Source organism: Melospiza melodia, unplaced genomic scaffold, assembly GCF_035770615.1.
Source record: "Melospiza melodia melodia isolate bMelMel2 unplaced genomic scaffold, bMelMel2.pri scaffold_46, whole genome shotgun sequence".
In the NCBI taxonomy this organism is placed as follows: Eukaryota; Metazoa; Chordata; class Aves; order Passeriformes; family Passerellidae; genus Melospiza; species Melospiza melodia.
Window position 1 is genome coordinate 2,200,949 of NW_026948783.1, and position 143,591 is coordinate 2,344,539.

Sequence of the window (143,591 nt, forward strand, 5' to 3'; positions counted from 1 at the left end):
GAGGCATACCTAGAGTCTGTAAAAACTGTTCCCTTCTTCCCCTTCATTCCTTTCCAGGCTCTCAGAACTGCATACCGTTCACAAGCCTGTGCTGACCAACCCGCACTCAGGGAACCTGCTTCAATCACTTTTCCCGTTTGTCCATCCATGACTGCGTATCCTGATCTCCTTTACCCATCAACCACCCTGCTTGATCCATCCACAAACCATTTTTCTCCTTCATCTAGCTCTTCCTCTTCTAAATCCTATCTGATCTTTGTTTGTAATTCAAACACCTCCACGCAACTGTGAACGAGCTCCTCTGAAGCTTCCCCAAACAAAAACTGCACAGGGTTCTGCGCAGTCATTGTCCACAATTCCAAATCCTGTGAGTGAATCAAAATGGCCTCATACTTCAACAACCTTGCATCAGTGAGCCATTTATCTGCCTTCTGCTGTAGTATGCCCTGCACATTATGTGGTGCAAATACTACCAATGGTGCGCCGAAGGTTACCTTCTTAGCTTCCTCTACCAGCAATGCTGCGGTGACTATCGCCTGCAAGCAGGTGGACCAGACTCTGTTGACCAGGTCCAAAAGCCTCGACAAGTAACCTACTGGTTTCCTGACCCTTGCCCAGTCCTGTGTCAGCACCCCATGTGCTGTGTGACTGGTCACGTCCACAAACAACTGAAAGGGTCCTCTGGTCTCTCAGTTTCAACGTGGATTGGCTCTATGTCCAACCTCCCAGCTTCCCCGTGGACATACCAAAACTTTGGATCTATTTTCTCCTCATCCTGGACGGTGAGTTTATACATCCTCAGTTTATACATTCTTGAGCTGGGAATTCTCCACTGCAAAGCTGATTTCTCGGGTAACCATCATGTCTTGCCCCAGCAAATTGAATACCTCATCCCATATCAATAATATGTTTCCTGTATGTTTTTTGTTCTCCGTTTCTATTTCTACATCTTTTATGATCGGGACCTCAAAGAGTTCCCCTTTTGTCCCGATTACCATCATGGAATTGTCGCTCAGGGAGCACCCCTGCGGCAGCTGCTGCACAGCTGTCTGTTCTGTCCCTGAGTCTACCATAAACCACATATCCTGCCTGTGGGGTCCTACTTTTAATTTTATCAAGGGCTCCCTCGGTGTTCTGGACCCCAAACTGAAAAGCCCCTGGCAACCCTAATCTTCCTGAAACATTGCCTGGTCCTTGGCTTTGTTGGGACAATTCCTTCGAATGTGTCCCTTTTGCTTGCAGTAATAGCACTCAAAATCTCTCCTCTGATCATTCAATCCTTTCCCTTGGGAAGAGTTCTGCTTCTTTGCCTGTGCCTTCTTTGCCGTTTCTCTGTCCTGCTCCTGTTTTTGTGCTTCCCTTACCGCAGCTACCAATATCTTAGCTTGAATCTTCTGTTTCTCTATGTCTCATCTCATGTAGACTTTTTGGGCTTCCTGAAGCAGTTCCTGCAACCCCTTGCCTGCCAACCATCTATCTTTTCTAGCTTTTTCAGAATGCCTTCCCAGGATTTTGGCACAAACCGCCCCGATCAGAGAATCGGGATCCATCCCTGAATACATTCTCAAACACTTGCGGAGCCTCTCCAACCATTCCATGGGAGTTTCACCTTTCCCCTGGCACTCCCTGAGTACCTTGCTCATGTTCTGTCCCTTGGGTACCGCTTCCCTGATACCCTGAATTATCATATTTCTCAAATTTATAATTTTCTGCCTCCCCTTCTCCATCTGGGCATTCCAGGATGGTTTCTGGTTTGGCCATCTCTCATTCCCACTTTCCCCAGTGGTGTTTCTCTTTTCCCAATCTATGATCGTGGCTTGTCTGATCATGTCCCTCTCCTAATTGTTGAACAGCGATCTCAGGATCACTTGGAGATCCTCATAGGTGTAGGTGCTGGTCCCTAGAAATTCATCTAGCCTTTCCACCACCCCCAAAGGATCATCCATTAATTTTCCCATCTCTTTCTTGAACACTCTCACATCTCTGGTATCATTGGCGCGTGTACGAAGCCAATCTCTCCAGGAGTCGTCGGCACCTCCGTAAAGGGAAGAAGCCAGGCTTCTCTTCCTCATCCCCACTGTCTCCCATGGTTGCCCTCCTCGTTAACTGCCTCGTTTGATGGGCCAGGGGAGAGCTGGTTTTGGGGATGGTTACCTGTTTTTCTTCAGTTTTGGGAAGGTTGGCGGCAGTGGTTGCTCACATGGGAGCGGAGGTGCCGCCGCTTGTTCACGTGGAGGAGAGGCGCTGCAGCCGGCCCCAGTGGGAGCGGTGGTGCCGAGACCTGACCCAGTGGGATTGCTGCCTCTAGAGCCAATGCGGGCATGGGTGGTGCCTAAGCCAGTCCGGGCTGGGGCAGAGGAACAAGGTAGAGAGGTGGAAGATTGTCAAAGGGTTCCCATTCCTTTCCCCTCTTTGCCGCGCGTCGGAGGGTTCATACTGGGTATAAACTCCTACAAGCGTACCTCCACATCTCGGCATACTTGATTTCCTCAAAATCCTGTGGGCGGCAATCAAATACGTGATCATACAAGGACTTGCAAGTCCATGCCTCAAACGTGCTGAACACCACCCAAACTACGTATTTTCCAATCTCCATCCCTCCCCATTTTTCCGTACAAAAGTTTTCTCCTTGTGTTAGCGTTCAAAAACACATAATCACGGGGATTATATGCGGTGCTTTTTATTAAAGAGCTCTGGGAATCGGGGTATTACCCAAATCTGATTCCTACCATACATCCAAAATGATAATGTGTTTATACTCTATCGTTACATAACTTTCATGTTAATTATTAAACTTATATTGTTCTATTGTATACATAAATGTAGCCCCTCTCTGAATTTCCAACATAGTTTCTCATTATTCTTCTTGTAGTTATATAATAATTATATTTAATTACTAAACAATCATCACATCTAACAATTATATAATTTTTCATACTGCTTACGCAGGTGCAGTTGATATGGGAAAGCACAAAGCTTAACATTTTAGATTCTATCTTTAACTTTTTCCAGGGTTCCACTATCATTCTCCCCCTTTTGAAAGCATTTTCACTTCACTGTAGGGGTAAATGTTTTCATTTGATACTGTCCTTTATTCCTCAGTTCGTATTTGGTTCTTCAAATCCAGGGTTGATGTAAACGTTGTCGTGGATGCTGTTACAAACTGGACCAGAAGATGGTGGGCGTGGATCTCGTGTTAGTGCCTTCATTATCCTCTGGTTCCAGGATGTTTTCTTCTGTATCTCTCCCTTTAAGATGCTGTAAACTAACCAAATTGCTAAGAATACAATTAGTAAGATTATCACACTCTCAATGATAGATTTAATCCATGAACTCACATTCCACCCTAATACTTTAAAGATTTTTCCTAACCAGCTTGTAGCCAAATCCTTTTGCTCTTCTTGTGCTTCATGCTCTATTTGTTTCAACTGATTGATGTCATATTCTACATCTGCAGTTACATTTGGGATATGAATGCAGCAATGATCAACTTGTCCCTTTAAAAATCCACATACTCATGCTCTTTCAGGAGTAACATATATAGGGCTAATCGATTTTGTGAAGTCATTTTTGTGGTGGCTTGTAATTGTATATTCAATTCTTTAAATCCTTCCCGGGTAACTTTTGCCAGTCTGCCTACCTGACCTGTAAGTTTGTAGAGCATCTCTCTACTCTGATAGTTTGCTATAGGACCAAGCAATGACTCTAGGGCCCATCCAAATTTCATTCCACTAAAGGGTTCTTGCCAAGTGTCATCTGGATCTTCATTGTCTAGAACTTCTCGTCTTGCTCTTATCTGCAGAAGTTCATGTTTTCCATTAAATGGGGACTTTTTCCAAATTGGACATAAGGTTGGCAGGCCTAAAGTAATCTCCTTTACTTTCCCATCTACATGCAGATGTGTTGTCCAGGTACCATCACTTGCTGCCCATACAAATTATCCTGGACCTCGGACTGCAACCCTGGTACACCCTGTAATTACTCTATAATTCACTCTGCCTTGTTTATGTTTAATCCCTCTGCAAGCACAACCAGTTTGCAAGGCTATTGCCAGGGGTGGCATCTGTTTTATCTCTTCATCATCTGAAGTGCAGTCGTAAATTTTATTACATGCCCACCAACTTACTTTGTCTGCCCTCGTTCTGCTACTAGTGTCAGTGTTCGTTATTGCTGGATCTGTTTCATTCTCAGGGCCTTCCCACTTAATAGACCAAGGGGTGTTTGCCATATATTGGAATCTTTGAAGAATACTCACAGACCACGCACTGTCCCAAGGTTCTATCTGATCTTTCTTATCCTTGGCCTCACATTCCCATAGCAGAGTGGTTTCTGTAACTTGCCTCGATTCAGGAACCTGTTTACATGTAATTGTTTTGTTCTTTTGTATTTCAGGTAGTTTTGATGTTATGATTCCCCAATTTACTGGGTCTCCTGCTGCCTTTGGTATTGGCAGACAGGCAGTTATTTGGCTGGTGTTTTGCATTTTGGCAAAATCTTTGCCTAATCCAATCATTACATTCTCAACCTGAACTGCATTAGAAACCTTTATCACCTGTGTTTCCGTTTGTACCTCTCTCTTCATTCTAGAATGAAGAGTGGTTAGTTCATCATTTTGCATTCCACATCCCAAAGATATTAATAACCATAACGTTAGCACAATTACTGATAGCATTCTGAAAGCAATTAAACACGTCTTATCTGCAGCCTTTGTTCATTCCAGAGTTTATACAGTCTGTGATCCAGGATGGACTTTCTTCACTCGGGTATAGTGGATCCAGGGTTCCACGCCGGCTACTTTGACTGCTGTAAAGGTGGTCAGTAGTACCTGATGGGGTCCACTCCACTTTTCTTTCAGCGGTTCCTCGTTCCAGTTCTTGATGTACACCTCATATCCTGGATGTATGTTATGAACTGGGTTCTCAAGAGTCACTGGTCTATTCCACACGAGGATACTCCGGAGCCGAGCTAAAGTTTTCCCAAGAGACAGAACATAATTATATACGTCCTGCTTTCCTGTGACGTGTACATTAGGGTTAGGCTCAGGAGATTCATATGGTTTCCCATACAATATCTCATAAGGACTGACTGACATCCCACTCCTAGGCTTTATCCGAATCCTCAACAGTGCTATTGGCAAAGCCTGGGGCCACTGCAATTTGGCTTCTTGGCATATTTTACTGATTTGCCTTTTTAGTGTCTGATTCATCCTCTCTACCTGTCCATTTGACTGGGGTCTCCACGGTGTGTGGATGTCCCAGTTTATCCCCAGCAACCTACTTACCTCTCTTACTACTGTAGCTATGGAATGGGGTCCCCTATCTGATGATACCCCTAGGGATACCCCGAATCTGGGAATAATCTCCTGTAGTAACCACTTAACTGTTTCCTTTGCTTGGTTCGTGTGACAGGGAAGGGCTTCTGGCCACCCAGAGAATGTGTCAACCCCCACTAACAGGTATTTGTATCCTCGAGTTCTTGGTAGTTCTACAAAATCTACCTGCCAATAGTCTCCTGGCTCTATTCCTATCCAAAGTCTTCCTAGCTGTGCCTGTTTCCTGGCCACTGGGTTGTTTTTCAAGCAGATATCACATTTTGACATTACTGATTTTGCCATTGTTAACACCCGTACTGAAATTAAACTCTGCTTTAGCAATTTTACCAATGCCTCTGCTCCCAGTGACATTTGTTATGTTTAATTTGTAGAACTTCTCTCATTATCAAGGGGGGTACCACAATTTGTCCTTGTGCAGTTACATACCATCCCTCTGAATTCTTTTGTGCATTTAGCAAACGTGCCAGTCTCTCATCTTCTACTGAATATTTTGGTTTTGGAGGCAAATTGAATTGGGATACATTAAGCTTCAAAGGTATCAATGCCATTGTTGTTTGTACCTCTCGAGCAACCTGTCAGGCTGCCCAGTCTGCCTTTCTATTTCCCTCACAGATTTTGGAGTTTCCTGATTGGTGTGCTTTGCAGTGTATGATTGCCACTTGTTCAGGTTTTTGTACTGCCTTTATCAATTGGAGGACTGCATCCTGATGTTTAATGTGGGTACCCCGAGAAGATAACAGTCCTCTTTCTTTCCACAGTGGTCCGTGTACATGCACCACTCCAAAAGCATATTTTGAGTCAGTCCAGATATTTACCTTTTTCCCTTCACTTAATTCTAGTGCCCTGGTTAAAGCAACCAGTTCTGCCTTCTGGGCAGATGTATTTGGTGGTAATGCCTTTGCCTCCACTACTGTATTGACTGTTGTTACCGCACATCCGGCGTATCTGGTTCCGTTTTCCACGAAGCTGCTCCCATCTGTAAACAGCTCCCACTCCGGCTGCTCTAGTGGGACGTCTTTCAGGTCTTCTCTTGCTGAATAGGTGTAGTCTATTACTTCTACACAGTTGTGTTCTAATGGGCCTTCTTCAGTTGTGGTACCTAGGAACAAAGATGGATTCAAAAGGTTAGTTGTTTTTAATGTGACATCATCCTGCTCAGTCAGGACTACCTGGAATTTCATCATCCTGCTGGGAGATAGCCAATGGCCCCCCTTTTGTTCTAAGACAGTGGTTACCATGTGTGGTACATAGACATCTATGTGCCTTCCCATAGCAAGTTTCCTGGCTTCTTGTATCAGGATCACAGTAGCTGCGACTGCCCGCAGACATGGGGGCCACCCGGCACTTATGTTGTCGAGTTGTTTGGAAAAGTAGCCCACTGGCCTTTTCCAGCTTCCCAGACGTTGGGTCAGGACTCCTAGTGCTAGGCACAGCCTTTCATGTACAAACAGTTGAAAATCTTTAGACAGATCAGGTAACCCTAATGCTGGAGCAGTTATCAGTGCTTCCTTTAATTTTAGGAAGGCTTCTTTCTGTGGTTTGCCCCAGGTGAATGGCTGTGTCTTCTGAGCTTCATACAGGGGTTTCACAATCAGTCCCTAGTCCATGATCCACAAGCGACACCATCCTGCCATCCCAAGGAAGACTCGCAGCATGTAAATTCTGGGGCTCTGGAATAGCACAAATTGCTTGGATATGGTTAGTACCTAGTTTTCGTTGCCCTTGTGAAATTTAAATCACAGTGGTTACCTTTATACAGGTTGCTTTTTCTTCTGTAGCTATTAGTATATCATCAACATACTGCAACAATAAGTATCGGTCTCTTGGTACTTACCCAATTTCGCTTCAAATCTCCAGTTTCTTTGCCAGTTAGTTTCCAAATAAGGTCGGCGAGTTCTTTTCGTGTCCAGGTGAGCTGGGTCTTTCTTCTGTTCCCTGGGTTTTTCCACTCAAAGACAGTTACCTACTTTCTTTGTCAAAGGGTATGCAGAGAAAGGCATCTTTTAAATCAATTACAGTAAACCACTTATATATCCCCTTTACAGATGTTAGCAATGTGTGAGAATTTGTTACCACTGGATAAATGCCCTTTTTATTTCTTGCTTTCAAATCCTGCGCTAAACTATATTCACCTATTTGGTTTCTTTACTGGAAATATTCATGGGTTAAATTCTATTGCATATTTGTGGTGAGTTCTTGAACCTGTTCCACAGGTTCACTTAGTTATATTCTCCTAACACCATGGCTTTGGCAGCGTTTCCCTGCTGGAACTGATTGTCCTGGTGAAACAATTCTGGACAATCTTGCTTCCAATGTCCCACCCCCTTGCAATATGCACATTGATTCAGGCTTGACCCCTGGGTAACTGGTCTCCTACCCCGACGATTCCTGTTACGTCCCCTGAAATTTGGGTTCCCTTTTCCATGTATTACTGCCAAAACATTCTGCTGCTCCTTTTTACTAACTTCTCTTCTGCGATTGATATATACCTTCCAAGCAACCTTCCTTAAGCCTCTCCAGAAACGCAGTGGGAGATTCCTTCTTTTCCTGTCGAACCTCATATAGTTTGGACTAATTTATTGTTTTGGGCAGAGCATTCTGAACTCCTATTTGGATCCACTCTTAATATTTCCGTAATTTCCTCATATCGCACAATAAATTAGGGTCCCAATTTGGATCCTCAATTGGGAAATTCACATCTAAATTCCCTGTTACTAGTCCATTTCTAATATCCTCTCTTGCCCTCTCTTTGGCCGTCTTAAGTACCATTTCTTTTTCAGTAGAATCCATCAGAGTATCTAATATTACTTGTATGTCATCCCAGTCAGGATTTTCAGTTTTTATATCCATTTTTACTATGCGTGCCATTTTATCAGGATTTTCTCATAAGTTCCAGCTGACTGTTTCCAAATTACTAAGTCTGCCGGGGAAAAAGGCACTTTTACAAATACTGGCCCTTCCACTCCGACACCTTGTCGCAAGGGGGCAATCACAGTCCGTTTTTGTTTCCTTATGCCTTTCCTATGCGTAACTGGAGCAAGCTTTGTATGACTCCGGGTTCTATGGGCTATTGGGGTCACTGATTCATTACCGTTGCTATCTTTTTCACTTGCATACCTCTTTCTCCTTTCCATCACAGTTTGGTTTTGCTCATCTTTTGAGGAAGAGGGATCAGGTGATGATGGGAGAGGACGATAAAGAGGGAAAGGTCTAGATGAGACAGGTTCAGGACTAGGTGGGTGAGGAGCAGGCAGTGGGATAGGGACAGATGAAACAGGTGAAACAGGTGGGATAGGGTTAAGTTCTCTTCTTCCTATTGGAGCTACTTGTAAATCAATATCTGTATAATTTTCCCTACTCGAGCTTTCTTTTAACGCCAAGTGTTCTAAATAACGTTCCTCACAAACCCCACATTTTGCAGGTGTTTTAACCATTAATAATCCACATTCATCCTGCCATTCTGGCTTTCCCTGTAAATAGAAAAACAGATCAACATATGGTGCTTCATCCCATTTTCCTTCTTGTTTAAAAAGCAACATTAACCATGAAATAGTGTTGTATTTCAGAGTACCATATTTTGGCCATTTTTCGCCATTCTCCAAGGTATATTCTGGCTACCATGAATTACAATAATCAATCAACTTAGTTTTACATAATTCTTCTCCAAAATTACCCTGTTTCCAATGTGCTAATAAGCACTCCAAAGGAGAATTTTGCGGGATAGGGGTGTTACTGCCCAAAATCCCTTTAAGTTTCTCCATTTCAAATACACCACAAATGCCGAACCCGCAAGGCTTTTGCGATTGTCTTACGGAACGGCGCCTAGGCTTGTACCAACAGGAATTCCTTTAGCCCAACCAAGTGTAGCTTTCGCTGCATCTTATTTGGCAGGCATCCAAAACCAAACCAAAGTAAAAAAAAGCACCTTACCTTTATCCCAGGGACGTTTGTGAGTGGCGGAAGCGGTCGCGGCTGATGGGCTCCCCAAGAATCCCTCGGTGCTGGCTGGAGCATGATCGAGTCGCGAACTCACTCAGCAGCACGCACAAGCGTCCAATCTGGGGGTCCCAAAATGTTAACATTCAAAAACATAATCACGGGGGATTTTATGTGGTGCTTTTTATTAAGAGCTCTGAGTGTCAGGGGTATATTCAACCCAAATCTGACTCCGACCATACATCCTAAATGATCATGTTTTATACTCTATCATTACATAACTTTCATGTTAATTATTAAACTTATATTGTTCTATTGTATACATAAATTTAGCCCCTCTCTGAATTTCCAACATAGTTTCTCATTATTCTTCTTATGGTTATATAATAATTATATTTAATTACTAAACAATCATCACATCTAACAATTATATAATTTTTCATACTGCTTACGCAGGTGCAGTTGATCTGGGAAAGCATAAAGCCTAACATTTTAGATTCTATCTTTAACTTTTTCCAGGGCTCCACTATAATTTTCAGAGATGGTGGATCCTTTTCACGTAGCAGAGAAGAGCCAGAGAGAGAAGAAAATAATTCCAAGAGCAGCTGGGAAGACCCAGACTGGACACCAGGAAAAAGGAATTTCCCTGCCAGGGCAGGGCTGTGGTGCAGCACATCCCCCAGAAGGAGCCTGGAGCAGCCCAAGGCTTTGTGTGGGCAGGCAGGAGGCAGAGCTGTCCGCAAAGAAAGGGGCCAGCCAGGTGGGGCAGCCAGGGGATGCCGACAGCCTGCAGGGACAGAGACACAGGTTTGCTCAGCATCAGAGACACCTTTTCCATGCTTGTCACCATCTGTCATCAATGCCACCAGTGTTCTGCTCTACCTGGAACCTGGGGAGACTTTCTCAGTCCTGTCCCTCAGATGGATCTATTTAAAGTATGAGAAACTTCAGTGTTTCACTCTCTTTTTGAGTCCTTGAGAAGTTTTTTGAGCCCTCTCTGAGAGACTGAGTCTGATGCGAAGAGCACCAAAGCCCCGGAGGTTCTTTAAAGTCCCTGTGCTGTGTCTGTGCTGCTGAGCTGGGCCGGGCTCCTGGCCCAGAGGCAGCTCCTGGCAAGGGCAGCGCTGCAGAGAGACAGCTCTGGCCAGGAGCAGTTCCTGTGCACAGCCCAGCAGGGCTGGGACGCTGCCAGGGCCCCTCAGGGACACCAGCAGGGCACAGACAGAGCTCACAAGGGCTCAGCACTGGCAGGGGCTGTGGGATGTCCCAGAGGGGGCTGTGACACAGCAGCTCCTCTGTGGCTATGTCATAGAGGCACAGAGCAGCTGGGATGTCAGCAAGGGGCTGTGTGACAGCACAGAGCGGGCTCTGTGAGGTCACAGATTGGGCTCTGACATCACAGAGTTTGTTGTGTGAGGTCATTGAGCAGATACAGCAACATGGAGGGGATTGTGGGACATCACAGAGCAGGCTGTGACACCATGGCATGGCTGTATGGCATCATAGAGCAGGCTGTGATGTCAAAGTGTGTGTTGTGACATTACAGTGTGGCAGTATGAAATCACAGAGAGGGTTTTGTGACATCACTGAAGGGATTGTTACATCACAGAGCTGGCTGTGATGTCATGGAGTAGGATGTGATGCCACAGTGCAGACTCTGCCATCATAGAGGGTGGCTCTGTGACACCAGAGAGTGGGTTGTGACATCACTGGGTGACTAAGTAACATCACAGAACTGGCTGTGACATCACAAAACAGACTATGATGTCACAGTGTGACTGTGTGATATCACAGTCTTCTGTGACATCACAGAGTGACATAGACATATTTTATGAAAGATCCTTTGCCAGGATTTTTCTCCTGAGAAGCTGAGAGACCTTAGAAACAAAAGGTAAACAATAATTATCTGTTGCTGCGGAATGCAACTGGTACATCTTTGATTGGTCTCATGTGGCTGTTTCTAATTAATGGCCAATCACAGGACTGTCTTGGACTCTCTCGTCAGTCACAAGATTTTATAATCATTCCATTCCTTTCTACTCCTTGCTAGCCTTCTGATGAATTACTTTCTTCTATTCTTTAAGTATAGTTTTAATATATAATTTTCTTTTAATATAATATATATAATAAAATAATAAATCAGCCTTTTGAAACATGGAGTCAAGATTCTCTTCTCTTCCCTTGTCCTGGGACACCTGTGAACACCACCAAATCAGAGCAGCTGTATCACATCACAGGGTGACATCTCAGAGTTGGCTCTGTGACATCACAGGGGCTGTGTGACATCAAAGGGGCTGTGTGAGGTCACTGGGGAGGTCACTCTGCCCCGGCCCCCCTCACAGTTCCCCCCCAGAGCAGTCCAACCCTGCCCGTGCACAGTGGGGTGCCCTGTCCCGCCGGGTCCCCCTGCCCCCGGCCCCGCAGCCTCCCCCAGAGGATGTTCCACGAGATCGACCCCAGAGCCTGACACGGGGACGGGGCTCTGGGGGTGGCACAGGGGGACAGGGACCCCCCAGCAGCATCCCCGTGTCCCCCAGGGCCAGAGCCTGGGCCAGGGCTCCTTCACCCTGGTATGAACGAGGGCTTGAGAGCGCTGAAAAAATCCCCAGCAAGGGAACAGCAAAAGCCAGATTTAATATTAAGGGACAGAATGGCAAAGTTCCTCGGTAAGAATCACTCTGCTCCTGACTGGACACTTCAGGCACACCAAGGAAACAAAGGAACAACAAAACCAAACCAAATCCAGGCAATCAAACCAGAAATTACCCGAGAACTGCGTGTGTATGTTTGTGTGTGTGTGTGTGTTTGTGTGTGTGTGTGTGTGTGTGTGTGTATGTGTGTATGTGTGACACAAGGAAAGTGAGGGCAAGGATAAAAGGAATATGGCCTAAAAGCTTAACAGAGCTCAAACTTAACAGGACTTAACATAACCTTGACTGATACTTTAAACTTGACAATTTAACAAAAGAACAGCACTTAACAGTATTTAACCTAACTTATAACTTATGACTTTGCAATTCAACAGAGGAATTACATTTAACAGTATTTAACTTAGCTAATAACTTAAACTTAACAACTTAGCAAAAGAGCAACTCTTAGCAGCATTTAACTTAGCTTAGACCTTGTGACTTGACCTTACTTATAGGCATGACTGACTCAGCTATCCAAGGCACTCAAACCTCTCAGAGAGCAGCATTTCTGCCATATTTCCCCAGCACAGGCACTCCTCTGTGCACACAGAAACTAAGAGTCAGTTGCCGAGATCCGCCTGAGTGAACGGGTGACAGATGATTTTTTGGTGCAAAATAACCAACAAGGCACAGGGTGTTTGCAGTAACAAATCAACAAAATGCAATTTTATTGATGATAACCACAGTTGAATATGCGTTTGGTTAGGGAATCTAGGGAAGAAAAGGGTAAGACAAGGGAAGAGGGAGGAAAGAAGGCCAGGTGGGGTATAGCTACCGAAACGTGTCATTGTCCTTCAGGGATCCAGCCGTTGAAGCTCACTGGTGCACATCTCAGGGAGATCTCAAAGCATGGTCAGATTGCACCCCAAAATATACTGTTTTTTGTTGGGGGAAGGGTGGCCAAAATAAGGTTTCCAAGGAGGGGAAAAGAATAGGAACAAAAGGAGGGGGTGCTTATTCCATTGTTTGCATGGCTGAATGCTTCGCATGTGCGTTTATTCTGGGCAATTTTCCCCCTTCGTGCACAACCCCCACCCCGAGCTGGAGGGGGCTCAGTCCCAGGGGGTGCCAAGGGGGTGCCAGGGGGGTGCCAGGGGGGTACCAAGGGGGTTTCTTGTCTTGTCTTGGTTCCTTGATGAAGAGGCTCACATCTCTATTTTTCTGTCACAGTGGTTGAAGGCAGGCAAAAGGGGTCTTCCCTTGGAGAGGGGGAACCACTCCAGAGCTCAGACCAGACAGGTCAGGAGGTAGGGAGAAAGTCCAGATCCATTGTTCAGAAAGGGCAGCATGTCCCTTTTGAGTACAGCATGGCATGTTCTGCAAACACCACCTGTGAACACACTGAATAAGCATAAGACTTTCTTACCCAATTGGCTCAACAGTTTTTAACCTTTCAGTGTCTTTTCTCTTCATGATAGTTGTGAGGAAAAAATGAAAGATTTTTGGACTGACCCTCACCTTCAGTGCAAGGCACCTGTGAGAAATTCCCCTGAAGGCAGGAAATGTTCCCTGTGGATGCTTTGGCATCTACCCAGTGGGTGAAGGGTTGAGCCTGGAGGAATGGGGGGATCAGCCCAGGCTCCGTCCTTGTTCAGGATCCCTGAGTGCAGCAAACGGGAGAGTTCCTGGCTGGGAGAGGCCCCACTCAGAGGGAGTCGCTGGCCCAGGAGTGTCATTATAGGACACAAAAGAACACAAGCTCACATCGTTGTTCTCATGGTGAAGAAAAAAGGGGAAGTTTATTTTCTGACTCCAACATTTACAGTTTTCCAAAAGTGACAGTGGATTGGAGGGTCACTGTCCCATCTCTCCAATGACACTGGACAAACCAACAGTGCATCAACTCTCTCCTCCTCCATAAAGGAATGCAAAACAATGAGTTATTTACAGAAAGTGTGTGAGAAAGTTCACTACAAGAATGTCAACATCAGAAGGCTTAGAAAATCTTAAAATACCAGGGCGACATCTCACCGTTTTCCATTTAAAAAAGAAAAAGAGAAAAGAAAATGAACAATATGAAAAAGAAAACATGAACAATGTTCAGTGCCCACTTGCAGAGGAATCATCAGAGTGATCACTCTCATCATCTGCATCTGACAATTCACCCGCTTGATGCCTTTCAGGTTGGTCACGGTTTCCATCTTGCTCATCGGCTGGATTCTGTCTCTGCGGTCACAGGTCAGGGCAAACACACTTCGAAGGTACCCAGCATACCCCAGTATCTGTGGATACACAAGCATACCTGCGCCCCAAAGCGATAAGGTCATAGGGACCTTCCCACTGTTTGGTGAATAAATTCCACACCCGAACCTTCGCTTGATGCTGATGTGCCTCATCCGCAGTCTGCAACGAGAGATGGTGATTCAAAGTGACAGGATTATTTGACTTCTGTGGCTCTGTGAGATGATTGACTGCGCACAAAACTTTTGCCAACCGACTGTGCGGGGTTTCACCCTGCATTCCCCATTTTTGTTTTTGAAGAACCCACTTCAGAGTACCATGAGTGCCTTCTACAATACCTTGACCAGTCGGAGAATGAGGGATACCAAACTTGTGCGAGACACCCCACAACAGCAGGAACTGCTGCACCTTTCGCGATGCATAAGCAGGACCACTGTCGGTTTTCACAGCAGAAGGTATGCCCAGAATGGCAAAGGTCTGCCTCCAGTGGCCAAGGACATCACGGGCCTTCTCCCCAGTGTGAGCCGAAGCCCACATCGCAGAGGAGAACGTGTCCACTGTGACATGCACATACTTGAGCCAGCCAAACTCGGCAACCTGGGTGACATCAGTCTGCCAAAGCTCCAAGGCCCTAAGGCCTCTGGGATTTACCCCTGCCGGCAAAGGCGAAGCAAGTGCATGGCAGTCATCACATGACTCGACAATGTCACGAGACTCAGCTGGCGTCAGCTGAAACTGCTTCTGCAGGGTATGTGCGTTCTGGTGGAAAAACCCATGCGATGCCTTGGCCTGCGTGAGTGTATCAGGCTGAGGCGCCCCCCACGCTGGGTTAGCCAACTTGTCAGCCCTCACATTACCTTCCACTATAAAGCCTGGCAAATTGGTGTGACTCCTCACATGCAGAACATAGAATGGATGAACCCAGGCCTGAATGGCACACCACAAGGTCTTCAGTAAATGAAACAAGGCAGGATTACTGACCTCCTTCAAAACCGAATGACCCAACTGCTGTGCAATATCAGCCACATGGGCGGAATCCGTGACCAAGTTGAAAGGTTCCTGGGAAAATTTCTCAAATGCCATGACAGCAGCCCTCAGTTACAACCAATTGGGCTGACCCATCCTCATGGCCTTCCAGAACCTGCCACTCAGATTCATCCCTCCAGGTAACAATGGCTTTTCCTGTTTTCCCTGAACCATCAGTGAAGACGGCGGGTCCTTGCACAGGCTCCTGACTATTTTTGGGCCGCAAAGAGATTTGTGTGAATTTTGCCATATGCAGTAGCCTATGACTGGGCAGATGATAAATGACCTGCCCTGAAAAATTTTCCAGAGCACTCTGCAGGCACACACTGTTTGCAAAGCTCCAGTCAAAATCCTCCCGTTGCACCAGGAGAGCCACCTTGCCCCTCAACCCCAGAAGATCCCTGGGAAAGTAAGAAGACTGGCATGTAGTCTCAAAATTCCTCATTGTCCCTGTATGTTATAAAAGAAGGGGGCAGGATCCCAGGTATCAGCCATTGGTTTATGGGGAAATCAAGGATCTGTGTAGGGCAGCTAAAGAGCATAGGAAGGACTTACCTTGTTTTAATGGCCTAATTAGGGCCATATTTACAGCACATGTCTTAACCCCCTATGATTTAAAATGTATTATGACCATGTTGCTGTCACCTACAGAATACACCCTGTGGGAAGGGGGATGGAAGTGTTTACTAAATCAGTAATAGCAGAGAATGCTAATAATGAGGCAAGATCTGAATTGACAATCAACCATCTAGCTGGAGAAGGACAACACAGCCTACCAGATGATCAAGCAGCAGGTATCCCCAGAGAAGTATTGGATGATATCAAAGACATGGCTTTGCAAGCTTTAATCCAGGTATCGGATGGTAGCACCCTCAATATGGACTACCTTGGGTGGCTGCAGCTAAAGCTTTAGGACAATTAGACCATCTTGGGTGCCTGTTAAGTAAGCAAAACAATGCTGCCTCCCTCACATTGAGTTGCCCGCTCTCAGACATAGAGACCATCAGACATGCCACCTTGCAGAACAGCAATAGAGTTTTTACTGTGGGCACATGGGGCATGGCCGTGTAGACTCTGAGGACATGTGTTGCATGAACCTCTCCATCCACAGCGAGTCAATCCACAAGAGCATTCAGGTACTGAAGGAAGGAGTCAAGAAGCTTTAAGTAGAAAACAAAGACTGGGTAAATAAACTCTTCCAATCCAAGGGACTAAAGGGTTGGATGATGTCTAGCTAAAACAGGACTATTAATTTTCTTACTGATTGTTGCTGTATTGTTAATTGTCCCATGCTTGTTTGGATGCTTTTAGAAAGTCTTACAAAATTATTTCAGTTCCATCTTTGTTGTAAAACAGAAAGAGGGAAGATACCCAACACAAGCTCCTCATGGACCCCTTGGAGGAGAGAATTGGAGACCAGGATGGCACAAAAACCTCTCAGAGACTCAGCGTGGGAAGGAAAATTCTTAAAAGTACCTAAAAGTATTCTTAAATCCATAAAGTATCTTAAAAACCTTGAGTTTCTCAAGGCATTAATGAGCCCCACTGAGTGTCAGTACAAAGCTCTCAAGGGATTCGTTAAAGCAGGTAACTGAGGCCTTGAGTGCACAAACCTCTCACAGAGTCTGTATCAAAAGGGAAACACCAAGTACCTTCAAACAACTGAAGTACCTTGAAGCATTAATGAGCCACAATGAGTGTTGTTACTGACAAAGCCTCTCCAGGGACTAATTACAGCAGATAATTGCAGGCCAGGATTGCATAAACCTCTCAGAGACTCCAAGGCAAAAGCAAAACCCAAAGTCCTTTGAAAAACCTGCAGTCCCCGCAGGGAGCATTAAGGAGGCCCCAGGGCCATTGTTGAGCAAGGCTCCCCAGGGACTCCTTCTAGCAGATCCTTGAGGCCACTGGGATGTGGGCTAGGGGGGGATGCTGAGGGCAGGACAAGGGGGTGACAGTGCCCAGCCTGGCTGGGGCTGTGCCAGGAGGCCCCAGGGCCTCAGGACAAGGTGTCTCCTCACAGCCCTTGGTGGCACAGACCCTGCTTTGCCCCAGGGCACCAAGACTTGGCTTCTCTTTGTCCCCACCTGTCATCACTGCCTGCAGTTCTCTGCTCTGCCTGGGGCCTGGGGACACTTGCTCAGTCGTGAACCTCAGTGGGACCCATTAAAAGTCCAAGAAAGTTTGGAGTGTGATTCTGACTTGGAGTTCTGGAGAGGTTTCTTCAGCTCCATCTCAGGGACTGATGTTCAGGACCTGGGCACAAGGTCCCAGAGGCTCATTAAAGTCCTTGTGCTGTGTCTGTGCTGCTGAGCTGGGCTGGGCTCCTGGCACAGAGGCAGATCCTGGTAACCCAGAAGAGCTTCAAAAGCACATTTCTCTTGATGAGCAGCTCTTCTACCTGCCCAGCAGGGCTGGGGCACTGCCTGCAGCCACCCTGGACACAGCACAGAGGCACAGAGAGCTTCAATCAGTCAGGGCTGGGAAGGTGCTGAGAAGTGCCTGGGGCAGAATCACTGCCAGCCCTTGGCACAGGAACCTCTGGCTGCAGGACAATGCAGCTGCAGCTCCCGGAGCCGTCTCCTCAAGCTGGAACATCCCAATGCCTACAGACCCTGTGAGTACATTCTCTGATTGTCTCTTGTGCAGAGCAGCCAGGGGTGGCCAGGGCTGTCCTGCAGAGCAGGGTCCTGCAGCCCAGGGCACTGTGCTGGGGCAGGGACTCAGCTGCCTGCCAGGGACAGCTCTCAGCCAGCCCTGGCAGCTGCTTCCAGCACTGGGGGACAAGATCTGGGTGGGAGGAGATAGCTGGTAAGGCTTGGAAGTGTTCTCCTTTTGTGGGGAGGATGCTGCATGGTTCAGGACTGCTCCCAGCATGGCATTTAACTGCAGAACATTTCCAAGTAGATTATGCAGGGAGCGGAGCGAGGCAGGGACTGCATAAAAGGGAAAATCCTGCTTTTTTAAAGTACTGCTCTGGGTTGTCTTGATGGGAAATTGCACACAGATATTCATCTGGCAGTCCAGAATGAGAAAAAAAAATTTCCTCAGATATTGCTAAACCAGGCAGTGACAGAAAACAGCACAGGGCCCCTTAGAAGTTGCATTTTGTCTTGTTTATCCAGCCTCCTCAGGGTTGCTTTGACGTTGCCATCAGAGCCTGCAGGTCCAGAGCTGTCCCTGGGCAGTGCCAGAGCTGGGAGGGGTCTGCAGGGCAGAGCTGAGCCCCCAGGACTGGGCTGAGCTCTGGCAGGACTGGCAGGGCCCAGCCCTGGGCACAGGGAAGCAGCTGCTGGCAGGGACAGCTCCAGCCAGCAGAGCCCTGGGTAGGGAGTGTGTGGAATGTGCCCCCAAGCTGTGCTGGGATATTTAAGGTCCTCTCCAAAAGTGATCAAAATGATCACTTTTTTTACAGATCCAAATGCTAAGGCACAGCAAATGTCCAACAGCAGCTCCATCAGCCACTTCCTCCTACTGGCATTAGCAGACACACGGCAGCTGCAGCTCCTGCACTTCTGCCTCTTGCTGGGCATCTCCCTGGCTGCCCTCCTGGGCAACGGCCTCATCATCAGCGCCGTAGCCTGCAGCCGCCAGCTGCACACGCCCATGTTCTTCTTCCTGCTCAACCTGGCCCTCACTGACCTGGGCTCCATCTGCACCACTGTCCCCAAAGCCATGCACAATTCCCTCTGGGACACCAGGAACATCTCCTACACTGGATGTGCTGCTCAGCTCTTTTTCTTTATGTTCTTCATCTCAGCAGAGCTTTCCCTCCTGACCATCATGTGCTACGACCGCTACGTGTCCATCTGCAAACCCCTGCACTACGGGACCCTCCTGGGCAGCAGAGCTTGTGCCCACATGGCAGCAGCTGCCTGGGCCAGTGCCTTTCTCAATGCTCTCATGCACACAGCCAATGCATTTTCCTTGCCCCTGTGCCATGGCAATGTCCTGGGCCAGTTCTTCTGTGAAATCCCCCAGATCCTCAAGCTCTCCTGCTCACAATCAAACCTCAGGGAACTTGGGCTCATTGTAGTTAGCCTTTGTTTATCATTTGGCTGTTTTGTGTTCATTGTTTTCTCCTATGTGCAGATCTTCAGGGCTGTGCTGAGGATCCCCTCTGAGCAGGGACAGCACAAAGCTTTTTCCACCTGCCTCCCTCACCTGGCTGTGGTGTCCTTGTTTATCAGCACTGGCACATTTGCTCACCTGAAGCCCCCCTCCATTTCCTCCCCATCACTTGATATATCAGTGTCAGTTCTGTACTCGGTGGTGCCTCCAGCCCTGAACCCCCTCATCTACAGCCTGAGGAACCAGGAGCTCAAGGCTGCAGTGCAGACAATGATGACTGGATGCTTTCAGAAACGTTGAAATGCTTGCCAATTTCTACAAATAAATGTAATAAAAATAATCTTTGATACTTCTGTTTGTTTTCATTTTGGAAGTTCTTTTTCTTTGTTTTACTTTTTTCATATTATCTAAAAATAAATGTAATTCCTTGTGACATTTCTCATTATGTTTCTCTCCACCTTCCCTGTGGCCACAGCCCATTTCAATGGGGAGCTGCACTCTTGGTGGCTTTAAATGAACTAAAGGATCTCCCAGCAGAGTTTTCTGCAGAGATGCCCTTTTGTTGCCTTCTCTGGAGCTGCAGCAGCAATGTCTGTGTGCAGAGCTGGGGGCAGATCAGTGCTGGCCCAGCAGCTGTGCCCAGCAGCAGCAGCACTTGGTGTTGCCAGTGCTGCTGCTGTGGCCCTGCCCCGCTGCCCTGGTGGCCCTGGTGTTTCTGTAGGGCCTGAGTGCTTTCCGGGCCAGGCACAGCCCTGGGGGTGGCAGTGCTGGGGCTGCAGCAGGAACAGGCCAAGTAATATGAATAATTTGTAATATAAATAATTTGTAATATAAATAATCTTTGATAGTTCTTTTGGATTTGTTCTTTTTTCCCCTGTGTTTTAGTTTTATTATATTGTCCACCAAGTAAAACCATTGTTTGAGCCATTTCTCATTTTGGTTCTCTGCACCTTTCCTGTGCCCACAGACTGCATCAGTGAGGGGCTGTGCTCTTGGTGTCTTTAAAGGAGCTAAAGGATCTCCCAGCAAAGTTTTCTGCAGTGATCCCCTTGTGTTCCCTATTCTGGAGCTGCAGCAGCAATGTCTAAGTGCAGAGCTGGGGGCAGATCAGTGCTGAGCACATCAGCTCTGGTCCTGCTGGCCACACCATTCCTGATCCAGGCCAGAAGCCATTGGCCTTCTTGCCCACCTGGGCACTCTGCTGGCTCATGTCCAGCCTGCTGTCCATCAGTCCCTGCAGGTCCCTTTCTGCCTGGCTGCTGTCCAGCCACTCTGTCCCCAGCCTTTAGTGCTGCAGGGGTTGCTGTGGCCAAAGTGCAGAACTCGGTACTTGGATTTGCTAAATCTCACATTGGTGGATTTGGGTTCTGGATCCAGCCTGTCCAGGGCCCTGTGCAGAGACCTCCTATGCTCTCACAGAATCTACACTCACATCCAGCTTGGTGTCATCTGCAAAGATGTCCTTGGTTCCGTGAGGCCTCTCATTGTCACAATGGCCTCCTTGTTACACCAGGCCCTGCACTGTCACACTGGTCTCCTTTGTTCCATGAGGCCATGCAGAGCAACAATGGTCTCCCTGGTTCTGTGGGGCCCCAAAATGTGACAATGGATTACTTGTTTCCATGGGGCTTCACAGTGTCACAATGTTCTCATTGGTGCCACAGTTTCACAGTGGCCCCTTGGGTCCATGGGGCCCCATGGTGTCACAATGACCCCATGGTCACATAAGGTCCCACACTGTCACCATGGTCTCTGTGGTTCCAGAAGTCCCCTCAGCGTCACAACGGACTCCTTGTTTCCACGAGGCCACACAGTGTCACATTATTCCAGATTCCTTGGGTCCCCATCGTGTCACAGTGGCCCCTTGGTTACACAGGATTCTACAGTGTCACAATGTCCCCTTGGTTCCACGAGGCCCCACTGTGTCACAATGGCCCCTTGGCTCCTCTGGGCCCTGGAGTCTCCCAATGGTGCCCTTGGTTTTGCAGTGCCAAAATGGTGAAACCCCTTGGTTACTCGAGGCCCTGCAGTGTCACAATGGCTTCTGTGGTCCCACAAGGACTCACAGTGTCACAGTGCACTCTCTGGGTCCATTTGGTCCCGGAGCACAACAATGGACCCCTGGTTTTATGGGGCTGCACGGTGTCACCATGGTCCAATTAGTTCCACAAGGCCCTGCAGTGTCACAATGGCCCCAGAGTGTCCCAATCATCACAGAGTGACAGAATCAAATAGGCTGGAAAAAACTTTTGGATCATCAAGTCCAACCAATGTCCTAACACTGCCTTGTCACCCAGACCATGCCACTAAGTGCCACTGGAGAGGGACAGTGACTCAGCCACCTCCCCCCCTGGCCAGCCCCTTCCAATGCCCACTCATCCATTCTGTGATGAACTTCTTCCTATTGTCCAGCCTGAACCTCCCCTGGTGCAGCTTAAGGCTGTGTCTTCTTGTCCTGCCCTCCAGCAGATCAATACTCACACCCAGCTTGGTGCCATCTACAATTTGTGAATGGTGGACACGATCCCCTCACCCAGATCATCAGTGAAGGTGTTAAACAGGACTGGGCCCAACACAGATCCCTGGGGGACACCACCAGTGCCTGGACACCGGCTGGGTGCAGCACCATCCCCACCACTCTCTGGGCCCAGCCTCCAGCCAGCTCTTAAATCTCCCAGCGAGGAGGGAACCTGCCCAAGCCATGGGCTGCAGCATTTCCAGGGAATGCTGTCAGAGACAGAGTCAAAGACTCCGCTGGAGTCCAGATAGACACATCCACAGCCTTTCCTGCATCCACAGGTGGGTCACCTGATCATAAAAGGAGACCAGGTTGGTCAGGCAGGACCTGCCACCCCTAAATCCACTCTGGCTGGCTCTGACCCCTCGGCCATCCTGTGGGTGCCCAGTGATGGCACTCAGGGCGATCTGTTCCATAACCTTGCCGGGCATCCAAGTCAGGCTGACAGGCCTGGAGTTCCCCAGATCCTCCTTCCAGCCCTGCTTGGGGATGGGCTCACACTGGCACCTCCAATCCTATGCGACCTCCCTGCTGAGCCAGGACTGATGTTAAATGATGGAGAGCAGCTTGGGGAGCTCATCCACAGCTCCCTCATCCCCCTGGGATGGATCCCATCCAATCCCCACACCTGTGAGCATCTGAGTGGCTCAGCAGGTCACCAACTGCTTCCTCCTGGATTCCAGGGGCTGTTCTGCTCCCTGTGCCCATTTACCAGCTCAGGAGAACACTGGTCCTGAGGACAACCTGTCCTAATATTGAAAATTGAGATAAACAAGGTGTTAAGTAGATCAGCCTTTACCTCATCTTTAGTTACTATCTTCTCCACTGTATCCAATAAAGAGTAGAGGTTCTCCTTATCCCATTGTTTGCTATTAATTTATTTATAGAAATATTTTCTATTATTTTTCACGGAAGTGTCCTAGTTAAACTCTAATTTAGCTTTCACATCAAAACTTTTCTTTCTGCATGACCTTACAAAATCCTTAAACAATTCCTAAGTTGCCTGACTTTCTATCTAAAGGTGATGCTCACTCTTTTTCCCCTGACTTCCCACAAAAGCTCCATGGGCAGCCACGCCAGTCATTTTCCTTACCAGCTCATCTTTTGCCACACTGGGACAGGCTGCTCCTTCCCCCTTAAGATTACTTTCTTGAAATGTGCCCATCCTTCCTGGACCCCTTTGTTTTTAAGGGCTGTTTCTCTTAAAAAAATCATGACCTGATTTGGTACTCCCCAAATCTGCATCCTAAACAGGCCAAAGTCTGCCCTTCCTAATTCCAGTGTAGAAGTTTTGTTCCCGCCTCTCCTTCTTTCACAGAACTTTGAAAACTTGATTATTCCATGGTCACTGTGCCCCAGGCAGCCTCTGAGCCCCACATCTGCCACCAGCCCTTCTCTGTGAACAGCAGCAGACAGAGCTTTCCTTGGCACTGGGAGTGTTACCAAAAATTCAGTAAAACAGAAAACTCCTTAACACCAATGTAGCATTAAGAAGCAGAATTTTTTATTCAGGGGGATGCGTGGGGGAGAGCTCCTCTCAAAGCTGTGCATGCTGAGAACAGGGAAGTTTCTCTTTATTTTCTGTATTTTGCACATACATTCATTGATTGTCCTGGACTAAACATACATATGATAATCATTTCCCCAAAATCATTAACACGTTTCCCCTCCCCTTTTGCATGTGTTCTTCTGTCCTGCGGGTCTCTCTGGTGGTCCCTAGTGTCATGGACCCCAATGTTCCAGTGGGCCTGGCTGAGCTGGCAGGACACTGAGGCTGCTGAACTTCCAGTTCCCCTTCTCACACAATGGGCACTGTGTGGTTTCCACAGGCCTGGGGTTGTGGAGAACAAGCTCCAGGTGTCAGCTCACCTGGTGTAGACATCTGGTAACATGAGGTCACAGAGTGAGCTGTGACATCACAGAGTGGGATATGTGAGAGAGTGGGATATGTGAGGTCATTGAGCATCTATGATATCATATACTGTCTCCGTGACATCACAGAGCCAGCTGTGACATCACTGGGCAGAGATCTGACATCACAGAGCAGATGCTGACATCAGAGATTTGGTTGTGACATCAGAGTCCAGCTCTGTGACATAAGAGAATGGGCTGTGACATCACAGATCAGCCTGTAACGTCACAGAGGGGCTGTGTGACATCCCAGCAGGGCTGTGTCAGGTCACTGGGTTGGTCACTCTGCCCCAGCTCCCCCTCACAATTTCTCTCAACAACTCCAACGCTGTTCATGCCCAGCAGGGTCCCTGTCCCCCGGGATCCCCCCGGCCCACCTGAAACCACAACCTCCACCAAAGGATGTTCCACAGGATCCACCCCAGAGCCTGACAGGGGACAAGGGGCCAGGGCTGTGTGACCAGGACATCAAGGAAAGGGATTATCCAGGTCACTGGGGCCTGGGTTGGGTTCCCCAGGGCAGGAAAGATGTCTGGCAGCTGGAGCAGGGTCTGGGAAGGGCCTCCAAGGTGGGGCTGGAGCCCTTGGGCTGTGAGCAGAGGCTGAGGGAGCTGAGCTGGTCCAGCCTGGAGCAGGGAAGGCTGAGGGGCTCCTCATCCCAGCCTGGCAGTGCCAGTGAGGAGGGGATGGAGAACACAGAGCCAGGCTCTTCTCTGGTGGCTGGTGGGAGACAAAAGCCAATGGGTGGAAGGAGAAAGATGAGAGATCAGCCAGGGCAGGAGGAGATGAAATGAGTCAGGCTGCTTTCAGCATTTCCTCAACACCAAGAGCAGCCTGACCTCCCTTTTCCATCCATAGATTCGCAAATCAGGAATTGTTTGAGCTGTTCTATCCTCAGTCCAGGATGAGCATCCTGATACAAGAACTTAATTATGTTTATATCTATCACAGAACCACATTTGTCTAAAAATAATTTTAGTATGGAAATCACTTGTGGATGGTGCACTCATCAGATTCTGCTGGGACATTGAACATAGCTCAGGGAAGAGTGAGATTGTTATTAAATTGTTTCCTGTTCAACTGTGGTCTTTTGGCCATGAAGAGAAACTTTCTGTGCCTCTGAGTCTCACCAGTTCCTGACCCCCTAAGGACACAAACTTGATGAGTTGTGGTTCCCACTCCAGTGGTGGCACTTGGACCTCCCTCCATACCCAGAGCAGAGCTCCCTTGTCCCAGAGAGTCCCTGGCAATGCAGGGATGAAGGAAACAGGACAGGCTGTGGGGATCGGGGCAGGGCACAGCCAGGGATTTGGAGCCTGGTTGTGAGCCCAGGGCAGGACCTGGCCCTTGGCCCTAGTGAACCTCATCCAATTGTCCTGGGCCCATGGATGGCTCCAGCCTGTCCAGATCCCTCTGCAGAGCTTCCTGCCCTTCAGCACAGCCACAGTCCCACCCAGCTTGGGCTCACCTGGGAACTGACTGAGAGTGCCCTCGATGGCCACATCCAGATCAACAATAAAGAGATTTCACTGACTGGGCCCCAATCCTGAGCCTTGGGGACACCCCTGGATGTGACTCCATTCCTCAGCTGCTCTGAGTGCCAGGGGTTGGGTGAGGGAAATGGTGGGGATATGTGTCAGGGATGTGTGCCAAGGCCTGAGCCCCAGCCCCTGGCCAGGCAGATCCTGTCCCTCCCTCCTTGCTCAGGGCTCTTCCCGGGATGGGCACTGGCATGTGGGGATGTGCAATGCCAAGGGCAAAAGCATGGGGCGGCCCCTGCCAGGCTGCTGAGCAGGGACAAGGAGGCAATGAGGCCCCAGGCCTGCAAGGGTCAATTGTCCCCTCCTGGCCCCAAGGCCAGCAGCCATGGCCAAAGTGCTGCCCAAGTTGGCTCTGACAGGGCTGTCTTGCAGCTGCTGCCCATCCCTGTGCCCTGTGCAGCCCAGGCTGTGCTACGGTGTCCCTGCCCTGTGCCTCTGTCCCTGCAGGCTGTCAGCATCCCCCGGCTGCCCCACCTGGCTGGGCCCTTCCTTTGCTGACAGCTCTGCCTCCTGCCTGCCTCTGCCTGCCCACACAAAGTCTTGGGCTGCTCCAGGCTCCTGCTGGGAACGTGCTGCACCACAGCCCTGCCCTGCCAGGGAAATTCCTTGCTCCTGGTGACAGTCTGGGCCTCCCCAGTTGCCCTTGGCATTAATTCTTTCTTTCTCTGGCTGTTTTCCACTATGTCAAAAGGACCCACCATCCCTGAAATCTCCCTTTAAACACTCTCATGGCTCTGCTCCACTGTCCTCAGTCTCCACCCCACTGAGCACAGAGCTCCTTTGTCCCTATCCAGCGCTCATGTGCCCAAGGCCTCCAAACCCCTCCCCTTGGACATCTATGGGCCCTCTCCAAGTGTTTCGAAATGAAAACATTCAGCTCACCAGAGGACAGGGCCAGCCTGAACTGACTGTCCTGGTTACTTTTGTGTGGGAGCAATCCTTGGATATATGGGATTTTGGAGGCCAAATTCTAATTTTGGCCATGGTCCCTGGACAAGAAGGTCGGTTCTTTTTGATAGGACTGAAGGAACAGAGCCCCTCTGTTTCAGGCACAGATGAGAGGTGACCACCAGAGGCCAAGGCCAGCCAGAGCTGGCAGGTTTTTTTTCGCAAGATACCCTTGCATAGAGGAAATTTTTTAGGGAGAGTACCAATTTTGGCAATGGGCATCTGAAAAGTCAGACAGGTTTTTTCCACAGCATGAAAAGCACGGAGGCCCAGTGCTCCAGGAGCTGATGAGAGACAGCCCTTGACTTCCTAAGATCAGTCAGAGCTGTCACGTAGCCACTGGGTGACCAAAGCAGCCAGACCTGTTCCATGTTCCCTGAGTTCCATGGGGCCCCACAGTGTCCCAACGGTCCCTTGCTTCCAGGTGGTCCTTGGGAATGTGGTTTTGAGGTGATGATGGTGCTGCCAGGGTGCCGGTGGCACTGGGTGAGCGTCAGGGTCTCTTCCCACCTCGATGACTCTGGGATTCCCTGCTGAGCAGTCTGGCACCAATCATGCCTCATGCATGCTGTTTGGGGCTGGCCTCAGCAGTGACTGTGGGGATGGGCAGTGGCAGCCCATCTGCCGCAAGATCTGCCAGCCTTTGGGCCCTGCCTTCTCCTTCAGACAGCTCCAGGATGCTGACTTCATGCCAGCTGTCATCCTCCTCCTCCTCCTCCCACAGCAAGGGAGTGGGCCCGAAGCTGAAGATGCTGTTACCTTCACAGCAGTCCTGTGGCAGGTCTTTGCTGCTGCTGTCTTCCTCCATGGAATCATCTCGGAGTTCTCTGAGCTCTGGTTCACTGCAGTCTTCCCAGCTGCAGAGATCTTGGGAGCTGCTGAACTCTCCTTGGGACAGTTCTGGCTCTGCCTCACCTTGGCACTCTTGGCAAAGCTCAGTCTGGCTGTAGGATTCCCAGTCTTCATCATTGCCAGCTGACGGTGCTCTTCTTACTCTTCTTCTCTGCCAGCACTGAGCCCTGCTCTGCCTCTTCCAGCTGCTCCCTGGGGCTTTTGGCTCCGAGTGGGCTGGGTGAGGGGCTGGCCAGGCAGCAGGGGCTTTCTGGAGCAGGCACTGGGCTCTGTGTCCCTGCTGATGGCACCTCCTCCCTGGGGACAGGAGAATGTGCCTGCTTCTCCTGCCTGTTCACACTTCCTTCCCCTCATTGGGTCAGCTTTGGCTCAGTCCCCTCCTTTTCCATTGGGGGCAGCTCCTGGACTGTTGCCCTTTGTTGCCACTGGCAGGGCTGTTGCTGTGCCCCATCTCCCCATAGCACCCTCACAGCCGCCTTCCACTGCTGCAACTCGTGGGCACTCCTTGCTCTGCGTGGGGACGCTTCCTTGGCTGCCATTGCTGGCACCGACTGGGACAATTCACAGCTTGTTGCCTTTTCTCTTAGACCAAGCTCTCGAGCCCCAACATCTGGCCCCTTGTCATCTCTGTCAGGTTTCTTCTCTTCCTCCTCCTCCTCAGTGTCTGACCATGGCCAGGCTGAGGCACCCACTGCCCCCACCAAGTGCCCGCTGAGGGCCTGGTCTTGCCCCTAGCTGGGCAGGGGGCTGGGTGACTGGAAGGAGTTGAGCTTTCTCTTGCTCTCTTCCATGTCGGAGCTCCTATAGCATAGACAGATCCCAGAAGCTGCTTCCTTCTACGAGAGTAGCTCTCACGAGACTGGGCACTCCAGGGCTCTGTGCTCCTTATATACGCTCTCAGTCATGATGGGGCTCTCTGATGTCACAATGGTCTCTGGACACCACCATGCCCTACATCATCAAGGGCCCTGCGTCACAAAGGGCCACACCCAGCCTCCCTTCAGCAGCTGAGCCCCACTGGAAGCTGCATGGAGAAGCCCCTGGCCTTGGGCACTTGCAGCCCTTGCTGTGCCCAGGTCCTTCCCGCAGTCTCACAGTGCACCCACTGTATCACTGTTATGAATATGAACGAGGCCAAACTTTCTCTGGAGAAAGAGGTTCTCGTTTATTAAAATACCTGCAAGGAATGGAGTACCCAGGATTAGCCCAAGCACCCACACAGCGAGTCAAAACCAGAACAGTCCACTACAGCCAAATGCACTGGGCTCTCTCCAGAAAACAAGTATCCAAACAGAAGAACCCCGACAATACCAATCTTCCCCCATTTATAGCCCCCTTTGAGTCCAGGATTGGTCCATTTTGGATCCACATGGTGATTGGTCTATTTCCAGGCTTTTCATTGGCCTTTAGCGCCATTCATTCTGGACCAATCTTTTCTGCAGGGCTTCAAATGATTGGTCAGATCTTCCATCCAATCGCTCTTTAACCTCGCCTTGCCCCACTAGACTGCCCTTTCAGCAAACCCTGGACCCTTCTCCTAGAACATTCTAATAACCCCCCCAACCTCTTAACATAATGCAATTAAAATAACATAATAATATAATGTAATTCAACTATACCTTAATTTAACAAAACTTTTCCTTATAACACAAGCAGGCGGTTTAACACAAGCAACTATTTCACTGAGCTTAATTAACAAAGACATAAAAACTATATCTTTAGAACAAAGTTACTTTAACATCACACATTTAAAATCCCTTTTAATATTTGCAAAAACCCAATATTATAATATTTATCTATAACAGGGTGAAGGAGCCCTGTCCCAGGCTCTGGCCCTGGGGGACACAGGGACACTGCCAGGGCATCCCTGTTCCCCTGTGCCACCCCCAGGGCCCCAGCCCCCCATCCCCATGTCAGGCTCTGGGGCCGATCTCGTGGAACATCCTCTGGGGGAGGCTGCGGGACTGGAGGCAGGGGGACCCGGGGGGACAGGGGACCCCGCTGTGCACGAGCAGGCTTGGACTTCTCTGGGGGGAACTGTAAGGGGGGCCGGGGTAGAGTGACCTCCCCAGTGACCTCATGCAGGCCCCGTGATGTCACAAAGCCCCTGTGATGTCCCACAGCCCCTGTGATGTCACACAATCCCTGTGATGTCAAAGAGTCCCTGTGACCTCACACAACCGCCGTGATATCACACTGCCATCTGTGATGTCACACAGCCCCTGTGATGTTACACAGCTGCTCTGTGATGTCACAGGCCACCTGTGATGTCACACAGCCCGTGATGTCACACAACCACTCTCTTGTGTCACATAACCTTGATATGAACTCATTCATCTGCTGTGTGATTTCACAGAGCAGCTTTGTGATGGACACAGTCACCCAGTGATGTCACAGCCTTCTCTGTGACATTACACAGCTGCTCTGTGATATCATACTCTATGTCACAACCCACACTTTGATGTCACAGAACCACCTTCTATGATGTCACAGTTAGCTCTGTGATGTCATAGCCCCCTCAGTTCTGTCCCACAGCCCCTTGCTGCCATCCCAGCTGTTCTGTGCCTCTATGACACAGCCACAGAGGTGCTGCTGTGACACAGCCCCTTCAGGGCAATCCCACAGCCCCTGCCAGTGCTGAGCCCCTGTGAGCTCTGTCTGTGCCCTGCTGGTGTCCCTGAGGGGCCCTGGCAGTGCCCCAGCCCTGCTGGGCTGTGCACAGGAGCTGCTCCTGGCCAGAGCTGTCTCTCTGCAGCGCTGCCCTTGCCAGGAGCTGCCTCTGGGCCAGGAGCCCGGCCCAGCTCAGCAGCACAGACACAGCACAGGGACTTTAATGAGCCTCTGGGGCTTTGCTGCTCTTTGCATCAGACTCAGTCCTCAGAGTGTGCTCAAAAAACCTTCTCAGGGACTCAAAAAGAGGGTGAAACACTGAAGTTTCTCATACTTTAAATAGATCCATCTGAGGGACAGGACTGAGAAAACGTCCCCAGGTTCCAGGTAGAGAAGAACACTGGTGGCAGTGATGACAGCTGGGGACGAGCGAGGGAAAGGTGTCTCTGCTGCTGAGCAAACCTGTGTCTCTGTCCCTGCAGGCTGTCGGTATCCCCAGCTGCCCCACCTGGCTGGGCCCTTCCTTTGCTGACAGCTCTGCCTCCTGTCTGCCTCTGCCTGCCCACACAGAGCCTTGGGCTGCTCCAGGCTCCTGCTGGGGACGTGCTGCATCACAGCCCTGCCCTGCCAGGGAAATTCCTTTCTGCTGGTGTTCAGTCTGGACCTCCCAAGCTGCATTTGGTGCTATTAGGTCTTCTTCAGGCTTATTCCTACCATGAAGAAAAGCTCCAGCCTCTCTGAAACCACCCATCCATCCCTCCCAGGCCATTCCCTTTCAGTCCTCAGTCTCTACACCACTGACCTCAGAGGCTGCAGACTCTCCCTGCTGGTTTTGTGATGAGGCCTCCAAAACCCATTCTGGGAGATTTTTGAGTCCTCTCCAAGGTCTGTGAAAAGAGGAAAATAGCATTTGAAGTTATTTTCTCCTAAATCCTACAGTGACAGAAAATGGGTCAGTATTTTTAAACTGAATGGGGACAAATTAACATTTGTTAGAAGGAGGAAATATTTTACAATTAAGAAAGTGGCAGGAAACTGCAGCTGTTTTTCCAGAGAAATGGATTCCCCATCCCTGGAATTGTCCAAGAGAAGGGGCTTTGTGCAACCTTGCCCATTGAAACCCGCTCATCCCCAGTGACAGAATTCCTGCATTGTGGGTTCTCTGATGTGCTGGGTGCCCTCACAACGCTTCTGGCCAGAATGTCTGCTGAGGGCAGCCAGGCTGCTGCTGGGGCAGTGACCTCACAGCCATCACCATGGCAGCCCTGTCCCCTGGGCCTGGCTGTGTCCTTTCCTCTGCCCCTGCCTTGGCTCTGCTGCCATGAAGAGTTTTGTCATTAATATCTTGTCCCCAGGGTGCTGGGGCCAATGGCTTCCCAGTCAGGCTCCTGGGGCAGAAGTGGCTTTTCAGAGCCCAGCCAGGAATGAGCCCTGAGGCAGCAGCTCTGCAGTGGTGGCCACCAGGTCGGGCTGCCAAGGGAGGCTTCTGGCCATGGCCTGCAAGCAGCTGCTGCTGCCAAGGTGCCTTTGGTGCCTCAGGCTCTCCCTGGCACAGCTCCCAGCATGGCACTCTGCCCTTGTGCCCGAGCCCTTCCCTGTGCTGGGGCTGGCCTGGGGCTTTTCCTGCAGCGGGACCTGCCCCACTGATGGCACAGGAAAGGCAGTTCCTGCTGGAGCAGGAGGCTCTGCCTGCAATGGGCTCCAACAACTCCAGACAGGTCCTGTTTGCAAAGCCCCCAGTGGGAAATGAAGGAGGGGTGTCACACTGCTTTGGGGGTGAATAATGCTGAAACCAGCCTGACTCCTCCATCTCAAAGTTCAACATCCTCAGAGGGAGCTGAAGCTGTGGCAGAGCTGGAAAAATCCCCAGAGAAAGGAACAACCAAGTGACACCACTGAGAGCTTCTGCAGAGCTGCTGAGCTGGCCCAGCCTGGGCACATCTGACTGACAGGGCAGCACCTCAGACGAGAAAAGGCCCATCCCAAATTTTAATGGCAGCATCTCCTGACATTTCCCTTCTTGAGGGGTGTGGGGATTCCTCCCAGCGGTGGGGACACCCTCAAGGTCACTGTTCCAGGCTGAGCCAAAGGGAATTGCCCATGGTCATTGGTCTGGGGGAGTGACATCAATCTCTGCTTAATTACAGGTTTTGCTTAATACAGTTGCTTTGAAATAATTTCCTAGTGCTCTGTATAATATATTTTACGTCTCTTACATCCTGGCATAAATATTTCTGATTAAGGCAATTTTGTCTAATCATTACCATAATAGAGAATGCATATTTATATAAATATATCTGCCCATGACAGGAACCCTGTGAGTGTCTGGGACATCCCGGCTCTTTGGCAGCCTGGAGACACCTGGGATGTCACCATGGAGCCCCCGTGAGTGCCTGTGACAGATCGGTGCCTTTGCAGCCCAAGGTGCCCTGGGATGCCAGCATGGAATGGCTGTGACTGCCTCTGACCACACGGCTCCTTACCATCCCCAGAAAGCCCTGTGAGGTCTCCATGGAGCCCCTGTCTCTGCCTATGACATTGCAGCTCTGGAACAGCCTGGAGACTCTTGGAAAGTCCCCATGGAACCCCTCTGAGGGCCTGTGGCAAATCTGATCCTTAGCAGGCAACCATCACCAGGCCTCTGTTGCTATGGTCAGTTTCCATGGCAGCTCCATGGAGACCCCATGCCAGAGGTGGTTGCCATGGACACCAGCTCAGGCCTGCAGCCTGAGCCTGTTGCCATGGCAACCATTTGCAGCCCCATCCCCAGGCTCATGGGATCCCAGAACCACAGAACTGGCTGAGCTGGGAGGGACCCATCAGGATCCTCCAGTCCAACTGCTGGCCCTGCACAGGACACCCCAACAATGCCAGCCTGGGCCTGGCAGCGCTGTCCAAACGCTGCTGCAGCTCAGAGAGCCCCTGGAGCTGGGACCCTTCCCTGGGGAGCCTGGGCAGGGCCCCAGCAGCCTCTGGGCAAAAACCTTTTCCTGACATCCAACCTGAGCCTGCCCTGACTCACCTGCAGCCGTTCCCTCCACTCCTGTCCCTGGGCACCAGAGGGAAGAGGTTCCCACAGCCCCAGCCAGAGACCAGCTCCCAAGGCTGTTGCCATGGCCACCAGGGCTGGCACCAGCTGGGATGCTCGGTTTCCATGGGCCGGGGTTCAGGAATGGGATTCCCCAATTTCCTGCTCCTGCTAAAACCGCGCTGCCCTCGCTGCCCTCCCGCCTCCCATGGAAAGCACAAAAGGCAAAGATCCCAGGCTGGGATAAGAACAATTTATTGGGAACAACAATGAGATAAGGAACAAACAGAAACAGAAATTATATTGATAACAGAAGGGATAAATGAAACAGTTTACTGGGAAAACTAATACATCAACAACAGGCTCTTCCTGGCCACAATTTCCCCTGTCTGGAAAGGACACCCTTCTCCTCAGGGAGAGAGAGAGAGTCCCTTTCCTGCCCCTGGCAATGTTCTGAGGTGCGAGTGAATGTAATGACATGGCCATGGCCAGACCCTCATGTTCTTCTGTCCCACATCATGTCTTTGGTAAGGGCAGGAAAAGGGACAGGTGTCTTTCCAGCATAGACCACAGGGAAACTGGTTCACCAGGGTTCTTCCCAATGTGGGTTCTCCCATGGGGGATGAAGCTGGAGTGGTGGATAAAGCTGTTCCTGCATTTTTGGCATTTGCAGGGCTTCCCTTACTGGTGGCTCCGTTGGTGTCTGGTCAAGTGAGAGCTACTGGTGAAGCTTTTCTCACACTGGGGACACTCGTAGGGCCTCTCCCCTGTGTGGATACGTAGGTGGGTGATGAGGGTGGAGTTGTGCTTGAAACCCTTCCCACAGTCAGGGCAGTGGAAGGGCCTCTCATCCGTGTGAATCCGCTCATGCAGGAGGAGATGGGAGCTTGTCTGAAACCTCTTCCCACATGTGGTGCACTGGTAGGGCCTCTCCCCAGTGTGGATGCGCCGGTGCTTGATGAGGTTGGAGTTGTGCTTGAAGCCCTTCCCGCACTCAGGGCAGAGGAAGGGCCTCTCCTCGGTGTGAATCCGCTGGTGCTGGAGGAGATTGGAGCTGGTCTGAAACCTCTTCTGACACTGGGGACACTCGTAGGGCCTCTCTCCAGTGTGGAGACGTTGGTGGGTCACAAGGTTGGATCTGTAGCTGAAGCCCTTCCCACACTCCCCACACTCGTAGGGCCATTCCCCAGTGTGGATCATCTGGTGGCTGATCAGGTGGGAGCTCCACCTAAATTTTTTCCCACACTGCTAGCACTTGTGGGGCTTCTCCCCATCATGAAGCTTCATGAAGCTTTTTATGGACCACCAGCTCTGAACTCTGGCTGAAGGTCTGCCCACCTTCCTCGCTCAGGGTGGCTCTTTCTTCTTCAGAGCACCCTGGGCTGGGTTTGGAGCCCCTCCTCATGGGGGATTCCTGAGGTTTTTCTTCCCTGTTGGATTCCTGTGTGCTAGAATCACTCAAAACGGTCTCTTTCACAAGGTTCTGCCATGCAGATTTTTCCACCCTGGTCTCCATCCTCAGTTCCTTCCCTGAGGAAGGAAGGACAAGGAGAGGATGGGATTTGGCTCCATGCCAGAGTGAAGGGGAAGGAGATCCCTCCAGTACATCCCTGGCAGGACAGGGCTGGCAGCAGAGTTGTCCTGCAGCCGGGGCCTGTGCTGGGCTGGGAGATGGAGCAGGAGAGAGGGGGAAATAGGAACTGACTTCCTCCTCACCTATCTGGGTGTCCCGGGGCTCCTTCCTCTTCCTCACAGCCTCCTTCTCCATCCAATCAAGGTTTGGGAATGAGAAATCCTGGTTTGGGAAGAAAACAAAGGGTGCGCACATTGTCTTTTGTACTGGTTTGAAGGCAAACCTAGGGAAGGGTCTTAACCAGAATTACAATTTAAAAGAAAACTAAGATCAAGGCAATGATACAGAAACACTGCCTTAAACTGACAGAGTCAGGATATAACCTGACACCCTGTTGGTCAGGGCGGTGGCAGCTGTCCCAGTAAATGGTGACTGCAGTCCTGTTGGAGAGATGAAGGTGATTCTGTCGAAGCAGTGATCCTGTAGAAGGGTCTGGTCTTCCTCTGGAGGCCCAGTGGTGGTTATGGAGCTCTTGTCCTCTGGCAATCTAGTAGGCACACTGCTCCTGGTGTGGCAAGTCTCAGCTTATATCCAGGTAGGAATGCTTGGATCCTCCCCCTGGGCGGAGCATCCCACAATGGGATGATGGAATTTTATCAGTCCTACAGTGACACTCAATGGCCCATTCACAGAAGATATCTCCCCTGGAGGGTGTTATCAGGGCTGAGTCATGGAAGAGATAAAGAACACTGCCCCACCTGTTTATAGCACTTGCTGAAGGTGGGGATTGAAAACATGCATTTGGTTACATCTTGCATTGCAATCTGAAGCAGTGGGGTAATCCCTGCTCAGGGGGTGAACACCACCCCCCTTACCCAAACTGGCTCAGCTGTAAAACCCCCACCCTGGGAAGGCCACAGACACAGGGGACAATGTCACACTTGCCCTGCTCCAGGGGAGGGCTCTTTTTCCTGTCATTCCCTTCCTGTCCCCCTTTTTCTATCCCATTTACTGTTCAATAAAATTCATTTTGGGTTTGGTCTCATTATCACCTTAATTGGGGCAGAGGAATCTAACACTTTTCTTAACCAGACTCACCAGACTGTGAAATTATTTTGGCACAGTGAGTTTAGGCACTGTTCTCTGACCCCAAGTTCCTTTGACAACAGCATGGTTCCCTCCTCTGAGGAGGTTGTGGTTCTCTCTGGAGGAACTCTTTGAAACTGGGCTGCAGATTCCTCTGAGTGACTTATGGGAGAACTGATGAGGTAAACCGCCTTTGTGGGCCCAGAGTGTAAAGAAAATATTTTGTTGTCCTTCTATTACAGCAACCTGATGAAGGTCTTCAGGGTGAGAGAAGTGGACGAGAATCTTGGTTCATGATCAGAAGGCTGGATTTATTGATATATGATATATAATACATTATAACTATACTAAAAGGAATAAAGAGAAAAGTTGCAGAGGCTTGCTAAGCAAGGAATAGAAAGAAAAGAATGAATAGCAAAGTTCTGTGTCCAGCAGAAAGCAAGGACCAACTCTCCCGTGAGTGGTCAGCAAATCCAAACACTCACAGAAGACCAATCACAGATGCTCCTGTTACATTCCACATCAGCAGATAATTATTGTTTGCATTTTCCTTCTGGGGCCTCAGCTTCCCAGAAAGGACAAATCCTTAAAGAGAGGATTTTATGAAAAAATGTCTGCGACATCCTTCCTTGAAATGTTTTTTAAAATCACAGGAGGAAAGGGAGTAAATGATACCAGCAAGACTTACAAGGTTCATTCACCCCATGGTGAGGAACATAAGGCTGTTTAAAGTCCTACAAGAAGCTCAGCTCAAGTAGCTAAATTCCCAAATAACTCCTGAATTCCCAGGCTTGAGTGCTTTGCGAAATGTGAGAATCATTTTTCTCTTCATCCCTGTCGCCTTTGTGACAGCTACAAAGAGTTTCCTTTCCTTTTTATGATATCTGTATTGGGCTGAATCCACACTTTTATCAGAATGTGCTAGCAGCTGAGCTGGAGCTGTGCAGGAACCAGTGGAACTTGGAATGGTCAAAAATTGCTTGTACAGTCAGTTTATTATTGTTTGGGATTTGTTTGCATTTTCATCACATCTGACTTGTGGGAAAATCAAATATTCAACAAAGTGATTTATGCAGAGTCAAGTTTGATTTCTGCAAAATTATTTTGTCCAGTGCCCAGGGGATGCTCAAGGGGTCTCTTTGCCTCTCGCCCTGGGGGATGCTTGGCAGGGGTTTGGGGGGCTGTCACCCCAGGCCATTCCCCCAGGAGTGTCCCTATCCCTGTCACCTCAGGCATTTCCCCAGGGGGTCTCCATCATTTTCATCCAGGGAATGCCTGGGGGGTCTCCCTCCCTCTCATACCCTGTGCCAGGGGGTGCTCAGGGCAGTCTCTGTCCCTCTCAGCCCGGGGGATGCTCAGGGCAGTCTCTGTCCCCTCACCCTGGGGGATGCTCGGGGGGTCTCCATCCCTCTGGCCTCAGGCAATGCCTGTGCAGGGCTGGGGACCAGGGGCTCTGTGTCCCTCTCACCGCTGAGGGTGCTTGGGGCTGGGGGGGCTCTCCGACCTTCTCACACCTGGGGAGGCCGGGGGGGTCTCTGTCCCTCTCAGCCCTGCTGTGACCCCACCCAAACATCATCGGGCTCAGAGGGACAGAGACACCCCAAATCCCCAGAAGGGCTGAACCTGGGATTTGGTTTGGGGCTGAGGGTTTAGGAAGGGGCTGGAATTGGGGCTGGGCTTGGAGTTGGGGCTGAGATTTGGATTAGAGCTGGGATTGGGGTTAAGGCTGGACATGGGATTGGCTTTAGGGCTGGGGTTGGGATTGGGTCTGGGGCTAGACAAGTCTGGCACTGGGATGAGATTAAATACAGAACTGTGAGTGTGTCTAAACATGGAGTGAGATTGAGACCAGGATCAGGGTAAGGTTTGGGACTGAGCTCACCCAGGGCAGGACAGGGGGGATGTCACTGCTGGATGTCCCTGGCGTTGTCCCAGCCCTCCTCAGGCACCTCCAAACATGGGGAGCAGCTGGGTGCCCCAAGATCCAGGTGCTCTGTCATGATTTGACCGGAAATGGGACATCTGGGATATGTTGTTTTTGCTGTGGTCACCAATGGGTGTTCGGATTTTAAGATGAGCACCTGGTTTGACCAGTGGGGCATTGGATCCACCTCTTGAGACCACAAACCCAAGGAGTTAGAAGCAGGGCTCTTTTCCTTCAGAGCTCTCTTTGGAATTCCGGCGGGAAGGAGTTGGGTCTCTTCCCCGGCCCAGTTGCTGGCTGGGATGGGGGAGGGGAAAGCCACGTGGCCCATCTGTGGTAGGCCGGACCCGGTGGAAGGGTGGGGGGGCACCGAGCAACCTGTTTACCCCCCCCCCCCTTTTGGAGACGGAGAGAGAATGCAGCCTGTGCTTGAACTGTTACCTTGAAACTTGGTATCATGTGCCGGCAGCACGGCTGGGAGGAGAAGGGGCGGGGGGGCAGCGAGCAGCCCAGCGGCTTGGGAGAGCTTTTAACCCTTGTGGATAATGAGAACTTCACAGAACATTACCTTTCCTAGGAAAGGGATAAGAGTGGAGGATGAAGAAAGAAACAGGCCAGTAAGGAGGTCTGGCAAAGAGAAAGAGAGATGTTGAAGGAATGGGGGAAGATGGAGTGGCAACTTTGCTGGACTCTTTTGTTGTATATCCATGGACTGCTTCCTGGTGATACAGAGACTGCATTGCAGGGGGAAGCGGAGGCTCGGAGCCAGGAGAGTTCGGTGTTGAGACCCCTCGGCCCCAGGAGGTGTAGAAGAAATGGGGGGGACAAAGGTGCCAGAGATGAGACTGTGCTCTGCTTGGAACGAGATGAGGCATCCTTAAAAAGGTCCACCCTGAAAGCAGGCCTCTGCCCCATCCCATGCCTGGTGGTGAGAGCACCTTGGCATGGAAAGAAGATGTCACGAGATAGCAGGACTCCGGGCGGTGCTAATTGTGACAAGAAGTCCGTGGCACAAGAAAGGACTCCATCTAATCTTCATGAGCTGAAGATTTGATTTTCTAAAGGGTGGTGCCAGACCGAGTGTGGATAATTTTGGGAAATGTAATTGTACTGGGGATCTGGAGGAGGAGGGGGAAGTGTTTCTGTGTAGTTTTCATTTGCCTTGTGTTTTCTGGTTTTTTTTTTTTTTTCTTTTGTGGTTAAGTTTTTTGTAGTTTAGTTAATAAAGTTTTTTTTTCCCCTTTTTTCCCTAAGCAGGAGCCTGCTTTGCTTATTCCCGGGTACCACCTCACAGCAGATGCCAGGGAGAGGGAATTTTCATGGGGGCACTGGCATTGTGCCAGTGTCAAACCATAACATGCTCCCACGCTGCCCCTCAATACCAGACGAGCATTCCCTGAGGGCAGCCCTGACTGTGACCACTGGGGCTCTGGGATCAGCCCTCACATCCCTGTGGGAGCAGCAGCAGACAGGATGAGAGATTCCCTCCCCCGTTTTTCCTGTGGAAGGGTGAAGCCCAGCTGCCCTTTTCTTCTGGTGCCTCCTCCTCTCCTCAGCTGAGGATGTCAAACTCCCCAGGAGCAGGAAAATCCCCATTCCCTCTTTCCTTGTGGCTGCAGCCTGGAACATCCACCCAGAATGAAGGACTTTCTGACAGCCCTGCTGAATGACACTGGCAAGAGGTTTGTGAGAAGGGGAAGAAATTGTATTTTGATAGTAAATAAAAGGTGCAAAATTATTCCTTTCTGTTATATTCCTTTTCAGTCAGTTCTGGTCTGTTTTCAGAGTGCCACCTTCTCAGCTGACTGTGTTTGTGCCCTCCTTTCTCTCCTGCCTCTCTTTGCCTGCTCTGTTTCTCTCTCAGTGTCTCCCTTGACCCAGGGCAGCCCACACCAAAGACCGTGCCGGGATTTAATTCCCAATTCAGGAGCTACAACAACCATGGGGGAAGTTATGAATGCTCGCAGTGAAATGCCACTGTAAGATCCTGCTCCACTTTTGGCTCCTTCTTGACAGCTTTGCCCTCAAGGGCAGGAACATCTTTTCATAGCTGAGAACTGGAATTCCAGACCGGGGCAGTGAGTGCCGTGGATCCCAGAGGGGCATTCCCGAGGCTCCCAGGGTGCTGCTCCTGCCGTGCCTCCCAAGGAGCTTCTCTCCCAAGGGGAGTAGATCCAGCAGCTCTGTGGGCTCCCAGAGCACACAGCAAAGGTGGCTTTGATGGACATTTTCCAGCACCTTCCCTGGAAGGGACCTTCTCTGGAAGCAGAGGGAGGGAGGAAATAGAAGCGAGTCCTGGAAGGACTGGGGTGGGAAGGGACCCTGTCCATGGATTACGACCCCGCGAGGGAGAGACGCCTCTACCCCAGTGAAGGAGCGAATGAGAGCGTGGGAAAGCAACCGGCGATTATTGAGCGTGGACTGAACGGAACAAGAAATGGGGAGGAGAAAGGGAGAGAAAGAAAGCGGGAAGAGGTCTCAAAAAGAGAAAGAAACAGGAAAGAGGTCTCAGAGAACAGAAAGAAACAGGAAAAGGCTCCCGCCAGGAATCCGCAGCTCCCAGCAACACCCGCAGGGCGTAGCGCCTTTTACAATTCCAGCCAATCAGAGGACGCGGTAAACAATTTCCACCCAACCAGAGCTTTTCTCGCCGATGACTCACCGGTTGCCAGGCGGGCCCGCAGAGCCCGGCGGCCCCGGAGCGGAATTTGGGGCTCGGGCCGGGGGGACGGATCCGCCCTGGGGGGGTCCCCGAGCCCCTGCCCAGCCCTGGGGCCGATCGGGGGCTCCCCCACCCAGCAGCCGGTGCTGCGGGGCCGCGGGGCAGAGCGGTGGGAAAGGGGGGTCCGGGCTGGCAGCGGAGGAAATGCGGGAGGAAGAGGAGGGAGAGGAGGAGCGGGAGCGGGAGAATGGCGGCGCTCGCAGCGCCCGCACGCCGAGCCTGCAGCACCCCCTGCCCCGGGAGCATCGCCCCCAGCCCCGAGCCGCAGGGGAGGGCGGAGGCCGAGCTCGCCCCGGCTCCAGCCAGGGGTCTCCAGGAGGATTTTTTGGAGAGTGTTCGGAGCCGGCAGATCCCGGACTCGAGCCCCGGCTATCCCCGGGCTCCCCAAGAGGAGCTTTTTCGGGGGGAGAGGAGCCGCGATCGCCCCTCGGAGGGTCCCGGGGGTCCACGTGGGGATGGCCCGGTACCGACGGGGCGGGACATTGGTTTTGGGGATCCCCGTGAGAGCCGAACTGTGGAACGGGGGACCCCCGGGGCGGGGAGAGGGGAAGGGGCGATACCGGAGCTGGAGGACCCCCGGCAGCCCGGAGATGAGGCGGGGACGGGACCCCCTGACCCTGACAGGGGCGTGTCCTGGGGCGACTTCATGATGCTCGTACCCCATCCGTCTGTTTAGCCCAGAAATGAGTTCTGCACCTTTAAGGCTGATTCTGAGAGAGAAGGGGAGGAGGAAGAAGCTGCAGTTTGTTTTCATACACTGCACTCACTCCTCCACATTCCAGCTGCTGGATGGACAGACAGCAGGACAGAGCTGTCCTTTGCTTTTAGTTAGTTTTTAGCTCGCTGAGGCAGAGAAGTTCCCTGGACTGTGGTTTTTCTTTTTCTTTGGAGCTGTTTAAATCTGCTCTGCACTGAACAGCCAGAACACCACGGGCAGCTTGCACCTGTGGCCCACCTGGCTGAGCCTGGGCCACAGCATTTCCAGTGCTGGAAGGACTGATAAGAGACTGATAAGAGACTGATAAGACACTGAGTGTGCGGAGCTACAACCCAAGGAGGAACTTTCAGAGTTTGTCATATATTTTGGAGCGGCAAGAGGTTTTTTTGCTTAATATTGTTCAATTTTTGTGCTGGTAAATGCTTTGCCTGTAAAGTAACTTTTTTTTCCACTTTCCTCTAAGGAAATATTTTCCCAAACTGGCTGAGGGTGGGGCTGCTGAATCAGCATTCTAGAGGAAACTCCTTTTGGAGGGTTTCAACCAAATTTGCCCTAATCCAGGACAAGGTGGTAGAAAGAAGGGGGAACCCCAAGTGGCTGGACTGGGGTGAGGCTGGAGAGGGGAACCTTGGGACCCCAGAACCTCCCAGAATCCAAAAGCAGGACCCTGGAGAGGGGGGATCCCCAGGACCCATGGGATCCCCAGAAGCCCTGAGATGGGGGACCAACCATAACCCAAGAGGGATGAGACTGGAAATGGGAAACTCCTGGTGGCTTTTTTAATTTACTCTTTATTTTGGGACATCAGGTGACTTATAGAAATGGACGTGGGTGGGAGGAATCCCCAACCAAAGGCATTCACACCTTATCTTTCCCCAAACCAGGATTTTCCCCAAACCTTCCCACCGTAACATCCCCTCTGTCCCACTCTCGGTGAGCTCAAACCCAAACCTGATCCTGGTCTCAATCTCACTCCATGTTTAGACACACTTACAGTTCTGTATTTATTCTCATCCCAGTGCCAGACTTGTCTAGTCCCAGACCCAATCCCAACCCCAGCCCTAAAGCCAATCCCATGTCCAGCTTTAACCCCAATCCCAGCTCTAATCCAAATCTCAGCCCCAACTCCAAGCCCAGCCCCAATTCCAGCCCCTTGCTAAACCCTCAGCCCCAAACCAAATCCCAGGCTCAGTCCTTCTGGGGCTTTGGGGGTGTCTCTGTCCCTCTGAGCCCGATGATGTTTGGGTGGGGTCACAGCAGGGCTGAGAGGGACAGAGACCCCCCCGGCCTCCCCAGGTGTGAGAAGGTCGGAGAGCCCCCCCAGGCCCGAGCACCCTCAGCGGTGAGAGGGACACAGAGCCCCTGGTCCCCAGCCCTGCACAGGCATTGCCTGAGGCCAGAGGGATGGAGACCCCCCGAGCATCCCCCAGGGTGAGGGGACAGAGACCCCCGAGCATCCCCTGGGCTGAGAGGGACAGAGACTGCCCCGAGCACCCCCTGGCACACGGTATGAGAGGGAGGGAGGGATCCCCCCAGGCATCCCTCAGAGTGACAATGATGGAGACCCTCTGGGGAATGGACTGGGGTGACAAGGACAGGGAAAACCCCCCCCAAGCATCTCCCAGGGCGAGAGGAACAGAGGCTTCACAAGCATCCCCTGGGCACCAGACAAATTAATGTTGTTTTTTGTCAGAAATCAAAATTGACCGTAGATAAAATGCCTTGAATTTACTCTTCCCACAAGTCACTTGTGATGGAAAGGCAAATAAATCCCAAAATTTTATAAACTTACAATAGAAGCTATTTTGTGGCAAATCCAAATTCCTTTGGTCCCGCACAGCTCCAGCTCAGCTGCTGGCACATTCTAAAAAAAGAAAAGTGGAAAATAGGCCCAATATGGATTATGAAAAGGAAGGGGAAGCTATGTGTAGCTGTCACAAAGGTGACAGGGACAAAGAGAAAAAATTATTCTAACATTTGGAAAAGTCCCCCAGCCTGTGAAACAGACTTCCCCTGGAGGGGGCCAAGTGTGACATTGTCCCCTGTATGCGTGGCATTCCCAGGGTGGGGGTTTTACAGCTAAGCCAGTTTGGGTAAGGGGGTGGTGTTCACCCCCTGAGCAGGGATTGCCCCACTGTTTCAGGTTGCCATGCAAGATGTAACCAAATGCATGTTTTCAATCCCCACCTTCAGCAACTGCTATAAACAGGTGGGGCAGTGTTCTTTATCTCTTCCATGACTCAGCCCTGATAACGCCCTCCAGGGGAGATATCTCCTGTGAATGGGCCATTGAGTGTCACTGCAGAACTGATAAAATTCCATCCTCCCATTGTGGGATGCTCCGCCCAGGGGGAGGATCCAAGCATTCCTACCTGGATATAAGCTGACGCTTTGCTACACCAGGAGCAGCTTGCCTCCTGGATTGCCAGAGGACAAGAGCTCCAGAACCACCACTGGGCCTCCAGAGGAAGACCAGACCCTTCTACAGGATCACTGCTTTGACAGAATAGTGTTCATCTCTCCAACAGGACTGCAACCACCATTTACTGGGACTGCTGCCACCACCCTGAACAACAGGGTGTCAGGTTATATCCTGACTCTGTCAGTTTAAGGCAGTGTTTCTGTATCATTGCCTTGATCCTCATTTTGTTACTGAATTGGAATTCTGGCTTAGACTCTTCCTCAGGTTTGCCTTTAAATCAGTACAAAACTCATTGTACTCATCCCTTGTTTTCCTCCCTTGTTTTAGGAATATCCCGTTCCTAAAATTTGGCCAGATGGCGGAAGACACCTCAAGGCAGATGAGGATGCCCCAGGACACCCAGGCAGGTGAGGAGGAAGTCAGTGTCCCTTTCCCCCTCTCTCCTGCTCCATCTCCCAACCCAGAAAATCCGCTCGCTGCAGGACGTCCCTACTGCCAATGCCATCCTGCTGGGGATGCACTGGGGAGATCTCCTTCCCCTTCCCTCTGGCACGGAGGGAAATCCCATCCTGTCCTTGTCCTTCCTCTACCAGAGAAGGAGCTGAGGATCAAGATCAGGGACGACAAATCCCCACAGCACAACCTCATGGAAGAGACCGGTTTGATTGGCTCCATGGGAAAAGAATCCAATGTGGAGGAAAAGCCCTGGAGATCCCCCATGAGGAGGAGGTGCTCCAAACCCAACTCAGGGTTCTCTGAGGAGGAAAGACCCACCCTGAGCCAGGAAGGTGGACAGAGCTTCAGCCAGAACTCGGAGCTGGTAGTCCATGGGCATCTTCATGATGGGCAGAATCCCCACAAGTACTTGGAGTGTGGGAACAGCTTCAGGCAGAGCAGCACCCTGATCAGCCACCAGAGGATCCACGCTGGGGAATGGCCCTATGAGTGTGGGGAATGTGGGAAGGGCTTCAGCTCCAGCTCTGCCCTTGTCATACACCAACACATCCACATTGGGGAGAGGCCCTACGAGTGTCCCCAGTGTGGGAAAAGCTTCACCCAGATCTCTGTCTTAACCAGACACCAACGGAGGCACCTGTAAGGGTAGCTCTGCCAATGCCCTAATGCAGGAGGACTTTTGTGCACTGCCCCAACTTCATCCATAGTTGGAGGATCCATGTTGGGAAGAGCCCTGGTGATCCATTTTTCCTTCGGATCCATGCTAGGAAGACACCTGTCCCTTTTCCTGCCTCTGCCAATGACATGATGTGGGATGGAAGAACATGAGGGTCTGGCAATGACAGTCTCATTACATTCACTCCCACCTCAGGTCATTGCCAGGGACAGGAAAGGGACACTCTCTCTCTCTCTCTCTCTGTCCCTGAGGAGAAGGGTGTCCTTTCCAGGCAGGAGGAAATATGCGGCCAGGAAGACCCAGTAAGTTGTGTTTTAGTTTTCCCTGTAAACAGTTTTATTTATACACTCTGTTATCAAAATTGTTTCTGTTCCATTTGTTCCTTATCTCATTGTTGTTCTCAATAAATTGTTCTTATCCCAGCCCGGGATCTTTGCCTTTTGCGCTTTCCATGGGAGGCAGCGAGGGCAGCGCGGTTTTAGCAGGGCCAGGAAATTGGGGAATCCCATTCCTGAACCCCGGCCCATGGAAACCGAGCATCCCAGCTGGTCCCAGCCCTGGTGGCCATGGCAACAGCCTTGGGAGCGGGTCCCTGGCTGGGGCTGTGGGAACCTCTTCCCTCTGGTGCCCAGGGACAGGAGTGGAGGGAACGGCTGCAGGTGAGTCAGGGCAGGCTCAGGTTGGATTTCAGGAAAAGGTTTTTGCCCAGAGGCTGCTGGGGCCCTGCCCAGGCTCCCCAGGGAAGGGTCCCAGCTCCAGGGCTGTCTGAGCTGCAGCAGCGTTTGGACAGCGCTGCCAGGCCCAGGCTGGCATTGTTGGGGTGTCCTGTGCAGGGCCAGCAGTTGGACTGGAGGATCCTGATGGGTCCCTCCCAGCTCAGCCAATTCTGTGGTTCTGGGATCCCATGAGCCTGGGGATGGGGCTGCCAATGGTTGCCATGGAAACGGGCTCTGGCTGCAGGCCTGAGCTGGTGTCCATGGCAACCACCTCTGGCATGGGGTCTCCATGGAGCTGCCAAGGGACTGACCATAGCAACAGGGGGCTGGGGATGGTTGCCATGGAAACTGACCATAGCAACAGGGAGCTGGTGATGGTTGCCACGGAAACTGACCATAGCAATAGGGGGCTTCTGATGGTTGCCTGCTTAGGATCAGATTTGCCACAGCCCCTCAGAGGGGTTCCATGGGGACTTTCCAAGAGTCTCCAGGCTGTTCCAGACCTGGAATGTCACAGGCACAGACAGGGGCTCCATGGAGACCTCCCAGGGCTTTCTGGGGATGGTAAAGAGCCCTGTGGTCAGAGGCAGTCTCAGCCATTCCATGGTGACATCCCAGGGGACCTTGTGCTGCAAAGGCACCGATCTGTCACAGGCACTCACGGGGGCTCCATGGTGACATCCCAGGAGTCCCCAGGCTGCCAAAGGGCCAGGATGTCCCAGACACTCACAGGGTTCCTGTCATGGGCACAGTGGGAGCTTCAGGCAAAAGCTTTATTTCTTTATTGGAGAAACTCCTGCCGAGACGTGAGCTGCAGATATTACACGAAACAGCCACCATGGATCCTCAAACTTGTGCAGGGCCCCTAGACTTCTAAAATTCCTTCTAAGGGAGGAGACTGGGAATGGCTGGATCCAATCCCAGCCCCAGTCTTTCTCAAAGTTGTAAAAGATTGGACATTGGAATTGGTCTTTATCGCTATTTGTCCCACAGGATTAATCATAGAATAGCAGATAAATTTATATAAATACAGTTCTGATTTTTTTCTGATCATGATTAGACAGAATGGTTTATTTACACCACAGAGTAAATGAAAAAAAAAGAATTATTGCTGCAGTCTTAGGTGGTCTGGACAAAACCTTCCCCGAGAGTGTCTTGTGCCAATGGGTAGGAACCACAAAGAGCACCAGCACACAGACACACACACAGACACACAGATACACACACACACACACACACACACACACATACAGAGAGAGAAAGAAAGAGAAACGCTGTAAGTGTCCAGAGGCCAAAGAGAAAGGATTGTCCACGGCATAAATGAAGGGAAAGAGGGTGCAATGGAGGGCACCAGGTATCCATTGATCTGAGGGCTCAGGGGTGGTACAGTGGGAAGGGAGCAGTAGGGAATGCCAGGGTAGATGGACAGGGTTACACACCAATGGGAAGGGAGAACTCGCCAGAACATGAACATGTAAGTGTAAAAGGGGTAGAGAAGGCCAATGGAGAGGACAGAACTGGGACAAATTAACACAGTGCTGCAGAGCACCATGGGGAAGCCTTTTTTCTCACCTTGAGCTGTGAGGAGTGCCCAGAGCCTGTGGTGTGTCTTTCCAGGGCATTGCTACTGCCTTTTCCCTGGTAGGCTCACAGGTTTGCACAGTTGCGCAGTGTCACAATGACCTCCTTGGTTCTGCAGTCCTGCTGTGGCTGCTGTGTAACAATGGACCTGTGATACCATGAGGCTCCATAGTGTCACCATGGTCCCTTTGGTTGCACAAGGCCCTGCTGGGACATGATGGACCCTTGGTTGCATGAGGTGCCTGGGCTCCCACAGCCCCTCACAGACCCCTATGGCCTCTCAGAGTTCCCCATGGCCCCTCATGGCCTCTCAAGGCCCTTAATGGTGCCTCATGACTGATGGCTCCTCAGAGCCCCTCATGGTCCCTCACAGCCCCAGGTTCAGGGCTCCTCCAAAAGGAGAAGGGGTCAAGTCCTGCTTGTTCTCCTTTCATTTCAGTCCCTTCACAGCCGCGAGTGCAGAAAGGCTGAAATGGAGCCTTTCCCCAGCGTTTCCCTCAGGGTTAACTGTAGGCTGAAGCTCTGTGCTGGCCCCGGCCCCAGTGCCACCCTCCCTGCAGCCGCCAGGCCTTTGCTGTCCCCCCGTGTCCATTCCCTGTCCCCGAGTCCCGCCCGGCTCTGGCAGCAGCAGCAGCCACAGCGCAGGGGCAGCCGGCCCGGCCCAGCCGGTGCTCCCGGCCAGGAGCAGCAGCAGCGCCGGCCCCTTCCCGCCTGCTCCTGCCTCGGCTCCCAAGGGCTTTTTCCAGCTCAATTCTGGAGCAGAGCAGCCAGCACCCACACACAGCCCTGACTGCTCAGGGCCCGCCTGTTCTGCCCTGAGCCAGCCCTCAGAGGAAGAAAGGATCGGGTCCCAGCACTGTTTTCAGCACTGTTTTACTCACCCTGAGGTGACAGCAGGAGGCTGCTGGCGCCTTTGCCTTGGGAATTGGGGATCATGACTGCTGTTGGCCCTCTTCTGCTTGCCACCTGAATTTTATCCATAAAACTGCAAGTGCCTCTTTCAGTTGGTGCTACCCATGGTGCTTTCATGACAGTGAAGTCAGTATTTTTGTCACAGGCGTAAAGATCAGCAGATACTGGAATGTCCACCAGCCCCTGAGCACTAAAGTGAGGGGAATTAAAGCCACACAGGCCACATTTGCAGTGCTCAAACAGAGTCCTGTTGCTGGCACTGTTGAAATAGAATGAACTGACAGAGGCCATCACAGAAATTGCCTCCGCAGTGTGGAATTAAATTGAAAAATCCACCAGGAGAAACAGAAACCAGAATTTCTTGACTCACTTCATTGCTCCTTCCCAGCAGCAGGAAATGCAGATGCCCAGAGGTGTTTTGCACTGCTGCTGCCCCCAGTTTGAGCCCAGGCTCTGCCCAGTCCCAGCGGGAACCTGAGCCCAGCCCAGGCAGCTCAGCGCACACGGGGCCAGGCCCAGAGCCCCAGGCAGGGCCGCCCATTGCGGGGCAGCGGCGCAGACGGAATGTCCTGCGGCCCAAACCTCCTGCTCCTGCCACACAGCGCCAGCCTTCTCCCCCTCCTCCTCCTCTCCCAGCACGGCACAAATTCCAGCTTGGAGGAGGCTGCCCCAGAGAGGGCTTCAGCTCCTGTTCCAGCCTGAATGTCCCTGCAGAGGAACAGGGCATCTTTCAGGCACTTGCACAAGCCCAGGCTTCTCACTTCATTGGGAATCTGGGATGCAGATGGCCTTGCTAAGAAAGCCAAAAGCCAAGGGAATGGATTATAGATTACTGAAAAAAAAGTCACCCATCTTTCAGGCAAGGTTTACCAAGTCATTTCCTGCATTTCTTCTTTTCAGATTCTTTCAGTTGGCTACTCTGGGAAGTCCAGCTTGTACTGGTGCTTATCATGGACTGATTGTGCTCTTGATTTACGCAGCAAGACACCAAATGTGGAATCATCTATATGGAAGTGTTATGAATGATCAGTCGAAAGCCAAATTATAAAACATGCGAAAAGATTTCTTTATCTTTTTCTGCGACTAAAATATGGTCTTCAAAACCACCACAGTCAAAGAGACAGTGTCGAGCCCAGGGTTGGTGCTGGGTGAACCTGGATCCCACCTCTATTGCATCGGAGCCTCCACCATTCACGAGAGTTGCTTCTTGTAGGGATGCTTTATATAGTTTATTATGCCTGAGCTAAGAAGTCCCAGTTTCTTTTGTAACTCTGCATATTCATAGTTGGATCTTTCAGTGTGCAGAGCTGGACAATCGCCATTTCCTTGTTGATAGCCAGTGCTGATCAGATTCAGGGAAGTCAGGTATTCACAGGTATCTTTCTGGCGACTTTGGCTATCTTGATCGATGTTATCAACAGGGCAATGATCACTCTTAGGCATCTTCCGATGACTCGGGATAATGGTGATCATTGCGCTGGGTGTGTCTATTCTTGGGCTAAAGTTCCGATCGTTATCCGACCACCTTCAGGAATTTCGGAATTTGAATAGATGCCCGCCTCTCAGGTTGCTTGTGATCAGAGACTTGGTTGGATTTTGCAATCTTTATATGAAATACATGCTTTCATAGCATTGATTATTTCCCAACATATATTACAACACCTCTACAATCTCACAGAAGAAGGCAATCATACAGATCAGTGTATGGTCAAATTGCCCCCTAATTCTCATAAAGTCCATCTACTCTGCATATGCTTACTTTGTATTTTTGTTTCTCAGTCATCACAGAACTGAGAGCTGCAAGAAAAAGAGAAAGAAATATGAACAGTCCTTGGGTAAGGGAAATACTGGACTGTCAGGAACTAAAAATAGTTGATAGCATCGGTATCAGGCACATTTTTTTACTCTCTACCAGTGTCCATTTCAGACATCCTGTTAGCATGACTTAGGATTTTGCAGCTAAATGCAATGGGCTGCAATTTGAGGGGCCTACAAGAAAAAAAACTTATCAGACTTTTTTCCCCCTGAGTGACAGGTGCAGATTACAAAATGAAAGGGCCTACAGACATTTAAAATTTTCTAATTTTAGAAAAATATAGTATTAGCATCAGATTCCAAGGGCATAGAGATATAGGAGCAGCAAGGAAATGCTCCCAGAAATGTTTTCTAGCCTGAAGAGACAAGCTAGCCACAGGAACAAGAGAGAGCCACTTCCTTTAAAATGTGTGAATTACTGAATGCAAGAGCCATTGGCCCTTTCAGCTTCTGTTTTTAACAAAAGTAAGCTATTAACTTGTGTTTATGAAGACTTTAGTTGAACTTCAATGTTTTTGGGACAGCTTCTGAACAAATACAAAGAAACTACATTACATATTAGTAAATGCAGCATTTAGAATAACAACTAAATAATCCTATCTCATAGTTAAATGTTCAGTTCTTCATGTGATCAAGTCCATGAAATGCAGTACCTAATCCAGTTAAATCCCACCTACACCTCAGATTTGCTTGTGTAACTGATATTTTCCACTCCACTCCCTATCTCTCCTCTCACCACAGTCCTCAAGCCCTCAGCCAGGCACAAGCCAACTTCTCACCTCAACTGCTGTTAGCAATTACCAAGCACCTGTTGGTAATTACCTGAGCACCTGCCCCACCCACTGCAGCTGTAGGTCCCTGGCGGCTGGGAGAACAGGTCTGAAGTGCAGACCCCAACACCACCACTCCCCCACCAAATAAAAAGAAATTAAAACTTTTCTAAATAATTTGAGACTAGTAAAAGATCAGGACATGGAGGGACTTGTTTATCCCCTATAGGCCAATCAAGAAAAAGTTTATAGCCTTCTCTGGAAAGGGAAGACGGGGGGTTTTTCTTGAAGCAGAAGCATGTTTTATCAGCCCAGTTTCCTTCCTCATTTGTTCCTGCTCCCCAGGAGGCCATTCACTAGGCATATATATGTAAATATCTATGTCTGAAAGCACATCTACAGGAGTGCATGACTTACACTGGTGCAATTTAAAGCATAGTTTTTATTGTACAAAAATGCAAAAATCTGTTCTAGGAGAGGCACATCTTGTGGAGCTCTAAGGACCCTGCCAGCACATCTGTTACCAAAGCAACAACTCCTGCTCTGCAGTGGCTTGAGCGGGCTGAGATGGAAGTGTTTCTTCATCAATGCATAAACCACAACAAAGTAGTGGTGACAAGCCTTTTTTCCAAGTCTGACTGAAGGTTTGGGAAGCAGGTCTGCCGGCAGAGGGCACACAGAAGCATGACACGTTTGCCTACTGTGCACCTACAATTTCTACACCATCATATCACTACTCAGGTCACTGAGCAAGCTGACACTGTATGACAGGTTATCTGTCCTGCATAGAAAGTCACAGAGAGAAGAAGAGGGGAAGAAAACACAGAAGATGACAATGCAAAAGAAGTTGAAGAAATGTGGCAAGGATTGAGCATTAAGGGACAGAAATAAGAAGAGACCATACCCTTGAACTGTAAAGTCCTGTCAGGAAACTGCAAGTACTTGCATATTTGAGTTCACCACCCGGACTTGCATGCTTCTCCATATTACCATTATTTCAAAAATTTTGCTTCCTGGACAAGCTGCCAGGTCTCCAGTACCAGTCCTAGCTCCCTTCCAGCAGTCTGCATCTGAGCAGGGAGTTGAAAATAGATCAGGGCTTACCTTTTACGGTGTAAGAATTCAAGACAGCAAAAGAACTTTGAGGAAAAAGGCCATACTGAGTGCCCAGGACAAAGAGATCTTAAGAAATTGGAAGAAGGAAGTATTGATTGAGGGTCACAGTTATGTTGAGGTTTAGCCTTTCAAAGGTTTGTTGCTTTTCTACTGAAAACTGCAGGTGAGAAAGCCTAGGCAGAAAAGGGAAGGAGAAGCTATGTAAACAAACCCATAGCTGTACACAAGGACAGAAGCAGATTTCTTCTTCACCAGGCTGAAGAGAGTGGTTTTATTATTTGAAAAACAAAAGCCAAAGTACCCCAAGTCAAATATATATTGTCCCACTACATTTAGACATTACAACAATAAAAATGCTCTATAAAACTACTGCAGTAAATTAGTCAGTTAGGAACAATAAACAGGGCACATGTTAATAGTATCCATATCTATCTTTGGAAAGATGAGCAATTACAATCTGCATCCCAGCTCATGCTCAGTATTTACTACAATCTCAAATAACAATAAAGTCAAACACAACAGATGACTGATGTTCCTACCTTCTGCTTTCCAAACAGAGTTTTAAAAGTTTATTACAAAATCAGTCTCAAGTATGTTCAAGGCCTTGGGAGCTCTCTAAGCTTAATTAATAACAGAAATAAAAACTATATCTTTATAACAAAGTTATAAAGATCACAACTTTAACATCACACATATAGAATCCATTTAATATTTCTGTAAAGCCAGTATTATAATATTATAATTTTTATATAACAATCTATTTGTAATATTGCTGAAAGAAGGCACACTTTTCTAAATACCTACTGGCTTTGGTAACTGCTAAAGGTAATGTAGATTGAACTGTATTACTGCTTACTCATCTTTCTGTTGCACAGAAATCTTGGATACTTTAGTGCGTACATCTGTAATTCTGACATTTTCTGAAATTAAAGCGAGAGGAGAAATGGGCTAAATTCAGGTACCTAAAGTTACGTATCAACATTTGCAGACATGAATCAAATACACAAGGAAAGCTTTTCTAGGGGAAGAATGCCAGAGCAAATTAAAATATGTATTGATAAGAATAATCAACACAGTAGAAATGAAGAGCATCTGCACCATAGGAGAGAGTGTATAAAATCACACTCTGCATCAAGAGAACATAATTGGTATTTCTTCACAGCCTTCTCCCTTTTCATGCCCCTCTGCAAAGTGCAAGGGGCCTCAAGGACTGAAGGAAACACAGGGAGTCAAATGGAGACACTTGCACCTGTCTCACTGGGGGCTCCTGGGGAAGCAGTTCCCTTGGCAATCCAGCCCCTCTCTGCCAAGGGCACTTCCCCAGATGTGTACATTTCATGGGCAACACCAACCCACCCTTAAGTGCGTGGTGTGGAGGTTCAGGGACATCACAACATAACCAATATGATCCAGTGAAGCTAAATTTATTATTCCTAAAAAGACTCTATTTATAATAAATCTTTACTGTCCACGTGTCTCTAGCTAATACATGATTGGTTAATCCTAGCTGTTCACAAATCTAAAATAGAATGCTGATTGGATCACCTAATTTTTTACACATCTTGCTGGGGTATTCTGGCCCACCGATGGCTCACTTTCCCAAACTTGCTGACAAACTTGCTGAGTTCTGATGACTCTTCTTCTTGTATCTTTTTCAAGGATATACCGAGCTCATTTCTGAATATGTCCATAATTCATTCTTTGTGAACATATTCATTGTCCATTATTACAAGCAGGCTGGATTGGGCATTGGCTGAATATGGCCACTCTCTTGCAAAAACTCCTCCATTCTGTCTCTGAGCCAGCATTCGAGACAGTTAAACAAAATCCTCCCTCTCACACTGTAAAGAATGTGGAATTAGAGTTGGAACGTGACCCTGAAATAGAAGCAGCTCAGAAAATAAAGTAGAAAAAAGTTATTCCAGAAGCTATTGTAGAAGGGACTTTTCTCTCAAATGATGTAGAAGCTTTTCCTGTAGTAACTAATGCTGCAAGTAGAGTTTGAAAACCTTTCGATTGGAAGATTTTAGAAAAGTTAAGAGCTGCAATTTCACAATTTAGTTGAAAATCCCAACTTGCACAGTCACTTCTGCAGTATATTTTTCCATCTAACACATTAATTCCAGCTGATGTGCATACCCTAATAAGACTTAGAATGCCACCCCATCAGCAGTGATGTGTCATAAAAGCTGGGAGGAAAAGTGTGCTCAAGAAGCAGCAAGACCTAGAGTGCAGGGTATCCTCTGTATGGTTTAACAGCACAACAGTTACTTGGCAAAGGGCCCTGGGCTACTGCCCCTGCCCAGGCTAGGAGCATTGATCAAGTCTTGCAGATGAGCCAACAACTAGCATATAATGCTATCCTTGCACTTCCAGATGGGTTACACACTATGTCTTTTACACAAATTCACCAAAGAAGAATGAAGACTTTGATAAATTTGTAGACAAATTGCATGAAGCTATCTATAAGCATTCTGTTTTAAATTCAGACAGAAAGATACAATTGTATGGACTTTGGGATCATTACTCCATTCCAAATAGCTTTCCCTTCAGTCACAAGAGCCTTCCATCTCTTCCAAAAATTGTCTGCTGAAACTCTTCTGCTCCCTTCCAAATCAGTTCACTACTCTACCATAACCCTTGAAGCACGGACAAACAACTCTTCAACTAATTATATTAGAAAAGAAGGGTATTTATTGGAGCCCTGGACACATGTGAACTAGTTTCCAAAGACACGTGCAAGGAGTTGCAGACTCCTGCTCTCTATTTCTACAGAAAAGGTTTTACTTTGGGTTTCTAAGGACCCATAATACATAATTCTTACCTGTCTGCTTCGCATTTTTATCAGCTGAATATCTATTACAGCTGCACAATTGTACTCCCTTAACTGGGTCGGTGGGATTTTGAAATGAGGAATTTTGAAATGTATGGGAGGAAGAAAGCCGTCTTGCTCATGGTGAACTCTTCTCCCATGGCCAGCTGGCGAGACCTTTGGACCTGCTGCTCATGGTCCAAGCCTCTCCTAACTGTTCAATTATTCTTAAGGCAAGGTATTTCTATGGTCTCTGCTTCTTCACAATTGCTTCCTCTATCCCTGTCACTCCTAGCTTTATGTTCCTAATATATTGGCTACTCTTTAACTAAGGTATGTGATTTCTTCTAGCTGTATTACTAACTTAGTTTCTTACCTCATTTTAAAATCTTAACTAAAATATGCAATCTTCTACTATCCCAATTCTATTCCCATCTAGCCCCTCGACCCATCTGCAGTTTTCAATTATCCTAATTCCATTTTCAGCTAACCCCTTGGCTCATCTCAGGCACATCCCCGACTGCCTCTCTCCCAGCAGCTCAGAGCTGCATTGCACAGTGCTTGCTGTGCGCCACAGAGCACCAAGCAGGCTGGCCTGGTTGGCCTGAATATTTCTGCCAAACACTCTGCATCTCACACCTTTGCTCTGGCTCAGTGCAGAACTGCAGGATTGCAGGCGCTTCCTCCCAGAGCTGCGTGAGGCGCTGGCTCCTGCAGATGGGCCCTGCCAAGCTGTCCCTGCCTCACGCTGGCCTCGCTTCCCCTGGCACAAGTGCCGGGCCTGAAGGAGCTGCCCTGTGCTCCAGCCTGCCGAGTAGCCCGGCTCCCTGTCCCGGTGCCCAGAGTGCTGCACACACTGCTGGCCTTTGCCAGGAGTTGCAGGGCAGCCGGCAGAAGAGGAGGAATCCTCAGCCAGCCCAGTGGCCCACGGCTGCCCTTGGCCTTTCCCTGCTCCTGGGCACACTCCAGACGGCCAATGCCTCCAGGCTGGGCTGTGCCCAGCACGGCTGCGCTTCCCCTCGGCAGCAGCCAGCTGCCACCTGGGCTCTGAGAGCGGAGGATTCACCTGCTCCCAGCAAGAGGCACCCAGGGCCCGGCTGCTGCCTCTTGCAGCTCCAAGGGCCTCCTTCCAGCCTGCCTCTGCCAGGGCTCAGGCTGCTCCAGCCTCTGCCGAGGCTCTGCTGGGGCTCCAGCCCGGGCAAGGCCGGGCCCGCTCTCACCTCACAGGCGCTGACAGCTCTGCGCCACAGGAGACCTTCCCGAGCACCCTCTCTGACCTTTCTGCTTTCTGACTTGAGCAAGGCTCTCCTCCAGCCAAAGACATTGCTCCTAGGGATACAAATCCAAGTGGCAGGAACCCCAATGCTCTCCAGTCACAGCTGAAGGCCTGCATCTGTGCAAGATGTTTGGGCTGCTCCATTCTTCCTTTGGTTTTGCCTTCAAATGCCATTGCCCTTTCTGCCTCAACTAGAAGTGTCACAGATGTACCAAAACGGGCCAGTGTGCTGGCCAAAGGCAGTGTGCTCTGGAGATGATGAATGAAGAGTCTTCCCAACTTTCAAAGCAAATTGAGAAAAACAACAATCCCTTCTTTTTAAATTTGAACCGTTTAGTAGCAATAAAATTGTTATTAAGATAGTAATCAAAGTTAGAATAATAAGAATTTGGACAATCAGAGTCAGAACAGTAAAGGACAATAAAAACAAAGACATATGGACAGTCCTGGTGCCTCCTGGGCAATTATGCCCTGAAAGCACACAGGCTAGCAAAGGATTAGCCCTTTAAAGCAATAGCCTGTTGCATATTCATGTATCTCATACATGATGCATAAATTCTTTTCAAACAAAGGGTGTTCTCTGCCTATTGTCAAGTTCTCCCCCTTGATCCTGTTGGCTCCTCAAAGCTGGGAAGGAGGTGGAAGAAAGTTGGCCTTTTCCCATAAGGACACAAAAATTCTTCCCTTGGGGCTCTTGGTGTCCTGTTGCTGTCATCTCTGGGCAAAGAATTTCTTGATTACCCCATCCCTTTCTTGAGCTAGTTAAAAAAGTATCTTACATCACATAGCTCCTGTTTTACATAATGTTATAACCTAAAACTATATTTACCACTGAAATAATTACCAATATAGCTGGACGGGACCTACATGAGCTTGTCTGGCCCTTGCTGCCTGACCAAATAGTGGCAACTGTGGAATTTTATCCCAGAGACACTTTTGGCTAGCTGGGTGCTGCAGCTGGGCGCTTGGAGGCGAGTCCAGGCATGCAGGAGTTCAGGTTTACCTTTGGTGGAGAAGCTTTAAGGCGAGGTGAAGGAAAGGAGTCGGTTCTGATGGAGGGTTTCTATCCAGAGCTTTATTCCTGCCCCACAGGCCTCTGAATCCAGCAAGGGCTCCAGGAGAGCTCCCAACCGCATGGTTTGCTCACCCTTTTACCCGGGGCAGAGGGGCAGGGAAGGAACACGGGGAGCACCAACCAGGTACGGGGCGGGGAAGTGACAAGGGACAGAGGACACCTGGATGGCCCAATGTCCTTCAGGGAGGGGAGGGCATCTTTTGAATTCTGCCAATCACTGGACGCCCTTCTGGAATGCCAAGATTGACAGACAGCGCTCAGCAGGGGTCAGGGTGTGGAAAGGAGGGATGATTGACACACCTGGCAGGGAATTATCAGGGAGGAACCTGGGGTATCTGAGGCAAACCATGACATCACACCGCAACATACCACACTACTTAAAAATTACGGTACTACTAACTAAGACACCATAACACATATAGTATATTAATTTATATATATATATATATATAAATTTTAATATCTGTGAAGAGCCTGTCCTGTAATATGTACTTTTCACAACACCAAAGAAGCCATTGCACCTTTAAGAGACAGCTGACAACTCAGAAGGAAATGTTCAGCTTGTTCACAGGGTGAGAAAGAAAGGATTCTTCCAGATGATTTAAAGTTTCAGAAACTTTATTTATTTACAATCCTACTCTATAATCCTGTAGGGTGGTATTTACAGAAAAATGGACAGGCACTAAATGAACCAGCCTAACCTTCTGGAGCTAACTAAACTAACTAACCTTGTAGGACTAAGTCAGGTTTTTAGTAAAGCTGCATTCAACTCTGTGGATAAAAAGGTGATGTTGCAAGCGGAAAGAAGAAGCAGAAAAGTTGCTGACAGACAAAGGGGTAGCAACCCAAATAAAATGATCCTTACAGCATCTACCAATTAGATTAAGAAAAAGATGCAACCAAACAATGCATGGCTACAGAAAGCTATAGGATAGGAACTAATTATAAACTATATTTAGAAGAACAATAAATGGCTTCACCTTGATTCACATTAAATTGTGCAGAGTCTTTTGTCTTTTCTCCACATAGTCCTACTCTAAATCCTACTCTAAATCCTACTGTACTGTCCTACTCTACAATCCTACTCTAAGATGGCTATGGAGAAAATGGTCCTGATATGATTATATCACCGTTTGCTTCTCCATCCTCCTCTTCACTGAGATGATGAGTGGTGCCAGGGTGGATGCAGTCTCAGCTGATGTTACAAATGGATGCTGTTCACAAAAAAAACCCCAAAAAACAAAAAAAGAATACAAAAACAAAAAAGAAAACAAAACGCAAACAAAAAACCAAAAACCAAAACAAAACAAATAAACCCAAAGCAAACAAAAAACCAAACAACAAAAAGACAAAGAACAGTGAACAGTGAACCATTACTTTCCAAGCTCAATGCTTTACAGGCTCAGTTGGGATTGCTCTGGGTCCTAAAAAGACCCAGAAAGAGGAGCAGTGGGACCATCTTCTACCCAGCAGTCATGTGCAGGACCCTGCCATCACAGGCAAACCTGGCCCAGAATCCCACTCATCCATTTATTCAGGTTTCTTTATCTTGTTGGGATTTTTGCCCTGCCAGTGCCCTAGAAATGGTGCTTTCTGTCCCTGGGTTATTTTCCTTTCAGGAAACTCCAATGACTCACATGGGTCCCTGCCTTTGAAAGACAGGCACTGTGCTGATTGCCACAGGGACAGAAAGCAGTGTCTGCCTTTCCATGCCCTGCCCCTCGTGTGCTGGATGGCTCCTTCCTTCCCAGCAGGGCCAGCCCAGTGGCACTGGGCCCTGCAGTTCCCTCTCTGCCACACAACCTGGCAGTAACCCTGGCGCAGTTCCCGTCTGCTTGAGCATGCCAGGCAGCAGATGGGGCTGGGACAAGTCCCTCCCAGCTGTCCCTGTTTGTGTGGCAGAAACCTCTGAGGGTGGGCTGGGGGGCACAAACCAGGGCCCCTCAGAGGCTCACAGTGAGCCCCCCACAGCCCCTCCTGCCCACAGCCAAATCTCTGACTGCTCAGCTGGGACTGGCTTCCTTGGGTTCCTCCACCACCATTTCATGTCTCTGTACCCTGCATTGCTCTACTTCAATTCTTTTGCCATTAGATAAAACTGAACACTCCACCAAATTACAAAAGAGGGCAACAGAAACAGCCAGAGGACAGAGCACCTCTCCTCTCAGGAAATGCAGAGCGAGTTGGAGTTATTCAGTTTTGTGAAGAACAGACCCCAGGGAGACTTTATTGCCACTTTCCAAAATTTCAGAGTGGTTTTGAAGAAAGTGGGGGACATCTTTTTTAACAGGGTCAGTTACAATAGGATATGGACAAATATTTTTAAACACAAAGGGCATCTAATCAGAGTAGGTCTAAGGAAGAACTTGTTTTCTTGGAGCATGGTGTGACCCTGGCACAGCTTGCCCCAAGAGCTTGTAGGTGCCCCATCCCTCCAACCATTCTGGCTCCGGTGGAAAAGGGCTCTGAGCAACCTGATCTCTTTAAAGATGTCCCTGCTCATTGCAGGACACTTGCACCACAGGACCTTTACAGGACCCTGCCACCCCGCCCAGTCTAGGATTCCGCACTGTTTTCATTTGAAGAGCAGCAAGAGTGGAGGTGAGGAGGAAGGGGGCTCATCTGCTGCCTTGGACTTGAGTGGAGGGAGAGCCCATCCCTCAGAGCCTGTTTCACCTGCAGCCCCTTCACATTTTACCTGCAGGAGCTCCTTGGCAGACCAGCGCCGCGCCTCGTCTCTCTGCAGGCAGCAGCTCAGGAAGTCACACAGGCAGGATGAAAATAGGTTGGGCTGCTGCAGCTTTTGTCTTCCTCCTGTGGCTATCAGGAGTTGGGGCTGGGGAAAAAGGAGACACCAGGCTCCACCTGCTTCTTTCCCATCTGTCACTGCTCTCCCAGATCCCACTGATTAAGCTCCACTCTGCAGTGGCAGTTTCTGCCCTGGCAGAGACCCAGAGATGACTTTCCTTTACCAACCAAAACCCCAAACCCCGATGCACCACAGCCTCTCCAACATCCCACAGATCTTGCCTTGGCAGCTGATTTCATATACTGACCTAGTTAGTGGGAACTACATCAGCACAAGCACATTTCCTTCCCTGAGGATTCATACCAGCTTGAGAGGCTTTTTGGAAGAAGGACTTTGCTATACTAACTCTACTGTATCCAAGGGTTAGGATATGAAAAGTATCTCTGCAGTGCTTCTTGTCTCTTAAGAACAGCTGCCATAAATCAAAACCAATCAAGTTTTTTGCTTTGTTCTTGAAAACAATGGGAATTGGAAGGAAAGAAAGGAAATCCACCAGGCATTCCTCAGGTAAGGAGACAAACATTTGGAATCCCAACTTCAACACAGACACATTAAGAAGCATGCACAAATGTACTGGGATGAAAATGCCTGCTTGGACACACAGGAGCCACCTGCAGCTCTGTCTCTCAGCAGTCTTAAAATTCCTGCTTTCCTTACATGGAAAAGAAAAACTTTTCATGGTCAAATCAGAATGAGAGGTTCCATCCCTACGGTCACCCTCGACTCATTTGGCCACACAATTCAATGCATGAATGCTAGGCCCATGCCAGAAAGTGCCAGGAAACAAATGGGAGGTTTTGGCAGGCTCTCCACATCACCAGGCTCTGCCTTGGTGATGTGGAGAATGTTGCTTTGGGCTAGGAGAGAAACACGGTCACTGAGTGTTTCAGCAGCACTGCACAAGAAGCAGAAGAGCCTCTTTGGCCTTTACACCCTCATGCCCAGGTTTCAGGCATGTTTCCCAGTGAGAAGAAACTGCACAGGGGGTTAAGTTCCTCTCTAAAAACCCGTGCCTTAGCAACTTTCTTGTGTTTGGGCTTCTTTTCTTCATTTCTGGAAATGTAACACCAGTTCTGAGAGGCTTGCCTTGTGGTTTTAGGCACATCTTCACAGACAGACAAGTGTGAACAACTTGAAACCCAAAGCAAATGTTGCCTGAGAAGAGCTGGGGAGTATTTGCCTGTGGTGAGGCTTGAGCTGTCTGGCAATCCCTTTCCATGAAGTGCAGAAACATCCAGCTGCTCCCCAGAACTCAGTCCCTCTGGGCACGCAGGCCTCTGGAAACCCCTGAGGATTCCAGCCTTTCTCCTGCTCAAGAGCATCTAACCTAAGCTGAGCTCCAGTTTCTTCAGCAAGGCCAAGGATGCTCACTTCCATGCAGCTGACAGTGTCCATGGAGCTCAGCAGGGCTTTCTGATACTCCTCAGGTCAAGGAATTACAGTGTAGATTGGCAAGACATCGGCTGATCCTTATCCAGTGTGGTTCATGTGGAACCAAGCTCTAACACGCTGACAAGTCAGGGGGAGAGAGCTCATTCTGCTTTTGCAAGATGGTATTTAGAAACATAAGACACCAACTTGGAACTATTCAAACCTCAACTTGCAGAATCCATCTCAAATAGACAAAAATAACAATGGCAAGAGGCCTTGGAGTCTCCATAAAAATGCCCACCACTGTCATGATAACTCTGTGCTCTTGGCACTGAAATAGATGGTGACCAAAGAGACTTTGCTATTATCCTCTTTAACCCAAAGGAGAATTTCAAAGCCAGAAATGGCAATGCACTTCCCTTGTGTACAAATAATTGATGCGGCTTTCTGTCCTTTTCCCACATCACCAGAGGTGACAAAGAGGGTTTTATCCTGACTCTCAGCTGAGCTCAGCCACTGGCCATGGTGGGGAGCTGGAGCCCTCCCTGTCATTAGAACTGTGCAGGCCAGGGATGGCCCTGCTCCTGTGGTAAAGAAACACAGCACCGGTGTCAACTGCCCATGTTGGATCCTAGCCCAGGCACCTGCCTGCGAGCTCATCAACTTGTTAAAGTACCCAGAAACAGCCAAGGGTTTGGCAACTGCAGTCGGAGAAAAAAACATCCTAAACTTATCGAGGCCACCCACACACGTGACCGAACAATGTACAGATGACTTGAAAGCCTGAAAGTTTTGAAGATCCACAGGATTTGGAAAAGATGCTACAGAATGGAAGAGAAGAGCTGTGTTTAAAAAATGAAAAAGCAAGCAGAACTGCTTGGGCATTGCTTTGGTAGTAGGTTTTTTTCTCTTTTTCTTTTTTGTTTACTTTTCTTTTTCCTTTTTTTCTTATGTTTTCTATAAAATTGAAACTGGGAAGGTCTAACCTCCATTGCTCAGGATGTTTATCACATGTCTACCCTCTCCACTGAAAAGTTGTTGTCCTTCAGAAACAGAGTTCCAACATTGTTCGAAAAACAAGTGGGAAATGTCAGGCATGGCTGGAGGCCAAAATGACAGGTTTCTGAACTGGTTAGGTTTCTGAACTGCCACTTCCCTTTCTGATAGAACCACAGCTACAGCAGATGCTGATGTGTTGCAGGGGCATTTTTAGAAGGAGACCTTGGTGGAAGTGGTGCCAGCAGATGGCAATGGGATTTTGTCCAATGGCACACAGAACACGGGACAGGTGAGACAGACAGTGGGATCAGTGAGTATTTGCACCTTACCAAGACAGGAGTTGCATTCCAGGAAGGAACTTCTCGTTCCACCATTTCGATGCCCACGATTCCCAAAGACCATATGTCCACTTTGGGGCCACATGGTTGACCTGTCACCACTTCAGGCGCCAGCCACCCAGCAGCGCCGGCCACGGAGCTCCATCTGCCCTGCTCAGGGGTGAGCTGAGCAAAGAGGCCAAAGTCAGCTGTGGAGAAAAAAACAAACCGTGAAAGCCAGCTCCAATTAGGAAACCAAGCAACTGAATTCCCCACTCTCAGGCTAACAATGTGCTGTTGGATCTCCTGGAGAACTGTCCACGCTTGATTTCCTTGGAGCTTTAGCCAAGGGAATATGGAATTGGCCACCTCCAAAAAAACCCAGGTTTCTTAACGCTGCTCACAGCAGTGGACTTTATTCCCCTGAAGCTTTAGATTGTAGCTCCCTCTGTCTGGAAGGGACACACACAGAGCAAGGCCACTCTTGACTGCTTGTGGTTCCTTTTATCTCTGTGCACGTTGCAACTGTGCCCTCAGCTCGCAGCAGGGGTCCCTGCACTGCCACCAGCACCATTTTTGGGGAGCTGGCAGTCACTCCAAGCAGCCCCACACCCACATCCCTGGAACGCTGCACCTGACCAAGAATATACTGACCCAGCTTGACAGAGCTGTCAGTTCTGAGAAGGATGTTGCTGCTCTTCACATCTTGGTGGATGACGTGGTTTGAATGAAGAAATTGCAGTCCTTGCAGGCACTGAGAGAGAAAACAGAAAGAGGAGGTCAAAAATGAGTGATGTGATTTCATCCCACAAGAAAGAAAACAAAGAACCTAAAAGATTCCCTCTCCAGGGGAATGGGGAGTAAGGGCAGAACAGTAATGGCCACTGAGAGGAAGAGCTTGCTGCTCCAACACTTGCAGAGCAGGACCTTTCTGAGGAAAGGCACATCAGCTTTTGAAAGAGCAACAGCACCTGCTGTTGTAGGCTGTGCCCTGCAAACCAGCCAGGGTGACTCCTGCTGCAGTGGACGTGCTTTTTCCATGCAGAGGACAAAGGAGGGGTTTGGAAAGGAAAAGTCCCTCCCTTTGGTGTTTAGTGGATCACTTTTGGGTGGGAGGCTGCATGACAAAGATTTTCTTGCTGGCCTCAGCACAGGCTTGGATGTATCACACCAGTCACTTTCCAGAAGCAAAGAGCATTTTGGCTGCACTACTATCTTTTTCAGCTGAGGACTGTGAGAAATGAGTCTTTTTTCTTTGCTGATCATTTCAAATCCTTCCACCAGCACCTTTGCTTTCACAGGCAAGGAATGCAGTGAAGACAGACTCCAGGCAAACATTTAGAGAGGCAAGGTGGAGAACAGCAAATACAAATACAAGAGACAGAGCGAGAATACAACAGCAGGAGATAAGAGTACTGGCACTGAGTACAGGGAGTGCAGGGGCACTGGCAGGCCTTTCACTTGAGATGCTTTTACTTGCCCATAGAATAGGAGCAACACAGAAACAAAGCTTGGCACAGGAAATCACTCCAGCTCTGAGGCCCTGTTTCCCAGACAATGCTGCCCAAGCCCTTGGAAACACAGATGGGATTGCTGACCTCCCTACTGATGGCTGCCATCTCATCTTCCGACAGGTAGGTCTGGCTGATGACCAGAGTGCCTCCATCCATGTACTCCATAACCAGGGACAGTTCCTCACCCACAAGGTAGCTGAAAGAAGGAAACAAGGGCGTGGAGATGAATGTACATTGCTAGGTTGCTGTTTGGAAAAGACAGGTTGACTCTTCTTTTCAGATCCCTTTGAGACAAAGACAAAATAAAGGAATATACATCCCCTCTTGGCTGTGCATTGTTTGCCATCTGTGCAGTCTCAAAGAGAAAGGTGCCGCTGCAAAAAAGGAGATGTCTTAGATGGGCAGCAAGCAAAATGTGCAGTTTAGTAACAGCCCAGATAAAAATCCTGTCATGCATGGTGTATCTGGAAAAAAGCACCTAGTCTTCCTGGCAGGCATAGCAATGGAAAACAGTGGCAACAATCCAAGGGAAATCCTTGTTAGTTTACCTGGATGTAAGAAGACACTTGAATAAAATCAAGCTCCAAAACAAAGTTGTGGCTGTGAATATAGAGATCATTGATTTAGTAAGACATGACTCATCGTGTCTTACTAAATCAATGATCTCTATATTCACAACAATTTTTTGAACAATTTTCAAATGCCATGTGCCAGCAAAGACTCATGCAGACAAAATGCAATCTCTTCCCACCCACTGGAGATGAAAAGAGCAATAATAATTAGCCAATAATTACAGCTCTATTTTCTGCCAGTGACCAAAGTGGGATTTTACCTTGCATGTTTGCAATATGTGAACAAACATTCATCGGACAAAAGCACAACTCACCTGTCTAAACAGTTGACCAGGTTGGAATTTCTGTTCACCTTCATGACCATGAGTTCATTGACTTTTAGTTCCTTCTTCCTCAGTCCTTGAAGCTGTATTTTCTTGATGGCCACCTAAAATGACATTGATAATCAGTAACTTGAGAGGTTGGTGGCACGAGACCACAAGGCACGTGGAGCGAGTGATTTTGCAATGACACAGCTGAGCTGTGCCAAACTCCCTTGTGATCAGGCACTGCAGTAATCAGGAACTGACATTCCAACAGCCCATTTCTCTGCTCCCTTGAGAGCCAGTTACAGGACATGTGGGGCCACTGACATTTTGCCTTGACCACTTGGTAACAGCGGTGTCTCAGTTATCACCCACAAACCTCTGACCACACTCTCTGCTGCTTTGTTTGGGATTCAGAAGAAGTAATCCATGCCTTAATAATCTGTGGATACATCTTGGGCTATGGGCAGGGCTTAGGGCTTTCAGGGACACCTTGCAGATCTCTCCCTATGTGCAGTTCCCAAGTGCAGCACTGCAGGTGGCTAAGGAACTACAGTAACTTGGAGATGGATTTGCTGGCAGCCAGAAATGAGAATTCAGGACTCTGAAGCTGTAGCCCCAAAGAGCAGTGAGGTGCTCGAAGGCACCACCTTTGTTTTAGCAATGGAGAGCGAGTGAGTGCGTCCTTCTCTGAAAGGAACCGCTGCCCTCCGTGCCTTCCTTCCGGCAGCTGAGGAGAACAAAGTCCCAAATGTGTTTTGTGGGCTGGCACCAGTCTGTGCTTCTTGTGCCTTTTCAGCACAGCTCTGCCCAAAGCTCCAGCCACAGCTCACACCAGAGGGGAAAGCCCTCAAGTGCAGCAGAGTCTGCAGGGGCTGTTCACATTTACCTCTCCTCCTGTGGCAGTGTCGAGTGCTTTACAAACATCTCCAAAAGTCCTAGAACCAAAACGGAAGCAGAGAAAGGAGAAGCCATTTAGATCTTGCAGTGAAAGCCAGCCCACACAGGAGATCTGTGCTGCCAATGCCTAAGACCTGCAGGATACTGGAAGCATGGAGATGTCTTTGACAATGACTTCTAAGCACACTTAGAAATTCTGATCAGCATTGACAATCTAAGCTCAGTGCCTGAACACATTTGCAGCTTGTCTGACTTCACACTTGATACCTATTCCACCAGCAAAACATCTGATGCATAGTTATGTACAATTAACATTGCTTGGACTCACCCACTGCCAATATTTTCCAGTTCAATGTATTTTAGAATGGGATTTTCCATCTTCACCATTCTCCCTGAGGGAAACAAAATGCAAGATGTTCGCTTTAAAGCAGAGATCACACCTTCTAGGAGATACAAAAGGCAGCCCCACTGTCTGGAGCTCTGAGCCTCCCTTTGTGGACAGCTGGCTAACAACAACAGGAACAGCAACTGGAACACCAAGAAAAGAACAGCAGGCCCACAGCACAAGTAGCTGACTCAGAGACTGATTTCCAGCATCCTTTGAATTGAGAGACCTCTTGACAGCAGACACACAGGGAAGCACAGGGAGATACATTCAGAGGAGACTGAGACCAGAAGAGAATACCTACCCAGGCAAGTAAGTTTGTCATCTAGAAACATTAAAGAGAGCTGGAACTAACAGTGCCTTTGTTTTCTTGGGAATAAACACTGTGAGATTTAGAAAAGGTTTCCTACTTGCTAAGATTAAATGCACCTGGACATGTAGAATCAATTCCTCTGAACAGATGTCAAGTCCAGAACAGGAGGAATATTGCCAAGTGTTCCCATCTTTTCCACCTTGCAGCAGTTTGCCAGAAGAATGCCTCTGTGTTTGTAAACCAGAGCAGCTCATGCTAGAACCAATCCCCACGGGGCTTTCAGCATCAGGACCCTCACCCTTTATGAGCAGGCTGAGCTCACAGACGCCCTTGCCCGTGCCCCATGTGAAGAACCGCGCCGCTTCTCTTCACCCTGAAAACGTGGATCAGTCGCTCCCATTGCACTCGCCCTCTCGGCACCGCACACGTCCCCATCTTCCCAACCTGGCACGGCGGGCACAGGCACAGAGGACAGCAGTGCTCCTCAGGCGCCCCTGTGACACAGAGAGCTGCCCAGAGGAGATGCTGACCCTCCTGTGAGCCCAGGCCGTGCGAGGCAGAAGCTGGCCCAGAGCAGGGGCTGCTGCCTCAGGCAGCTCCGCTCTGCAGCAGCTGGGCAGCAGCGGGACCCTCCCAGCTAAGGAAGGCTCCAGCCTCTGCATTCCCACAGCCCTCAGGGGCAGGGCAGCGACCACAACAAGGCTGGCAAAGCCCCAACATAAGCACTGACAGGCACTGATGGGAAGAAGCCAGAGTCAGCCTGAGCCCTGGACAAGCTGTTGCCCCCATTCAGGACACAACAGGATGGGCTTTGAGATCAGCCACACCCAGGCACAGATCAGTGCCCTTTTTGTCCCAACAGGTGATGGTAGACACAGAATCCACTGGGCTGTGTTCTCAACCCTACCAGATCTTATCTGAGAGCACAGCATTGGCAGCCGTTAAGGGCAAGAAGCAGATTCATTGGGTTGTGCTGCAGAATCACAAAGGGCTTGATGTGTTTTCCTAGAGACTGATACCAGCAGGGCTTCTGCCAGTGGCTGGGACTCAAGCAGTCACAGCCTTCTGCTGATCCAGGAACAATCCCTGCTTCTGCCTTCGGGAGAGAGAAGGGAAGCCCAGGCAAACTCCAGCCAGTCTAAGCTGCCCTCAGAGGCAGCAGGAACACCCAGAGCTCTCTCTTGCTGCCTCGGAGCACTGCCAGCACTTCTGTGACACTAAACTGATCAGAACCCTTGGTACAGCTATGCTGACATGTACACACAACTCACTGTCCCTCAGATAAGAAAGATACCAGACGTACTCTGTTGCTCCAGGGAGTCACCCGCCATCTCCTGTTGCTGAGCAGCAGCTGGGTCAGCACGGCAGGTGAACCAAGGGCTCAGGCTCCACTTCTTCAGCTGGAGAGCAAAGGCTCCTTGAGATGGCACTGCTGCTGCTGCAGCAGCTTCAGTGTCAGAGTCGGTGTAGATCTGAGACAAGAAATGAGTTGATGTCAGGAAGGTGTGGCAGAGATTGCCCTGAAATGCAAGAGAGATTGCCATTTGAAATGCAAGCCCTTAGGAAGCTGCTGTCAGCCACATGCAGAGCTCTTCAACTGGATTGCTTTGGATGTCCACTTGTGAAACCAAATGGTCAAAACCAAAGGCTGGTTTTACTCGAGTTCATAGCCAGTTTCTTGTTCTGAAGGATGACTGCAGCAATGACTGCTCCACTTCTCCCAAAGATTCCTTTCCCCCTCCTAGGTCTGCAGATACATTTGCAGCTCCTCATTCTAATATTCTACCTCCTGCCATGAAATTCTCTTTTTCTGCACCTTCCTCGGGATGTGCTTATCCTGCAGCATCTCTGGATGGGTCAGTTCCTGGGCCTCATGCCAGCCTCGGGGCTCTTGGTTGCCCGTCATTTGCTGGAACTCTCTGCAGGCTGCCAGGTAGGATGGTGACACTTCCACCTCAAGTCAAACAGAACAAAGCAGTCAGAGACTACAGCTTGTCCCCGTCAGCCAGGAGCCATCGACTGGGAAGAATGTAAAGGACAGGAGCAGATTAGCAAGGGATACAGACAGCTTGTAGCTCGTATTCCAAATCTATGTGAGTGACCATGTTCACCTGCAAAAACACCTCAAGAAACAAGGTCACCTGGAAGAAGCCAGCAGGAGTTCATTCGGGTGACTGCTGGCTAAATGGCCAAAGGAGTAATGCCACTGTCTAGAGCATCAGCTGAGATCCAGCAGAGCAGGAAATGTCCTTGAGAGCAGCTCTGACAGAGGCCTCATCAGGATGGCACTCAGAGGCATCACCCACCCCTGCTGCTCTGCACTGGAAAGGCAAGGAGGGCAGAAACCAACCCTTGGGTGACTGCAGTGCTGATTGCTATTTCCCTCACTTGCTTTTCTAGAGCCTTTTGCTCCTGAAGGAGGCAATTCATTTTCTCTTTGATGATTTTAATTTTTTCATCTAGCCTCTTCTTCCTTGCCTTTATCCTAGTCTCAGTTTCTTGCAGCTGTGCATCCATCTGTTCGTCAATTTTCTGTAAACAACAATGGAAAGGACTCTCTTTCATGAGTGGAGTGGCTGCCATTCCTTCATTCACCTGTTTTTGTTGATTGCCCCTCTGCATAGGGAGATTCTTCTCCTCTTGGATGTCTTCATTCCTCCTCTTCACTGCCATGATGGCACTCTGAGCTTCAGGCAGCTCTGCTTGTGGCTCTGCCTTGATGTTCTGTGCACACAAAAGCAGAGCAAGTGACTGAGAGCTGCCATCAAGCTCAGCTTTTCCCTCTTTTAGCCTCAAAATCACATTTATTCAGCCCCTTCTTTCTGCTTCCCTACCCAGCTCTGTTTCCACTGTAACCTTCCTGTCCTGGTGCTGATCTCTGCAGATTCCAAGGCTCTGTGCTTCCATTGCCTGTGGGACTCCTGGCCTCCTCAGTCCCAAGAGCTCTGGTTTATGCCCCTCTTCCTGCCCTTCCCTCTGTGCCCTGGCCAGTCAGGCTTACCCGGCCATTCTCCTGTGGCTCTTCCACCTGCTGCCTGAGCTGCTCTTCCTGCTCTCGGGCTGGGAACAGCTCTCCCTGAGTCTGGCATGGCAGCTCAGATGAGGCAGTGTGCTCCTGCTCTTTCTCTAGAAGCACCTGCACAGAAAGCAAGAGAAGATGGGTTTCAACTTCCCATACGCCCTTTGTGGGCCAAGACTCAAAGGCTGCTGGGCTCACACGTTCCCAAAGCACTGTGCTGCTGCTCTCCTGGGTCGTTCTCTGCCCGAGGGGAGGCACAGATTCCAAAGTGACCCTGGCCCTACAATCAGGAGCCATCTGGGTCTGAAGCTCCAGCAGCCTCTCAGGCAGTTGACAGGGAAGGGGTGGCATTTCTCAAGGGTCTGGTGAGGGCCTCCCTCTGCTTCTGCCATGTCCTGTTTGTCTTTCAGTAGTGACTGACACCCCGCCCTGTCCCACAGCTCCATCCTGGCTCTGCAGGGGCTTCCTGGGTGAGCTCACTCCTTGTGAGAGACACTTCTGGAGTTCACCTTCTCTTCGGGCCTGCACCAGCATTCCTCCCTCCTGACATCCACACTCTCGTTAGAAAACCGGGTCATTCAGGAGATAAGGATGCATGCAAAGATCTCTGATGGAAGTCAGAGAACCCCTATGGCCACCTCAGTATATGGAGGAGGACCAAGGTGTTTCTTCTCCCTCTTTTGTCAACTGAGAATTCTGACCAGCACTAACAGAGTTTCTCATAAGGCCCCATTAACGAATGCACTCACACAGCCCTGGGGATGCCAGCGTAGGAAACCATGTGTCATGTAATGCAAACCATGTGTCATGTATGAGCAAAGTCACCAGACCCCAGGTACAGCATGGGATAGTTCTACTTCCTCAGGACATGCAAAAATTTAAAGAATAAAAAGAAGGCTTCAGGGCACAAGAGGCTGGAGGAGGAAAACATGAGGGGAAAAAACAACCATCTCTGGAGGGGGAAACATCTCTGCCTGCTCAGGATCAGTCAATGGAACTTGTCTCTACTCCTCTCCTGAAGGGATGCCTTTAGGTGAGCTTTGCATCTTCCACTGCTTTGGAGCTGAGCCAGGAAGATTCAATAGACAGATAGACAGACAGATCTCACTTTTTTAATCTCTCTTTACTGTGCTGTGGCATTTACATTCTTTGAATATAGAGAGATATAGTTCCTCTCTCTCTCCTAGGTTTTTTTTAAAGGAAGGTAGTGAGAAACTTAGAGAAGAAGAGAAAACAATTATCTCTACTGGCTGTTCTTGTTGTTTAGTATATGTAGAATGTGTTATAGTGATTGTTCACTGAAAGTGATTTGTTAAGTGGATTTTAGTGATAGTTGTTTAGCTTGATTAGCTAATTAGATAAAATCTGTGTTGTGACTGTCTGGAGACAGTCACGAGTTTTTCTTTAGTAGCTTTTTAGTATAGTATGTCTATAGTAGAGTTGTAATATAGTACTAGTGTAATATAGCATAGCCTAAGAAAGCATTTGTTTAACCTTCTAAATCATAGAGTCAAAGCACATTATTCCCCATGTGGGGGTCACCCTGAATCAATACTGTCCTTTCTGTCGCTACACACATCAGCACTCGGTAGCAGTGCCCCAACCAGCAACCATCCTGAACTTGCTCTCATGTTGCTTCAGTAACCCACACTCTTGGGGAATCTGGAGCGTGTGGATCCTTATGGAATGCAACCAGACCCAGAGCATTGCACTGGGAACTGCACTCTTTGTGCATCTGTGCTCGGGCAAGTTCTTCTCTTGGACTCGACCACACTGATGGGGCTAAAGTGGCTGGAATCAGAAATGCAGCCCAGCCCCTCCCAGCTCCTCTAATCTCTGAGCACCAGCTGGAATGCAAGGGCATTGATTTCCTGCTCAATTCTCAAACACAACACACACTGATTCCCTGGGCTGCCAAAAGAGACGGGAGTTATTAACCTGAAAGTGATGCGTTTCTGCCAGTGCTGGAAAAGGGCAGAAAAGACTGAGAAAAAGCTCCCTGGAGAAGGAGAAATTACACAATGCTTCTCCTTCTAGCAAACAAACAAACAAATAAACAAACAAAATATGAAAGTATTACCCACTCCAGTGTCTAAAGCACTTGGATGCAGTGAAGGGATGTTTGGCAGGGAAACAACCCTTGTGCTGAGCATTGGCTCTATGGATCCAAGGCAGGGATCAATGGAAGTCTGCCTGAAGGTCCCTCAAGAGCCCCCATTGTCCAGGCTAAAGCTCCCTCAGCCCCTCCTCCCTGGCCTTGTGCTGCACCCCTTGCCCAGCTCCCCTGTCCCTCTGTGCCCACGCTGCAGCCCCTCCATGACTTTCTGCTTCCCAGGGCCCACAGCTGCACACAGCACTCCAGCTGTGGCCGCAGCGCTGCCCAGCACAGGCCACGCTCCCTGCCCTGCTCCTGCTGCCCCACTGCTGCTGGCACAGCCACCGTGCCCTTGGCCTTCTTGGCCCCCTGGCCCCACGCTGCCTCATCTTCAGCTGCTCACGGCCGCCAGCCCTGCGTCCTTTGGGCCCACGCAGCTCCCCAGCCACAAAGGTGCCCATTGCGCTCCAGATACTGCAGGCACCATTGCAAGATGGCCTTCCTGTTCTACAACGATATCTTCTAAGTAGATATCATAAAGTTTGATAGGAATAGAATTCTAAGGGACTCTGACTAAATTAAAATGGTCTAATTCAACTGTACAGGAAATTGCTCCTAAGTAAACATTCCACCCTATCTGTCGTCAGCAAGCAAGGTTCTCTCTGCAACACTAGGTTTGTAGTTTTTCAAAACTCTGATATAGAAATTTAAAATATCCATTTTGCACTTTGTTATTTTTCTTCAGGCATGAAAATGGATTTTCTTTCAGCCTTCCTAGCTGGCTCTCTACTTGCCAAGCTCTGGCCAAGCTCTCAGCTAGCTCCACAATTCTTAAACACCAGGAAAATGAAATGTTCCTTTCTCATGCACCTCAGGATCTTCAGCACTGCTGAATACACGCTTCAGGTGACCTGTAGTGGGAAGGGAAAATGAACCAGATGCTGTCAGAAACCTGCCTGGGCTGCTGAATCCCACAGAACAAGTCAACCGAAACAGAGATGATTTCCCGTTTCTCAACATCCCTCCAGCAGACACATTTCATTCACACATCCAGCAAGGGATCAGGACAATATTCTTGGTTGTGCCTACACTTCAGCCTGTTTTGCCAGTAAATGAATACAAATATGACCAAGAAAATGCAAATTGTTCTTTAAAACTCAGTGCTCCTGTTCTACCAAACACATAAAACAGCTTCTAAAATCCTCTCCTTCAGGTACTCTTTTTTTTTTTTTTTTTTTTTTTCCGGTTAGTTACACGCACTAATTCTGATTAACTTGCAGGAAACAGTTGCCCAGAAAAGCTTCCCAAAATTCCCCTGGGCTGGTGAAGTTCTATTGTGGAAGAGCACAGCAGCACTTCTAGGGTTCAGGAGCAGACACTCACTGCTTTAGAGTTTGAACTTCCTTTCAAAGGGAATAACTATTTTAGCACTCAGTTAAAGGTTATTAAGTTAGACAGTCAAATCCTTTCATGACAAAAGTTAAAAAGAAATAAGCTTTCTCTGAATTCTGGGAACAACTGCAGAGTTTTAAGAAGGCATTCCAAGAAGCTCTGCCAGTCTACAATTTCAAAGGTGTCTTTCTTGTCCCAGCAACCTGAGGAAATGACAGACTCTGCTGCCACAGACTCTCCTGTGGAGGGAATGGAAGCCCTGCAGGTTCCCCAGCAAATGCTGCCCCTGTGGCTACAGACACCCCCTTTTTAGCTGAAAGCCTTGACAGGAGCTTTACCAAACCACTGGCATCCTAATGCTCTTTCTCTTTCAAAATCAGTAACTCAGCCACCAAGAATGAGCAGGAATACATACAAAAGCCAGGTTAGGTTACATCCTAACCAAAGTAGAAGGGAAACCTCTACTTATGGGTGAAGTGTGTCATGTAATACATGGAGAATAAAATGCCATATAGAGCAAAAGCTGCCATGGCCAGTTGGTGAAACATAGTCATTTTTGAAAGTTAGATAAATAATAGAAAAAACAATGCTCTTGTCAGTGGACAGCTACCCACTGACAAATTCCCCAGCCAGGAGGGTTCTCCTGATAAGAGCAAGCATTAGGGCTGCTCTGACACTCAGCCCTTCCGTGTACCAAGGCAACCTTCTGATGTCACTACAACAAGGTGGCAACCATGCCCTGACATCACAAAGCAAATGTTCCATGTTGCTCTGTGAATTTATGCACAGCGATAACCAACCTTCCCTACAGTAAACACAAAAGAGCCAGGGAAGTTCTCCTCTGTCACAAAGCAGCACAAATTCCCCTCATGGGCCAAACCCTGTTGTTCAGGGGATCCAAGGGGAACTCCAAGGGTGCCCCAAGCACCTACAGCCTGTACCCCAGCTGAGCACTCAGATGGGACACAAGCAAAGGAAACCAGACCAAGACAATGGCCCACAGCATTGCACATGTGAGAAATGACTCTCACTTTTAACATTTTAAAGGTTTAGTAAACCTTAACAAAGGACTGAATAAGGAAAAATTGCAGCATTGGGAGTCTCTGTGACTAGCAGCCATGTGCTCATCTACAAAAAGGATCCTCTGCCTTTTATACCCTTAGCCTCTCCAAAAGTTTTGTCAGTCAACTCTTTCTCTGCTGTCCATTGGTGGAGATTACTTTCTTGTATCTTGACTGGAGGTCAGGTGTTGTTACACCCTGCCTGCTGGTCACAAGCCAGCCCTCCCCAAATGCCCTGACTGCCCAGGCTGTTACAAGGGGGACGGGAAAGAGGACTATGGGAGGATATATTACAATACCATCACTACACATTTGAACATCCACATAACATCTGCTTCTTAATTGTCAGAGCCAACCATTGCATTACTCATCCAGAAAACACAGAACCAGGAGAGAAGCCACTGTTGGCATCACAGCTGAAATGTTTCCTAACAAATCTCCCCACATATTTGCCCCTTTCTTGCACATGCCCAGGGCTCCGGTGCGGGTACATCTCTGCCTTTCTTCCCCTTTGGCAGCAGTCAAACTGGCACCATCTGCCCACCAGCAGAAGCTGCTCCAAGCTGGGAATGCCACTGGCGGCGCTGATTTCCAAAGGCTTCTGTGTGCCAGGGGGAGCCAAGGCAGGAGCGGGTTGAACGGTGCTGGCGCTGCTGCTGCTCTGTGCCAGAGAGCCCCGGCTGGGCAGGGCACGGTGCCCACTGCGCTGCGGGCTCCTTCTCCTGCCACAGCTGGGCACACCTGGCAACAAGGCATGACAACCTGTGGGCAAGCCAAGGGGTTTCTGGGGCTGCACTGCTCTGCACACACCCAGCACACCTGCAGCACAGAATTTTAACCCTCAAACAGGTAAACCAAAGGGAAACAGCTGGAAAAGATTTCATTTTAACCATTCTTTATGCTTCAATAGAAATGACCAAAATGAACAGCACCGAGCAGGGCCCAATCCACACTGCCAGCTCAGTGTGAGAAAAGAGGCATTACTTTATTTCAGTGCTGGGTTCATGAGGAATCACTTCCCTGAAACATGCACACCCACATGTTAGTATCCATGCAACCAAGACATTTCTTTCATTACTTTTATTTATTCCTTTGCTCAAACTCACAGGCTAAACCGTCTCACAAAGTGTTTGACATGTTTAAATCACTTCCCCAAAATTACTGACATTTAGAGTAGGGGTCTCTTGAGGGTCTCTGGTGGTCATGGGGTGAACATCCTGTTCCTCAAATTCTCCTTCCATGGTTAAGAGCCTTCTTCTCCTTGAATGCATTGCAGCTACCTCCTCAGCAGGCCCACTGTCTTTATTCTCAAGGCTAAGACATCCACTTGCACACATTAACCACTGCTGTGAGGGAAGGTACGACTAAGCACTGCCTGTTAAAGCTTAACAAATTCACAATTTGTTGCAGGTCAACACTTCCCCAACATCTCTCATTCCTTCTCTGGGAATCAAACACAAGCATTTTGTGATCCCTGAGCCCAAGGCCGCCTCCAACCCTCCTGTCACCCAGCAGCCCTTCTCTCCTCACAAACAGCAGGCCCAGCAGTGCCTTCCCTCACTGGCTCAGTCACCAGCTGTGTCAGGAGTTCTCTGTCACATACTCCAGGACCATCCTGGACTGTTTGCTCTGTGCTGCACTCTGTTGCCAGCAGACATCCCCACCCTGCTCCATGCCCCTTGCAGAACCCTGCACCTGCTGTCCATGGGCACCTGGCAAGGGGAGGCACTCACGGCACAGATGCACCAGCTGCCCTGGGCAGGAACCAAAACCCTCTGGGGCACAGCTGCTGGCCTGGGTCTGGCACAGCTCTGCACGCCCCACTCCTCACGGGCTCTGGGCTGGAAATGCAATTGCACTTTCTGCCTCATGGAGAAATACCAGGACTGCACAAACAACGGCCAGAAGGCCACATCCCAAAGGCACTGCAGCATGGAGCTGAGAAGGAAGATCCTTCCCCAGTTCCTAACCATACCAAAACCACCATCATTAGGACTTTTAATCTTCTGAATGTAGAGCTGATTCACAGGGTGACAAGGGAATCTTCCAATGGAGTTGAAGTTTGGTAGAGTTTTTATTCTGAGTCCTACTCAGACTGTTGATTTGAAAATTTATTTTAAAATATATTTTAAAAGGCTGTGCCGTCAACTGGTTTTGTTCTAATACCAAAATGGCTAGATGAAATGTACTGGCATTTTAATTACATCCAAACTGATTAGTCTGTAAAAGCTTTCCTGCAGAATAGCCACTAAACAAGAAATGAAAATCTGTGGACTGTTGACTTTGAAAATTTCTGCTAAACTTATCAGACAAAGAGGCATTTTTAGGTAGATCATAGAGCAAATTAATTCCTATGGATAACTTGATTTGGAGAAACCTGTTGATTTCAAATTAAAACTGCCAGCACATACTAAGTGGAAATCTGAATACTCACTTCCATGAGCTCTGAATTATTAGATAGTAATTGTTTGCCATATTAACAAAAATTAACATTCTGGCTATTTTTTTTACTTACAGCCAGCTCTTCAACACTCTTTGAAACACCAGAGAGAGACTTTGTAGTAATGTGAACCATGGGTTGGTGGAGCATTGCAGAAGGCTCCTATGTCAGCACTAAACGTTTTTCAAATTCACCATAGCATCACTTCTTGCCTTTAATTCCAAGCTACAGCTCAGTTCCTGCAGTATAGATTCACACTTGTAGTCTGTATTTGCAGCTGGTTCTTGCTTTCCTGTCCAGAAAAAAAAATAATGCTTGGATCTCAAATCAAAATAAAATGAGGAGAGAGGTTCTGGATAGGTATAGCAAGAACCAAGAGATTTATTTGCAAATATGTTGAAAAGTTGTTTGTACATGCTGCAAAACCAGCAGATTAAAAACTTGCACTCTAACTTGCAAGCTGAGCTTTGCCTGTTCTTTCTGGACTGATTTTTTGAGGCCAGACACTGAACCTAATCAGTAAGAAAATCCAAACCACAGGAGTAGTTTGGAGAATATTGTAAATTATTCTGTCATGATGCTTTTTGCCTAAAAGTTCTGGCCATCATCCAATTGGAGTAATTAGAGCAGATCGAAGCCATCATACTGTGCCTGTGCACACAATTCCTTCCCAGGAGTAATCCATGAAGCAACGCTGACAAATCCACACCAGCAGCTGCTGCCACACAGTTATGAAGGAGGGAATATGTATTTCTGCTACACTTGGACAGATGAAAATGCCTCTGCTGAGCTAATTTTAGTGACTGCCCACCACAGATGAGACCTTGTGGTCAGTCTCCAACAAGTCAGGGCAGTTAATATTCTGCCTAAATGAAGTAAGTTTAGCAATACATAGACCATGGAACCTGAGGAAAGCCAGCAGCTGTGGGAGATTAAATTTGTTTCCATATCTTTCTTTTTAGTCATTAATTACAATCAATTATTTAAAGAATGGAATCTTTTTGCATACCATTGGCTGGAAGGTTGGTCAGTCTTCCATTCATGACTCCTCTGAAAGCATCACCCCAGTGTTTTTATCAGTAGCTCTTCCATCATCATGGCTCACACAGCATTTCCTGCAGCTCTTGCTGGAGTCAGGGAAATGCACCAGGAGAAGGGGGAGAAAGCTGTGTGCAGAGACTGTGTCAGCTGAAGAGACATTTGTTTCCACTGATTTGGCTGAATGGCTGCAGGAACCTTGCTGGCACTGCTGGCTGGCGGGGTGGCCTTTTGCAGGGCTGGGCAGAGTTTGGGGCCCAGGATCCCTCCTCTCGGTGGGACACCAGGGTGAGCAGCCCCTGTCCCAGCCAGGAGCAGAGGTTCTGTGGCTCTGCCCTGGGCACAGGGACCTGCCACTGCCATGAGCTCCTGCCGCGGCTCCTCTGGGGCAGCTCCTGCTCTGCAGTGATCATGGGCGCAGCTGGGGGTGGCTGCAATGGAGGTGGGCTTCCAGTGGGCTCTGTTGGTCTGCCACACTGGAGCCAGCAGAGCTTCTGGAAGGAGTCTCCTCTTGTGAGCTGCTGGAGCTGGAGCTGGCACTGGCCACAGAGCCGCTGTGTTCATCCCTGACAGGACCAGAGCACAGCAGCCTCTGGGCCTCCTTGCTGTACGATGGCAGTGAGGAGGCCATGGACCAGAGGTTCAGTATGTGTGACTCAGTTTCCTGATAAACTGTGCTAAGAAAACCCTGCATCCCTCCTGCCAGATCTAAGACACTCCAAGAAATCTGTTGGCACTTTGGGAGCTCAGAATTGTTTGCATTTTGAACAATTGTCCTATGAGTGCTTTTGATGGTTTTTGTCATTTTGTGTTGATTCAGTTGATCCTTCAGAGAAGCTTTCCTAATAATATAAAACAGGAGAAATTGTGGAGACCCTGGGGGGGCATTCCCTGGTCTAGGGAGACACAAGAAGCTTCCCCCAAAAAGCTGTTAGACCCCATTGGCTCCTTTCCCTGTTCCTATGTCTGTTCCTGTGCTCCTGAGCCACACCTTCCCTATTCCCTGATCGGCCCCCTTATCTTTGTACTGCCCCGAGATCAGGGTCAGCCCCCAGGCCCCTGTGGAGACAAAGTGAGACCCTCTGTGTGTGGGTGCTGGGAGCTGAACATCTCCCTGCACAGCTGAATAAAACATCTGTGGAGATTATGCAAAGGTCCTTTTTGCTTCTTTACCCTGGACTATGCTAGCAGCAATTCAGACTGCTACAGAGGAGAAGCTGCAGTACTGGCACCAAGGTTTTGGCAACTTGACCATAGGCACAGAGGGCGTGCAGGATGCTGCTCTATGAATTCCTTAACCAGCCATCTCTGGTGCTGGCATATTCCCTCCAGCTTCTGCTGCAGCCAGGGCCACCTTTGGTCCAGTAGATGACATTGTTATTTGAAAAATTCGGCCCACTCCTTGGGCAGGAGGCCATCCACAGGCTCTGGTCCTGCAGCCCCTGCTCAGCTGGGGACAGTGTTCCCTGTGGGGAAGATGGAGCAGCCATCACAGGGTCTGGGGGGCTGTTTTCAGCAAGGTGGCCAGGCTCTCTCCCTGCTGGACTCTAGCAATTGTTTGGGGGAGCTGGTGGCAAATTGTATGTAGTCCTGTTCATCCTACTCAGAAAACATGACAGCTTCTATCATTCTTCTGCAGAGTTGGCACGCTGGATTTCTCTTTGCCCACTGCAGGATGCAGCCCAGGCAGAACTGGTGGTGACAGGGCAGAGAAAAATTCACATCCTTCTTAGTGACCTAGCAGACGGGGCAGCTCCATTCTGTCCCCATGGCCATGTCTGTGTGTCACAGCAGCAGGGAAGAGCTGAGGACCATGAGCTGCTCTCATTTGCAATCTTGCTTGGCCAGAGCCCAAGCTCGAGGCACAGTGGTCCAGGCTCTGTCAGTGCCCAAACATAAGCAGAAAGGGATGTTGTATCACAATCCATTCCTTGGTGAAGGAGGTCCATAGCAGGCTCAAGAGCACCTCAGACACTCAACAGTTGAGGCAGTAACATATGGACAGGACACAGATGGCAGTTCCTGGCTGGGAGAGCATTCATAGGCATATCCAAGGACCAGTTTCCCAGGAACTCTCCACAGCTCTGGGATCTGCCCATCAGCTCTGTCAGAAGCTTCAGCAGAACAACCAAAGTCCTAAAAAGCAGCTCCCAGACACTTTCCTACCATCCTGCCTGAGTAGCCTGGTTGCTTGCTGCAAAGCACTCTTTTTCTTCTCTTCCCCAATCCCCTGTGGACACTTGCAGCCAAAATAAAAAGCTCCTGGCCCTCTGTGTGATGTGATAATACAGTTTTTATATTTCCATGCTGGGATAAAAGAAAGCTGTGCTGTGGGTCAGGAGAGGCCAGGACCCACTTGGCCTTCCTGCAGGCTGAGGGGGTCCCAGCAGACATCCTGCTGCTTTTTTGGGGAATGTGTGAGGGGGAGTGGAGGGGGTGACAGAGAGGCCAAGATCATAGAGTGGAAACTCAGCTCCAGAGTGGCAGTGCACACTCTCTCTGCTAAATGCCTGCTGGGGCTGGCAAAGAAGGAAAATGCCCCAATAACAGCCCGGTGGCACTGTGTCTCAGGGACAGGTACAGGGAGGTGACAACAAACAGCAGCATGGCTCGGTCGCACAGCTCCTAGGAAGCAGTGACAGAGGGGCCTCATGTGCCAGAGGTTTCAGAAAGGCTGTCTTCTCAAATGGCCACTCTAAAACCCCTTCTCTTTGCCTCTTGGGTTTGTGAATGCTTTTGACAGCCACAGCATCCTGGGGCAACGCATTCCATGATTTCATTAAGCGCTCCTTGAAAAGCACCTCTCATTGTTCACTGAGCTGCCAGCCTGGTCATTTCAGAGGGTGCTGCCTTGGTGCAGAGAAAAATCAATCTTCTGCCTTTCAGGGAGCTGAAGGAGGAGGGACTCTTCACCATCAGACACCTGGCTGGGTCCCATTCAGAGGTCCTGCTTTGCAGACTTGGTGAGGTTTGCTTGGCAATTGCCAGCAAGGTGAGAACATTGTTCTGAATTGTCCCCCATACTTCATACACAGTGTGTAGAGTAGGTATGTGCTTGCTCACCTCCATGTGTGCTCAGGGTCTGCCTTAATTTCTGGTTTTAGACCTGGGATTTCTAATGTCTGTCAGCTGTCTGTAGGATCTGTGGGCACATGCAGCTGTATTTACTGGCAGGTCGGGTATCTGACACTCATCTTTGAGTGTGGTGCCTTCATAATGCAATGTGCAAATGCAGAAACTGAGACACTAATGATGTTATTTGCCAGAGTCCCAGTCTCTGCCCAAGCTATAATTCAACGCTGCAAATTATTCTGTAGACCTGAGCCTGTGTTTTCTGTTTCCTGGCTGAGTGCTTCAGCTGCTGGTGTTGATTTTTTGAAGAGGAGCACCTGACTCTTTTATCTTTATGACTTTTGCCTTCATGATTTGAAAGCAGCTCTTTATTTATTTTCTAGTAAAAGGGCCTAAAAACAAAGATGTGGACATTTAAGAAGGGTTAAATAGAACACTTAATGAAATTTTTATTTACGCCTGCACTAAGCAGGTCTGAAGCCAGAAATTGGTGCCAGAGTAAGTGCCTTTCTGTGCTTGTGCTCTCCTGCTCTTCTGTCCTTGTATGTTCCTCTGGACACAATGGGAAATGTTGTCATTTCCTGGGACTTCTGTTGAAGGCAACTGGTTTTCTTTCCAAGGTGATTCTTATGTTTCCCCTCATGGCTTCCCCAGGTGACCAACCTCCATTCCAAGGTGTCCTGCTCTGCCATTGTCACTCTGGGAGAGCTCTCTGTGACCTTGAAGAAGGACATGGACTCTGAGGTGGATGAGGTTGCTCGGGTCCTTCTCCAGATGGTGTCCAGCTCCCCAGTATTTGTTCAGAAAGCAGCCAGTCAGAGCCTGGGGATCATGGTGGAGAATGTGACTCCTGCATGAGCAAAGACTGCACTCATGGACATGGGAGTCAAGTAGGTTCTTCTTCTTTTAGTGATGTTCTTCACCTTTGTGTGTGGGGGAGGGAGAAGGGGTGAGACAGAGAATGGGAATGGTTGGAGGGAAGGGTCCTGTATCCTGCATCTTCTGTGGACTCAGTGACTTGATTCTCCAACCAACCTCACTTCTCTCCTCTTGTCACCTATTTCTGCCCTCCTGCAGCCCATCAGTTCTCAGAATTACAGAAGTGTAGAATATGGAAAGTTGGAAGGGGCCCATCAGGACCATCGAGTCCAGCTCCTGGCCTTGCCCAGAACAGCCCAAGGGTCACACCAAGTGCCTGAGATTGCTGTCCAAATGCTCCTTCAGCCCTGTCAGGCTTGGTGCTGTGACCACTGCCCTGGGGAGCCTGTTCCAGTGCCCAGCCACCCTCTGGGTGAAAAACCCTTTTTCCTGATATCCAAACTAAAGCTCCTCTGACTCAGCTTCCTGCTGCTTCCTGGAGTTCTCCCAGCCTGTCAGATTTTCCTAGATGTGGTGACTGATGGGGAAGGGAAAGTGCCTGCAAAGGCCAAGGATAGAGCCTTGTGCTTTTGTGGGCAGAGGGACAATTGCAATTGCAGCTGTGAGCAGTGTTTTGTATTTCACAGTGCTAACCACTGAGGCCCTGGGAAAACCATGTCTCCTCATGATGCCACTAACTTGGGAAACGAAGAGCATCCTTGCCCTCATGGAGCACATGGGGGACAATCTGCTGGGTGTGGCACAGCCTGCACAGCAGGTACAGCTCCTGCCAAAGGAGTCTTGTATGACTGTCATGGCCTTAGAGCTCTACTTTCTATTCAAAGTGATGTTTCATGTTAGCCTTGAGATGATAAATCACTTTACAGGCACCTTCACAGGCTGACTGCCATGGGACAGTTGGAGCAAATGCTGCCTTAAATGTTGGTGCTGGGCCTGATAGTTCCCAAGAGACACTCTCTAGAACAGGACAGCCTGGCTAAACTGCCTGCCACCCTTTCCTCAGCTTTGCAATAGGGTAAAACATTCAGATGGATCCATTGCCAAGCCCCACAGAAGAAACAGGCTGCATTGCTGGATATTCTGCAACTTCACAGCCCACCACATGTTTTCCCTGCATTTGTTGTTTTCCAAAACTCTGAAGATTTCGGGATACATGGGTGAAAAGAGCCTCAGTCCTGCTGCAGGTCTCTGTGGTGTGCATCTGCCCCTGTTCTCTCCATTGCCCTTCCTACTCATGGCATGGGGGGCCTGCTCCAGATTGAGGACAAGGTGAAGGCAATCATGGCTGAGCCTCACACAGAGGTGAGGGGGGAGCTTGGCCAATCTCTGCTGGCAGGAAGGGCCTTGTGGCAGCCCAGAGAGGCTGAGCACATTGCCAGGGAGCAGCTGTGCCCTGCACGTGCCCCTGCAATGAGCTGTGCTGCTGCCAGTGCCCCTGGAGCTGTGGGGCTGCTGAGCTGTGGGGCAGGCAGAGGAGCAGGAGGGTGCATGTGCAGCTGAGCCATTCCTGGGGAGCACAGGGCTCTGGGCTCCCTGCTGTCCCAGGGCAGCCCAGAGGCCAGGCTGGGCCTGTGCCAGCTCTGGGCAAGTGGCTCAGGGTTTGCCCTGGCCTGCCTCAGTGTCTGCCAGCAGGAGCATGTTTCCCTGTGCAGCTGTTTGGACATTTCCAGGAAATGTGTCCCATGAAATACGGAGCTTCAGATGCTTTAGGTTTGCATGGTGGCCTCTGTTAAACTTTGTGTCTCCGCTTTGCAGATCTGACTGGTTACCGTCTTACCGAGAAGATTTCTCGGGACACTTTCCATGTTCCCTCACCCACAAAGTCCTCGCCTCCCATCCAGAAAAGCTCTCTGTCCTCCAAGCTCAGGAAGAAGCTGCCACCTGTATGGAGAGTGTTTGAAGAATAGGATTGATGCGTTAGGCTTGATAGTTACAGACGTACATATGTTCTGATCTTTAGATGTAGTTTTGAATTAATGTGTTTTGATTCTGTCTTTAAGTTTTGATGACATGTTTTTAATTCTATATATTTCATTTTGATGATGAAAAAAAGTAAATAAATAAACAAAATTGAAAAAACCAAGAGGAGAAAGTGAGACCAGGACCTGCCAGCCTAGAGATGATGGGAGTGCAGCTCACTCGGTGTGCCAGTGTCTCACCACATCCTTTCCTCATTGGGCCTCTCCTCTTCCTCTTTGGCCATGGTTTCTTTGTGTCATTTGTGCTGCTCTTTGTTACTTAGCATTACAACAGAGTCACCTGTTTGTCCCTGTTTGAGGGACAATGGATCCAAAAGATCCTGTCTAGTCAAAGGTTTTCTACCTAGGTGTGTTCTGTGCTCACCAAAGGACTGAGCAAAGAAACCAAGAGAAGTGTGCCCAAATCCCAAAGCTTTGCTCCTTTGCAATCTCCCACAGATCTGGCTCACAGATGTCTTCAATCACAATTCCATAGATAAGAAGTGGTCGTGTATTTCACCGGGAAAAGATGCACTGCTTTGGCAAAGTCACCTGTATGTATATTTACCCAGGACAGCAGTGCAGCTGTGTTGTTTGCCCCTTGTTTGCAGAAGGATGAGTGCACTGGGAGGCCAATAACAAGTGACAAGGGCTCCTCCAATCTGCACTGCAGCCTGGCTGTCATTCAGCCCAGAGCTAGGGGATCATTTGTTCCCATGGACCAGTGCTTGCCAGTGGAATGAATTCCTGCACAGCTGGAAGAAGCAATTCTGGATTCAGCTCCAGCTGTTGGTGGGCTGCATGATCATTGACAATGCTGCCCTTCCAGAAATTATTCTGCAGTTTCCTTTCATAGTCATTTGAAGCTTTGAAACTTCACATTTCAATTTGCTTTGCCTTAGGGAAAAACACTTCTGGGCCCAGTGCAAACTGTAACCTTTTGACAGCAAAGTCCTCATGGTTGCCAGCCTCAGATGTTACACACTGTCACCTGGCTGCATGTGTTTGCTGGCTCTGGGTCTAGTCTCGGCCTAGTAAAGCCCAGGCAGGGTGGCACGTTGCAGGGAAAACTGGTCCATGAGCTTCTGGGGTTGCCATCAGCAGCAGAGTGAATGTGCCCTGTGGGGATTCCTCTGGAGACAAAATTAGGGACCTACCTCATGCCACAATATTCTCTTACATCTTTCTAAAATATCCTAGGAAAGGCTGTGAAACTTCACATCTCCTTGCACACCCACTGTTTGAAGAGGGGCATTTTGGTCCCTCCTCAAAGTCATTGCTCTTGCACATCAGAAACATGAACATCCACCAACAGGAATGATGCATGGTCCTGCTGCTGCTGCAGAGCACTGGGCAGTGCAGACCTGGGTGTTACCAATATGAGCACTTAATTAGCACTTCATGCTCCTTCAAGCTGTTCAGATCTCAGGGCTCTTTGTTTCAAAGCAGCCACTGCACCATCTCTAGGGAAGAACAGGAACTGGGAAACAGCCGCTGACAGCCTTGCAAGGGTGTGGGGGAAAACCTGAGGTGTCTGCATCAAAAGATGAATGGGAAGAGTGTAATTGCCAAAGCAAACACTTCATTAGGATAGCAGCACCAGTTCTTTACTGCATGCTTGCATGACGATCATTTGGGATGTCCTTTTTGTATCTCATGCAGAAAAGGAGCTCTTAATAATACCACACTACTTAAACCATATTGGGATGCAGCTCTGTAGTGGTTCACAATGAAGCAGACTGCCTGCTCTGTCACTGCCAGCCCTGGTGAGCCTGCGAGGGACTGTAGTGTATCCCATGCCTGTTTTGCCTCCAAGCAGAGCTTGGTTTTCCTTATTAGTGTGGAGTAAATACAAGTGTAATAAAATGGACAATTAGACTGGCCACTTTGGAGGATATGCTCATGCTTTCACACATCAGTCCTGTACCTCATGCTCCCAAGGCTTGTTACTCAGCATTAAATATTTTAACAAAAAAACCTCAGCTCTCATGTTACATCTGAATAAAACTGCATCAGATGATCAAGAATTCTGCTGTCAGGAACAAGACAAGAGCCTTCCGACACTCACTTGCAGTTGTCCTGGATTGCTGCAGCCCTTTGTGAAAAGCTGCAGCTGACAGAGTGTTTGGAGTTGGTTTGGGCCTTTATGAAAGATCTGTGGAGCAGTGTGCAGGGCTCTCCTGGCAGGAAACTGTTTGTCCAAGGCCAGGGACACGGTGCTGGCAGGAGCGGAGCGGCCCCGCTCCCAGCCCGAGAGTCTGTGGGCTGAGCCACGCCGGGGAAAAAAGGCAGCGAGGGGCTCCAGCCCAGCTGCTTCACTGCCCTGCCCGCCCCATGGAGCTCTGCCACGGGAGAAAGCCGACGCCGGATGAGTCCCCGAGCTTCCATCAGCTGCTGGAACTGCTCCGTGACAGCTCCTGTTCTTCCGAGAGAGACCCCGGCACCTTCTTGTAACGCGTGTCATGGGGGGATTCTGTTTGATAATAAACTGTTGGGGGTTTTCCACTTTCATCTATCAGTAATAATTTCCTATTGCTGGAAATGGACTGTTGGAACACTTCAGAGGAAATGATTTATTGCACAATATCCTGTTTGAAGTTGTCTGAGACTGTGTGAGACAGATGGCTTCACACAGGAGCATCCCCAAGGCTGCTGAGGGGAAGGCACAGAGGAAGACAAACCCAGTATTTCTGAGGGAACTCCTTGACACCAAACCAACCTGAGCTGTCAAACAGCAGACCTGATGTTTCGAGACATGGGCCACAGGGGAAACATTGCAGTGTGTTTGGTCCAGGCTGGGTTATGCTCGAGGCAAATGTGTTTCAGTGTGTTGGATAATACTCTTTTCTTGACCTAGAGATGGGGACACTGAGAGGTGTTTTAAAAACTTTTATTCCATTTTCAGTCTTATGAGAAGGGTGAGACAATACAGATGTTATAATTCACGCCATCACAATCAGAAGCCAACTATTTCCTAATTATAATACATTATAATTAGATTTTTGGTCTATCAGCCTTTTGCCATGCCACGTTGTGAATGCCTTAAAGCCAATTATTAAAACTGCCCCTCGTGGGTCCCACTACAATGCATCTTTCATAGCTCTGTTTTTCCAAAATCTTATTTGCAAGGCCATCTTTTGGAACTTTTTTCCACCTCCATTTCTCTCTAACAATATCTGTCCTATTCCATGGCATTTTTAAGTTAGCATTTCTTGTCTCAAGGTTTATATACAGATTCATACTCTGTGGGCATTCTACTAGGCCCTAAAAGATTTCTAGATATCCATTTCCCACATCAGTGCACTTGGCTCCTTCTCTCCTCATTGTGCCTGGCAAGCACAGGAGCCCAGAGCTCCTGCAGAACCCATCCCAGCACTCAGTGGGAGCAAACTTGTGTCCAGTCCTCACCTGGAGCTGTGGTGCCCAGCATTCCACCTCATTGCAATGAGGAACTGTTCCTGCTCTTTCAGAAGGAGCTAAGGAGCTTTGGCCTTCAGATCAATTGTCTGCAGGCTCCTGCAGTGCCTGGTACTGCTCCCTTGACAGCGGCACCACAGGCCAGGGGGACACATCTGGGCTGCTGTGTCTGCCTCTGGGGCTCCCTGTTCTGGGCAGTGAGGAGGAGCTGCAGAGGCTCTGCAGGACTGACAGGATGGGCTTTGGGGCTGGCAGGAGAAGCTGAGGGACCTGGGCTGCTGGAGCTGCTGAAGAGGAGGCCCAGGGCTCCTCCTGCAACTGCTCCAAGGGTGGTTTCAGAGAATCCCAGAATCAGCAAGGGTGGAACAGGCTGTGGAGATCATCAAGTCCAATCCATGCCCTGACACCGCCTTGTCTCCCCTGAGCCTCCTCTCCTCCAGGATAAACAACCTCAGCAGCTCCCTCAGCCACTCCTCAAAGCCCTTGTGCTCCAGACCCCTCTCCAGCCTTGTTACCCTTCTCTGGACACGCTCCAGCCCTTCCATGTCCTTCCTAAATTGGGGGCACCAGAACTACAAACAGCAATCGAGGTGCTGCCCAAGCAGTGCTGAGTGCAGGGGAAGAATCCCTGCCCTGCTCCTGCTGACCACACCATTCCTGATCCAGGCCAGGAGCCATTGGCCTCCTTGGCCACCTGGGCACACTGCTGGCTCATGTCCAGCCTGCTGTCCATCAGTCCCTGCAGGTCCCTTTCTGCTTGGCTGCTGTCCAGCCCCTCTGGCACCTTGTTGAGGGAGGGAGGTAGGGATGGAACGGGTCCAGATCCAATCCTTCCTGAAATGTGGTGTTTGCTGGCACTGCCAGTTCCCAGATTTTGATATTTCCCTATTCTGGCACAGCCCAAGTGCAGCAACTTGCTGGCAAAGAAAGTCTAAACCAAGCAAAGACCTGGTACCTACAGCAACCCGATCTCGGATTTGCTGACACCGCCAGTACCCAGATCCGGAATGTTTCAGATGCCTGCACAGCACAATTCCAGCAATTTGCTGGCACAGAAAATTAGCATCAGGAAATTTCTCAGTGCCGGCACATTCCACACCAAGATCTGGTGTGCGCTGGCACTGCCAGTGCCCACATCTGGCAATTTCCCTCTTCTGGCACCACCCATGTCCAGAATTTGCAGGCAAAGAAAGCTAAAACCTGGCAATTTCCCCTTGCCAGCACTGCCCAATCAGGAGTTTGTTGGCAGCAGGATCCCAAGAAAGATGGAAGGAAAGAAGGAAAGAAAAGAGGAAGGCATCCAGACCCAGTCCTTCCTGGAGCCTGGAGCCTGAAATGGGCTGTTTGCTGGCACTGCCAGTGCCCAGATCTGGAAATTTCCCTATTCTGACACAGCCCAAGTGCAGCAATTTGCTGGCACAGAAATCCAAAACCTGTGGCAGCTTCCTGCTACTGGGTCTGGCACCACCCCCACATCTTGTGTTTCCTGCACCAGAACCCAGATTTGGAAATTTCTCAGCACCAGCAGAGCCCAAATCTGGCAAATTTCTGTCATTGGCAATGACACCACCCAGATCTGGTGTTGGCTGGCAGTGCCAGCGCCCAGATCTGAAAACTTCCTGGTGCTGGCACAGCCCAAGTCCAGTGATTTGCTGGCACAGAAAGTCAAAATTTGGAAATCTGCAGGTTCTGGCACCAGCATCATCCAGCTCATGTGTTTGCTGGGACCGCCAGTGCCCAGATTTGGAAATTTCCCGATGCCTTCACAGCCCAGGTCTAGCAATTTGGTTTTAGCTAGCTTAGGAAGCAAAGTTCCTCGGACTGTGGCTTTCCTTTTTCTTGGAACTGTTTAAACCTGCTCTGGACTGAAAACCCAGACAAACACTGGCAGCAGCTCACACCTGTGGCCCACCAAGCTGTGGGACGCTGCATTACAGCACCAGAGGGACTTAGAAGAGACCGAGTGAGCCAACTACAACCCACAGAAAGGACTTTCTGAATTTGCCATCTCTTCACCACTGTCAGAGGTTTGATTTAATATAATTCATTTTTCATGCTTGTGAATACTCTACTTGTTAAATAAACTGGGGTTTTTTCCACTTTTCTCAAGGGAAGTCTTTTCCTGAACTAGTAGGGGGAGGGGCCATTTGAACTTGCTTTCTAGACGGACCCCTTTTGGAGATTTCCTCCCAAAATTTGCCCTAAGCCAGCACAAACAGTCATCATGAAAATTGCACCAGTGGCGTAATTTCCCGGTGGCAAATCTTGTGACAGAAGCTTGACCTTGTTCTCCATGAGAGATTCTTGGGAAGAGCAGACAGGAGAAGATTCCTGGAAAACTGAAACAGCTTTCCAGAAGTGAAATGAAAATGAAAGAAACAATCCAGGATGTTTTCCTCTGTTTATTTCTATGCTCCCCTTTTCCATGTTGCACTACTTCTCCATCCCAGTAATTCCAGGTGCACTGCACCTCTAAGATCGGTGACTTAGTGATTTTTAGACCCTCTAAAACACCATGAGCCACACACAGTTTTCCTTCCCCCGTTTTTACATGAAAGCAACACTGGAGGTGTCAGTGCAGTGCTGGGCTCAGGTAGGAATCCTACCGCAAGGGAAGGTGGCCCGACAGTGTTTGACGCTCAGCAAGGACAATGCACGGCAGCAAGCGAGGGGATCGCTGTGCCAGCGTGCAGGAGTCAGGGCTCTGCATCTGGGCCCAGCACTGCAAAGTTCCCGTGTTTGGGCAGACGGAGGGGCTGTCCCCGGGGCGCGCGGGGCTCGAACGTGGGGCTCGTGGGGCGAGCGGGGAACGGACACGGGGACGAACGGCCCCGGTGCCTCAGTTGCAGCGGCGGCAGCGGCGGCAGCAGCAGCGGCGGCAGCAGCGGCGGCGACAGCAAAGAGCAAAGAGATATTTTGAATACTCTCTTTCTTTCTCTTCTCTCTTTCTTTCTCTCTCTCTCCCTTTCCCGCTGTCGGGCACCCTTCTCTCGGGGTCCCTTGCCCGGCGTCCCTCTCCTCTCCCCGCCTCCCTCTCCCCTGCAGGGCCGGGCGATGCCCCCGGCCCGCCCCCGGCCCCGGGCGGGGCTGCCCCGTGCCCGGCCCCGGCCGTCCCGCCGCGGTCTCGCCTCCGCCCGGCTCTGGCCGTGCTGGCGATGGCGTTGCCGGGCGGGCATCGGTGCCGGGGGCCGGGGCGGCACCGCCGCCCTTTGCCTCCGCCTGGCCCGAGCCCGGCCCCGGACCCGACGCAGGGTCCAGTCCCGACCCCGGCCCCGGCCCCGGCCCCGGCCCCGGCTCCTCCCGGGGCCCGCGGAGCACACACACGGCGCGGCCGCTCCCGCCGCCTCCGCTGCGGCTTCCCCGGCCCGAGCTCCGCCGCTTGGCAGCGCGGCCGCCGGCCCCGAGCCTCCCGTGCCGCGTTCCCGGGAGCGAACGCCTGGGCATGGCCGGCCCGGCGCGGGTGAGGGGCACTCGGGGGTCGTTGCTGGCCCTGGGCCGAGCGCTGACAGCCGCGTCCCGCCCGCAGGGACGGCGCAGGAGGCCCTGCTGGAGCGGTACCGTCTGGGATCGCTGCTGGGGCGTGGCGGCTTCGGCAGAGTCTTCGCGGCCACGCGGCTCTCGGACGGCGCCCCGGTGAGCGGCGGGGCCGGCGGCGGGCGCAGGAGGAGGGGATGGAGGAGGAGGAGGGCGGAGGGCGGAGGATGGGGCTCGCAGTGCGGGCGGCGAGCTCACCCCGCTGCTGCCCTTGGCTTGCAGGTGGCCATCAAAAGGGTGCCACGGAACCGCGTCCGGCACTGGGGCGAGCTGGTGAGTGAGCGGGGCCAGCAGCCGGGGCTGCCGGCCGGGGATGAGCCGGGGCCCGGCACGGTGGGAGCCGCCAGGATGCCCCGAGGGAGAGCAGGCGTGGGGCCAGCGCAGGGCTCAGAGCATCCCGGGCTGACTGAGGGCTTCCCCAGGCCTGGCACGGCATCGGCCCCACTGACGGCATCGTGCTCCTCCCGCAGCCCGACGGCACCAGCTCACCCCTGGAGATCGTGCTGCTGGCCAAGGTGTCCACTGGCTTCCCCGGTGTGGTCCAGCTGCTGGAGTGGCTCGAGCTCCCCAACTGCATCGTGATGGTGCTGGAGCGGCCAGAGCAGTGTCAGGACCTGCAGCGTTTCATTCGGGCACGGCGGTTCCTGCCCGAGGAGGAGGCGCGGGAGCTGTTCCGCCAGGTGCTGGAGGCCGTGCGTCACTGCACCAGCTGCGGGGTCCTGCACAGGGACATCAAGCCAGAGAACATCCTGGTTGACCTGGACACCGGGCAGGCCAAACTGATTGACTTTGGCTGTGGCACCTACCTGCAGGACACAGTTTACACTCACTTTGCAGGTGAGCCTACACAGGGCTGTGCTCCCGCTGCTGACATCTCATGGCCCAACATCTCCCAGTCCAAGCTGGCTGTGGCAGCGGGGATTCTCCCTTTTGCTGCCAGTCAGGGCACTGAATCTTCAGCTGAGTTGCTTTAGAGCGGGGCTGGGTGGGCAGCCATCTTCCAGCCCTGCTGGCAGCCTTTGCCAGCCACTCTGCCCAGGACTGGGGCTGTGCTGGGGCAGCCAGCCCGACCAAAACCCCTGTGGGTGGGGGTAGCAGAGAGGGAGGGCAGAACCTTTGCCCCAGCCACTTTGGTGTGCAGAAAAGAGGAAGGGCTTGGGCTGCTCCACTCGCCCTGTTTCCCTGGCTTCATAATATTTTTGGGGCAATGCAGGCAGGGAGGATAAGGGCAGGTTTTTTCCCCAGCATGGAGTGGGTTTTTCCTTTGCATGTCATGGTCGGGCCTAGCCAGGGCTGCCCTCTTCCAGCACCAGAGGCTTCTTTTCCAGCCCTAACTTTGTGCACAAGTCCCAGGTGCTGGCGAGAGGGCAGTGGTCACCCTGTGTGCCCCTGATGCAGCCCCTGCAGGCGCAGGGATGCTGGGGCCAGGCTCTGGGAGCAGCAGCATCCCCCTGATGAACTCCATCTGTATTCCATAGGAACACTGTCCTACAGCCCTCCGGAATGGAACGACTTTGGCTGGTACCATGGCGAGGCAGCAACGGTCTGGTCCCTGGGCATCCTGCTGCACCAGATGGTCTGCGGGGAGCACCCTTTCAGGAGGGGCCAGAACCTCAGCTGGGGCCAGCTCCCGCTGCCACAACGGCTCTCTCAAGGTGGATCCTCTTCTCTGGGCACGGGGGGAATCCCAGTGCTGGGAGCCAGCAGCGGGGTCGTGGGCATCCCACTCTGGCAGCTGCTGAGGAGGTGGCACATGTCCTGCTCTCCTCCAAAACAGGGAATTGATGGGAAAGTTTAGGCCCAGCTCTGAGCACATCCAGCATGGCCTGGGCACGGGAATAGTGGGGTAAAGCAGACAGGAGCCTTCTCTGGCTGACCGTCACTTTCTGCTTTCTCTCCCCAGAGTGCAAAGACCTGATCAGGTGGTGTTTATCTGTGAACTCCTTGGACAGACCCGCACTGGAAGACCTGTTCTGTGATCCTTGGATGTGGGATATTCCTCTGCCATAGAAGAAGGGAGAGAGCCACAGGCACACTTTGATCCAGAGCCCTGGTAAGTTCCTGCTCCACATATGCCTTGGCAATGAGAAGCAAAGGAACCCAGAGCTTTTTGTGCTGCCAGTGTCACTGCACCGGGGTCATGGGATGGGAACACGCAGCCCTTGTGCTGGAGCTGAGCTGCTCTGCCCAGCACTGGTGGCCGCCATCCCAGCTGGTTTTGCTTGTCCCGGTTCCCTCACAGCTGGGGCCCTGGGCAGAGCCCTGAGAGCCTGGTCTGCCCCCAGGGAAGGAGAAGGAGCCCCTGGAGAAGCTGTACCGGGTGGGGATGCTGCTGCTGCTGCTGCTGCTGCTGGAGACACCGAGGGTGACATCAGGGATGACAAGCTCTTCCTCAGCCTGGCCACGGGAGGCTGAAGGTGATGCACTTTGATTCTGGCACCTTCTTCAAAGCCAAACTCCACAGGGAATTTGCAGGTGAGTCCCCACCCGGGGAAATTCTGCCGGATTTGGGCATTGCCCAGCCTGGCTGGGAGCCAAAGGCTCCCCCTTTCCTGGGGCAGATGCAACTCATTCTTTAGTGGCTGCCCAGCTTCTTTTGGCAGGGCTGGGAGGATGGGCTGGGGTGGGTACGAAATGGGAGTGGGCTCCTGGCTCTGCCAACAGCCCCCAGCACCCACCGTGCCCCAGGCTGGGGCCAGGGCTGGGGCAGCCAGCCCGACACAAACAAAGCCCCATGGTGGGAGCAGAGGTGGGTCTCCAGACCCTCTGCACAGCTGCTTTGCTGTGCAGGTAAGGAAGGGCTGGGCTGCTCCACTGCCCTTGTTTGCTTCAGGGTCACTGTGATTTTGGGGGGCAGTGCAGGGGGAAGAGAGAAAGTGTAGGCTTCCCTCACCAGTGGGTGGGTTCTTCCTTGGCATGCAGGGGTTGGGCCTTCCTCAAGGCACTGACAGAGATAAGAGTTTATAGCATTTTTATTGTTTTCCCTTTTTGCACCTAATCTCTTTTCAATAATGTGTTGTTTGTTTTTCCAGAGGAAGCATTCGAGGTGGTCCAGTGTGGATGGGGAAGTGCTTGCGAGCAGCTGTGGCGTAGATGGGCCGTGCCCTTGGAGAAGGCTGAGGCCATGGTTTGGGAGCAGCTTTTCTTCCAGCCCTGGCTGGTGTGAGGTGGGTCCCTGTGTGCTTGGCAGGGTGGGATCAGAGCTTTTGGGAGCTGGCAGCAAGCACAGGAGCATCCTGCTCTGGGCAGCTGCTGAGGGCTGGATGTGCCCTGGCTGGCTGCAGGCTGGGCACATGTGCTGCACTCCTGCTCTGAGTCAAAGGCAGCAGGGATGGGCAGCTCTGGGCACAGCCAGCATGGCCTGGGCACCGCAGGCCTTGGCACAAGGGCACAGGAGCCCTCAGCTGACGGGCGCTTTCTGCTTTCTCTCCTTGCAGCCGGGCTCTGCAGGTGCTGAGGCTGCTCTGGGCTCTGCCAGGGCTCTGCTGGGCTCAGCCCTGGGCCCAGCTGGGCTGGCTCTGCCCTCACATTGCTCTGACAGCTCTGCATCAGACGAGCCCATTGCGAGCACAGCGCCTGAGCTTTCTGCTTTGGCAGGTGAGTGAGACTCTGCTGCAGGCCCAGAGATTGCAGCTGGGGACACACATCCAATTGGCAAGGACCCAAACTCTCCACAGTCCCGGCTGAACGCCTGGATCTGCACAGGGTGTTTTGTCTGTCCCATTCTTCCTTCTTGACTGGCTGGAATTGTGCAATTGCACTTTGTTCCTCCTCTAGCAGTGCCACGAGTGGGCCAAAGCTGGCGAGTGGGCCGTGCTCCTGAGGCAGTGCAGTCTGGAGTTGGTGGATGGAGAATTGCCCTTCTGCACTTCCAAACCAGAGCAAAAAGCCGTAAGTGGGACTTTGTGACTCTAAGAAACTCCTGGCAGTTTCAAAGGGAATGTGCAGCTCATTCGCAGGTTGAGAAGGAAGGTCATCTTCTAAAGGATTTGGGCTTTGACATGGTTTCCATTCCCAGTCCTGCTTGGAGCTGGAAGGGCACAAAGCAATTTCCTCTTGCTTCGAGCACAATTTCAAATACCAGTGTTGGGAACAAAGCCCAAAATCTTTTAAGAGGCTGCTGAGGTCAGTAAGATGGATCCATGCCATCAGCACATTTACAATGTAAAGAACTGAGTTCTCTTTTGAAAAAGATCATTTACCTCTTAATGCAAAGAATTTATCTTTGCATTTATGTTTTGGTTTTTTCACTAACATTGTGTTATGTTTTTTCACTAACACTTGGATTTTATTCTTATCTTTTACAATTAAACTATTTTCTTCCTTTTTTCCTTTTTTTCCCTCTAAATAGAAAACATGTCCTACAAAAGGAATGTCCTTTGCTCCTGGTTCCCGTGTGGAGCAGCTCCCTTCCTGCTGGCTGAGCTGCTCAGGCAGAGCCCGGCAGCTCCTGGCCCTGCAGGGCTGAGGCTTTTCCCTGTTGCTGGGCACAGACTGATGGAGCAGCACTGCTGAACACGGGCACACAGAGGCACCAGCACCAGCTGCCTTTGGCCACCTGAGGCTCCAAGGCCAAAACTCTGAGCAGCCAGGGCTGGAAGAGACTGGCAGGATCTGATCCCTGATCTGGGCAGACAGGGCTGCACAAATGACCCCACAGCAGCAGCAGCAGCAGATGGAGCTGACTTTGAGCACAGCCCCTGCCCCTCTTGCCTCCCGTGTGCAGCGGTGTCACAGCAGCCTGAGGCACCTGGGAGCCCCCAGTGCCAGCAGGGACTGGAGATGGCAGCCCTGGGCTCCTGGAGGCTGTGCAAGGAACGGAGCTGGGCACTCCCTGTCCATGGGGAGCTTCCAGATGGAAAAGGCTGCTGTGCCCAGGCAGCTGCAAGGGCACAGAAAGGAGGCTCTGGAGCACTGGATCTGTGCCAGTGCCACAGTCCTGGGCAGCAGCCAGCGAGCCCTGGGGGAACAGAGGGCACAGCACGAGGGACAGAACCAGGCAAGGGCAGAGACTGGAGAGAGCCAGGCCCGGGAGCAGGAACAGCTGCTCCATTGCACTCTTGGAGAAAGCTCTTGGCTGGTTCAAAGCAGTGAAAGGCGTGAAGGGCAGAGAGGAGGCCACAGCAAACAATGCTCCTGTTTGCACAGCCTCCCCTCTCCGTGTCCCAGAAGGAATTGCATGGACTGTGTTCTCTCCAAGCCGACTCGTTCAGCATGAGCAACTCGGCACCAGGAGCTGAAGCCTCAGGCCACAGGAGCTGGGCAAGAGGGAACTTTTGGAGCAAAGGAATGCTGCTAAAATAGCCCCTACTGAATGCAGTGGATAGAATCATGGAATCATGGAATCCTCTCTGTTGGAAAAGCCCTCTGAGCTCACCCAGCGCAGCCGCTCACCCAGCAGTGCCAAGCCCAGCACTAAACCACGTCCCTGAAGTGCCAAGGCCTGGACACCAGCCCTGAGTGAGGCCTGGACAGCAGGCCCTAAGCCAAAGGTGGCCTCTGGATGAACCTTCCAAGCAAACGTTGTCTTTGTATCTGCTCCCTAATGAAATGGGCATGGATTTTAGCACTGAGATAGATGTAGCCACTCATTAGTGAAACATGTATTGACCTTTGTGTATTTAGAAGCCAGTCAAGGCCATGAAATCTGACATCTGGCCTTGTTTGGGGCTGAAGGATCAAAGTCAGCTCCCTTGGTTCCTCCTTGAGCCCTGGCCAGGCTTTGGGAGGGACCCAAGAGGAGGATGAAAGCAGATGTTGCCACACTAGCAGTGCTGTCAGTTTGTTCATTCAGCACTGTCAGAGCTGGGCCCTCTCCCAGCGGGGTTGGAGCCTCACCTGGGGCTGGAGGCGCCTGCAGGAATTCCCAGTGCCCAGGAGTGGCTCTGCAGCCCTTGGCTGTGACAGCTTCCCCAGCTGCTGTGTGGGTCTGGGGGATGGTAAAGGCTGAGGGTAGATGCTGCTGGATCTTTCTTAATCACTGCAGGCAATCTTTGGTGGGGATGGTTGGGTGCATTGCTGAGCTGCTCCTTTTTGTGATTCTTTGCTGCTCGGAGCTGCAGGAAATGACACTGATTCCTTCAATTGGAGTCTGTGTCTTTGGTGCTGACCCTGCCCACTGGTGAAACAAAATTGGCACAGTCTGGCCAGATGCCAACAAAATGTCACTTGTTCAGTGTCAGTGTGGGGAATCTGGCCCCTCAGAAATTCCCAGATGGGAAGCCCTTCCCTGGAGTTCCCTGGCTCTGGAGTGGGCTGAGGTCGCAGCCCCATGGGAGCAGTGGGGCAGTCGGGTAAAAGAAGCTGCACCCCTGGATGGCTTCAAATGCATCCAAAAATTGCATATGGAAAAGGAAAAGACCTTGTGGGTTTGGGCAGACAAAGATGAATTTGTTGTGAGTACATAGGAAACAGCACCTTCAGAAGGAACAATGATTGTTGGAATGCTCCCACATGGAGCAACAGAAAAAGGCTTTAATCTTGAGCTCAGATGCATTTGTACAAGTGAAATATCAATATAATAAATAACAATATATGTATTTATAGAATAAGAAGGCATTAATATATATGTCTTTATATATATATTTATATATATATGTATCTATCTCTCTATATGTATATCAATATGTGTATCTATATTTAAAATAATAATAATGTGAAATAGTGCTGACAATACTAATTTTGTAGCTTTGGCTGCTCAGGGATGTAACACTAAATACCCTACAGAACAGAATTGGCCAGGACCCTCATGTCAGTGGTCAACTTTGTGAGATTGTATACAATGAAAAAGGAGGAAGGGAGGAAATTGGCTATTTTTGCAGGGTTTGCTGATACTGTGATGCAGAGTGCTTTGTCTGTTCCTGTGAAAAATACAGTGATTTTGCCTGCAGGGTTTTTCATGTACCAGACTATGCACGAGCTGCAACAATGGTTGACAGGGTGAAGGGGTTGTTAAAAGAGCAGTTGGGAAAATGAGGAGATGGGAACCTTTGTCCATGGAGAACCCATCTCCCAGATGTGCTCCATGCCCTTACAATGGCCCACTGGGAAAATGAAACCCCCTGGCTGTGCACGGCTGCCCCCAGTTTGCAAATCCAGCCATGGGCAGTGAGACTTGGGCTGCCTGGGAAATTGTTCTGGCTGTGATGGCCCCTGGCAGGGCCAGCCCAGAGGCTGCAGGGCTGGGCCTTCGTGCATTGGAATTTATTAGGAGAAATTCAAAGCAAATGAGAGCTATCAGTACTGAAACAGGAGTTCAGATTCCTCCAGGATACTTTGATTTGGTAACTGCTCCCTTGGAGCTTGGCCTTGCAAAGTGTTCATGTCATGGCAGGAGGAATTGATGCAGAATGTTAAGGAGAAATTACAGTTATTCTGTTAAACAATAGTGACCAGGATTGGATTATTCAACCCCATGACAGGGTAGCATATTTATTGATATTGCAACTTTAAGAGCAATTGATAAAAAAAGGAGATCCAGCTCCAGTCACCACCTTTGTTCGAGAAAAAGTTTTTGGATCCAGCAGCTCTAATAATGGAGCCAGAATGTGGGTCTGGAGGCCAAAAGGCCCTCCCGAGGCAGCTGAAGGAGCAGCTCCTGGGAAAGACAACTCTGAGTCCTGATCCCTGAGCAGGAACAATAGGAATGTGTCCCTGCAGCCAAGGATTCTGTGTGAGAACAAGTAGATCTGCCAGGAGATTGTTTTACACATCCTGCCACACCAGATCTCCCTGTTTGGCCCAAGGCTCCCTTTGGAACATGCTCTGATCCACGGGGCTCCATGGGAAGGCTGCTGTGACACTGAGGGACTTGCACAGGAATTCCATCCAGGAGCCTGGGTGCCCCTCAGGCACTGGGACCTGGCCCCTTCCAGCCACAGGGGAAAGGGCCCCCCAGGCCTTGTTAGCCACAGACAGCATGGGAAAGCTGAACAGCAAAGGGCCTGGGGGCATTTTTCTGGAATTAAAAATGTGCCAGCTCCATGCACAACAGAATTCTTGTTCCTAATTGGAATGAGATTGAGAAAAAAGAATGATGAACGGTGTCACTAAAGTACTACTGATGTCTGTAAGGTGTACCTAGATAGTCAGCCAGAATCTTTGCCTGCCACAAACACCTCTAGTGTTTCACCAAGGAATTGGTCATCAAAATGTAATGATGGGTTATGATGGATTGCTGAGCTTCTTTTGTAATTCTTTGCTAATGATGATGTGCTTTGCTGAGCTTATCCTTTTTTAAATCTTTGCAGCTGTGCATGATATAAATGACACAATTCCTTCAGTTGGTGTCTGTGTCTTTGGTAGTGACCCTGCCCACTGGTGAAACAGGGCCCCCTCTTGCCTAAGTGTTCCCTGGGAAGGCAAAAGCCCTCCCTCCAAAATTCCCCCCTTCCTCCTTGTTCCCCCCCTTCACACCCTGAGCATGATGTGCTCTGGTCTGGGCTATGCCCGGGGTCAGTTGGGGTCCCCTGTCCTGGCTGTGTCCCCTGCCCAGCTCCCCCGCAGCCCCAGCCCCTCCCCAGCGTGGCTGGACGAGGGGCAGGACAGGCCTTGGCTGTGCTGCAGCTCAGCAAGAACAAAACCATCTCTGCGTGCCCAGCCCTGTGCTCAGCACCCGGCCCAGCAGTGTCTCAGTGCCAGGGGCTGTGCCCTCAGTGCCTGCCAGGGGTTTCCATGGCAACTGCCAGGCCAGGTGACCCAGGTGTCCCCCCAGTGCCGGTTGCCATGCAAACAGTGCCCAGCCCCGCCCCTTTCTGTCTGGCTGACCTGGCCTTTGGCCCTGGCAGTGCCGGTGGCTGCTGGTTCCTGGTGCCTGAGCGGCCAGCGCGGCACAGGGCAGGTGGCCATGGCACAGCCCCCAGCAAGGGATCCCCTCTGGCTCTGGGCATTGACACCAGCCCTGAGCATGGGGCCAGGGCAGCTTTCCATGGCCACCAGCCATCACAATGGGGCCGGGCATTGGTTGCCATGGCACCAAACCAAGGACCGGGTCCCCGTGGACGTTGCCATGGCACCTGGTGTCACCAATGAGTGTTGCTGCAATTGTACCTGGAGCAGCCCTGGCACCGCTTTGTCCTGAGGGTTGCCGTGGCAGCTGAGGACAGACACAGCTGGTGCTCTGCAAGGGCCCTGGGGCAGACGGGAAGGAGCAGCAGAGCAGGGGCTGATCCATCCCCAGTGCGCTGCACAGCCCAGGGCAGCATCCCAGAGCGTCCTGATGGAGCTGCCAACAACATCCCCCCTCTGCAGCCCTGGCCTCTCCCCCAGCTCACACAGGTGCCCCATCCTTGCAGGCACAGACACGGCAGCACTGGCTCAGCAGCCCCTGTTTGCATTGCACAGAGCAGGGGGAGCACCCCCATGCTGTTGGTGTGGGGACATGAACCTGAGGGAGCACAAATGCCATCAGCCCCTGGGCCAGCAAGGGCTGGGGGATGTTGAATTTCCGTTTTCTGTTTCTTCTCCCGGCTGATTTATGACCGGAGATAGCTCAGGGACGCCACTTGTCGGTTTCTCGGCTGTTTAGGTGGCCTGGAAAGGCCCAGGGTGGCCTTGGACAGCCCGGCGCTTCAAAGGACGAGGAGAGACTTCTGATCTTGTCTCGGTCTCGGTGTTTATTAATTGTTTATCTAAAAGATTTTCTTTCAGCCCGACAGAGGTCTGCACAGCAAGCCAGCCATGAGCACACTGCGAGCCCCCGGGGCGGTCACTTATCTTTATACCTGAAGTTACGTGTACAATATTTATAATTTTTCCCCAATACCTTCTACCCTTATTAACCGGTGCACTTCTGGTAATAACCAATCCCAAAGTGCCACCATCACCACAGAAGATGGAGGCCAAGAAGAAGAAGAAGAAGAAGAACAGGACACGCCCAATTCCTCCATCTTACTTCTTTAGACCCCCCTGTACAGAAATCCTAAACCCTGTGTTTTACACTCTAATTAACTTATCCCTTCACTATTCACCCAGTGAAATCCTCCCAGTCCTCATACAGGTGTCGTCTCCTGTGTAGGATCAAAGTCCAGCCACCAGACACTTCTGGCAACATTCCAGGACTCCTGAGCCCCCACAAGGGTGTTCTCGGCCACTCTGCACCTCCATCCTGAGGTGCTGAGATCCCACAGGGGGACACCAGGGAAACCACTCAGCTTTGTCCTGGCTTCTGCAGTCAGCCAGAATGTTTGTTCCCATCAGCTGGGAGTTTCCTGTCCCACTGCAGATGCTGTTGCTCAGAGCCAGGGCTGCCTGGCAGCCACCCCCAAACTGCCCTGAGCATTTCCCTTGCTTCACCTTGGCTTTCTTTACTCGTCCTGATACAAATTTCTTCTAATTCCCCACCCCAGGGGACCCAGAACTACAAACAGCACTCGAGATGCTGCCCAAGCAGTGCTGAGCACAGGGAAAGAATCCCTGCCCTGCTCCTGCTGGCCACACCATTCCTGATCCAGGCCAGGAGCCATTGGCCTGCTTGGCCACCTGGGCACTCTGCTGCCTCATGCCCTCCCTGCTGTCCATCAGTCCCTGCAGGTCCTTTTCTGCCTGGCTGCTCTCCAGCCACTCTCTCCCCAGCCTGTAGCGCTGCAGGGGTTGTTGTGGCCAAAGTGCAGGACCCAGCACTTGGACTTATTAAACCTGACCTTGTTGGATCACACATCCTTTTTAAACCACACCTGGATCCAGCCTGTCCAGGGCCCTGTGCAGAGCCCTCCTACCTCCATCCTCCAGCAGATCCAAACTCACACCCAGTTTGGTGTCATCTGCAGATTTGCTGGTGTTGGACACAATCCCCTCATCCAGACCATTCCATGCAGACATTGGAATCCATGCTGGCTTGCTCTGATCCCTCGGCCATCCTGTGGGTGCCCTGTGATGGCACTCAGGGTGATCTGTTCCATAACCTTGCTGGGCACCCAGGTCAGGCTGACAGGCCTGGAGTTCCCCAGCTCCTCCTTCCAGCCCTTCTTGGGGATGGGCTCACACTGGCACCTCCAGTCCTCTGGGCCCTCCCTGCTGAGCCAGCACTGATGGTAAATGATGGAGAGCAGCTTGGGGAGCTCATCCACAGCTCCCTCATCCCCCTGGGATGGATCCCATCTGACCCCACACACCTGTGAGCCTCTGAGTGGCTCAGCAGGTCACCAACAGCTTCCTCCTGGATTCCAGGGGCTGTTCTGCTCCCTGTGCCCATCTACCAGCTCAGCAGAGTACTTGTCCTGAGGACAGCCTGTCCTAATATCGAAAATTGAGAGAAACAAGATGTTAGGAAGCTCTGCCTTCTCCTATCTTTAGTTACTATATTCCCCACTGCATCCAATAAAGAGTAGAGGTTTTCCTTACCCCATGTTTTTCTATTAATTTAATTGGGGAAACATTGTCTATTTTTTTTTCACAGAAGTGGTCAGGTTAAAATCTAATTGAGCATTCACCTCTTGACTTTTTTTCTGCACGACTTCACAACATCCTTAAACATTTTCTAAGCTGCTTGACCTTCTGTCCAAAGTTGATGCACCTCTTGTTACCCTTGAGTTCCCACAAAATCTCCATGGCCAGCCAGATCAGTCATTTTCCTCACTAGCTCATCTTTTGCCACATTGGGACAGGCTGCTCCTTCCCCTTAAGATTACTTCCTTGAAATATGTCCATCCTTCCTGGACCCCTTTGTTTTTAAGGGATGCTTTCCTTCAAAGAATCAGGACCTGATTTGGTACTCCCAAAATCAGCATCCTAAAGAGGCAAAAGTCTGCCCTTCCTAATTTCAGTGCAGAAGTTTTGTTGCTGCCCCTCCTTCTTTCCCAGAACATTGAAAACTTGATTATTTCATGGTCACTGTGCTCCAGGCAACCTCTGAGCCCAACATCTGCCACCAGCCCTTCTGTGTTTGTGAACAGCAGCAGACAGAGCTTTCCTTGGCAGTTAGAGTGTTACCAAAAATTCGGTAAAACAGAAAATTCCTTAACCCCAATGTAGTATTAAGAAGCAGCATTCTTTATTCAGCTGGATGCACAGGGGAGAGCTCCTTCCAAAGCCGTGCATGCTGAGTAAAGGAAAGTTTCTGTTTCTATTCTCTATATTGCACACATATTCATTGATTGTCCTGGACTAAACACAAATATGATAATGGTTTCCCCAAAATCATTAACACATTTCCTCTCCCCATTACCCATGTGTTCTTCTGTCCTGGGGCTCTCTCTGGTGGTCCTTGGTGGTCGTGGACCCCAATGTTCCAGTGGGCCTGGCTGAGCTGGCAGGACACAGAGGCTGGTGAACTTGCTGTTCCCCTTCTCACACAATGGACATTGTGTGGTTTCCACAGGCCTGGGGTTTAGGAGAACAAGCTCCAGGTGTCAGCTCACCTGGTGGAGACAATTTATCATCTGGATACATGTTGTCACAGAGTGGGCTATGACATCCCAGAGTGGGTTATGTGAGGTCATGGAAAATCTATGTCATCATAGACTGCTTCTGTGACTTCACACAGCCAACTGTGACATCAGAGGGCAGAAGTCTGACATCATATGTTCAATTATGACATCACAAAATTGGCTGTGACATCACAGAACAGCTGTGTGACATTAGAAAATGGGCCGTGACATCACAGAGCAGAGGTCTGACATCACAGAGCTGGCTGTGACATCTCAGAGGGGCTGTGTGACATCCCAGCAGGACTGTGTCAGGTCTCTGGGTTGGTCACTCTGCCCCAGCTCCCCCTCACAGTTTCTCCCAACAAGTCCAATGCTGTCCATGCCCAGCAGGGTCCCTGTCCCCCGGGATCCCCCCGGCCCACCTGGAGCCACAGCCTCCACCAAAGGATGTTCCACAGGATCCACCCCAGAGCCTGACAGGGGACAAGGGGCCAGGGCTGTACGACCAGAACATCAAGGACAGGGATTATCCAGGTCACTGTGGCCTGGATTGGGTTGCCCAGGGCAGGAAAGATGTCTGGCAGCTGGAGCAGGGTCTGGGAAGGGCCTCCAAGGTGGGGCTGGAGCCCTTGGGCTGTGAGCAGAGGCTGAGGGAGCTGGGCTTGTCCAGCCTGGAGCAGGGAAGGCTGAGGGGCTCCTCATGCCAGCCTGGCAGTGCCAGTGAGGAGGGCATGGAGAACACAGAGCCAGGCTCTTGACCAGAGGGCCTGGTGGGAGCCAAAATCCAATGGGTGGAAGAGGAAAGGAGAGATCAGCCAGGACAGGAGGAGATGAACTGAGTCAGGCTGGTTTCAGCATTTCCACAACACCAAGAGCAGCCTGACCTCTCTTCTCCATCCACCACTGACAACTTTGCAAATCAGGAATTGTTGGAGCTGTTATGCACCACACCAGGATGAGCATCCTGATGCAAGAACTGAATTGTGTTTTTATCTATCATAAAACCATGTTTGTCTGAAAGTAATTTTAGTATGGAAATCACCTGTGGATGGCAGAATCATCAGACACTGCTCTGATGTTTCCCATAGCTCAGGGAAGAGCGTGATTGTTGTTGAACTGTGTCCTGTTCAACTATGGTCTGTTGGCCATGAATTGAAACTTTCTGTGCCTCTGAGTCTCATCAGTTCCTGACCCCTAAAGGACACAAACCTGATGAGTTGTGGCTCCCATCCCAGTGGTGGCACTTGCATCTCCCTCCATCCCCAGAGCAGAGCTCCCTTGTCCCAGAAAGTCCCTGGCAAAGGAGGGATGAAGGAAACAGGACAGGCTGTGGGGATCAGGTGCAAGCCAGGGCCAGGGAGAAGAATGGCTTTTGCATCTGATGGAGCTGTGCCTTCCCTTGGCTTTTTTGGCTGACAATAAATGAACATCCCTCTGTCGAGAGAAGGAGACCCGGACACCAGATGGTTCATCACAGGTCCAGTTTATAGAAGAAAGCATCAAACACTTATACAGCAAATAATAAGCTTATGAATATTCCGTAAGCCAAGCAATCTATTGGTTAAACTATACCATTAACTCATCCACATTCCTTTGGGCCTACGTTCTCTACTTCTCACACCTCACTGTCCATTTCTTTATCATACTCCGCTAGGCCCAAGGACACCTTATCTTGCAGGTGCAAGATTTGGAATTAACCACCGTCTTGTACTTTTCCATTCTCTAGTCAGCTACATTCCCAACAGACACCCTGCCTGTAAAAAGGCCTCTGCTCTAGTTAGGACATCTTTACCAAATTAATTTGGCTGTGTCCTCTCTCCTCAAGCCACTCTTTGACAAAACTCTCCACATCCCTCTGTGTCTTGGGCAGCTCCTTCTCCAAGGACAGCTGGTGAGAGTTGGAGCCAAGGAGCTGAAAGCTGCAGGTGCAGCCTGAGCTGGAGGGAGCTCAGATTTGCACAAGGCTGCTCTGAGTGCCAGGGCTGGGATGGGGGAAATGGTGGGGTGGGGGTAGGGACAGAGTCTGATTGATGGTCTGATATAAAGGGTCTTGATTTTCATATCTATTCAAACTGCATGAGGAGGTACTTGGATTCGGTGTCGATTGGAGATTGCACATGTCAATGAATTAACAGGAAAACAAAACTAAACTGGACCTAAAAAAATATTTTCTCACTGTCTTTTTAAATATCATGTCTTTGAATACACTTCTGAGATCTGCTTAACTACAAATTATTAGGAAACTGAAATCAAATGATTCCCTGAGGCTTGGCTTGCTCAGGTGTTCAGAATGTTGATGAGCCCTGGGACGCTGAATTCCTGCACTGAAGAGCTGAAGGCTGAACAAGCCTCTGGAGCAGGAAAATTCAGCAGCAGCCTCCAAGGTGCTGAGGATGTCAGCAGCCCCCACTGAGGCCATCCCTGCCCAGAGACCGTGGGGGAATGGGCAGACAAGGAGAGCGTCCCTGGGGCTGGGGCAGCACAACTCAGAGGCAGCAGCGGCTCCAGCTGGGAAATGGAGTGTGGAATGTGGCTGGGAAAGCCCTGCCTGGGCTGGGCCAAGCAGGACACACAAGCCCTGACTCCCATCCCCCAGATTACTCTCTCAAGGACACACTTAGAAGGAATTACAATTGTTTGTTTCCTCTGAGTTGGACTCCTTGGAAAATACCAACAAGAGGTTCTCAGGCACTCCAAACAACCAAACAGCCTTTACTGGGAACTTTAGAAAATCAGAGAAACTTTGGCAGAAGGTTTATTATGACATTGTAGTGGTTTTGGTTTGTTAATTTTTTTCTAATTGTGAGATTTCCTAATTATTGTATTGATGAGTGTGGTGGGTTTTAGTGTCATTTAATTCTTTATGTATTTATTTTGTTGTGAGATTGGATTACAAGAAAGGTAAAGTATGCTGAAAAATTTAAAAGGGTTTAAAGGAAAATTTTATTAAAAATAAATTTAACAGCAAAAGGTAGTAAGAATTAAAATAAACTCTTTAGAGAACTTTTTTATTCTCTAGAACTTTTTCTTTTTACTGACAATGTAAAGAATGTAAACTTAAAATTTCTACTTAATTTACTGTTTGTAGAATACTCTTTTTTTTTAGTTTAATTCTAAAATGTTGTAAAGATGAGTTGTTTAAAGGTAACAGTTTTTATTATTTACTTCTAAATTTTTTTTTTATCTCTAGGAATAGAGGTCTTCTTGGGGATACTGGATTACTTTTTTCCCTTGCTTAATCATCTGATGAAACTACAGGTATTTTAACATTTGTTTACTTTAGTATGGAAGTTTTTGTTTGATATTAATTTGAATTCTTGTTTTTAGTTTTATGTGTAATAAAAGAAAAGAGTTTTTTCTTTAGAGTTTACAAGAGGGTTTTAGTTTTAAGATTAAGGTATTTTTTTCTTCTTTTTTATTTGAGTGTTAATTTCTTCTTTACTGATTTTCATAATTTAATATTTGTTTTTATATGCTTGTATTTTGGGGTTTTCTTATACTTGATGGAGGATTGAAGCATTGAAAGGACTAATACCTCACCTGCCAGTAACTTATGGTGGAAGTTGTGTTTGGACTCTGTTAGGATTTCTTTTATGGTTTGTTTTTGGGGTTTTTTGTGTTGAATTTTAGTTGTAGGGGCATTTTGTATGGGTTGCAGGTTGTAGAGGTTTATGATTTGAAAGGTGTTGGGGGAAGGGGACTTGATGGTAAGATTTTAATAGGTGTGGCTACCTTTGTTGTGGTTAGGGTTTTGTAGAACCTTTCTTTCTCCTGTTTGGTAGTTGTTGGGGTTTAGTTGGGTTAGAATGGGGCCAATGGGGGGGCAGCCTGGGGGGTTGGGGGGAAGGGGCTCAGGCCACGGCAGGGTTAATTTGGTTTGGTTTGGTTTGGTTTGGTTTGGTTTGGTTTGGTTTGGTTTGGTTTGGTTTGGTTGAGATGAGAGCCAGGGCCAGGCCCCGCTGCATTTTATTGACTGGAAAAGAAAGAGGAGGTTCCTGGGTTTTTTCATCTTTAACAAATGTGTTTCCCAGAGCATGTTCAGTATCTTAGTAGTTTAACAGATTTTCAGTTACACAAAAATTTTGTATTACTTTTTAAAATTCTTCTCATGTCAAACTACAACAGACATTCAACCAACAAAAAACTCTTCTCAAAGCATTGACTTGGCCCATTCAACTTCACAAACTATGCCTGTTCAATTTAATGTAATTCAAAATTTGCAGGAGCACAGAAACAGAAGACTCAGAAAGAGAGCAAGACAAAAAAGATTTAGAGAGGCACACACAAAGCTACCAACTCCTGGATTCCAGTGGTGTTCAGATGGAAATTCCAAGAAGAGGTAGGGTCAAGATGTGTGCTTGTCTTGTGGTCAGCCTTCAATACCCCTTGGTCTTCATGAGCCCTTCCCCCAGGTGAGACTTGGGCTCATTTGGTCCCTCAGGAGCTTGGCTGGGGGCTGTAGAGGTGGCCATGGAGCATTGCCTGTGCTGTGCCAGGGACGACAGCCTGCAGGGACAGAAACGCAGGGCAGGGACACCGTGGGACAGCCTGGGCTGCACAGGGCACAGGGATGGGCAGCAGCTGCAAGAGAGCCCTGCCAGAGCCAACTTGGGCAGCACTTTGGCCATGGCTGCTGGGCCTGGGCATGAGGCAGGAGCAGGAGACAAGTGACCCTTGCAGGGCTGGGGCCTCATTGCCTCCTTGTCCCTGCTCAGCAGCCTGGCAGGGGCCGCCCCATGCTCCTGCCCTTGCCATTGCACATCCCCACATGCCAGTGGCCATCCCGGCAGGAGCCCTGAGCAAGGAGAGAGGGACAGGATCTGCCTGGCCAGGGGCGGGGGCCCAGGCCTGGGCCCTTTGCATTCCTGAAACACATCCAGGTGTGCTCAGCACCAGAGACACCTTTGCCTTGCTTGTCCCCAGCTGTCATCACTGCCTCCCGTGTTCTGGTCTGCCTGGAACCTGGGGACACTTTCTCAGTTGTGTCCCTGACAGGAATCTCTTCAACGTGCAAGAAACTTCAGCATTTCAATGTAACTGAGTTCTTGAGTGTTTTGTGACATCACTGAGGAAGTTGTGACATCACAGAGCTGGCTGTGACATCACAGAGTAGGATGTGAGGCAATAGAGCCGACTTTGCCATCATAAAGTGTTAATCTGTGGCATCAAATATTGGTTTGTGACATCACCAGATGGGTGTGCAACATCAGAGATCAGGCTGTGACCTCACAGAACAGACTGTGACATCACAGAAAAGACAGTGACATCACATGGTGACTTTATGACATCACAGTGTCGTCTGTGACATCACAGAGATGGCTGTATCACATCACAGGGTGACATCTCAGATGACTGTGTGACATCACAGGACGTCTGTGTGACATCACAAGCTCTGGTATGACATCACAGGGGGTGTGTTCCATGAGAGATGGCTGTGTGACAGCACATGGGACTGTGTGAGGTCCCTGGGTAGGTTACTCTGTCCCGGCCCCCCTCACAGCTCCCCCCAGAGCAGTCCAACCCTGCTCATGCACAGCGGGGTCCCCTGTCACCCCGGGTCCCCCCGCCCCCAGCCCCGCAGCCTCCCCCAGAGGATGTTCCACGAGATCGACCTCAGAGCCTGACACAGGGACAGGGGGCTGGGGCCCTGGGGGTAGCACAGGGGGACAGGGACCCTCCAGCAGTGTCCCTGTGTCCCCCAGGGCCAGAGCCTGGGCCAGGGCTCCTTCACCCTGGTACAAATGAGGCCTTGAGACCGCTGAAAAAATCCCCAGCAAGGGAGCAGCAAAAACCAGATTGAATATTAAGGGACAGCAGCACAAAGTTCCTTGGCAAGAGTCAGTCTGCTCCTGACTGGACACTTCAGGCACACCAAGGAAACAAAGCAACAACAAAACCAAACCAAATCCAGGCAATCAAACCAGAAACCATCAGAGAACTGTCCCTATGTGTGTGTGACACAAGGGCAGTGAGGGCAAGGATGAAAGGAATACGGTCCAAAAGGTTAAAAGAGCTCAAACTTAACAGGACTTAACCTTAACTGATACCTTCAACTTCACAATTTAGCAAAAGAACAGAGCTTAACAGTATTTAACCTTACTTACAACCTATGACTTAGCAATCTAACAGAGGAATAACACTCAACGATATTCAACTTAACTTATATTCAACATAAAAACTTAGCAAAAGAAAAGCTCTTAGCAGCATTTAGCTTAGCTTAGACTTTGTGACTTAACCTCACTTACAGGCCTGACTGACTCAGCTATCCAAGGCACTCAAGCCCCTCAGGGAGCAGCATTTCTGCCACATTTCCCCAGCACAGGCACTCCTGTGTGCACACAGACACCAAGAGTCAGTGCCAGGCACCTGTAAGCAATTCCCCTGAGGGCAGGAAATGCTCACTGTGGATCCTTTGGCATCTCCCCAGCAGGCAAAGGGTTGAGCCTGGAGGAGGGGGAGTGGATTGGCCCAGGCTCCATCATTGTTTGGGATCCCCGAGTGCAGCAAACGGGAGAGTTCCCGGCTGGGAGAGGCCCCACTCAGAGGGAGTCGCTGGCCCAGGAGAGCTCCAAGGGCTCCTTTAGGAGCGCTGTGTGCAGGGCCCCAAGAGAGGGGCTTCAGTCCCAGCAATGGTTTATCCTGGGCGCACTCGGCACCAACAGCTTTCTTTGGCAGTGTGAGAACAGGGATGTTGTGCCACAGAGGTAACAAAAACAGCTCCCAGGGCTGCTCCTACAGAACCCAGGTGCTGATTAGGCAGCAGCAGTGCCTGGAGCAGACAGTGTTTGTGATGAGCTGCAGAGGAGCTGAGCCCAGGGGCTGCTGGCCAAGGCCGAGGCCCAATGAGCATTTCTCAGCTGGCAGGGCGGCCTGAGAATGGGAGGGGGGAAAGCACCAGCACAGGGCCCATGGAACCAAGGGACCACTGTGACACTGTGGGGCCCTGTGAGACCAAGAGACCATTGTGACACTGTGGGGCCTCATGGAATCATGGAGAGCACTGTGACATTGCTGGGACTCATGGAACCAAGAGGGCTGTACTGACACTGTGGGTCCATGGAATGTAGAGATCATTGTGACACTGAGAGGCCCCATAAAACCAAGGGGCCATTGTGACACTGTGAGACCCCATGGATCTGTTGCCCGATTGATAAATGACACAAAACTCGGATAAGTTTTGTGGGTGCTTTATTAAGGGCCCGGGGAACTGGGGGACTCACGTCCCTAAAGTCCGAGCCCCCCAAATTCACGTATGGGTGCTTCCCTCTTATACATGCGATTCACAACAAAGTCTCCAAGGAACAGTTTCCCCGTTCCCCTTGCCTGGTCACAGACCCCTTGTGATACATTCCTTGGTTCACAAACAAGATCATTAATCCTCTGCTTATCTTATTCTAAGAGCATTGTATGCTGCCTCTAGACAGGTTAGTATTCTTACTTTCTTGCACTAGTTTAATTATTTATTAAATCCCTAAGACTACCTGCTAGGTTACACACAAAACTCAACACACTTTTCAACGGCTACAAAACTGCTTTTTAACAAACCAGTTCACACACAACGCACTATAATTAAATATTTTGCTAAATTTCATTTCTTTTCCAACAGATCCAAAGGTCCATTGTGACATTGCAAGTCCTCATGGAAGCAAGGGCCATTGTGACACTGAGGATACTCATGGGATCATGGAGACCATTGGGACGCTATGAGGCCTCATGGAATAAGCAAAGCATTGTGACACTGTGAGGCCTCATGGAAGCAGTGAGACCATAGTGACCCCGCGGGTCCCCACAGAACCAAGAGCACCATTGTGATACTGTGGGGCCTCATGAAACCAAGAGGCCTTTGTGACACTGCAGGGCTGCATGGAACCAAAGGTCCATTGTGACACTGCAGGGCCTCGTGTCATCAGTGCTCCATTGTGACACTGGGCAACCAAAGGAGACCATGGTGACACTGCAGGGATGCATGGAACCTTGGGGCCATGGTGACATTGTTGAACCCCATTGAAACTAGGGTTCATTGTGACGCTGCAGGGCTGCATGGAACCAAAGCTCCAGGGTGACACAGAGGGGCCTCCTGTCATCAATCGTCCGTTGTGACACTCTTGAGTCAAAGGAGACCATTGTGACTCCGCAAACCCCCAAGGTCCAAAGGTCCATTGTGACATTCAGGGCTCATGGAACAGAAGAATCACATGTTATTTTTGGGCCTGGGGAACCACAGAGACCATTGTGACACTGCGAGGCCTCATGGAATCATTTGGACCATTCTGACACTTGGGGCCCTCTGGAACCTGGGGGCCACTTTGACACTGTGCGACTCCACTGAACCAAGGGTCCATTATGACACTGCTGGACCCCATGAAACCAAGGCACCATTGTGACATTATGGGGCCTCAAAAACAAGGAGACACAGAGCATGTCTGACTGGTTTGGCCTCCCACGGACTGCCTGACTGGTCCAACTGACCTTGGCATGTTGAGGGTCGCTTCTCATCTGCTAATGAAACACTGGGGCTCCATGCTTTCCTTCCCAACAGAAAAGAACTGTCCTTCTCCTCCAGGCACCCGTGGCCAGAATTGGGATTTCACCTCCAAATTTCCTTATATCCAGGGATTGTTCCCATAGGAATATTGCCAGGACAAGTCTGTCTTGCATTGGTTTTACAAGGGTCACCTCCCATCTGTCTCCAAAACATTGGGGAAGGCTCTGCATTTTCCTTCCCATGGGAAAGAATTGTCCTGCTTCTCCAGGTGCCCATGGCTGAGATTGGACTTCCACCTCCAAAATTCCCTACACCAAAGATAGCTCCCAGACAAAATATGTCATTTCTGAAAAGTCTGGATGGCCTTGGCCTACTGAGGCTCTCACCTGCCTTCCAAACACTGGGGCTCTGTGCTTTCCTTCCTATGGAAAAGAACTGTACTTCTTGGCCAGGTGCCCATGCCCAGAATTGGGATTTCACCTCCAACAGTGCCTGTTGTGACAGACTGGAGGAGATTGTTGGCTGCAAAACATTTCATGTGTGGGGGAGGAAGAAGGGGTAGGTCCAGCCTTGCCCTGCCCTGTGACCCCAGCACTGCCCTGCCCTGTAGCCCCAATTCCCCCAGAGCCTCTATCCCAGCCCAGCAGTGGCTGCCAGTCCCTGGCACAGCACAGGCAATGTGTGGGATCTCAGCACCTCAGGATGAGGGTGCAGAGCAACTAAGACTACTCTTGGGGGGCTCGGGAGTCTTAGAATGTTGCTAGAAGTGTCTGGTGGCTAGACTTTGATCCTGCACAAGAGATGACACCTGTATGAGGACTGAGAAGATTTCACTGGGTGAATGGTGAAAGGATAAGTTAATTAAGGTGTAGAACACAGGGTTTAGGATTTCTGTACAGGGGGGTCTAAAGAAGTAAGATGGAGGAATTGGGGCGTGTCCTGTCCTTCTTCTTCTTCTTCTTGGCCTCCATCTTCTGTGGTGATGGTGGCACTTTGAGATTGGTCTTTACTAGAAGTGCACCGGTTAATAAGAGTAGAAGGTATTAGAGAAAAATCATAAATATTGTACACGTAACTTTAAGTATAAAGATAAGTGACCGCCCCGGAGGCTCGGGAGTGTGCCCATGGCTGACTTGCTGTGCAGACCTCTGTCGAGCTGAAAGAAAATCTTTTAGATAAACAATTAATAAACACCGAGACCGAAACAAGATGAGAAGTCTCTCCTCGTCCTTTGAAGCGCTGAGCTGTCCAAGGCCACTCTGGGCCTTTCCAAGTCTTTGAAACAGCCAAGAAACCGAGCAAGTGGCATCCCTGAGCTATCTCCAGACATAAATCAGCCAGCCAGGAGAAACCGACAACCAGCAAACATAAATCAACCATAAAACAGAGGAGAAAGAGAAAAATGAGATCCGACAGCAATGCTCCACAGCCACCTCTGCAGCCCCAGCCCAGCTCCTGAGGGACCAAATGAGCCCAAGGCCCACCTGGGTGAAGGGCCCAGGAAGATCAAGGGGTATTGAAGGCTGACCACAAGGCAAGCACACATCTTGACCCTACCTCTTCTTGGAATTTCCATCTGAACACAACTGGAATCCAGGAGGTAGTAGCTCTGTTTCTGCCTCTCTGTATCTTTTTTGTCTTTCTGTCTTTCTGTGTCTTCTTCTTCTGTTTCTCTTGCAAATTTTGATTAACATTAAATTGAACAGGCTGAGAGTTTGTGAAGTTGAATGGGCCAAGTCAATGATTTGAGAAGAGTTTTTTGTTGGTTGAATGTCTGTTGTAATTTGAGATGAGAAGAATTTTAAAAAGTAATACAAAATTTTTGTGTAACTGAAAATCTGTTAAACCACCAAGATACTGAACACGCCTCTGTGAAACACAAATGTTAAAGACGAAAAACCCAGGAACCTCCTCTTTTGTTCCCAGTCAACAAAGAAGCAGCAGGCCCTGGCCCCAGCCCCCATCTCAACCAAACCAAACCAAACCAAACCAAACCAAACCAAACCAAACCAAACCAAACCAAACCAAACCAAACCAAACCAAACCAAACCAAACCAAACCAAACCAAACCAAACCAAACCAAACCAAATCAAGCAACTCTGCCACGGGCTGAGCCCCTTCCCCCCTCCCCAGGCTTCACCCTGCCCCCCCCCATCGGCCCCATTCTAACCAAACCAAACGTCAACAACTACCAAACAGGAAAACAAGAGAGGCTACAAACCCCTAACCAGAACAAAGCCAGCCACAGCTATTAAAATCTTACCATCAAGTCCCCTCCCCCCAAGACAATTAAAACAAAAAACTCCTACAACCTACAATGCACACAAATTCAACCCTGGAACTAAAGTTAAACAAAAAACCCCACAAAAATGAACCATAAAACCAATCCTAACCCAACCACAACTTCAACCACAAGCTACTGGCAGGTCAGGTGTTAATCTTTTCAATACTTCAGTCCTCCCTCGAGTAAAAGAAAAACAAAATACAAGCATATAAAAAACAAACATAAAACCATCGAAATCAGTAAAGAAGAAATTAAATCCTAAAAAATCTATTTTTCATTGAAATACATAAAACTAATTAAAAATTCAAATTAATATCAAAGAAAAGCCTCCATGCTAAAAAAAAAGGAACTGTTAAAATAACTGTAATTACATAAAAAGTTTAAAGAGGCAGGAAAAAAGTAATCCAGTATTCCCAAGAGAAGATCTGTATTCCAAGAGATAAAAATAATTTAAAAATTAAATTATGAACACTTTTACCTTTAAAGAACTATTTTTAAAACAATACCCCATAAGTCAACATGGCCCATCAACAAGCTGTAAAAAACCTTCTGGCAATAAAAATAACTTCACAATAACAAAGTCCCCCAGACCACTGTTATCCATGACAAAATTAAGAACCAGAAAAAAAGCTATTTTTTCCTCTTGTAAAAGAATCTCCATAACCTTAACAAGAATAACTTCTCTCCCAAAGTAAACTAAAAAAAGACTATTCTAGAAATAGTAAATAGCTAGAAATTTTAAGTTTAATTTCTTTACATTGTCAGTAAAAATATAGTTGTAAAAAAAGTGTTCTTAAGGGCTTATTTTAATTATTACTACATTTTTTCTTTTAGTTACTTTTAATAACATTTTCTTTCTACCATTTAAAAATCTTAGGCCTACTTTACTTTTCTCGCAATCCTATCTCACAACAACAAAAAAAACCCATAAATAATTAATTGACAATAAAACCCAACACACTCATCAATACGCTAATTAAGAAATCTCAAGATTAGAAAAATCTTGAATAAACAAACCAACAACAATGTCATAATAAACATTTTGCCAAAGTTTCTCTGATTTTGTCAAGTTCCCAGTAAAGGCTGTTTTATAGTTTTGAGCTCCTGAGAATCTCTTGATGGTACTTCTCCAGTGAGTTCAACTCAGAGCACATAACTGTAATTCCTTTGAAATGTCTCCTAAAAAGAGTTTTTAGCGGATGGGAGTCAGGGCTTGTCTGTCATGCTTGGCACAGCCCAGGCAGGGCTTTCCCAGCCACATTCCACACTCCATTTCCCAGCTGGAGCCGCTGCTGCCTCTGAGTTGTGCTGCCCCAGCCCCAGGGACGCTCTCCTTGTCTGCCCATTCCCCCACGGTCTCTGGGCAGGGATGGCCTCAGTGGGGGCTGCTGACATCCTCAGCAACTTGGAGGCTGCTGCTGAATTTTCCTGCTCCAGAGGCTTGTTCAGCCTTCAGCTCTTGAGTGCAGGAATTCAGTGTCCCAGGGCTCATTGACATTCGGAACACCTGAACAAGCCAAGCCTCTGGGAATAATCTGATTTCAGTTTTCAAATCATTTGTGGTTAATTCAACAGATCTCAGTAGTATATCCAAACTGAATGCAATATATTTTAAAATGAGTGACAAAACATATTTTTTAGGTCTTGTAATATTTTTTCCTGTTAATTCATTAAAATGTGCAATCTCCAATTGACACTGACTCCAAGTACTGCTCCAGAGGCTTGTTCAGCCTTCAGCTCTTCAGTGCAGGAATTTAGTGTCCCAGGGCTCATTAACATTCAGAACACCTTAACAAGCCAAGCCTCTGGGGATAATTTTATTTCAGTTTCCAAATCTTGTGTGGTTAACAAAGAGAGATTTCATAACTGCATTCAACTGAATATGTTCTATTTAAAAAGACAGTGAGAAAACATTTTTTAGGTCCTGTTTAGTTCTTTTTTTTTTCCCTGTTAATAGCAATCTCCAATTGACTTTGAATCCAAGTACCTCCTCATGTAGTTGGAACAGATATGAAAATCAAGACTGTGACATTTTTCACAGGGGTTCTTGGATGAGGGAAGAGATGAGGATCTGACTCCATGTTTCAGAAGGCTTGATTTATTATATTATGATATGTAATTCATTAAAACTATACTAAAAGAATAGCAGAAAATGTTTCATCAGAAGGCTTAGGTAAGAAGAGAAAAGAAAGAAATTATAACAAAGGTTTCTGGCTCGAGCTCCATGTCCAAGCCAGCAGGGCTGTGATTGGCCATTAATTACAAACAATTACACGAGACTAATCACAGATCTATATGTTGCCTTCCACAGCAGCAGATAATCATTGTTTCCAATTGGTTCCTGAGGTCTCTCAGCTTCTCAGGAGGAAAAATCTTAAAGAAAGGATTTTTCATAAAAGTTCTCTGCGACATAAGACCCTTCATGGCTGACAACCAATCAGACTCTGTCCCTACCCCCACCCCACCATTTCCCCCATCCAATCCCTGGCATTCAGAGCCGCCTTGTGCAAATCTGAGCTCCCTCCAGCCCAGGCTGCACCTGCAGCTTTCAGCTCCTTGGCTCCAGCTCCCACCTGCTTTCCTTGGAGAAGGAGCTGCCCGAGACACAGAGGGATGTTCATTTCTTGTCAGCCAACAAAGCCAAGGGAAGGCACAGCTTCATCATATGCCAAAATCATTCCTCTGCAAGGTATTAAATCCACTTTGCACAGCAGACATCTCAGAGCAATGGAAAACACCTTCTGTGCCCAGCACAGATCCCAACAGATCCTCCCGTGCAAACCCTCCCTGCCCCAATTCTGCCCAGATTTGCTCTTTGCACACACGGAGTCACACACTGAAGTGAGGAGCTCCCTCCATACCCAGAGGGAGGAAAAGAGAGAAAGGGGATGAAGAGCTCTCCTGCACAGAGCCAAGGTCCAAGTGCCCCTGCAGTGTGAGCCACAGCTCATCAGGTTTGTGTCCTTTGGGCTCAGGGACTGGTGACTCTCAGAGGCACAGAAAGGTTTCGTGCCAAAAAACACAAATTGAATATTTGAACAGTTTAATAACCATCACAGCTCTTACCTCAGCTCTCTGGAATGTCCCAGCACCATCTGACATGTCCACCATCCCCAAGAGATTTTTATGCAGAAACAGTTTTAGACATAGATGTAAGAAAAGGTAATTCTGTGATAGATATAAAGACAATTAAGATGTCGCCTTACGTGATATTTATTTAAATTTCAGAAAGTTTGGGCAACTCCCTGAAGCTCAAAGCATGAAACCAGTCAGTTATGAGGCACTTGAATGACCACAGAGCATCGGGTGGAGGAAATCTGGGACCAGTGGGAAGAAGAAATATCCAGCTGGTCTGGTGAAGAGATGTCCTTAGACATGGCCATTTAACCAAGAGAGATGGAAGCACTTGATGGAAAAGAGACGGATTAAATAATAGACTAATTATTGGTGACACAAGTAGATGGGAAGATCAGTATTTCTTCTCCTGCCATCAGTACGCTTCCAGGAAATCCCCGTTTCTGGTGGGAAAACGTTGCCATTCCTTAAGAGTACTCAAATTGCACAGATAATCAATATTTGCTTGTATATTATGGAACTAACAGGTATTAAAACCTGAGCCCCTTTCCAGGCAGACATCAGTTGTGTGCCCATGAAAAGGCAGGGCCACTTTGTGCCCTGAGGTGCCCAGCTTCGATTGGATCTCTCTGAGAGCACCTGAGGGAGAGCAGAGCACCTTGCAAGCTGCAGGTCCCTGGCAGCCCCACAGGGCTCCTGTCCCATCAACATCTGCTCTGCTCCAGTCTAAACAGGACCCAGCATGGTGCCGGGATCATCAGAGAGCTGAGATGTGTGCTGGAATTCAATGTCCTCCCTATCCCGCAGCAGCCCTGCATTTCCCTCTTGCAGCCTTGGTCTCCAGCACAGCCATGGAGGCTCTTTGGGCTCTGGACTGTTGCTGCAGCCCCCAAGGGCAGCTGAGCTCTGCCTTTGGCACAGTCAGGCCTGGACAGCACAGGCCATGCTCAGCAATTCCCTGTGTGTGTCTGGCCTTGCTGTCAGCCCCGGCAGCGGCTGCGTGGCCCCTTTGTGGCCCTGTGATGGCCCCGCCATGGTGGCCCAGCCCCTGTGCAGGCCCAGCCCAGGCCAGGAGCATTGCGGCTGGGAACGGCCCCTGTGCCGTGGTGCCCACAGCAGCCCTGGGGCTCTGTGCCCCATGGCCTCCCTGCTGGGCAGCCTCTGCCAGCTCCTGCAGAGCCCCTGGCACCTGTCAGCCTGCACAGACAGCCCTGCCCCAGGCTCTGCCGGCCTCTGGGCCAGCACAGAGGCAGCCAGGGCCAGCCATGGCCAGGAACAGGCCCTGAACCCGGCAGGAGGATGGAGCTGGGCCACAGCCAAACTCAGCCCAGGCCAAAGCTGGGCTCAGCAGCCAGGGCTGCCAATGCATGGGCACAGAGGCTGGTGCTGGCAAATGTCCTGGGCCCCCTCCCTGCTCTGTCCATGCCACCAAGTGCACAGAGCAGCCTCCTCTCTGGACCACTTGCCTGTTTGCAATGCCTTGCACAGGTGCTGGCCCTGCCCCACAAGGCCTGGCCTGAGTCCTGCCCCTGCACGCTCAGCCAGGCTGAGATGGACACTGATGGTTTCTGGGCCAGGCTCTCTGAGCCAAGCCCAGCTCCCTGCAAGCTCTGCCAGCTGCCCTGAGCTCTGGGCAGCACCAAGGGCCTCTCCCCAGCCCAGCCCTGCCGGCTCTGGCCCCACAGCTCTGCTCAGGCCAGGCTGCTCTGGGCACTGCCCCACGGCCCCAGCCCCTGGCAAGGGCACAGAAGCAGCTGCAGCTGCCACAGGACTCAGCCCCAGCCATGGGGGAAGGTGCTTGGCCAAGGCCAAAGGAGGCTCCCTGGCTGCCCTGCTCCCCTCGGGCTGAGGTGCTGAGGGCTCTGCAGCCCCTGCTGCCATCCCATCTGCCCAGGGCAGAACACGAGCCGCTGCCTTGGGGCCCTCAAGAGCTGCTCCTTCCGCAGGCCCAGGGCCCATGCCAAAGTTGGGCCTGCCAAAAAGCTGTGCCCATTTATGTTCATTGCTGCTCTGTTGGGGATGGGTTCTCAGCCACTTGGAGGTTGATGATGAATTTTATTTCTCCAGAGGCCTCTTTTTTCTTGAGGTCTTCCGTTCAGAAATTCAGTGTAAAAGGCTAATAAATATTTGTTCCAAACACACCTGAACAAGAAAAGCCCTTGGTAATAATCTAAATTTTCATGTGTTATTGGTTAATTAGACAGATTTCAGAAGTCTATTTATAGTGAATATACTGTATTTAAAACATTGCAGAAAGAATTGTTTTTTCCTGTTTTCTTATTTTGTTCATAGATTGATATCAGCAATGTCCAATTGATTTTGATCCCCAGCACCTCTTCATGCAGTCTGAGCAGATATGAAAATCCAGACCCTTCATGGCTGACAATCAATCACACTTTGTCTCTATCTCCTCCTCACCATTTCCCTCATCCAATCCCTGGCACTCAGAGCAGCTGAGGAATGGAGTCACATCCAGGGGTGTCCCCAGGGCTCAGAACTAGGGCTAGGTCAGTTCAATCTCTTTATTGCTGATCTGGATGAGGCCATCGAGAGTACCCTCAGTCAGTTCCCAGGTGAGCCCAAGCTGGGTGGGAGTGTGGCTGTGCTGGAGGCCAGGAAGCTCTGCAGATAGATCTGGACAGGATGGAGCCATGGGCCCAGGACAATTGGATGAGGTTCACCACAGCCAAGGGCTGGGTCCTACCCTGGGCTTACGCAACCATCCCAAATCCCTGGCCCTACCCTGCCCCTGATCCCCATAGCCTGTCCTGTTTCCTTCATCCCTGCATTGCCAGGGACTTTGTGGGATAAGGGAGCTCTGCTCTGGCTATAGAGGGAGGTCCAAGTGCTACCACTGGAGTGGGAACCACAACTCATCATGTTTGTGTCTTTTGGGGGGTGTGGAACTGGTGACACTCATAGGCACAGAAAATTTCTCTTCATGGCAAACAGGCCCCAGTTGAACAGGACACCATTTCAAACCAATCACAATCCTCCCTGAGATATGTGCAACGTCCCAGCAGCATCTGATGAGTCCACCATTCACAGGTGATTTCCATACCAAAATTAATTTCTGAAAAAAGAACAATTAAGTTCTTGTATCAGGATGCTCATCCTGGAGTGGGAGCAAAACAGCTCAAACAATTCCTAGTTTGCAAAGCTGTCAGTGGTGGATGGAGAAGGGAGGGCAGGCTGCTCTTGGTGTTGAGGAAATGCTGAAAGCAGCCTGACTCATTTCATCTCCTCATGCCCTGGCTGATCTCCCCTCTTTCCCCTTCCACCCATTGGCTTTTGTCTCCCCCCAGGCCCCCTGGTGAAGATCCTGACTCTGTGTTCTGCATCCCCTCCTCGCTGGCACTGCCAGGCTGGGATGAGGAGCCCCTCAGCCTTCCCTGCTCTGGGCTGGACAAGCCCAGCTCCCTCAGCCTCTGCTCACAGCCCAAGGGCTCCAGCCCCACCTTGGAGGCCCTTCCCAGACCCTGCTCCAGCTGCCAGACATCTTTCCTGCCCTGGCCAACCCAATCCAGGCCACAGTGACTGGAGAACCAACGTCCTTGATGTCCTGGTTACACAGCCCTGGCCCCTTGTCCCCTGTCAGGCTCTGGGGTGGATCCTGTGGAACATCCTTTGGTGGAGGCTGTGGCTCCAGGTGGGCCGGGGGGATCCCGGGGGACAGGGACCCTGCTGGGCATGAACAGCATTGGACTTGTTGGGAGAAACTGTGAGGGGGAGCTGGGGCAGAGTGACCAACCCAGTGACCTGACACAGCCCTGCTGGGATGTCACACAGCTCGTCTGTGACGTCACAGCCTGCTCTGTGATGTCACAGCCCATTCTCCAATGTCACACAGCTGATCTCTGATGGTTGGTCACAGCTGGTCACAGCCAACTCTGTGATGTCACAGTCTGCTCTATCATGTCAGACCTCTGCCCTTTGATGTCACAGATGGCTCTGTGATGTCACAGGGGCAGTATATGATGTCATACTGATCAAACACCTCACATAACCTGCTCTGTGATGTCAAAGCCAACTCTGTGACCTCATGTTACCAGATGATAAATTGTCTCCATCAGGTGAGCTGACACCTGGACCTTGTTCTCCAAAACCCAAGGCCTATGGAAGCCACACAGTGCCCATTGTGTGAGAAAGGGAACTGGAAGTTCAGCAGCCTCAGTGTCCTGCCAGCTCAGCCAGACCCACAGGAACATTGGGGTCCATGACCACCAGGGACCACCAGAGAGACCCCAAGACAGAACAACACATGGGTGAAGGGGAGGGGAAATATATGAATGATTTTGGGGAAACCATTATCATATTTATGTTTAGTCTGGGACAATCAATGAATATGTGTGTAATATACAGAATATAAACAGAAACTTTCCTTTACTCAGCCTGCAGGGCTTTGGGAGGAGCTGTCCCCTGTGCATCCAGCTGAATAAAGAATGCTGCTTCTTAATACTACATTGGGGTTAAGGAGTTCTCTCTTTTACTGAATTTTTGGTAACACTCCCACTGCCAAGGAAAGTTCTGTCTGCTGCTGTTCACAACAGAGAAGTGCTGGTGGCAGATGTGGGGCTCAGAGGTTGCCTGGGACACAGTGACCATGAAATAATTAGGTTTTCAATGTTCTGGGAAAGAAGCGGGGGCAGCAACAAAACTTCTACACTGGAATTAGGAAGGGCAGACTTTGGCCTATTTAGGATGCTGATTTTGTGAGTACCAAATCAGGTCCTGATTTTTTTTAAGGAAAACATCCCTTAAAAACAAAGGGGTCCAGGAAGGATGGACACATTTCAAGGAAGTAATCTTAAGGGGGAAGGAGCAGCCTGTCCCAGTGTGGCAAAAGATGAGCTAGTGAGGAAAATGACTGGCCTGGCTGGCCATGGAGATTTTGTGGCAAATCAAGGGTAACAAGAGGCCCTTCAACTTTAGACAGAAGGTCAAGCAGCTTAGGAAATGTTTATGGATTTTGTGAAGTTGTGCAGAAAAAAAGTTAAGAGGTGAAAGCTCAATTAGAGTTTAACCTGAAAACTTCTGTGAAAAAAAAATAGACAATGTTTCCACAATTAAATTAATAGCAAAACATGGGGTAAGGAAAACCTCTACTCTTTATTGGATGCAGTGAGGAATATAGTAACGAAAGATAAGGAGAAGGCAGAGCTACTTAACATCTTGTTTCTCTCAATTTTCGATATTACGGCAGGCTGTCCTCAGGACAAGTGCTCTGCTGAGCTGGTAGATGGGCACAGGGTGCAGAACAGCCCCTGGAACCCAGGAGGAAGCAGTTGGTGACCTGCTGAGCCACTCAGATGCTCACAGGTATGTGGGATCAGATGGGATCCATCCTAGGGGGATGAGGGAGCTGGTGGATGAGCTCCCCAAGCTGCTCTCCATTATTTACCATCAGTGCTGGCTCAGCAGGGAGGGCCCAGAGGACTGGAGGTGCCCATGTGAGCCCATCCCCAAGAAGGGCTGGAAGGAGGAGCTGGGGAACTCCAGGCCTGTCAGCCTGCCCTGGGTGCCCGGCAAGGTTATGGAACAGATCACCTTGAGTGCCATCACAGGGCACCCACAGGATGGCCGAGGGGTCAGAGCAAGCCAGCATGGATTCCAATGTCTGCATGGAATGGTCTGGATGAGGGGATTGTGTCCAACATCAGCAAATCTCCAGATGACACCAAACTGGGGGTGAGTTTGGATCTGATAGAGGATGGAAGTAGGAGGGCTCTGCACAGGGCCCTGGACAGCCTGGATCCAGGGCCCAAATCCAATAAGGTGAGCTTTAATAAGCCCAAGTGTCAGGTCCTGCAATTTGGCCACAACAACCCCTGCAGCGCTACAGGCTGGGGAGAGAGTGGCTGGAGAGCAGCCAGGCAGAAAAGGACCTGCAGGGACTGATGGACAGCAGGGAGGGCATGAGGCAGCAGAGTGCCCAGGTCTGCAAGAAGGCCAATGGCTCCTGGGCTGGATCAGGAATGGTGTGGCCAGCAGGAGAAGGGCAGGGATTCTTTCCCTGTGCTGGGCACTGCTTGGGCAGCACCTCGAGTGCTGTGTCTAGTTCTGGGTCCCCTGGGGTGGGGAATTAGAAGAAATTTGTATCAGGAAGAGTAAAGAAAGCCAAGGTGAAGGAATGGAAATGCTCAGGGCATTTTGGGAGTGGCTGCCAAGCAGCCCTGGCTCTGAGCAACAGCATCTGCTGTGGCACAGGAAACTCGCAGCTGACGGGAACAAACTTTCTGGCTGACTGCAGAGGCCCGGACAAAGCTGAGTGGTTTCCCCGGTGTCCCCCAGCCCTTGCAGGCCCCAGGGGCTGATGGCATTTGTGCTCCCTCAGGTTCATGTCCCCACAGCAACAGCATGGGGGTGCTCACCCTGCTGTGTGCAGTGCAAACAGGGGCTGCTGAGCCAGTGCTGCCGTGTCTGTGCCTGCAAGGATGGGGCACCTGTGTGAGCTGGGGGAGAGGCCAGGGCTGCAGAGGGGGGATGTTGTTGGCAGCTCCATGAGGACGCTCTGGGATGCTGCCCTGGGCTGTCCAGCACACTGGGGATGGATCAGCCCCTGCTCTGCTGCTCCTTCCCGACTGCCCCAGGGCCCTTGCAGAGCACCAGCTGTGTCTGTCCTCAGCTGCCACGGCAACCCTCAGGACAAAGCGGTGCCAGGGCTGCTCCAGGTACAATTCCAGTGACACTCGTTGGTGCCACCAGGTGCCATGGTAACGTCCACGGGGACCCGGTCCTTGGTTTGGTGCCATGGCAACCAATGCCCGGCCCAGTTGTGATGGTTGGTGGCCATGGAAAGCTGCCCTGGGCCCTTGCTCAGGGCTGGTGTCAGTGCCCAGAGCCAGAGGGGATCCCTTGCTGGGGGCTGTGCCATGGCCACCTGCCCTGTGCCGCACTGGCCGCTCAGGCACCAGGAACCAGCAGCCACCGGCACTGCCAGGGCCAAAGGCCAGGTCAGCCAGACAGAAAGGGGCGGGGCTGGGCACTGTTCCCATGGCAACCGGCACTGGGGGGACACCTGGGTCACCTGGCCTGGCAGTTGCCATGGAAACCCCTGGCAGGCACTGAGGGCACAGCCCCTGGCACTGAGACACTGCTGGGCCGGGTGCTGGGCACAGGGCTGAGCACGCAGAGATGGTTTTGTTCTTGCTGAGCTGCAGCACAGCCAAGGCCTGTCCTGCCCCTCGTCCAGCCACGCTGGGGAGGGGCTGGGGCTGCGGGGGAGCTGGGCAGGGACACAGCCAGGACAGGGGACCCCAACTGACCCCGGCCATAGCCCAGACCAGAGCACATCATGCTCAAGGTATGAAGCGGTGGAACAGGGAGGAAGGGGGGAATTTTGCAGTGAGGGCTTTTGCCTTCCCAGGGAACACTTAGGCAAGAGGGGGCCCTGTTTCACCAGTGGGCAGGGTCACTACCAAAGACACAGACACCAACTGAAGGAATTGTGTCATTTATATCATGCACAGCTGAAGAGATTTACAAAAGGATAAGGTCAGCAAAGCACATCATCATTAGCAAAGAATTACAAAAGAAGCTCAGCAATCCATCGTAACCCATCATTACATTTTCATGACCAATTCCTTGGTGAAACACCAGAGGTGTTTGTGGAGACAAAGATTCTGATTGACTATCAAGGTACACCTTACAGACATCAGTAGTACTTTAGTGACACTGTTCTTCATTCTTTTTTTTCAATCTCATTCCAGTTAGGAACAAGAATTCTGTTGTGCATGGAGCTGGCACATTTTTAATTCCAGAAAAATGCCCCCAGGCCCTTTGCTGTTCAGCTTTCCCATGCTGTCTGTGGCTAACAAGGCCTGGGGGGCCCTTTCCCCTCTGGCTGGAAGGGGCCGGGTCCCAGTCCCTGTGGGGCACCCAGGCTCCTGGATGGAATTCCTGTGCAAGTCCCTCAGTGTCACAGCAGCCTTCCCATGGAGCCCCGTGGATCAGAGCATGTTCCAAAAGGGCCCTTGGGGCAAAGAGGGAGATCTGGTCTGGCATGATGTGTAAAACAATATCCTGGCAGATCTACTTGTTCTCACACACAATCCTTGGCTGCAGGGACACATTCCCATTGTTCCTGCCCAGGTTTCAGGACTCAGAGTTGTCTTTCCTAGGAGCTGCTCCTTCAGCTGCCTCGGGAGGGCCATTTGGCCTCTGGACCCACACTCTGGTTTCATTATTAGGGCTGCTGCATCCAAACCCTTTATCTCCACAAATGGTGGTGACTGGAGCTGGATCTCCTTTTTTCACAATTGTTCTCAAAATTCCAATATCATAAATTGTGCTACCCTGTCACAGGGTTGAATAATCCAATCCTGGTCTCTTTTGTTTAACAGAATTACTGTAATTTCTCCTTGATATTCTGCATCAATTCCTCCTGCCATGACATGAACACTTTGCAAGGCCAAGCTCCAAGGGAGCAGTCACCAAATCAAAGTGTCCTGGAGGAATCTGAATTCCTGTTTCAGGATTGATAGCTCTCATTTGCTTTGAATTTTTTCCTAATGAATTCCAATGCATGAAGGCCCAGCCCTGCAGCCTCTGGGCTGGCCCTGCCAGGGGCCATCACAGCCAGAACAATTTCCCAGGCAGCCCAAGCCTCACTGCCCATGGCTGGATTTGCAAACTGGGGGCAGCCGTGCACAGCCAGGGGGTTTCATTTTCCTAGTGGGCCATTGTGAAGGGCATGGAGGACATCTGGGAGATGGGTTCTCCATGGAGAAAGGTTCCCATCTCCTCATTTTTTCAACTGCTCTTTTAACGACCCCTCCACCCATTCAACCAATCCTGCAGCTTGTGGATAGTCTGGTACATGAAGAACCCTGCAGGCAAAATCACTGTATTTTTCACAGGAACAGACAAAGCATTCTGCATCACAGTATCAGCACAACCTGTAAAAATAGCCAATTCCCTCTCTTTCTCCCTTTTTCATTGTATACAATCTCAAAAAGTTGACCACTGACATGAGGGTCCTGGCCAATTCTGTTCTGTAGGGTATTTAGTGTTACATCCCTGAGCAGCCAAATCTACCAAATTAGTATTTTCAGCAATATTTCACATTATTATTATATTATATATAGATATACATATTGATATACATATGGACAGATAGATACAAACATATATATAAAAAATTTAAATATATATATATTAATGCCTTATTATTCTATAAATATATTGTTATTTATTATATTGATATTTCACTTGTACAAATGCATCTGAGCTCAAGATTAAAACCTTTTTCTGTTGCTCCATGTGGGAGCATTCCAACAATCATTGTTCCTTCTGAAGGTGCTGTTTCCTATGTACTCTCAACAAATTCATCTTTGCCTGCCCAAACCCACAAGGTCTTTTCCTTTTCCATGTGCAATTTTTGGATGCATTTGAAGCCATCAATGGGTGCAGCTTCTTCTACCCGACTGCCCCACTGCCGATACAGGGATCCAACCTCAGCCCACTCCAGAGCCAGGGAACTCCAGGGAAGGGCTTCCCAGCTGGGAATTTCTGATGGGACTGATTCCTCACATTTACACTGAACAAGTGACATTTTGTTGGCATCTTGCCAGGCTGTGCCAGTTTTGTTTTGCCAGTGGGCAGGGTCAGCACCAAAGACACAGACTCCAACTGAAGGAATCAGTGTCATTTCCTGCAGTTCAGAGCAGCAAAGAATCACAAAAGGAGCAGCTCAGCAATGCACCCAACCATCCCCACCAAAGATTGCCTGCAGTGATTAAGAAAGATCCAGCAGCATTTACCCTCAGCCTTTACCATCCCCCAGACCCACACAGCAGCTGGGGAAGCTGTCACAGCCAAGGGCTGCAGAGCCACTCCTGGGCACTGGGAATTCCTGCAGGTGCCTCCAGCCCCAGGTGAGGCTCCAACCCCGCTGGGAGAGGGCCCAGCTCTGACAGTGCTGAATGAACAAACTGACAGCACTGCTAGTGTGGCAACATCTGCTTTCATCCTCCTCTTGGGTCCCTCCCAAAGCCTGGCCAGGGCTCAAGGAGGAACCAAGGGAGCTGACTTTGATCCTTCAGCCCCAAACAAGGCCAGATGTCAGAATTCATGGCCTTGTCTGGCTTCTAAATACACAAAGGTCAATACATGTTTCACTAATGAGTGGCTACATCTATCTCAGTGCTAAAAACCATGCACATTTCATTAGGGAGCAGATACAAAGATAACCTTTGGTTGGAAGGTTCATCCAGAGGCCACCTTTGGCTCAGGGCCTGCTGTCCAGGCCTCATTCAGGGCTGGTGTCCAGGCCTTGGCACTTCAGGGACGTGGTTTACTGCTGGGCTTTGCACTGCTAGGTGAGCGGCTGCACTGGGCGAGCTCAGAGGGCTTTTCCAACAGAAAGGATTCTGTGATTCCATGATTCTATCCACTGCATTCAGCTGGGGCTATTTTAGCAGCATTCCTTTGCTCCAAAAGTTCCCTCTTGCCCAGCTCCTGTGGCCTGAGGCTTCAGCTCCTTCAGCTCCTGGTGCTGAGCTGCTCATGCTGAACGAGTCGGCTTGGAGAGAACACAGTCCATGCAATTCCTTCTGGGACACGGAGAGGGGAGGCTGTGCAAGCAGGAGCATTGTTTGCTGTGGCCTCCTCTCTGCCCTTCACGCCTTTCAGCGCTTTGAACCAGCCAAGAGTTTTCTCCAAGAGTGCAATGGAGCAGCTGCTCCTGCTCCCGGGCCTGGCTCTCTGCAGTCTCTGCCCTTGCCTGGTTCTGTCCCTCGTGCTGTGCCCTCTGTTCCCCCAGGGCTCGCTGGCTGCTGCCCAGGACTGTGGCACTGGCACAGATCCAGTGCTCCAGAGCCTCCTTTCTGTGCCCTTGCAGCTGCCTGGGCACAGCAGCCTTTTCCATCTGGAAGCTCCCCATGCACAGGGAGTGCCCAGCTCCGTTCCTTGCACAGCCTCCAGGAGCCCAGGGCTGCCATCTCCAGTCCCTGCTGGCACTGGGGGCTCCCAGGTGCCTCAGGCTGCTGTGACACCGCTGCACACGGGAGGGAAGAGGGGCAGGGGCTGTGCTCCAAGTCAGCTCCATCTGCTGCTGCTGCTGCTGCTGCTGCTGCTGCTGTGGGGTCATTTGTGCAGGCCTGGCCCAGAGTCAGGGATCAGATCCTGCCAGTCTCTTCCAGCCCTGGCTGCTCAGAGTTTGGGCCTTGGAGCCTCAGGTGGCCCAAGGCAGCTGGTGCTGGTCCCTCTCTGTGCCCGTGTTCAGCAGTGCTGCTCCATCAGTCTGTGCCCAGCAACGGGGAAAAGCCTCAGCCCTGCAGGGCCAGGAGCTGCCGGGCTGTGGCTGAGCAGCTCAGCCAGCAGGAAGGGAGCTGCTCCACATGGAAACCAGGAGCAAAGGACATTCCTTTTGTAGGACATGTTTTCTATTTAGAGGGAAAAAAAAGGAAAAAGGAAAAAAATAGGTAAATTGTAAAAGATAAGAATAAAATCCAAGTGTTAGTGAAAAAGCATAACACAATATTAGTGAAAAAACCAAAACATAAATGCAAAGATAAATTCTTTGCATTAAGAGGTAAATGATCTTTTTAAAAAGAGAACTCAGTTCTTTACATTGTAAATGTGCTGATGGCATGGATCCATCTTACTGACCTCAGCAGCCTCTTAAAAGATTTTGGGCTTTGTTCCCAACACTGGTATTTGAAATTGTGCTCGAAGCAAGAGGAAATTGCTTTGTGCCATTCCAGCTCCAAGCAGGACTGGGAATGGAAACTCTGTCAAAGCCCAAATCCTTTAGAAGATGACCTTCCTTCTCACCCTGCGAATGAGCTGCACATTCCCTTTGAAACTGCCAGGAGTTTCTTAGAGTCACAAAGTCCCACTTACGGCTTTTTGCTCTGGTTTGGAAGTGCAGAAGGGCAATTCTCCATCCACCAACTCCAGACTGCACTGCCTCAGGAGCACGGCCCACTTGCCAGCTTTGGTGCACTTGTGGCACTGCTAGAGGAGGAACAAAGTGCAATTGCACAATTCTAGCCAATAAAGAAGGAAGAATGGAACAGACAAAACACCCTGTGCAGATCCAGGCGTTCAGCCGGGACTGTGGAGAGTTTGGGTCCTTGCCAGTTGGATGTGTGTCCCCAGCTGCAATCTCTGGGCCCTGCAGCAGAGTCTCACTCACCTGCCAAAGCAGAAAGCTCAGGCGCTGTGCTCACAATGGGCTCGTCTGATGCAAAGCTGTCAGAGCAATGTGAGGGCAGAGCCAGCCCAGCTGGACCCAGGGCTGAGCCCAGCAGAGCCCTGGCAGAGCCCAGAGCAGCCTCAGCACCCGCAGAGCCCGGCTGCAAGGAGAGAAAGCAGAAAGCGCCCGTCAGCTGAGGGCTCCTGTGCCCTTGTGCCAAGGCCTGCGGTGCCCAGGCCATGCTGGCTGTGCCCAGAGCTGTGCCCAGAGCTGCCCATCCCTGCTGCCTTTGGCACAGAGCAGGAGGGCAGCACATGTGCCCAGCCTGCAGCCAGCCAGGGCATATCCAGCCCTCAGCAGCTGCCCAGAGCAGGATGCTCCTGTGCTCGCTGCCAGCTCCCAAAAGCTCTGATCCCACCCTGCCAAGCACACAGGGACCCACCTCACACCACCCACGGCTGCAAGAAAAGCTGCTCCCAAACCATGGCCTCAGCCTTCTCCAAGGGCATGGCCCATCCATGCCACAGCTGCTCCCAAGCACTTCCCTATCCACACTGGACCACCTCGAATGCTTCCTCTGGAATAACAAACAACACATTATTGAAAAGAGTTTAGAGACAAAAAGGGAAAACAAGAAAAACAGTAAAAACTTTTATCTCTGTCAGGGCCTTGAGGAAGGCCCAACCCCTACATGGTAGGGAAAAACCCAGCCATGGCTGTGAGAAACCCACACTTTCTCTCTTCCCCCCTGCACTGCCCCCCAAAATCACTGTGACCCCAAAGCAAACAAGGGCAGTGGAGCAGCCCAGCCGTTCCTTGCCAGCACAGCAAAGCAGCTGTGCACAGGTTCTGGAGTGCACCTCTGCTCCCACCATGGGGTTGGTTTGTGTCGGGCTGGCTGCCCCAGCCCCAGCCCCAGCCTGGGGCACGGTGGGTGCTGGGGGCTGTTGGCAGAGCCAGGAGCCCACTCCCATTTCGTACCCACACCAGCCCATCCTCCCAGCCCTGCCAAAAGCAGCTGGGCAGCGACTGAAGAATGAGCTGCATCTGCCCCAGCAAAGGGCCTTTGTTTCCCTGCCACGCAGGGTCATGCCCACATCTGGCAGAATTTCCCCAGATGGGGACTCATCTGCAAATTCCCTGTGGAGTTTGGCTTTGAAGAAGGTGCCAGAATCAAAGTGCATCACCTTCAGCCTCCCGTGGCCAGGCTGAGGAAGAGCTTGTCATCCCTGATGTCACCCTCGGTGTCTCCAGCAGCAGCAGCAGCAGCAGCAGCAGCATCCCCACCTGGTACAGCTTCTCCAGGGGCTCCTTCTCCTTCCCTGGGGGCAGACCAGGCTCTCAGGGCTCAGCCCAGGGCCCCAGCTGTCAGGGAACCGGGACAAGCAAAACCAGCTGGGATGGCGGCCACCAGTGCTGGGCAGAGCAGCTCAGCTCCAGCACAAGGGCTGTGTGTTCCCATCCCATGACCCCGGTGCAGTGACACTGGCAGCACAAAAAGCTCTGGGTTCCTTTGCTTCTCATTGCCAAGGCATATGTGGAGCTGGAACTTACCAGGGCTCTGGATCAAAGTGTGCCTGTGGCTCTCTCCTTTCTTCTATGGCAGAGGAATATCCCACATCCAAGGATCACAGAACAGGTCTTCCAGTGCGGGTCTGTCCAAGGAGTTCACAGATAAACACCACCTGATCAGATCTTTGCACTCTGGGGAGAGAAAGCAGAAAGTGGCGGTCAGCCAGAGAAGGCTCCTGTCTGATTTAGCCCACTATTCCCATGCCCAGGCCGTGCTGGATGTGCTCAGAGCTGGGCCTAAACTTTGCCATCAATTCCCTGTTTTGGAGGAGAGCAGGACATGTGCCACCTCCTCAGCAGCTGCCAGAGTGGGATGCTCACGACCCCGCTGCTGGCTCCCAGCAGTGGCATTCCCCCCGTGCCCAGAGAAGAGGATCCACCTTGGGAGAGCCGTTGTGGCAGCGGGAGCTGGCCCCAGCTGAGGTTCTGGCCCCTCCTGAAAGGGTGCTCCCCGCAGACCATCTGGTGCAGCAGGATGCCCAGGGACCAGATGGTAGCTGGCTCGCCATGGTACCAGCCAAAGTCGTTCCATTCCGGAGGGCTGTAGGACAGTGTTCCTGTGGAATACAGATGGAATTCATCAGGGGGATGCTGCTGCTCCCAGAGCCTGGCCCCAGCATCCCTGGGTGTACGGGGGCTGTATCAGGGGCACACAGGGTGACCACTGCCCTCTCACCAGCATCTGGGACTTGTGCACAAAGTTAGGGTTGGAAAAGAAGCCTCTGGTGCTGGTAGAGGGCAGCCCTGGCTAGGCCCGACCATGACATGCAAAGGAAAAACCCACTCCATGCTGGGGAAAAAACATGCCCTTATCCTCCCTGCCTGCATTGCCCCAAAAATATTATGAAGCCAAGGCAAACAGGGCGAGTGGAGCAGCCCAAGCCCTTCCTCTCGTCTGCACACCAAAGTGGCTGGGGCACAGGTTCCAGCCCCCCTCTCTGCTACCCCCACCCACGGGGGTTTTGGTCGGACTGGCTGCCCCAGCCCAGCCCCAGTCCTGGGCAGAGTGGCTGGCAAAGGCTGCCAGCAGGGCTGGAAGATGGCTGCCCACCCAGCCCCGCTCTAAAGCAACTCAGCTGAAGATTCAGTGCCCTGACTGGCAGCAAAAGGGAGAATCCCCGCTGCCACAGCCAGCTTGGGCTGAGAGATGTTGGGCCATGAGATGTTAGCAGCGGGAGCACAGCCCTGTGTAGGCTCACCTGCAAAGTGAGTGTAGACTGTGTCCTGCAGGTAGGTGCCACAGCCAAAGTCAATCAGTTTGGCCTGCCCGGTGTCCAGGTCAACCAGGATGTTCTCTGGCTTGATGTCCCTGTGCAGGACCCCACAGCTGGTGCAGTGACGCACGGCCTCCAGCACCTGGCGGAACAGCTCCCGCGCCTCCTCCTCGGGCAGGAACTGCCGTGCCCGAATGAAACGCTGCAGGTCCTGACACTGCTCTGGCTGCTCCAGCACCATCACGATGCAGTTGGGGAGCTCGAGCCACTCCAGCAGCTGGACCACACCGGGGAAGCCAGTGGACACCTTGGCCAGCAGCACGACCTCCAGGGGTGCGCTGGTGCCGTCGGGCTGCGGGAGGAGCACGATGCTGTCAGTGGGGCCGATGCCGTGCCAGGCCTGGGGAAGCCCTCAGCCAGTCCGGGATGCTCTGCGCCCTGTGCTGGCCCCACGCCCGCTCTCCCTCGGGGCGTTCTGGCGGCTCCCACCGTGCCGGGCCCCGGCTCATCCCCGGCCGGCAGCCCCGGCTGCTGGCCCCGCTCACTCACCAGCTCGCCCCAGTGCCGGACGCGGTTCCGTGGCACCCTTTTGATGGCCACCTGCAAGCCAAGGGCAGCAGCGGGGTGAGCTCGCCGCCCGCACTGCGAGCCCCATCCTCCGCCCTCCGCCCTCCTCCTCCTCCATCCCCTCCTCCTGCGCCCGCCGCCGGCCCCGCCGCTCACCGGGGCGCCGTCCGAGATCCTCGTGGCCGCGAAGACTCTGCCGAAGCCGCCGCGCCCCAGCAGCGATCCCAGCCGGTACCGCTCCAGCAGGGCCTCCTGCGCCGTCCCTGCGGGCGGGACGCGGCTGTCAGCGCTCGGCCCGGGGCCAGCAACGACCCCCGAGCGCCCCTCACCCGCGCCGGGCCGGCCATGCCCAGGCGTTCGCTCCCGGGAACGCGGCACGGGAGGCTCGGGGCCGGCGGCCGCGCTGCTGAGCGGCGGAGCTCGGGCCGGGGAAGCCGCAGCGGAGGCGGCGGGAGCGGCCGCGCCGCGTGTGTGCTCCGCGGGCCCCGGGAGGAGCCGGGGCCGGGGCCGGGGCCGGGGCCGGGGCCGGGGCCAGGGTGGGGGTAGGGGTCGGGACCGGACCCTGCGTCGGGTCTGGGGCCGGGCTCGGGCCAGGCGGAGGCAAAGGGCGGCGATGCCGCCCCGGCCCCTGGCACTGATGCCCGCCCAGCAGCGCCACCGCCAGCACGGCCAGAGCCGGGCGGAGGCGAGACCGCGGCGGGACGGCCGGGGCCGGGCACGGGGCAGCCCCGCCCGGGGCCGGGGGCGGGCCGGGGGCATGGCCCGTCCCGGCAGGGGAGAGGGAGGCGGGGAGAGGAGAGGGACGCCGGGCAAGGGACCCTGAGAGAAGGGTGCCCGACAGCGGGAAAGGGAGAGAGAGAGAAAGAAAGAGAGAAGAGAAAGAAAGAGAGTATTCAAAATATCTCTTTGCTGCCGCCGCTGCTTCTGCTGCCGCCGCTTCTGCTGCCGCCGCTGCCGCCGCTGCAACTGAGGCACCGGGGCCGTTCGTCCCCGTGTCCGTTCCCCGCTTGCCCCACGAGCCCCACGTTCGAGCCCCGCGGGCCCCGGGGACAGCCCCTCCGTCTGTCCAAACACGGGAACTTTGCAGCGCTGAGCCCGGATGCAGAGCCCTGACTCCTGCACACTGGCACAGCGATCCCCTCGCTTGCTGCTGTGCATTGTCCTTGCTGAGCGTCAAACACTGTCGGGCCACCTTCCCTTGGGGTAGGATTCGTACCTGACCCCAGCACTGCACTGACACCTCCAGTGTTGCTTTCCTGTAAAAACAGGGGAAGGAAAACTGTGTGTGGCTCATGGTATTTTAGTGTCTAAAAATCACTAAGTCACCAATCTTAGAGGCGAGGTGCATCTGGAATTACTGGGATGCAACATAGAAAAGGGGAGCATAGAAATAAATAGAGGAAAACATCTTGGATTGTTTCTTTCATTTTCATTTCACTTCTGGAAAGCTGTTTCAGTTTTCCAGGAATCTTCTCCTGTCTGTTCTTCCCAAGAATCCCTCAGGGAGAACAAGGTCAAGCTTCTGTCACAAGATTTGCCACCGGGAAATTACGCCACTGGTGCAATTTTCATGATGACTGTTTGTGCTGGCTTAGGGCAAATTTTGGGAGGAAATCTCCAAAAGGGGTCCGTCTAGAAAGCAAGTTCAAATGGCCCCTCCCCCTACTAGTTCAGGAAAAGACTTCCCTCGAGAAAATTGAAAAAACCCCAGTTTATCTAACAAGTAAAGTATTCACAAGCATGAAAAATGAATAATATTAAATAAAACCTCTGACAGTGGTGGAGATGGCAAATTCAGAAAGTCCTTTTTGTGGGTTGTAGTTGGCTCACTCGGTCTCTTCTAAGTCCCTCTGGCGCTGGAATGCAGCGTCCCAGAGCTTGGTGGGCCACAGGTGTGAGCTGCTGCCGGTGTTTGTCTGGGTTTTCAGTCCAGAGCAGGTTTAAACAGTTCCAAGAAAAAGGAAAGCCACAGTCCAAGGAACTTCTCTTCCTAAGCAAGCTAAAACCAAATTGCTAGACCTGGGCTGTGAAGGCATCGGGAAATTTCCAAATCTGAGCACTGGCGGTGCCAGCAAACACCAGAGCTGGATGATGCTGGTGCCAGAACCTGCAGATTTCCAAACTCTGGCTTTCTGTGCCAGCAAATCCCCGTACTTGGGCTGTGCCGGCACCAGGAAGTTTTCAGATCTGGGCGCTGGCACTGCCAGCCAACACCAGATCTGGGTGGTGTCATTGCCAACGACAGAAATCTGCCAGATTTGGGCTCTGCTGGCACTGAGAAATCTCCAAATCTGGGTTCTGGTGCAGGAAACACAAGATGTGGGGGTGGTGCCAGACCCAGTAGCAGGAAGCTGCCACAGGTTTTGGGTTTCTGTGCCAGCAAATTGCTGCACTTGGGCTGTGCCAGAATAGGGAAATTTCCAGATCTGGGCACTGGCAGTGCCAGCAAACAGTCCATTTCAGGCTCCAGGCTCCAGGAAGGACTGGGTCTGGATGCCTTCCTCTTTTCTTTCCTTCTTTCCTTCCATCTTTCTTGGGATCCTGCTGCCAACAAACTCCAGATTGGGCAGTGCTGGCAAGGGGAAATTGCCAGGTTTTAGCTTTCTTTGCCTGCAAATTCTGGATATGGGTGGTGCCAGAAGAGGGAAATTGCCAGATGTGGGCACTGCCAGATCTTGGTGTGGAATGTGCCGGCACGGAGAAATTTCCTGATGCTAATTTTCTGTGCCAGCAAATTGCTGGAATTGTGCTGTGCAGGCATCTGAAACATTCCGGATCTGGGTACTGGCGGTGTCAGCAAACCCGAGATCGGGTTGCTGTAGGTACCAGGTCCTTGCTTGGTTTTGACTGTCTTTGCCAGCAAGTTGCTGCACTTGGGCTGTGCCAGAATAGGGAAATATCAAGATCTGGGAACTGGCAGTGCCAGCAAACACCACATTTCAGGAAGGAATGGATCTGGACCTATTCCCTCCCTGCATCCCTCCCTCAACAAGGTGCCAGAGGGGCTGGAGAGCAGCCAGGCAGAAAGGAACCTGAAGGGAGTGATGGACAGCAGGCTGGACATGAGGCAGCAGTGTGCCCAGGTGGGCAAGAAGGCCAATGGCTCCTGGCCTGGATCAGGAATGGTGTGGCCAGCAGGAGCAGGGCAGGGATTGTTCCCCTGTGCTGGGCACTGCTTGGGCAGCACCTCAAGTGCTGTTTGTAGTTCTGGTGCCCCCAATTTAGGAAGGACATGGAAGGGCTGGAGCGTGTCCAGAGAAGGGTAACAAGGCTGGGGAGGGGTCCGGAGCACAAGAGCTGTGGGGAGTGGCTGAGAGAGCTGGGGTTGTTTATCCTGGAGGAGAGGAGGCTCAGGGGAGACAAGGTGGTGTCAGGGCACAGTTTGGACTTGATGATCTCCATGGCCTGTTCCACCCTTGCTGATTCTGGGATTCTCTGAAACCACCCTTGGAGCAGTCTCAGGATGAGCCCTGGGCCTCCTCTTCAGCAGCTCCAGCAGCCCAGGTCCCTCAGCTTCTCCTGCCAGCCCCAAAGCCCATCCTGTCAGTCCTGCAGAGCCTCTGCAGCTCCTCCTCACTGCCCAGAACAGGGAGCCCCAGAGCCAGACACAGCAGCCCAGATGTGTCCCCCTGGCCTGTGGTGCCGCTGTCAAGGGAGCAGCACCAGGCACTGCAGGAGCCTGCAGACAATTGATCTGAAGGCCAAAGCTCCTTAGCTCCTTCTGAAAGAGCAGGAACAGTTCCTCATTCCAGTGTGGTGGAATGCTGGGCACCACAGCTCCAGGTGAGGACTGGACACAAGTTTGCTCCCACTGAGTGCTGAGATGGGTTCTGCAGGAGCTCTGGGCTCCTGTGCTTGCCAGGCACAATGAGGAGAGAAGGAGCCAAGTGCACTGATGTGGAAATGGATATCTAGAAAGCTTTTAGGGCCTAATAGAAGGCCCACAGAGTATGAATCTGTATATAAACCTTGAGACAAGAAATGCTAACTTAAAAATGCCATGGAATAGGACAGATATTGTTGAGAGATAAATGGAGCTGGAAAAAAGTTCCAAAAGATGGCCTTGCAAATTGGATTTTGGAAAAACAGAGCTATGAAAGATGCATTGTAGTGGGACCCACGAGGGGCAGTTTTAATAATTGGCTTTAAGGCATTCAAAACTTGGCATGGCAAAAGGCTGATAGACCAAAAAAACTAATTATAATGTATTGTAATTAGGAAATAGTTGGCTTCTGATTGTGATGGTGTGAATTATAACATCTGTATTGTCTCACCCTTCTCATAAGACTGAAAATGGAATAAAAGTTTTTAAAACACCTCTCAGTGTCCCCATCTCTAGGTCAAGAAAAGAGTATTATCCAACACACTGATACACCTTTGCCTCGAGCATAATCCAGCCTGGACCAAACACACTGCAAGGTTTCCCCTGTGGCCCATGTCTCGAAACATCAGGTCTGCTGTTTGACAGCTCAGGTTGGTTTGGTGTCAAGGAGTTCCCTCAGAAATACTGGGTTTGTCCTCCTCTGTGCCTTCCCCTCAGCAGCCTTGGGGATGCTCCTGTGTGAAGCCATCTGTCTCACACAGTCTCAGACAACTTCAAACAGGATATTGTGCAATAAGTTGTCTGCTCTAAAGGGTTCCAACAACCCCTTTCCAGCAATAGGAAATTATTACTGATAGATGAAAGTGGAAAACCCCCAACAGTTTATTATCAAACAGAATCCCCCCATGACACGCGTTAGAAGAAGGCGCCGGGGTCTCTCTCGGAAGAACAGGAGCTGTCACGGAGCAGTTCCAGCAGCTGATGGAAGCTCGGGGGCTCGTCCGGCATCGGCTTTCTCCCGTGGCAGAGCTCCATGGAGCGGGCAGGGCAGGGAAGCAGCTGGGCTGGAGCCCCTCGCTGCCTTTTCTCCCCGGCGTGGCTCAGCCCACAGACTCTCGGGCTGGGAGCGGGGCCGCTCCGCTCCTGCCGGCACCGTGTCCCTGGCCTTGGACAAACAGTTTCCTGCCAGGAGAGCCCTGCACACTGCTCCACAGATCTTTCATACAGGCCCAAACCAACTCCAAACACTCTGTCTGCAGCAGCTTTTCACAAAGGGCTGCAGCAATCCAGGACAGCTGCAGGTGAGTGTTGGAAGGCTCTTGTCTTGTTCCTGACAGCAGAATTCTTGATGATCTTGTGCAATTTTCTTCAGATGTAACATGAGAGCTGAGGTTTTTTTGTTAAAATACTTTATGATGAGTAAAAAGCCGTGGGTGCGTGAGGTACATGACTGATGTGTGAAAGCATGAGCATATCCTCCAAAGTGGCCAGTCTAATTGTCCATTTTATTACACTTGTATTTATTCCACACTAATAAGGAAAACCGAGCTCTGCTTGGAGGTAAAACAGGCATGGGATACACTACAGTCCCTCACAGGCTCAGCAGGGCTGGCAGTGACACAGCAGGCAGTGTGCCTCATTGTGAACCACTACAGAGCTGCATCCCAATCTGGTTTAAGTGGCGTGGTATTATTAAGAGCTCCTTTTCTGCATGAGATACAAAAAGGAGATACCAAATGATCTTCATGCAAGCATGCAGTAAAGAACTGCTCCTGCTGTCCTAACAGAGCATTTGCTTTGGCAATTACACTCTTCCCATTCATCTTTTGATGCAGACACCTCAGGTTTTCCCCCACACCCTTGCAAGGCTGTCAGCGGCTGTTTCCCATTTCCTGTTCTTCCCTAGAGATGGTGCAGTGTCTGCTTTGAAACAAAGAGCCCTGAGATCTGGACAGCTTGAAGGAGCATGAAATGCTAATTAAGTGCCCATATTGGTAACACCCATGTCTGCACTGCCCAGTGCTTTGCAGCCGCAGCAGCAGGACCATGCATCATTCCTGCTGGTTGATGTTCATGTTTCTGATGTGCAAGAGCAATGACTTTGAGGAGGGACAAAAATGCCCCTCTTCAAACAGTGGGTGTGCAAGGAGATGTGAAGTTTCACAGCCTTTTCTAGGATATTTCAGAAAGATCTAAGAGAATATTGTGGCATGGGGTAGGTCCCTAATTTTGTCTCCAGAGGAATCCCCAAAGGGCACATTCACTCTGCTGCTGATGGCAACCCCAGAAGCTCATGGACCAGTTTTCCCTGCTACGTGCCACCCTGCCTGGGCTTTACTAGGCTGGGACTAGACCCAGAGCCAAGCAAACACATGCAGCCAGGTGACATTGTGTAACATCTGAGGCTGGCAACCATGAGGACTTTGCTGTCAAAAGGTTACAGTTTGCACTGGGCCCAGAATTGTTTTTCCCTAAGGCAAAGCAAATTGAAATGTGACATTTCAAAGCTTCAAATGACTATGAAAGGAAACTGCAGAATCATTTCTGGAAGGGCAGCATTGTCAATGATCATGCAGCCCACCAACATCTGGAGCTGAATCCAGAATTGCTTCTTCCAGCTGTGCAGCAATTCATTCCACTGGCAAGCACTGGTCCACGGGAACAAATGATCCCCTAGCTCTGGACTGAATGGCAGCTAGGCTGCAGTGCAGATCTGAGGAACCCTTGTCACTTGTTATTGGCCTCACAGTGCACTCATCCTTCTGCAAACAAGGGACAAACAACACAGCTGGAGTGCTCTCCCGGGTAAATATACATACAGGTGACTTTGCCAAAGCAGTGCATCATTTCCCAGTGAAATACATTACCTCTTCTTACCTATGGAATTGTGATTGAAGACACCTGTGAGCCAGATCTGTGGGAGATTGCAAAGGAGCAAAGCTTTGGGATTTGGGCACACTTCTCTTGGTTTCTTTACTCAGGCCGTTGGTGAGCACAGAACACACCTAGGTAGAAAACCTTTGACTAGAAAGGATCTTCTGGATCCATTGTCCCCCAAACATGTCAATGTGTGGCCCTGTTGCAATGAAAAGTTGAAAACAGCAGCACAAATGACACAAAGAAACCATGGCCAAAGAGGAAGAGGAGAGGCCCAATGAGGAAAGGATGTGGTGAGACACTGGCACATGGAGTGAGCTGCACTCCCATAATCTCTAGGCTGGCAGGTCATGGTCTCACATTCTCCTCCTGGTTTATTTAAATGTTATTTATTTATTTTTGTTTTTCATCATCAAAATAAAATATATACGATTAAAAATATGTCATCAAAACTTAAAGACAGAATCAAAAGACATTAATTCAAAACTACATCTAAAGATCAGAACGTATGTACAGCTGTAACTATCAAGCCTAACACATCAATCCTATTCTTCAAACACTCTTCACAGAGGCGGCAGCTTCTTCCTGAGCTTGGAGGACAGAGAGCTCTTCTGGACGGGAGGCGAGGACTTTGTGGGTGAGGGAACATGGGAAGTGTCCGGAGAAAACTTCTCGGTTGGACTGTAACCAGCCAGATCTGCAAAATGGAGACACAAAGTTTAACAGAGAGGCAAACTTTAACAGAGGCCACCATGTAAACCTAAAGCATCTGAAGCTCCGTATTTCCTGGGACACATTTCCTGGAAATGTCCAAACAGGTGCACAGGGAAACATGCTCCTGCTGGCAGACACTGAGGCAGGCCAGGGCAAACCCTGAGCCACTTGCCCAGAGCTGGCACAGGCCCAGCCTGGCCTCTGGGCTGCCCTGGGACAGCAGGGAGCCCAGAGCCCTGTGCTCCCCAGGAATGGCTCAGCTGCACATGCACCCTCCTGCTCCTCTGCCTGCCCCACAGCTCAGCAGCCCCACAGCTCCAGGGGCGCTGGCAGCAGCACAGCTCATTGCAGGGGCACGTGCAGGGCACAGCTGTTCCCTGGCAATGTGCACAGCCTCTCTGGGCTGCCACAAGGCCCTTCCTGCCAGCAGAGACTGGCCAAGCTCCCCCCTCACCTCTGTGTGAGGCTGAGCCATGATTGCCTTCACCTTGTCATTAATCTGGAGTTGCTTCAGGGCCCCCATGCCATGAGTAGGAAATGTGATGGAGAGAGCAGGGGCAGATGCACACCACAGAGACCTGCAGCAGGATTGAGGCTATTTTCACCCATGTATACCCAAATCTGCAGAACTTTGGAAAACAACAAATGCAGGGAAAACACGTTGTGGGCTATGAAGTTGCAGAATATCCAGCAATGCAGCCTATTTCTTCTGTGGGGCTTGGCAATGGATCCATCTGAATGTTTTACCCTATTGCAAAGCTGAGGAAAGGGTGGCAGGCAGTTTAGCCAGGCTGTCCTGTTCTAGAGAGTGTCTCTTGGGAACTATCAGGCCCAGCACCAACATTTAAGGCAGCATTTGCTTCAACTGTCCCATGGCAGTCAGCCTGTGAAGGTGCCTGTAAAGTGATTCATCATCTCAAGGCTAACATGAAACATCACTTTGAATAGAAAGTAGAGCTCTAAGGCCATGACAGTCATACAAGACTCCTTTGGCAGGAGCTGTACCTGCTGTGCAGGCTGTGCCACACCCAGCAGATTGTCCCCCATGTGCTCCATGAGGGCAAGGATGCTCTTCGTTTCCCAAGTTAGTGGCATCATGAGGAGACGTGGTTTTCCCAGGGCCTCTGTGGTTAGCACTGTGAAATACAAAACACTGCTCACAGCTGCAATTGCAATTGTCCCTCTGCCCACAAAAGCACAAGGCTCTATCCTTGGCCTTTGCAGGCACTTTCCCTTCCCCATCAGTCACCACATCTAGGAAAATCTGACAGGCTGGGAGAATTCCAGGAAGCAGCAGGAAGCTGAGTCAGAGGAGCTTTAGTTTGGATATCAGGAAAAAGGGTTTTTCACCCAGAGGGTGGCTGGGCACTGGAACAGGCTCCCCAGGGCAGTGGTCACAGCACCAAGCCTGACAGAGTTGAAGAAGCATTTGGACAACAATCCCAGGCACTTGGTGTGACCCTTGGGCTGTTCTGGGCAAGGGCAGGAGATGGACTCGATGGTCCTGATGGGCCCCTTCCAACTCCCCATATTCTACACTTCTGTGATTCTGAGAACTAACAGGCTGCAGGAGGGCAGAAATAGGTGACAAGGGGAAAGAAGTGAGGTTGGTTGGAGAATCAAGTCACTGAGTTCACAGAAGATGCAGGATACAGGACCCTTCCCTTCCACCATTCCCATTCTCTGTCTCATCCCTTCTCCCTCCCACACACACGAAGGTGAAGAACATCACTAAAAGAAGAAGAACCTACTTGGCTCCCATGTCCATGAGAGCAGTCATTGCTCATGCAGGAGTCACATTCTCCACCATGATCCCCAGGCTCTGACTGGCTGCTTTCTGAACAAATACTGGGGAGCTGGACACCATCTGGAGAAGGAGCTGAGCAACCTCATCCACCTCAGAGTCCATGTCCTTCTTCAAGGTCACAGAGAGCTCTCCCAGAGTGACAATGTCAGAGCAGGACACCTTGGAACCGAGGTTGGTCACCTGGGGAAGCCATGAGGGGAAACATAAGAATCACCTTGGAAAGAAAACCAGTTGCCTTCAACAGACGTCCCAGGAAATGACAACACATCCCACTGTGTCCAGAGGAGCATACAAGGACAGGAAGAGCAGGAGAGCACAAGCACAGAAAGGCACTTACTCTGGCACCAATTTCTGGCTTCAGACCTTAGTGCAGGCATAAATAAAAATTTCATTAAGTGTTCTACTTAACCCTTCTAAAATGTCCACAGCTTTGATTTTAAGCCCTTTTACTAGAAAATAAATAAAGAGCTGCTTTCAAATCATGAAGGCAAAAGTCATAAAGATAAAAGAGTCAGGTGCTCCTCTTCAAAAAAGCAACACCAGCAGCTGAAGCACTATGCCAGGAAACAGAAAACACAGGCTCAGGTCTACAGAATAATTTGCAGTGTTGAATTACAGCTTGGGCAGAGACTGGGACTCTGGCAAATAACATCATTAGTGTCTCAGTTTCTGCATTTGCACATTGCATTATGAAGGCACCACACTCAAAGATGAGTGTCAGATACCTGACCTGCCAGTAAATACAGCTGCATGTGCCCACAGATCCTACAGACAGCTGACAGACATTAGAAATATCAGGTCTAAAACCAGAAATGAAGGCAGACCCTGAGCACACATGGAGATGAGCAAGCACATACCTACTCTACACACAGTGTATGAAGTATGGGGGACAATTCAGAACAATGTCCTCACCTCACTGGTAACTGCCAAGCAAACCTCACCAAGTCTACAAAGCAGGACCTCTGAATGGGACCCAGCCAGGTGTTGGATGGTGAAGAGTCCCTTCTCCTTCAGCTCCCGGAAAGGCAGAAGATTGATTTTACTCTCCACCAAGGCAGCACCCTCTGAAATGGCCAGGCTGGCAGCTCAGTTGAACAATGGGAGGTGCTTTTCTCGGAGTGCTTAATGAAATCGTGGAATGCGTTGCCCCAGGATGCTGTGGCTGTCAAAAGCATTCACAAACCCAAGAGGCAAAGAGAGGGGTTTTAGAGTGGCCATTTGAGAAGACAGCCTTTCTGAAATCTCTGGCACATGAGGCCCCTCTGTCACTGCTTCCTAGAAGCTGTGAGACCGAGCCATGCTGCTGTTTGTTGTCACCTCCCTGTACCTGTCCCTGGGACACAGTGCCACCGGGCTGTTATTGGGGCATTTTCCTTTTTTGCCAGCCCCAGCAGGCATTCAGCAGGGAGAGTCTGCACTGCCACTCTGGAGCTGAGTTTCCACTCTATGATCTCGGCCTCTCTGTCTCCCCCTCCACTCCCCCTCACACATTCCCCATAAAGCATCAGGATGTCTGCTGGGACCACCTCAGCCTGCAGGAAGGCCAAGTGGGTCCTGGCCTTTCCTGACCCACAGCACAGCTTTCTTTCACCCCAGCATGGAAATATAAAAACTGTATTATCATATCACACAGAGGGCCAGCAGCTTTTTATTTTGGCTGCAAGTGTCCACAGAGCATTGGGGAAGAGGAGTAAAAGAGTGTTTTGCAACAAGCAACCCGGCTACTCAGGCAGGATGGTAGGAAAAGTGTCTGGGAGCTGCTTTTTAGGACTTTGGTTGTTCTGCTGAAGCTTCTGACAGAGCTGGTGGGCAGATCCCAGAGCTGTGGAGAATTCCTGGGAAATTTGTCCTTGGATATGCCTACGAATGCTCTCCCAGCCATGAACTGCCATCTGTGTCCTGTCCATATGTTACTGCCTTGACTGTTGAGTGTCTGAGGTGCCTCTTGAGGCTGCTATGGACCTCCTTCACCAAGGAATGGATTGTGATACAACATCCCTTTCTGCTTCTATTTGGGCACTGACAGAGCCTGGACCACTGTGCCTCAAGCTTGGGCTCTGGCCAAGCAAGATTGCAAATGAGAGCAGCTCATGGTCCTCAGCTCTTCCCTGCTGCTGTGACACACAGACATGGCCATGGGGACAGAACAGAGCTGCCTGTGGAGAGCATTATTAATAATTGGTTAGCTGAGAAAGGCCACACTGATATAATGCCACTGGTTAAGCTGAAGGAGGAAAGTCAGCAGTCAGCAAGCTGAAAGGAAGAGTCAGCAGTGACCTTGCTGCAACATGAGGATAGGGAGTTGAGATTAGTCCTGAATACATCCTAAGAATATGTAGAAAGTATCAAAAGTAGAACCATAGGAATGTAGAAGTAGGCGTAGGTGCTGATATGTAAGCAGACCAATCCTGAGCTCAACTTTTGCAATATGTATGAAGCTCATTATTAACTGTATTTAACCCGCCGTACTGATCAATAAAATCGAGCCTGTGATGATCAAACTGATGTCCTGGTTCCCTTCCGTCGACAAATGGTGGAGAATGCGGGCATAACCGAATCTCTGCCCTTTTTCTCGGATTAAAAGAAAAAGGGATTACGCCACGGTCCGGAAGTTGGGTTTGGGTCCCAGCAGCCGGGACGGTGCCGGAATTTGAAGCACCCTTAAGGATCACAACGGTGAATCAAGCCAATACGTGTCCGCCGGAGCCTGGAGAGCTGCAACAGCGCGCGCTGATTAATAGGTATGGATAGGCAAGCGGCATATGATTTATTTACCGCCTATTTAGAGCGGCGTGGGATAAAAGGGATAGATTTAAAAAAGGAGTTACCAGGGTTATTAGCTTATGGCCATGCTAAGGGTATCTTTTCTAATCCTCATACAGTTCATGAGTTATCAGAGTGGAGAAAGTTTGGGGAAATATTGTGGGATACAGTACTAGACGATGATAAGTCAGCAAAGAAATTCGGGAAGTTATGGCGGGTGGT

The 143,591-nt window shown here is 50.5% G+C and overlaps 1 protein-coding gene across 1 annotated transcript; it reads left to right on the forward strand.

Moving 5' to 3' along the window:
- Positions 1-18,984: 18,984 nt before the first annotated feature.
- Positions 18,985-119,210, forward strand: LOC134434708 (olfactory receptor 14A16-like; the record flags this gene model as incomplete). The annotated part of the gene is made up of 2 exons (XM_063183334.1): positions 18,985-19,437; positions 119,199-119,210. Coding segments are annotated over 2 exons (465 nt in total), but the record flags the coding sequence as incomplete, so codon positions are not given.
- Between the last annotated feature and the right edge of the window lie 24,381 nt (positions 119,211-143,591).